At 36.7% G+C, this 144,179-nt stretch overlaps 3 protein-coding genes, 1 long non-coding RNA gene and 1 other non-coding gene across 8 annotated transcripts; 1 reads left to right on the forward strand and 4 right to left on the reverse strand.

Moving 5' to 3' along the window:
- Positions 1 to 16,112: 16,112 nt before the first annotated feature.
- On the reverse strand, positions 16,113 to 30,180 carry LOC145158245 (uncharacterized). Its single transcript, XM_079077166.1, has 5 exons — positions 29,919 to 30,180; positions 29,500 to 29,747; positions 27,919 to 29,413; positions 16,392 to 16,803; positions 16,113 to 16,290 (listed from the first exon to the last, which is right to left on the reverse strand). The coding sequence occupies exons 1-5, from the start codon at positions 30,178 to 30,180 to the stop codon at positions 16,113 to 16,115; spliced, it is 2,595 nt and encodes an 864-aa protein (XP_078933292.1).
- Positions 30,181 to 31,347: 1,167 nt separating this feature from the next.
- On the forward strand, positions 31,348 to 31,454 carry LOC145162036 (small nucleolar RNA R71). Its single transcript, XR_013738891.1, has one exon. It is a non-coding gene; the product is annotated as a small nucleolar RNA R71 (small nucleolar RNA).
- Positions 31,455 to 69,927: 38,473 nt separating this feature from the next.
- On the reverse strand, positions 69,928 to 73,557 carry LOC145160286 (casein kinase II subunit alpha-like). Of its 3 annotated transcripts, none has more exons than XM_079079416.1 (11): positions 73,091 to 73,557; positions 72,891 to 73,020; positions 72,376 to 72,570; positions 72,020 to 72,177; positions 71,844 to 71,934; positions 71,702 to 71,767; positions 71,526 to 71,608; positions 71,350 to 71,413; positions 71,193 to 71,261; positions 71,033 to 71,116; positions 69,928 to 70,131 (listed from the first exon to the last, which is right to left on the reverse strand). In XM_079079416.1, exons 1-10 carry the CDS (start codon positions 73,477 to 73,479, stop codon positions 71,060 to 71,062), a joined length of 1,302 nt encoding a protein of 433 aa, XP_078935542.1. In that variant the 5' UTR covers positions 73,480 to 73,557; the 3' UTR covers positions 69,928 to 70,131; positions 71,033 to 71,059. The 3 variants fall into 3 exon arrangements, with proteins under 3 accessions (XP_078935542.1, XP_078935541.1, XP_078935540.1); XM_079079415.1 differs by having other exon boundaries at positions 69,928 to 70,138; XM_079079414.1 differs by lacking the exon at positions 69,928 to 70,131 and having other exon boundaries at positions 70,844 to 71,116.
- A 13,906-nt stretch (positions 73,558 to 87,463) lies between these two features.
- LOC145156835 (uncharacterized) lies at positions 87,464 to 89,668 on the reverse strand. Its single transcript, XR_013736934.1, has 4 exons — positions 89,064 to 89,668; positions 88,776 to 88,875; positions 88,419 to 88,614; positions 87,464 to 87,746 (listed from the first exon to the last, which is right to left on the reverse strand). It is a non-coding gene; the product is annotated as an uncharacterized LOC145156835 (long non-coding RNA).
- Positions 89,669 to 113,328: 23,660 nt separating this feature from the next.
- On the reverse strand, positions 113,329 to 115,840 carry LOC145160287 (uncharacterized). Of its 2 annotated transcripts, none has more exons than XM_079079417.1 (6): positions 115,467 to 115,840; positions 114,500 to 114,928; positions 114,200 to 114,435; positions 113,885 to 114,128; positions 113,698 to 113,805; positions 113,329 to 113,605 (listed from the first exon to the last, which is right to left on the reverse strand). In XM_079079417.1, the coding sequence occupies exons 1-6, from the start codon at positions 115,683 to 115,685 to the stop codon at positions 113,483 to 113,485; spliced, it is 1,359 nt and encodes a 452-aa protein (XP_078935543.1). In that variant the 5' UTR covers positions 115,686 to 115,840; the 3' UTR covers positions 113,329 to 113,482. The 2 variants fall into 2 exon arrangements, with proteins under 2 accessions (XP_078935543.1, XP_078935544.1); XM_079079418.1 differs by lacking the exon at positions 115,467 to 115,840 and adding an exon at positions 115,062 to 115,403.
- Positions 115,841 to 144,179: the final 28,339 nt, after the last annotated feature.

Below are 144,179 nucleotides of genomic sequence, written 5' to 3' on the forward strand. Positions count from 1 at the left end.
GTCTTTTCATCGTTATGCTAGTATTAATGAGATCTTCGATTCTCGTTTAGGTTGTGTCGGCTAAAAACCGCTCGATCTAATATTCGAACTTCGGGTTGTACATTGCTAAGCCGAAACTTTGAAAAATCATAACTTCCTCATACGAAGTCAGATTTGGGCGTTCTTTTTATGGACTCTCTCGGTTTAACGTATTCTACGACTTTCGTTTAGATCACTAAGGCTAATACTCGCTCTATCGTAAATTTACTATTTACGCTTCCCGGTGTCGTGCCGGTTTCATCACGAAACTTCGACGGGTCATAACTTCTTCGTTATAACTCGGATTTCGGCGTTCTTTATATCTCCGGAATCCTTGTTTCGACCACTACAACTTTATGTAAAGATATCGGGCTTATCTCATACTTTAATTTTGACGCTTATTTTTATTCTTTTTTTAATTATACATTTATAATTAAACAATAAGCATATAAATTCACATAATTCACAAAATACTTAAATATTTCATCTTTATTACATCAAAAGAGTTACAATAGTTGACCTAGACTATTACATCGTATAAAAATGCTTAGTCCCGAAACGTAGGCGTTACATAAACTGACACCACGTCGTGTTATCGCAACAAAAATAATGTTTTACAGGTTCTGTCAATTCACCAAGTCGTGGTGGTTTTCACCACCTCGTGGTGATGTTTTTTTTAGAAAAAACTTCCAAATTGGTCAAAATCTTATAAAAATCATCCACCCCATACAAGTTTTATTCAATTCCCCACGTTGTGAAACATCCCAAAAATACAGACCAAAAATTTCTTTTAAAATCATTTATAATAAAAAGGATAAGTCATCCATCATCATAAAGAAAACCATAAGTTGTGTATCTCAAAACATCATGTCAAAATACTATATCAAAATTATATAAGAAAATATCAGAGTCTAAACATCCCAAGCTGAAACTATGGTGTGTGTCATGCGATCATCCCGAGCCCTTCCCTTTGCTAGTGGAAGTACCTGAAACCAAAACTAAAAACTGTAAGCACGAAGCTTAGTGAGTTCCCCCAAGCTACCACACACCATACACATAATCACATACTGGGCCTAGCCCACTGCATCAGGCCCCACCCGGCATCGGACCGAGGTCCGGCATAACTTCGGCCTAGCCCCTGCATCGGGCCCCGCCAGGCATTGGACCGAAGTCCGGTATACATATCATATCAACAAACATAACATAAACATAAGCATAACATGAAAGCTAACATTCCTCGGGCTTGCCCCGACATCGGACCAAAGTCTGGAACACGTTGTCAGACACATGCAATAATCACAAAGACATCAAGCATACAATACTACCTCGGGCTTGCCCCGGCATCAGACCGAAGTCCGGAACATAAATCAAAGGGATCAAAAAGAGCTTTTTACCTTAGAAGGTTGCCAAAGATTGATGAAATCCTGGATCTTGATCTTCTCCACAAGCTTGATGGCTCCAAGCTCTTCCAACTCTCTTCTATATCACAAAAACACACTCATATCCTCAAATAATCTCTCAAGGATGAAGCTAACAACGAATTAGGGTTTTAGAGGACAGGGAGGCTGGTAAGGGAGGCCCAAAAGGGTTAAGTGGATTAAATGGGGTGCAAAACCCCGAAAATAGGGTTTCCTCCTGACAGACCTACTCGTCGAGTCAAGGCGTCGACTCGCCGAGTAGACCGTTGAGTAGCGGCTACCAACTCGACGAGTTACGGCTACCAATCTGGCATCTGGCATCTGCTCGACGAGTTACGGCTACCAACTGTCTGGCATCTGCTCGACGAGTTACGGCTACCAACTCGTTGAGTAGCTTTTACAAAATTAATATAATAAATGAGCTTATGCGTACCAGGAACGGGGCGTTACAATTCTCCCCTACTTGTTTTAAACTTCGTGCTCGAAGTCTGCCGCATCTTAAAACAACTCTGGGTAGTGCTCCCTCATCTCCTCCTCGGGCTCCCATGTCCACTCTGAACCCTTACGGTGCTTCCACTGCACCTTTACTAGCTCGAACCTCTTGTTCCTCAGCTCCTTCGTCTTGCGATCCAGAATCGCCACTGGTCTCTCAATGTAATTCAGGCTGTCATCAACCTGAAAATCCTCTAGGGGTACCACTGCTGATTTATTCACTAAGCACTTCCGTAGCTGGGAAACATGGAAAGTGATATGGATCTGGCTGAGCTCGGCGGGAAGATCCAGTCTGTACGCTACCTTGCCCACCCGGGCTATGACTCGGAAGGGGCCGATGTACCTGGGGCCTAGCTTGCCCCGCTTCCGGAATCGTATGACACCCTTCCAGGGAGACACCTTCAGGAGAACCATGTCGCCCTCCTGAAACTCCAAGTCTGAACGCTGCTTGTCGGGGTAACTCTTCTGCCGACTCTGAGCGGTCTGGAGCCTGCTCCGAACCTGATGGATCCGCTCGGTGGTCTTGAGTACTACCTCCGTACTCCCCATGACCCTCTGACCGACCTCACCCTAACAGATTGGGGTCCTACACTTCCTCTCGTAGAGCATCTCGAAGGGAGGCCGGTCTATAATGGCGTGGTAACTGTTCTTATACGAAAATTCCGCTAACGGAAGATATGTATCCCAACTGCCACTGAAATCCAAAACACATGCACGAAGCATGTCCTCGAGAGTCTGAATCGTCCTCTCGCTCTGTCCGTCCGTCTGGGGGTGGAAAGCGGTGCTGAAGTAGAGGCGAGTACCCATCGCATCATGGAACCGCTTCCAAAATTTGGAAGTAAAACAGAAATCTCGGTCTGACACCACCGAGACAGGCACTCCATGACGTGCCACTACCTCTCGAACATAAATCTCGGCTAACTTCTCGGTTGAAATGCTCTCCTGGATCGGTATGAAGTGGGAGCTCTTGGTCAATCGATCCAAGATGACCCAAATCGCATCAACCCCACGTGCGGTCCTGGGAAGCTTAGTGATGAAATCCATAGTAATGTCCTCCCACTTCCACACGGGGATGTCTAACAGCTGCATCTTTCCGTGAGGCCTCTGGTTCTCTGCCTTGACCTTCCTGCAGGTCAGACATCTCTCTACGTACCAAGCTACATCCCGCTTCATGCAGGGCCACCAGTAATCGGGTAGAAGATCTCTGTACATCTTCGTCGCTCCCTGATGGATGGAAAACCTGGACTTGTGGACCTCATCCATCAATACCTGCCGTACTCCGCCCCAGTACGGTACCCAAACCATCCCATCAAGGGTCAAAAACCCACGGCTGTCATAATCGAAGGAGGTCACCTGGCCTATAATCCGCTCGGACTTCCGAAGCTCTTCCTTCAGGCCCTCAACCTGGGCCTCTCGGATCTGCTCCAGTAATGGAGTAATCACTGTCATCCTCAGACAGATGTCTCGGATCGGGGCCGCTACTGCCTTGCGGCTCTGGGCATCGGCCACTACGTTGGCCTTGCTCGGGTGGTAAAGGATCTCGCAATCGTAATCCTTAACCACATCTAACCACCGACGCTACCTCATGTTCAGATTCGGCTGATCCATGAGGTATCTCAAACACTTGTGATCCGTGTAAATGGTACAACGTACCCCCTAGAGGTAATGTTGCCAAATCTTGAGGGCGAACACCACAACCCCCAACTCTAAGTCATGTGTCGGATAGTTAGCCTCGTGAGGCTTCAGCTGCCTCGATGCATAAGCTATCACGTGACCTCGCAGCATCAAAATCGCACCCATGTCTATGATCGAAGCATCACAGTAAACTATAAAATCGTCTACACCCTCCGATAGAGTGAGAATCAGAGCCTCACACTGTTGGGTTTTGAGCATTCTAACACTCCTATGGTGTACATGCAACCCTATAAACCTTGGATCTATGTTTTCTCTATTATACATGCAAATATTAACTATTCCAAGGTTTCATCCTAACTAGCATATTATGAAGCACCTATACTACAAAGTTCTAGTTAGATGACATACCTTTTGATGTAGCTTGATGTCTTCAAGCTTTAAGAGCTTAGCCCCAATAGTGTGGAAGCCTCAAATGGAATCACAAATCACCAAAACACCTTGGAAGAACTTGAGAGAATATGTATGCACACTCAAATCGGCCCACTCTTATTTTCACACACTTGTGCCAATTTTGTGAGCCAAGGACCCCTTTATATATTATGGAGGATTAGGGTTACATATATGTAAACCCTAATACCCATGACCTTTCATTTACATATGATCCATGGGTTAAAAGCTCCATGGACCATCCATGAAAGCTTAGCCCAACCTAAATGAACTTGGCCCATTCCATATATATAAGAGTCCATATTTAATTAGTTCTTTTTGATCACTTAATTAATTCTAAATTAATTCTTGATCAATACTAATTAAATAATATGATTCCATATTAATATATTAGAACTTATAATATATTAATATAAATCATAAATATACTATTCTCAAAAGACTATCCATATAAATTGTGCCGGTGAAGTGCAACCCAAATGGACCATGCCGGGTCGGGTCAAGTACATACCAAATATAGTTATGGACTTAGACATTAATCCAACAGTCTCCCACTTGGATAAGTCTAAAACTATTATTGAGTATGACTTCAAAACCTAACTGGCAATCGTAGCTCTTAAAGCCGTTGTCGAACTCTGACCTTGTCAATGAGTTGTCCATTAGATAAGGGATCATATATTCCTCCATTCTAGATATCATATGGACTGAGACATGGATTATAATCATTCTCTCTGTCCATTTGTTGTTTCCCGATTTTCGATTTATGATGACTGACTGATTGAACAAATCAAATCAGTCTTGGCTTGGCCAAGCACTCACATGTGTCATCGCTAAATCATCGAGGGGCCCACGGATATCGCTTTTATCCCGAAGGTAAAAAGGAATGGATAAACTTCGACTCATATGGCTTGTTCTACTACTTGTTGAATCATACACAAAGGCACGTTTTATAACATCGAGTTACCAAATGCGTTTTCGTGCAATCAATGTATAACCAACTCATAGTAACAACTCATATCTCTAGGTTTGAAGAATATAAGATATTATCGTCTCATGATCACTCGTGATAAAATCCATGAAGTGATTCAAATGAGCGCGGGTTGAATCCAATACTCAGAACTTATGAGCACTCATGAGTGTTGTAGCACCACTTTGTCCACCAACTTGGACCTCTACAAACCAACCCATGACAGTCTTGATTCATATCTACTTCCAACATATGACCGACTGTGGATGGTTTGTATAACTTAATCATTCAGGAAGAGCGACTTAGTTATTCTGGAAGTCAAAACATGCAAAGTGAAACACAAGAATAAATGAATCAAATATGGTATCAAACCCTATGAATATAAATAAACACTTTTATTTATCACCATACTGATTACTCATTATTCGATGTTTCGGTTTTATCAACTTTATACTTGAATTAAAAACACTAGTTGTCCCATGCTCCAAGCATGTACACTATGTTTTCCTTAAACAATAGCTTTGCCATACACCAAGTATGCACTCTATGTTTGTCTATGATCCTTACTTTGTGAAATAAACCAATTGAACATAATTTCAATGATTCTAATTTCACACTCCCAAATCCTTATCGAAAAATGTGAGAATTTCAAATTCCTATCATTTATCGAAATCTGTTTAGATTTTAAACTTATATGCACTGACCCTCATATAATGAATATGTACAAAGTCACAAAGACTTGTCAACAGTCATTATAGGGTATTCCAATGGAGATCAACTCCATGGAAACTAAGTCTCATCTTCAAAGTACATTGCTTTGGACATGCTTCTTGCATTAAGTTTTCTAATCTTACACAGATAACTTCCACCTATGGAGACAACTCCATATTCTCATTTTGACTATCACTTCTGAATAAGAGATGCCTCTTTTCAGAATATGTCAATATGGTCCTTCCAAAATTAGCACTATACTTCCAACTGTCCCTGAGCAACCAATCTTTGGTAAACCTCAGATTGTCCTCGACAATTGCTTAATCATTTTAGTCATATCCAATTCTAGACCTTTTCCCTTCTTAATGCCTCTGGGCATTTGGAAAAATTTAGAAATGACAAATATTATAGCACATGCAATCGATCCTGTACCCAAAGCAAATGGTACACGATTCATGATGTCTCACATAAGGACATGATTCTAGACCAGTCTTTTGCTACAATATTTTTATTTGCCATGTTTTCAAAATTTAACTACGAAGAGGGATGCCGTAATCATAATCGAGTTTTGTGAACGCAATATATAGAATTTCCTTAAGTTGAACCAATCCAACATGAAATTCATATATATATTCTTGATTAAAGATGATTAAGGTCTCAATCTAAGCTTTTAGAACTGAAATGAAGTATATCCTCTCCCTTAATTATAGCAAAACAACTTTTTTAATCCCTGCAGCCTCACGAATTGAAACTTTTGTTTTCTATAATTAACATTGCTAACTTGCAACACTAACAATAATTATCATGCTCCCACTAACATGATGATTATTAGCATAACACTTATGCTCCCACTAGCTTTGACATGTACTCAGAAATCAGCTGGACTTCTAGAAATCAATACTTTATTGACTTTCTTACCAAAGTTCAGATTTCTGATACGAGATGCTTTGATAAAACTTTATCAAAATCATACACCTTTCCTTAGATAGCATGCATGTGTGTCTAAATAATTTCAGAACTATGAAAAGGGATGTCGTAATCATAGTCTCAATTGTTTAGACCTTTTGCCATCTGCTTCAAATCTACTTGGTGGAAGTGTTTCCTCACCATCATTTTCATGAATCGGAGAGAAACCTTATGACCCTTAGATTTTATGGTGTATGTGTTCTTATCCATGTGAATCGTCAAAACCATAGTCACAAGACAAGGATAATGACAAATCCAAACTCATATGGACTGAACTTATGCAATCTTAACTTCTTGCCACCTGGCAATACAGGGTCTGTCATTGCTTCCAAGTTGTTATGCAACCAATTGAGAACTTTCAGAACTCCTATGCAAAGCCAACTTTAATTGGAATTGGCACATAATATGTCAACACGATAGGTTATAAACCTCAAGTCGTGTGCTAGTGAAGAACCTCAGGTTTTATTCTTGATTAGTTCTTGAAATTCTTTTTAGGATCTTTAGGACTCCCACTATCCTCTTGACATATAAGACTATCTTGCCAAATATTCAAGAGATAGTGCGGATTCTTTATCAAGACAAACACTTCACACAATTGGCCTTAGTTGGTCTTTGTTTTATCCAAAACATCACAACTTACCAATTTCAAATGTACAAGAGTAGGACACTTTTACTCTTACATTTGACAAGTGTTTTAAACATTTCTTTAAGATATGTCACTCAAGTTACAATCTTGGAGTATGACTCTAAGAATTGTTTTGGAACGAAGTATGACTCATCTTCCTGATCTAACCATTTCAACGATTCATGACTCCTCTTCTTAGTCAAAAGAATGCACTAAGATGACCTTTAGAGGACTAATTGTGATATGATTTCTAAATCATTAAGATCATCACAAACATGATACTAAAGTACTCTCCCATCTTTTCAGATTTGAGAAACTTTTATCTTTCTGCCTAATTTGATTCTTCCCATTCGTTCTGCCATACGTTGAGACTTTTCCAATGTTTCAGAATTATACTTAAACTTGTAAGTATAACCATATTTACTACACTTTAGTAAATCAAATAGTCTTAACGAGCTTTGTGGTGGACATGACCAGTGCACAAGAATGTGTACTCGATCCCCTTAGTCCTTCACTTGACTCACACATCCATGTGAACAAGTAATTAGTCTTGATTTTCCAATGCCTGAAAGTTCTCATTCATCATACTATTCAACTTTCATGATTCCAAGTTTCGGTCCAATTGAAACTTGGGTGATGAGGAACTTTCCTGATTTGGTAAATTTAGACACTACCACAAATGAAAGAATCAAATCCATTTTCCAATATTACTGTCAGTGGAATCATATAAGCAACAATTTTCCACAAATGCCATTGTAAGGATACTTCAAATAAATAAAATTATACAATTTTCTTTTATTTTAAAACTTTGCGGAAAAACTTATCCTTACAATCCACATTGAAAATTGTTGTTATCTATTCCTTAGCAATATATCATAACTTCTTAAGCAACTGCTCAAAATTCTGATGCGATCGAAATCCACCTTCGTGATCAGAATCAGCATATACTTCCTTTAAGATTTCTCTCTATTCTTTTATTCTTAAAACATCAACATGTGACCCAGTCACATCATGTAATGAGGATCTCAGAATAGAACTTAACAGAGTTAGATAATGGGCTCTACCTGATGTAGAGTCAAACTTACTGACTTTAACATCCTTAGGTAAATTTGGCAGCTTTGCAATCAACGCCCCTTCCTTTGGCAAAATAAACATATGGACCCTTTGGTAATGGGACTATCTCAGACTTAGCCTTTCTCTTTACCATTTGGTCAACCGGGTTGACTATGGCCAATCCCTTTCCATTGGGAAGAGAATGCTTTTTCTGGATTTCCAGTGTCACCATTGTCACTGTCCATAAAGTTTTTGGGAAGTTGATCTTCTAATCAAATTTGCTTTACTATCGTTCCAAATCATTGCTGATTCAGCAGCACCAAGCAAATAGATATGATCATTAAGGTTCATGTCATAGTCTGTTTCATAGTAGTCCCAAAGGAACTCACTATGTGACTTAGAAAGTGATTGAACATCCAACTTTCTCAAGACTTTGACACCCAACTCTCCCGGCTTGTCAATATGTGACTTCATCTCTAAGATGTGATCACACATAGACCTTGCTTGCCATTAGGGCTTGAGTGACCTTGAACTTGTGGGTTAGGGAGAATAATTGGAGGAGGTGGAGGAAGAGAAGTATGACTTCCATGAGCCAAACTCGGGAAGTCATATTCATTAGGAAAGCTTGGTTTGGGAAGATCATTGTTGTCTAAACCAGACATCAAAAATGGGAGAAATTCACGTAAAGTTGATTTAAGTCCTTAATATAACACCCAATATGATATATTAAGGCTAGGACCCAACAAACTATTTTATAACTTGGAAGAGGGATGTTGTAATCCAAGTTATAAAATATTTGAAGGTAGGTGAATGACGATTCACCAATTTCCACCAAGATAAACGAAATGTATTATTAGGTTTTAATTGGTTTTGAAACTCCTAGATTCTTTTGAGATTCATTGAACTTTTCAATCGCATGTTTCAATCTCGAGTGTGCCCTTCAGGTTTTGTGACTGGGATGTTGAGGATCACAAAACAAGGTGTGAAGTAACCATGCAAATATACTTGGTACCCTTAATATTTACCCCTCAATCGATGTGCCGGTTAACCACACATGCTCCAACGATACTATGATAAACATTAAGTTACCCTTTGCCTACCTTGTTAAGCCCAGGTTAGTGTGCCGGTTTACCACACAGGCTCCACTAACAGCTTAAACAAAGTGCAAAGTGTAATTTCATGGATTAGCACCTTATTCACATTTTCCTAAGCAACTAAGATTGGGAATTTATAAGTGTTTAGTTACTTAGTATTTATCATTATACTTATAATGAAGGGAGAATTATAGTCCTTGTCCTACCTGTTCGGCTAACGACCCTCCACCGGTCAAGGAAGCGGTGAGTGAGAGTGGACACCCATTAAACTGCCATTTTATAGGCAGTAACCTTATACCCCCCTTATAGACCGGCTTCGTGAATGAGGCCTACTAATGGTAAGACGACTTGCTCTTATACATATAATATATTAAACTTTTAATATTATAATAGTATAAGGGTGTATTTTAGACATTTAAAATACTTGGTGGTTTAATCTATTAATTAAACTAGACTTTTAATTTAATTAAACTCAAACCATATATTTATGGATTTAATAATACTCTTTTAATTAAACGCTTTAATTAACTATTAATAAAGTCCATAAGAGTTAATTTGAACTATTCAACAAAACATCATAATTCCAATTATTAAACTCAAAATTAAAACCATTTAATTAATTGTTTAAGTTATGAACCCAAGAGTTTTAGAATTCAATTCTTTTTTTCATAAAAAACTTTTCTCAAATTCCAAAACTTGAGGGAAAGTTTTGTAATTCTTGAAAACCTTTGGATTTCATAACTTATGGAATTAATGGTGTTTTATGATGAAACTTTCCATGTTCCATAACTTAAGAACAAGTTATGGAATTCTTTAAAACATTAACACCAAATTTTGTAACTCCATAAAAACTTTGAATCAAATTTTTTTTTTTTTTAAAACTTTCATATCCATAACTTATGGAAGTTTCAAAAACTCTTAAGATCACAACTTTAAAAAAAACTTTTGAGCTCCAAAATTTTATGACAAAATATGTAACTCCTTAAAACATTTAGATCAAACTTTTAAAACTAATAAAATAATCATATCATTTTATCTTTTACTAAATTTGACCTAATTCAACTCATATAACAAATGATTCAAATTTTACAAATAATTCGTTTTGCACAAAACAAGTAATTATCTTAAAATTTGACAAACGTCATTTTTTTTTCCTTTTGTTTTTCAACTTGAAAATAAAACATTTGCATCAATATAACAGAAAACAACCCATGGCTCTGATACCACTGTTGGGTTTTGAGCATTCTAACACTCCTATGGTGTACATGCAACCCTATAAACCTTGGATCTATGTTTTCTCTATTATACATGCAAATATTAACTATTCCAAGGTTTCATCCTAACTAGCATATTATGAAGCACCTATACTACAAAGTTCTAGTTAGATGACATACCTTTTGATGTAGCTTGATGTCTTCAAGCTTTAAGAGCTTAGCCCCAATTGTGTGGAAGCCTCAAATGGAATCACAAATCACCAAAACACCTTGGAAGAACTTGAGAGAATATGTATGCACACTCAAATCGGCCCACTCTTATTTTCACACACTTGTGCCAATTTTGTGAGCCAAGGACCCCTTTATATATTATGGAGGATTAGGGTTACATCCATGTAAACCCTAATACCCATGACCTTTCATTTACATAGGATCCATGGGTTAAAAGCTCCATGGACCATCCATGAAAGCTTAGCCCAACCTAAATGAACTTGGCCCATTCCATATATATAAGAGTCCATATTTAATTAGTTCTTTTTGATCACTTAATTAATTCTAAATTAATTCTTGATCAATACTAATTAAATAATATGATTCCATATTAATATATTAGAACTTATAATATATTAATATAAATCATAAATATACTATTCTCAAAAGACTATCCATATAAATTGTGTCGGTGAAGTGCAACCCAAATGGACCATGCCGGGTCGGGTCAAGTACATACCAAATATAGTTGAATCACTAGCTCTCCCCCACTAGGAGTACGAACCCTCACTAGCTGCTGCTCGCAGTCAATCACCGCCCTATTGGAGCTCAACCAATCCATACCCACTATAACCTTATTCCCACACAGGGGAATAGGAACCAGATTCACTGAAAACTGCTGATCGAATAACTATAACGTACATCCTCTATGAACCCTCGCAACCCTGACGGTCCTATCATCGGCTATCTCTACATCAAGTGAGCAATCCAGCACCCCCGAAGCTCTACTAAATTGCTTGCTAAGTGCGAGCGACACAAAAGATCAGGTAGCCCCCGAATCAAACAATACCATAGCTGATATGTCGTTCACTAAGAACAATCCTATAGACAAACACACAAACATGAGTAATAATAAGAAATAATAAAGAGCTAATGGAGAAGATACATACATGTAACCACATCAGGGGTTGCACGTGCCTCCTCTGCTGTCAACTGGAAGGCTCTGCTCTTCGCCGCTGGCGCCTCTGCCCGACCCTGACAGTCGTCTGTAATCCTCAAAGTGGTAGGAGCGAGTGCCACCACCTGTCCTGTTGATGCCAGACTCGGACACTGGGACTTCTTGTGTTCCCTATGATTGCAATGAAAGCAAATTAGATCAGATGTTGTAGTGGTGGTGGTAGTTGCCATACAATCCCTGCTCATATGCCCAGTTCGGCCGCACTTGAAGCAGCCGGAACTCCCTGCCTTGCACACCCCATCGTGCAACTTTCCGCATTTGCCACAACGGTTACGGATCTGCTGAATCTTAGGCCTGTGGTCAGACACCTTGGGTCTCTTGCCCGAACTCTCCATGCTAGACGCCGCCTCTGGATTCCTCTTCCTCTCCATCTCTAAATAAATCTTTCTCTCACGAGCCCTCGCTATCATACCTTCCAGCATCCTGCAGCTGGAGCGGCTCACAAACTATCTGATATCGCTCCTCAACATCTCATGATATCGGACCTTTTTCATCTCCTCGTCCGCCACGTACTGCGGAACGAGAAGGGCCCTTTCCCTGAACTTGGCAGTAATCTCTGCCACTGTCTCAGTCTTCTGTCGTAAATCCTGGAACTCCCTAGCTAGCTGCTGCACCTCTATCAGGGGTGCAAACTCGGCTATGAACCTAGCTGAGAAGTCAGCCCAGGTCATGGTATCAAGACCTGCAGCATCACCGATGGCATGTCCGACCTCCTCCCACCAGTCTTGTGCCCTGTCCTTCAGAAGGCAGGACGCAAGTCGAACCTTGTCCCCATCGGGACATCTGCTAGTGCGGAATGCGTTGGCGACATCCGCCAACCATCTGGTGCTCGCAATGGGGTCCTGAGCCCCATGGTAGTCGGGAGCTCCACAAGCTCTGAACTCCTCGAAAGGCAATGTGCGCGATCCCATCATGACCGCTATCTCAGTGCGGAAAGCGCTCAGCTTATCATCCAGAAGCTCTAAAATACCCTCCTTGACCGATCCAAAGATCACAGGAGTCTGATCGAGAATGTTGTGTGTAACCTCAGACGAAATAAACTCCCTCGTCTGCTCATCGAACTGCCCGGCTCCAGAGCCCGAGCTTGATCCCTCACCACTGCCTTAAGTGCCCACTGGCCTAGTGCGTAGAACCACCATACTGAAAATACACCATAACAAACATCAGTAAACTCATCATATCTCGAGGGATCTAACATACTACAGTTTCCTGGATTCATCTCAGCCTTCCTTGATTCAAGTACGGATCCTCTGCTTTCAGTAGTATGGGCCCATACTATCTTCCATATCTATCCGTACTTTCCTCCAGAACTGCCTCGACTCCACCAAGTCCCATCTACTACCACTGCTCGTTGCTACTCTCATCCTAGGCTTGCCCTAGGGTAATCACCAACCCACTCTCCACTATCAGTTGCATAAGAAGTCCCTGCTACCTCCCCCTAACTAACTCGTGAATACTATTACATATCACTAAGACTAGATAATTCTTTGAATGAGAGATCCTACCCTACAACGGTTGGACTCAAACAAGAGCTGTGCAATAGAGCTAGACCTAACCTTCTGAAATTATTTAATCCTCGCAATATGTAACGTAACATATTCACTTACTAGTTAGTAAAAGATAAGTAAAACTTCCTAAAAGCACAAAGCAAGCAGCATTCGAGCATCGAGTAAACATAATCAAGCATATCTCTCTCAGGCTATCCCTTACTAATCTGTACTAGCGTGCAGTTCATAAGTTGAGATACATATAACAGGCACATAAGGCATCCTTCCTATATCCTTAGTCCTAAACTCACATGAAATTCTCATAAATTTGATAATCATAACATAACATAAACTTGTATGGGTAATTTGGGAGTACTTACTTGAGCTCGGCTGATTGCATGCACCACACCCTTTTATCTTTTTCAAAGTCCTTTTCTCTTTTCAAAATTCTTTTCTTTTTCTCAAAGTTCTTTTTATAAAAATGATTTTCTTTTGAAAATTTTCCAACCAATTCCTTAGTTTGAGTTCAGACACACCCGAGAGCGTGCCTGAATCCCTCAAACCAAGGATCTGATACCAACTTAAAACATCCCAAAAATACAGACCAAAAATTTCTTTTAAAATCATTTATAATAAAAGCATAAGTCATCCATCATCATAAAGAAAACCATAATTTGTGTATCCCAAAACATCATGTCAAAATACTGTATCAAAATCATATAAGAAAATATCAAAGTCCAAACATCCCAGGCTGAAACTGTGGTGTGTGTCATGCGATCATCCGGAGCCCTTCCCTTTGCTAGTGGAAGTACCTGAAACCAAAAGTGAAAACTGTAAGCACGAAGCTTAGTGAGTTCCCCCAAGCTACCACACACCATACACATAATCACATATTGGGCCTAGCCCACTGCATCGGGCCCCACCCGGCATCGGACGAATCCGACATCAGACCCCGCCCGGCATCAGACAAATCCGGCATCGGGTCCCGCCCAGCATCGGGCCCCGCCCGGCATCGGACCGAGGTCCGGCATAACTTAGGCCTAGCCCCTGCATCAGGCCCCGCTTGGCATCGGACCGAAGTCCGGTATACATATCATATCAACAAACATAACATAAACATAAACATAAACATAACATGAAAGCTAACATTCCTCAGGCTTGCCCCGGCATCGGACCAAAGTCCGAAACACGTAATCAGACACATGCAAGAATCACAAAGACATCAAGCATACTAACTTCATCGGGCTTGCCTCGACATCAGACCAAAGTCCGGAACATAAAATCTACATCAGGCTAACCCCGGGACATACAATCACACATAAACGGGCCGGCCTTGCTGCCTTAGACTCGTTCCTATAGGAGAAGACTCACCTCTCAAACTGAATGTTGAACTCGTGCGTGAGGAATCTCTATTGGCTGCTCCCACAACTCCTCGGCTACCACTATATAATAATACTTAGTCAGAAATCTGGCAAATCTTGCTTAGGGTAAAATGACCATTTTACCCCTGGTCAAAGTCAACATTTTGGTCAAAGTCAACCTTCCAGGTTGACCTAACTCGCTGAGTCAGCCTATTGACTCGTCGATTTCTAGAACTCAGAAACCCTAAAATCGCGACTCGGCTCGCCGAGTCACCCTATGACTCGTCGAGTTCCCATGCTACCCATCTTCGCGTCTGGACGAATTAACTCATCGAGTCGTCCTCAGACTCGTCGAGTCCTAGCATAGTCAGAAAAGGGACACGATGATCCAACTCGTCGAGTTTCATGAACATTATCGAGGATCCTTGATCAGACTCGCCGAGTTCCCATATGAACTCGTCAAGTCCCTTGCAGATCTAACCTAAACAGCTGATTTCACACTTCTAAGGCTCCAAATTACAGATCCAGATATTTTCCATGGTCCATTTCTATAAAGTTAGAGACTTGATGACTTTGCACACCTCAAATGGACCCAAACTCAAGTTATAGCAACCTACTTCTGTGAACATGACCATTTCTTGGACAAAAACGGGTTCAAGACCTCTTTTATTGTTCTAGAGGATAAATAACATAGGAAAAAGGGATTGATTGGCATACAACCCATGGAGAGTAACTTATCCTTCTCAAAGGGATTAAAAAGACCCATAAATCAACACTAAGAGAGATCTAAGCAATGTGTTATCAAGCTAAGAGCTTTTTACCTCAGAAGGTTGCCAAAGATGGATGAAAGCCTGGATCTTGATCTTCTCCACAAGCTTGATGGCTCCAAGCTCTTCCAACTCTCTTCTATATCACAAAAACACACTCAAAACCTCAAATAATCTCTGAAGGATGAAGCTCACGACAAATTAGGGTTTTGGAGGACAGGGAGGCTGGTAAGGGAGGCCCAAAAGGGTTAAGTGGCTTAAATAGGGTGCAAAACCCCGAAAATAGGGTTTCCTCCTGACAGACCTACTCGTCGAGTCAAGGCTTCGACTCGCCGAGTAGACCATTTAAATCCCTGCGTCCAATCTGGCATCTACTTGATGAGTTAGGGCTACCAACTCGTCGAGTAGCTTTTATAAAATTAATATATTAAATGAGCTGATGCGTACCAGGAACGGGGCGTTACACGTTGAATTTCATAGAAATTCAAAAGAATTTGAGTATTAAGTAAAAATAAATAAAAAGAATATGAACCAAAATAAAAGGAAAGAAAAATGCAAACTCAAAACCACGGGTTTCCTCCTGCAAGTGCTTCCTTTTTGGGGAGTCATAAGCCTGACTCCTTCCCACTTCAAGTTGTTTCAGCTCGTGTGAATTTGACGATTTCCCCTTCTTTTTCTTCAATTGGCATTCCTTCTTCATAATGTTTCACTCTATGTCCGTTAATTTTGAAAGGGGTTCCGTCTCTCGATATAAACTCATTAGCTCCATGTGGGAAAACTTGTTTAACAACAAACGGCCCGTCCCACCTAGTTTGTAATTTGCCGGGAAAAGTTTTAACCTTGAATTGAAGAGTAGCACGTTTTGTCCTTCATGAAACACTTTATGACCTTTTAGTCTCATGTCATGCCATTTCATCGTCTTGTCCTTATATATTAATGAACTAGTGTATGCTTGATTTCTAAGTTCTTCAAGGGCATTCATTTGCGTCAATCGGTTGGCACGAAGTTCGGTTAGTTCAAAATTACATATCTTCAAAGCCCAAAATGCTTTATGCTCGATTCCAACCGGCAAGTGGCAATTCTTTCCATAGACCAACCTATATGGTGTAGTACCAATACGTGTTTTAAAAGCCGTTTGGAATGCCCAAAGTGCATCATCAAGCTTATCAGACCACTCTTTTTTATTACTTCCAACCGATCGCTCTGATATTCGTTTTAGTGCTCGGTTTGTAACTTCGATTTGCCCACTTGTTTGTGGATGGTATGATGTTGAAAATCTATGGTGTACACCATATTTTTGTAACACTTTAGTTCGGCATGCTGAATTAAAGAATACACAATGAACATGGTGATTTGGGTGTTTAAGAGATGTATAGAATATGTATGGTGTTACAAAAAAGAAACTAGATCTAAATCTACATTAATAACACACACTTACACACTCAACTTTTACACCTCTCAAGCACACCTCTACAAGTGGAATAAACCCACCTTATATAGAGGTTTTTACTGTTGGATAAGGTGTCTAAGTCCATAACTTATTTGGTATATACTTGACCCGACCCGGCATGGTCCATTTGGGTTGCACTTCACCCGAACTATTTATATGGATAACATTATGAGAAGAGTATTTTTGCGGCCTACTAATATATTATAAGTTATAATATATTAATATGAAATTGTATTATTTAATTAGTATTGATCTTAAATTAATTATGAATTAATTTAGTGATCATAAGGTGACTAATTAAATAATGGGCTATTGTACTTATATAGTGTGGGCTAACACTCATAAGGAAATGGGCTAAGCTTGAATGGGAGTCCATGGATGATCTATGGAGCTTTTAACCCATGGATCCTTGAAATAGGAAAAGACATGGGTTATTAGGGTTTGCATGGTTCATAACCCTAATCATCTACACTATATAAAGAGGCTTATGGTGCTTGAAAAGAGACTATGTGTGTGTGCATAAGGTGTGGCCGATTTCTACAGTATTAGAGTGCTCTCTCATAAGTTTTCCAAGTTTGTGGTGATTTGTGATTTCCATTTGAGGCATTCACATTATTGGTGCTTGGTTCTCAAACTCCCAAGGAATCAACTCACTAACAAAGGTATGTAATTCTTCTAGTATCCTTTGTATTTAAAAGTACCCCATGTATGCTAGATAGGTTATGAACCTTGGAAAATTATATTGCATGTATTTTAGACAAACATAGATCCAAGGTTTCTAGGGTTGCATGAACACCTTAGGAGTGTTAGTTTGCTCAAAACCCAACAGTGGTGTCAGAGCCTAGGCTTGTTTGTTTGATACTTGTTGCAAACTTGTTGAAAAACTCAAGTTTTCTGCATTCTGCAGCATGAACTCACCGAGTCCATGGGGGGACTCGCCGAGTCCATGAGTAAATTCATCCTACTCGTCGAGTAGGTTCCTGCACTCGACGAGTAGAAGCCTCAGAATGCAGATTTTCGAGTTTTGCTGCTGGAAATGGACTAGAAACATTACCCTAAACTGTTTTGGTGTTATAAAACCTGTTTTAGATGGTGTAATGTTTATGCTAATCCATTTACAATGGCTTATATCAAAATTGCATGATGATATGTGTTCATATGTTCTTGGAATTTTTGATATGATGTTCATGTTCTTATGAATTATTGTTAGATCATAGGAATTATTTGCTAAATTGTTTATTGATAATTCTTGATCATTTATGTGTTTTAATAGAGTCCATAATTTGTCCTCAAGTTATGGATTTCCAAAGGTCACTTTCATTTATGCACACTTAAAACACATAAGTTACATGAAAATGAAGAGTCTTCATTTTATGAACCTTTAATTCATAAGTTATGAAATGAAAAGTTTTGAATAGTTTCAAAACTTGTCCTCAAGTTTTGGAATTTGTAAAGTTACACACACTTTAATATACTTTAATTCCAAACCCTTAGAGTTTTAAAAGTTAAAATTCAACCCTTATACTATTTATAACATTAATGGTTAATTATTATATATATGTATAAGATTAAGTCGTTTTACCGTTAGTAGGCCTCATTCACGAAGCCGGTCTATAAGGGGGGTATAAGGTTGTTGCCTATAAAATGGCAACTTAATGGGTGTCCATTCTCACCCATCGCTTCCTTGATCGGTGGAGGGTCGTTAGCCGAACGGGTAGGACAATGACTTTAAATTCTCATTAAAAGTATAATGAATATTATGAAGTAACTAAACCTTTAATAAATTCCCAATCTTAGTTACTTTAGGAAAATGTGAATATGGTGCTAACCCATGAAATTCACACTTTGTACCTTACCAAGTCGTTGGTGGAGCGTGTGTGGTTAACCGGCACACTAACTTGGACTAGTAAGGATCACGAAGGGTGACTTAATGTTTATCATAGATCGGTGGAGCGTGTGTGGTTAACCGGCACATTGATTAGGTGATAATATTAAGGGTACCAAGTGAATTTGCATGGTTATTCACACCTTGTTTTGTGATCCCCGGCATCCCAGTCACAAAACTTGAAGGGCGCAATCGAGATTGAAACACGCCATTGAAAAGTTCAATGAATCTCAAAAGAATCTAGGAATTTCAAAACCAATTAAACCTAATAATTCATTTCGTTTTCATGGTGGAAATTGGTGAATCGTCATTCACCTACCTTCAAATATGTTATAGCTTAGATTACGGCATCCCTCTTCTAAGTTATAATATATTGTGTTGGATCCTAGCCTTAATATTACATTTGGGTGTATTATTAAGGATTCGATATATCTAATCTAAACTTGTTTTCTTCTTTTCAGATGTCTTCCAACAACAATGCTTCGGGCTCTAACCCTACTGGCTCCTTTTCCCTCATGAACCTTTGTGGGAGGGTCATCTTTGATGGTTCCATCTTCATGGATTGGATCCGGAACATCAGGATGGTCACTCGTTACGAGGACAAGGAATATGTCCTCGATAAGGAGCTAAAGGAGCTTGATGAGTCCACTGCTACTCCTGAGGAGGTCGCTGAGTATCAGGCACATGAAAGAGATGCCACCAAGGTGGCATGCATCATGATGGCCACCATGACAGCTGAACTCCAAAAGTCCTATGAGGACTATTACCGTTTTGAGATGCATCAGGATCTGATGGAAAGGTACCATCAGAGTGCTCGTCAAGAGCGGTATGAAATAATCTCCTCCATGATCACTACCCGTATGAAGGATAGCGAACCAATCACAAGCCACATGCAGAAAATGCAAAGGTATGTGGACCGTCTAATGAAACTGAATGTGAACTTCCCTAAGGAGTTGGCAATTGATATCATTTTGCACTCCTTGCCCTCGTGTTATGATCAATTTCGTATGACATACCACATGAACAAGGAGGAAGTCACACTCAGTAAGCTTCAAGGACTTCTGAAGACTGCCGAAAGTGGTCTTAAGAGTAAGTCGGTTACTACTCCTACTCCTACTACTACCCCTGTTTTGGCTATCGGGCAAGGCAAAGGGAAGAAGAGGAAGCACCTTTCGAAGGGTACCAAGGGAAAGTCCCTTGAAGGCTCCTCATCTGGAACCAAAGGTGGTTCTATCACTCCTTCTGCCATCCCTAAGGATGCTGAATGCTTCTACTGTCAAAATAAGGGGCACTGGAAGCGAAACTGCCCAAAGTACTTGCAGGATGTCAAGGATGGGAAAGTGAAACCATCCTATGCAGGTATTTACACTATATTGTCTAATAACTCACCATATTCTAATTCTTGGGTTCTTGATACAGGTTGTGGTATTCACATCTGTTGTGACTTGCAGGGCCTAAGAAGAAGTGAGGATGTGGAGCACGGAAAGATAAACTTAATCATGGGGAACAAGAAGGTTGCACCTGTTGCCAAGATTGGAGTTTATACTTTGTTGCTAGATAGTAGGTTAAAGTTAGATTTGAATAAATGTGTGTACTCGTCTGAAATGGCGAGGAATATTACTTCCTTTCATGCTTTGTACAAACAAGGTTTTACCTTTTCTTTTGATAATGAAGTTGGTAGTATTAATGCTTTCTTTAATAATGTTCTTTATTTTAAAGCATTACCTTGTGATGGTGTGTATGAAGCTGTATCGGTTGTAGATAATTTAGGAAATAATCTATTATGTATTGATTCTTCTACTAGCTTGGATAAAGCATCTTTGTGGCATTGTCGTCTTGGACATGTAAGCAAGAAACGCATAGGCCAGCTCCAAAAGGATGGAGTCTTGGAGTCGTTCGACCTCAAGTCGTATGATAGTTGTGAGTCTTGTCTACTTGGAAAAATGACAAAATCACCCTTCACTGGTACTTGTGCAAGGGGTGAGGGTTTGTTGGACCTTATACATACTGATGTATGTGGACCATTCAAAACCGCCACAAGGGATGCTAATCGCTATTATGTGACTTTTATTGATGATTTTAGTAGATACGGTTATGTCTACTTAATCAAACATAAGTCAGAAACTTTTGAAAGGTTTAAAGAGTTTAAACAGGAAGTAGAAAATCAATTGGGCAGGAACATTAAGATGCTTCGATCTGATCGAGGTGGTGAGTATCTTAGTACTGAGTTCCTCGACTATCTTAAGGAGTGTGGGATTGTCTCACAATTGACACCTCCCAGGACACCACAGCTGAATGGTGTAGCTGAGAGGCGTAATCGAACTTTGTTGGACATGGTTCGCTCTATGATGAGTCGAGCTTCGCTACCAATCTCTTTTTGGGGGTATGCCTTAGAGACTGCCACCCACATCCTTAATCTAGTCCCTACAAAGAAGGTTGCCAAAACACCTCATGAAATGTGGACTGGGAAAGTTCCCAATTTGGACCATATCAAGATTTGGGGTTGCGAGGCTTTCGTGAGGCGCGAGACTCATGACAAGCTCGAACCTCGAAGTGAAAGGTGTATTTTCATCGGCTACCCACAAAAATCCTTTGGTTACCTCTTCTACAGACCCAGTGAGAATGTGGTCTTTGTGGCTAGGAGAGGGGTCTTTCGAGAGAGAGAATTTATAAACCAAGGAGACAGTGGGAGGCAAATTGACCTTGAAGAAATTCAAGACTTAATTGGTGAAGGAACCTCAGACACTAGCAATCAACTTGAGGAGGAAATTCCTGTTGATCCAGCTGACGAGTCTATACTTCCGAGGCGTTCCACAAGGGTTAGGAACACACCTGAGTTTTATTATGGATTTCATATTACTACGGAAGGTGATACATTTATCAGTGACAGTACACTGGTAAATCTGGATGAACCTAACAGTGTTAAGGAAGCCATGGCAGGCCCAGAGTCTGCTAAATGGAAGGAGGCTATGGACAGCGAGATACAATCCATGTATGACAATCAAGTTTGGAACTTGGTTGACAATGTACCAGGCCGTAAGACAGTCGGGTGCAAATGGATCTTCAAGAAGAAGACCGACATGGATGGGAAGGTGCACACTTATAAGGCTCGACTGGTTGCGAAGGGTTTTACTCAGACTCAGGGTATTGATTATGATGAAACCTTTTCACCAGTAGCAAAGATTAAGTCTATTAGGGTTATGCTAGCCATTGCTGCATTTCATGATTATGAAATATGGCAAATGGATGTCAAAACCGCTTTCCTTAACGGAAAGTTGGCTGAGGATGTTTACATGAATCAGCCAGAGGGTTTTGTCAGTGCAGAGTACCCCAATAGAGTGTGCAAGCTTAAGAAATCCATTTATGGATTGAAACAAGCATCTCGAAGTTGGAATCTTTGTTTCGATGAGAAGGTCAAAGATTTTGGTTTCTCAAGAAGTGAAGATGAGTCCTGCGTGTATGTCAGAGCTAGTGGGAGTATAGTTAGCTTTTTGGTACTGTATGTGGATGACATACTACTCATAGGAAATGGCATCCCAACCTTGCAGGAGGTTAAGTCCTGACTTGGGAAGTGCTTTGCTATGAAGGACCTTGGAGAAGCTGCCTATATCCTAGGGATAAGGATATTAAGAGAAAGGAGTAAAAGACTAATTGGACTTAGTCAGAGTATCTACTTGGATAAGGTGTTGAAAAGGTTCAACATGCAGAATTCCAAGAAAGGAGAATTACCGATCCAAAGCAATGCCAAACTGAGCAAGGCTCAGAGCCCGAGTACAGAAGATGAGATAGCTGAGATGAGTCGATTACCTTATGCTTCCGCTGTTGGTTCGATCATGTATGCTATGACTTGTACCCGTCCTGATGTGGCCTTCGCTTTGAGCATGGTCAGCAGATATCAGGGGAACCCTGGCAAGGCTCATTGGACTGCGGTAAAGAATATTCTCAAGTACCTGCGGAGGACTAAGGATTGGATCCTTACCCTTGGTGGGAGTGATGACTTGAGAGTAGTAGGGTATAGTGATGCTAGCTTTCAGACTGATAGGGATAACTTCCGCTCTCAGTCGGGCTGGGTCTTTACCTTAAATGGAGGGGCAATCACTTGGAAGAGTTCCAAACAGGAGACTGTAGCTGATTCGACTTGTGAATCAGAGTACATAGCAGCGAGTGAAGCGGCAAAGGAGGCGATATGGCTGAGGAACTTCATCGGAGACCTTGGAGTTGTACCAGCTATTAAGGAGCCTATGGAGATTTTCTGTGACAGCAATAGTGCAGTTGCCTTAGCCAAGGAACCAAGAGATCATGGCAGATCCCGACACATTGACAGAAAATATCACTTCATAAGACACAAGATAGAAAAGGGACTCCTCGTGGCAAAGAGGGTATCGTCAGATGAGAACCCTGCGGATCCCCTTACGAAGGGACTGACGAGAGTGAAGCATTTGCGGCATGCGAGACGCATCGGGCTGAGGGACGATATTAGTTTTACAAATTAGATAGCTATTACTGAAACTTGTAAAATGTAATCGACGTTTGATGATGAATAAAAGTTGTGATTTATTTATGAGTAAGGTGTTGCTATCATTGTTAATTATTTACTATTGTTTCAGCTTTGCATGTTTTGACTTCCAGAATAATAAGTTTATTCAAACTCTCCACAGTCGGTCATATGTCGGAAGTAGGTATGAATCAAGACTGTCATGAATTGGGATTGTAGATGACTAAAGGTGTTTAGCCATAGCAATGGTTGCTACAACATTCATGAGTACTCATAAGTTATGAGTATTGGAATAAACCCACGCTCACTTGTATCACTTCATGGAATTTATCTCGAGTGATCGTGAGACGGTAATATCATATAAGTCTTCAAACCTAGAGATATGAGTTGTTACCTATGAGTTGGTTGTGCATTGATTGCACGTAAACGCATCAGTAACTTGATGTTATAAAACGTGCCTTTGTGTGCAATTCAATAAGTAATAGAACAAGCATATGAGTCGAAGTTTATCTGTTCCTTCTAGAAATAGAAGCGATATCTGGGCCCCTCGATGATTTTGTTTTGACCTATGTATCGGGCCCGGCCAGAACAAAGTTGATGTGTTCGATTATGTTCTTTGTCAAACAAATCGGAAATCGGGAAACAAACTGTTGGACAATAAGTAAGACATTGTTCCATGTATTTGTCCGGCTGATATCATGAGAGCAGAGGATTATGTGATGACTTATCTAAAACGGCGCTTCATAGTTCAACAGAGTTTTAGAGAGCTACGATTGCCGGTTGGTTCCTGAAGCTATATAGGTAAATACAGTTATCAGACTTATCCAAGTGGGAGACTGTTGGATAAGGAGTCTAAGTCCATAACTTATTTGGTATATACTTGACCCGACCCGGCATGGTCCATTTGGGTTGCACTTCACCCGAACTATTTATATGGATAACATTATGAGAAGAGTATTTTTGCGGCCTACTAATATATTATAAGTTATAATATATTAATATGAAATTGTATTATTTAATTAGTATTGATCTTAAATTAATTATGAATTAATTTAGTGATCATAAGGTGACTAATTAAATAATGGGCTATTGTACTTATATAGTGTGGGCTAACACTCATAAGGAAATGGGCTAAGCTTGAATGGGAGTCCATGGATGATCCATGGAGCTTTTAACCCATGGATCCTTGGAATAGGAAAAGACATGGGTTATTAGGGTTTGCATGGTTCATAACCCTAATCATCTACACTATATAAAGAGGCTTATGGTGCTTGAAAAGAGACTATGTGTGTGTGCATAAGGTGTGGCCGATTTCTAGAGTATTAGAGTGCTCTCTCATAAGTTTTCCAAGTTTGTGGTGATTTGTGATTTCAATTTGAGGCATTCATATTATTGGTGCTTGGCTCTCAAACTCCCAAGGAATCAACTCACTAACAAAGGTATGTAATTCTTCTAGTATCCTTTGTGTTTAAAAGTACCCCATGTATGCTAGATAGGTTATGAACCTTGGAAAATTATTTTGCATGTATTTTAGACAAACATAGATCCAAGGTTTCTAGGGTTGCATGAACACCTTAGGAGTGTTAGTTTGCTCAAAACCCAACATTTACATGTCTCTCTCTCTCACTCTCTATCTCATGTCAAAAGGCTAATGCACCACATGCAAGTGGGTCTACAAAAGTCAACACATTACAAAGTCATACATGGATAACTTTGCACCCCAACATTCTCCCCCTCAAAGTTAGGAATGGATGACCCACTTCAAATCTTCCAAAATCGAGCAACTACGCGATCCGAGCCTCAAGGGTGACACATGTCGAAATGAACTTTAAATCTTCAATTCTTCCATGATTCTTCAATTTGGGCTCTAGGATGTGAGACCATATGAACCGAGCATCAACGAATGATCAAGAGCTTCTCAAACTCCAAATAATCACCCAAAAGTTTAGCATAAAAACACACCCCGAAAATCTTCAATAAATCCAAACCCATTTTGAACCGAAAACATTTCCGAATTTCCAATCGCGTCATTTCATAAACTTCAAAAATTCAAGGTCACTTCGGTCTTCAAATCCGCGTAATATGAAAAATTCAATTTCGAATTTCCATATAAATTTCTCCCCCTTTTTATAATCAAAATTTGATTATAAAACCATCAAGGAAAGAGAATGTGCTCTATTCGGAATTTTTCGTGTCAAAACTCCCCCTTAACATGTGGCATAAACTTTGTGCTTTAATCCGGAAAACCCAAAAAATCTTCAATTTTTAACTTCGTTCACGGACCGCCTTTGACAAAATTTCTTAAATTTGGGTAGAAATTGTCAATTTCAACATTCTGCAGTGACCCAGTGCGCCCCAAAACAACCAAAAATGCGAAACTCTCCCCCATTTGCGAAACTGGGTAGAAAGCGTCAATTCGCATAAACTGTTGGGGCCTGAAATGCATTTTCTTCAATTTCTTAGAAAATCAGTTCATATTCGAAACTGGGCAAAAACTGCCAATTTTTAGAAACTCCAGGGACTGTTTCGTAAAGTTCTGCCTTTTGTCCTCCAAAATGTCGAAAATCAGCCCTGATGTCGAATCTGGACTAATGTTGTCATGTTGTCGAAATTTCAGGGACCAAATTCGAAAATTTTGCACACTTCTTCAAAACTTGCGAAATTTTATCCAATCTTACGAAAAAGTGCCAAATTATCGAAACTTTAAGGGCCATTTACGAAACTTTTGAGTTTCTTCATCCCCAAATCTAACGAAAATTCTCAGTTAACGAACATCACCATATCAACGAAAAAATTTCCTCTGCACTGTTTTAACGAAAATTTGTTCTTCTTCACTTCGTTAGTTCTGATCACGAAATCCATAGCTCATTTTAACGAAAAAATTTTCAACATCATTTTAACGAAAACGAAGGCATGCGAAACCTCTGAATCTCGTCTAAACCATTTACATTTACCCACTGAATCGACATTTCGTTAATACAGGCCTTCCCAAAATCATCGACATCAACAGGTTAGCTTTCGTTCATAACACCAATTTTTCGTTACTCAACATTCAAGTCTTCGCACATCACTACTCACTGCTCAATAGCCGATTACTACACCCATTTGCTTGTGACCCAACTACATCGACCATCTGTTCGTCAATCGATCCCAAGTGAGTAACTTCCAAAATCGAAATCAGATCCTCTTCGATTCGTTCTCAAATAACTGATCAATCATAGCGAAATCTCAGTTAGTTCACCACCATCGACCATCGAATAAACGAATCCAATCCATTCAATTTTTGTTCATCAAAATTTCAAGTCGTTCAACACCCAAATCGAAGTCAGTTCCAATTTCAACAACAACCAATCGATTTCGACTTCTCTTCACCCTATCTAACCCAATTTAGACAGCAACATATCCCAAAATTAAATACCAACTGACTCAACAAATGATTTTCAGTATTGATTTCGTATGAACATCGATTTTGACTTTTTCATCTCATCTTTGACTTTTCGAAATTGTCAATCAAGAAACACAAATTGAAAACTTTTTAGCTCAGGCTTAGATCAAATAAGCTATTCGAACAATTCTTCATCACTTGTTCATCACGTTCTTATCCAAGATTAATAAGATCTCAAAATCAGTTTCCGATTTTAAAATCATAACGTGATCATCATCGATATAAAAGAATATCGATTCAAAAGTTTAGAATCATAACCAATATTCATCGATTCATAGAAGTGATTAGTAGAAACCGAAAGAATATCGATGAATGACTTTTATAAATCGGAATGTACAGATGAAAAGCGTAAGATGAAGAAAATCATAGATATTGATCATTTGAAAGCGTGTGGCTAAATCAAAGACTTCTCTAAGCTGTGATTGAATTTGGGCTCACACAATTAAGATGTCGGATCAACTAATACACTTGTATGGGCTTATTTGTGAATAACAACGAGTTCTTTTGGATCTTTAAAATATTTGGGCTCTTGATCATCATGAACAGTAACGAAATATGAAAATCAGGCTTGAAATTTGGATCATGAACAATAAACGAATTTTAATTTTAGGCTCAATTTTTTATCTAAGCAACAATAAATGGATCAATCAATGGGGTGAAAATGAAATTTGATCCGTTGAGACAAGACGATCAAACAATAAAGAACACAATGCACGAATTCAATGAGATTAAGAGAGATCATAGAGAGAGACTCACCATAAACGCTCCAATTGTGACGAATTTTGCCAAACCGAGAATCGTTCTTCAAAAAATCATGTTGATCTTCGAAGACCCGCTCTGATACCAATTGATGTGAATTATGAACTTTAGTTTGGCATGCGGAATTAAAGAATACACAATGAACATGGTAATTTGGGTGTTTAAGAGATGTATAGAATATGTATGGTGTTACAAAAAAGGATCTAGATCTAAATCTACATAAATAACACACACTTACACACTCAACTTTTACACCTCTCAAGCACACCTCTACAAGTGGAATAAACCCACCTTATATAGAGGTGTTTACATGTCTCTCTCTCACTCTCTATCTCATGTCAAAAGGCTAATGCACCACATGCAAGTGGGTCTACAAAATTCAACACATTACAAAGTCATACATGGATAACTTTGCACCCCAACAATTAGCCTTGGTTTAGCATCTCGTTTAGAAAAGAGATACTTAAGGGCAGAATGGTCGGTAAATACAATTGTCTTTGACAAGACTAGATATGGGCGGAATTTATCAAAAGCATATACCACCGCGAGCAGCTCCTTCTTGGTAGTAGTGTAGTTTTCTTGAGTTGGGTTCAAGTTTTTGCTAGCATAGTAGATAGGTTGAAAATGTTTGTCAATTCTTTGGCCCAAAACAGCTCCCACCGCATAGTCACTAGCATCACACATAAGCTCAAAAGGAAGGCTCCAATTTGGGGCTATCTTAATAGGGGTAGTGGTCAATTTTTCCTTTAACAATTGAAATGCCTCATGACATTCCTTAGAAAATTCAAATGGGGCATCCTTCAACAGAAGTTGAGTCAAAGCCCATGTGATCTTCGAAAAGTCTTTAATGAAACGGCGATAAAATCCCGCATGGCCTAAAAAACTCCTTACCCTTTTTACATTTGTTGGGGGTGGTAGTTTAGCTATTGTGTCAACTTTTTCTTTATCTACCTCTATCCCTAACCTTGAGACTTTGTGTCCTAACACAATCCCTTCCTTTACCATGAAGTGGCACTTTTCCCAATTTAGGACTAGATTTGTCTTCTCACATCTTGCTAACATTAGGTCTAAGTTGGATAAACAATCTTCGAAAAAGGACCCAAAAACTGAGAAGTCATCCATGAAAACCTCCATAAATTTCTCGATCATGTCGTAGAAGATAGCCATCATGCCCCTTTGAAATGTAGCCGGTGCATTGCATAACCCATATGGCATGCGTCTATATGCAAATGTCCCACTTGGGCAAGTAAAAGTGGTCTTTTCTTGGTCTTGTGGGTCAATTGGAATTTGGAAGTACCCCGAGAAACCATCAAGGAAACAATAGAAAAGATGTCCGGATAGTCTTTCGAGCATTTGATTGATAAATGGTAGCAGAAAGTGATCCTTGCATGTAGCATCATTAAGCTTCTGATAGTCGATGCTAACGCGCCACCCGGTTACTGTTCTTCTTGGGATTAACTCGTTATCTTCATTGGCTACCACCGTCATTCCTCCTTTCTTTAGTACCACGTGTACCGGACTTACCCATGGGCTATTGGAGATTGAGTAAATGATATTGGCATCTAAAAGTTTAACCACCTCCTTTTTAACCACTTCTTGCATATTTGGGTTAAGTCTTCTTTGGCGTTGAACTATGGGTTTAGCTCCTTCTTCTAGGTTGATCTTATGAGAGCAATAAGCTGGACTAATCCCCTTAATATCGGTTATCTTCCATGCTATGGCACCTTGTCTTTTCTTTAGGACTTTCACGAGGCTTTCTGTTTCATGTTTAGCTAGATTGGATGCTATAATTACTGGCTTTTGTTGCCCTTCTTCCAAGAATGCATACTCCAAGTGCTCGGGTAAGGCCTTAAGCTCAAGTTTTGGCTTTTTGTTAGCCACCACGACATGGGCTTCCTGCCACGTCGTGGTGTCACAACTTTTATTGTCAGATCGCGAAATAAATTTGACCACGACGTGTTGATATCACCATGTCGTGTTGCCTCTTCTGCCTCTTTCATTACTTCATTGTAATCACTTTCTTCCAGTAACTTCTCCAATTCTTGTAGATCTAGTTCGGCATCAAAATCACCTTCTTCAAGCACCATAAATCCTTCGGTTTCTTTTTCTTTCCACCCTCCTAGCTCCTTTTCAAATAGTTCATCAAGTATATCGACAGAAAAAGTTGTATCATCACTTGCTCTTGAATGTTGAATTGCCCGATTAACCCCAAAAGTGACTGCTTCATCTCCTACACGGAGAGTGAGTTTAGACTCTCTAATATCTACTAAGGCTCAGGCGGTGCTCAAAAAGGGCCTTCCAATGATGATTGGTACTTGTTCGTCTTCCTCCATATCTAATACAATGAAATCCGCAGGAAAGATAAACTTGTCCACTTTTACGAGCAAGTCTTCACATATACCCCTTGGGAAGGTCATGGTCTTGTTGGCTAAGTGTATGACCATGTGGACCGGTCTTGGTTCGGGGAGATCAAGCTTCTTGAAAAACGAATAGGGCATCATATTAACACTCGCTCCCGAATCGGCTAGAGCATGACTAGTTGCTAGATTCCCGAATTGGCACTGTAAGGTTATGCTTCCCGGATCTCCCATCCTTTTCGGTAACATGTTTAGCATTGCAGCAGAACAAGTTTCATTTAATACCACCTTCGATAGTCCCTCCATTTTTTTCTGGTTTGTTAAAAGGTCCTTGAGGAACTTGGCATATTTTGGCATTTCAATTAAAGCCTCAAGGAATGGAATATTTATTTTAAGAGACTTTATGTGGTCTAAAAACCTCTGATAGTCTTCAGCATGCTTCTCTTGAATTGCTCTACTGGGGAGTGGCAATGGTGCACGGTAAGGCTTTACGGGTTCATTTTTTTCTTTTCAACTTTTGGACACGCCGTGGCATTTTTACCACGTCGTGGGGATTGTTCAGATCCATGTCCTTGACTTTCTTCTTGAACCTCCTTATCCTCGTCCGAGTTGTTTATGTCTATGGGCGTTAAATGAGTGATTATTTTACCGCTTCTAGTGGTAATAGCTTGGATGTGAACTCCTCTTGGGTTTTGTTTAGTGTTTCCTGGAAGTCCTCCCGTAGGCCTTTCATTGAATTGCTTAGCTAGTTGCCCGAGTTGTTATTCTATGTTGAGGATTAAAGCTTTTTGATTTCTAAATAGTGCTTGCTGGTTTTTCATCATCTCTTGTTGTTCCTTCATCATTACTTGTTGCTCTTTCATCATTATTTGGCATTCTTTAGTTGCTGCTTCAGTTCCCTCGTGCCTTTTTTTCAGATGCGGCTGCAAATCGGGTGAGCATTGTCTCAAAATCAGATTTCTTTTTAACCGGTGGTTCTTCTCTTTAGTAAAAGCCTCTCCCTTTTTGTTCATACTTTTCTTCCTTGGATTTTTTATATAATCATCATAGGGTAACCACTTTTTCTTGGGCTTTCTCCAGTCTTCATCAAAACGATCACCACTTGAGTAACAAGCTTGAACCTTTCGGTTTCCATTCTCATCTAGGTCACAATCTCTAGTCAAATGCGGCCCGTTGCAGTTTTCACACCCAACCCGAATAGCATGGATTGTTTGATCCATCTTAGTCATTCTTCTATCCATGTTTAGCAACATTGCCAATACTACCAACATATCTTCCGAGGCCGCATTACCAGATCCCCTCGTTACATCATTCCTCAGATTATGGTATTCTCTAGAGTGCTTAGAGAATTCTTCAACGAGTTCCTTAATTTCTGCTGGATTTTTCTTAGTTAAGGGGACTTGAGAGTCAAGGAGTTGTCTAGTGGTGACGTTTACCCCATCATAAAAGATCGACACTTCTTGTTGCACATTGAGGTCGTTTTGGGGGCAATTCCTAAGTAAACCCTTATAGCACTCTAATTCTTCATACAACGACTCCCCCACTTGTTGTTCAAAATTGGCAATGGCCTTTTTGAGCTTAGCCACCTTGGATGGTGGGCAAAACTGTTCCAAAAATAATTCACGCATCTTTGCCCACGTCGTTATCGCGCCTGGTGGAAGTGTCTTCAGCCAATCCTTTGCGGCTCCCTTGAAAGTGGCAGGTAGCATCCTTAACAACACCGTTTCTCTTGGAACATTTGGAATGTTAAAGTAGTCGGTGATGTCTTTGACTTCATCAAGATGCTTATAAGCGTCTTCGTGATCCTTTCCGGTGAAAGGAATCTCCTTCAATGCAGCAAGGATGTGCCCCTTAAGTTCAAATGTGGCAGTGGCAGGTATGATGGGTTGCACAAGCCCCGGTCTGGTGTCGTCTCGAACTCTCTTTTTGTACGCCTCCATCGAGAGGTCGGCAATGTTTGCCATGGTATTGTCGGGTTCTTTGTTTAGCTCGCTTTCTGTTTCAGATTCGGTTTCGCTTCCTTCCTTTTCTGTTTCGTACTCGGTGTCTTCCTTCGTTGGATTGCTCTTTGTGTCTTCGTCCTTCAGTGTTTTGCTGGATTCTCCCACTTTTCCTTTCTTCTTGCTAAAAACTGACTTGAGATTCTTAAAAGGTGACTTCTTTGGTGTAACGGATTCTCCTACGGTTTTGTCTTTGTTTTTGCGAAAAGCGGATTTCGGGTCTTCAAGTGGTGGAATCAAAGATGACTTTGATCCACGGGTCATAAACGAACTGCAAATAAACAAAGGAAATGCGTAAAAAGAACAAAAATGAAAAATAAATTTCTACTGTTACGATGCCACAACGTGGTACAAATTACCACGTCGTGGTGAGTCAAAAAGAAATAAAACCTAAAATGAAAGTAAAAGTAACTAAACAGTAACTGATCCTAATAAAATAGCAGATTTAAAGTAACGGCGCTAAAAACTTGATGTGTATTTAATGTGCATATATATTTGTCAAGTTTCAAATTGATAAAACTAATGTTTCTTTCACTACATTATTAATCACACTAGGCAGTGTACCTAATCGTGTAATAGTATAACTATGGTAAGAACAAGTGTCGAACTCAAGGAACGGTGTTTTGGCTAACTTTATTCCACTATTTACTACTTACTAATAAAATTAGAAAAGGTTTTGTTTTCCTAGTTTTGCAAGACTAGATACTTAAATTACCAAACTAACTAATTATCAATTAATTAAGCTAAAACTAAACTAAGGCAAGAGAACAACGATGAATTAACCAATGTGAGTAAGATACTTTCGTTTAGCTTCAGATTTACTTGTTATTATGGTGAATTTATGGGAAAGTTATGAATTTTTAACAGACTATAACAGTCTAAGCCTGTTAAAAATAAATTCAAAATTAGCCGTTAGAGTCTAAATGAAATTTGTAGACCTCTTCGTTAGCTACGCGTGGATATAAAGAACGTCAAAAACGGAGCTCGTATGAAAAAAATATGATTTTTTGAAAAATAAAACACGTGCATGCGCGCGGCGCAGAGCAGGCTGCCGACATAGGGATGCGGACATATCTAGACTTGACACGTGTCGCAAAACGAGAGGATTGATTTAGCTGGAGTGCGCGGCGCGCATATGGGCTATAAATAGATGTGCTCAACCTCATTCTCTTTCACACTACCCACACTTTCTCTCTCGATTTCCTTCGATTTTAGCCCTATTTTCCTTTAGTTTTAGGCTTCGGAGAAGCCCTGCAATCTCTGAAGTAGTAGTATCTATTAAGTAGAAGCCCTGCGATGTCAGATAGTCGGTGAATAGAAGCTTCCGGATCAGAATTTTGCCCGCATAATTCCCAGTTTTTCGCTAATCATCTATAAGTTAAGCTACACACTATCGGTTTCAGTGTAACTTATATTTATGGTCATAAGCCGTTATTATGAACCTATAAATAAGATTTATCAGTAATTCCATGTCGTTATACTGATTGATCTACTTACGGGGGAGGTGTCTAGAATGGATATGTTGGCTTGGTTGTTGGAATCAGAAAAGTTATTATGTCGAAATGATCTTGCCTCCCAACTGTCATGCCTGGCTGATCCTTACTTGATAGATCTTGATGTAGACATTGGTATTAGTGAGGATCTAGACTAGTATTAGTCTTCAGGGTCATTAGACTAAAACTCTATATTAATTATACTTAGGTCACGTCAAGGAATATCTTAGGTGTAAGGCAAAACTCACCCAAATTATCAGTCACCCACCTAAGTCAAGTAAGTGTATAGTCCCTTTCATAAACATGATTTAATATAAGTATTAGTTAAAATATTAAATATTTGTTGGAAGTCGTATGTGAATTATGTGCTTATTTCTTGGATTACATGTTAGGATATGTATGTATGTATGTATGTATATATATATATATATATATATATATATATATATATATACACACACACATACACACACACACATAACGTGTTATTTGCGAACGAGATATGGTTCTATTTTATGCTAGGATAAGTGGATATTATTTTATAATGATATTAAATGTAGAATTGTTGAGAAGATAAATGATTAATAATACATAATACTCTTATGGAATAGATATACACTAAGATAGGTGATGTGTATTTAATGTGTATATATATTTGTCAAGTTTCAGATTGATAAAACTAATGTTTCTTTCACTAGACTATTAAACACACTAGGTAGTGTTCCTAATCGTGTAATAGTATAGTTATGGTAAGAACAAGTGTCGAACTCAAGGAACGGTGTTTTGGCTAACTTTATTCCACTATTTACTACTTACTAATAAAATTAGAAAAGGTTTTGTTTTCCTAGTTTTGCAAGACTAGATACTTAAATTACCAAACTAACTAATTATCAATTAATTGAGCTAAAACTAAACGAAGGCAAGAGAACAACGATGAATTAACCAATGTGAGTAAGAGACTTTCATTTAGCTTCAGATTTACTTGTTATTATGGTGAATTTATGGGAGTGCAATGGATTTTAGTTTCTTTAGTTACCGATTCCTAAGATGACCAAATTTGTATTCACTAAATTAATCCTTTAGCAAACTAGCTTATTTATTCAATGATCAAGCGAACAAACTTACGAGTTTACTAGTGTTCGGTTCGATTTAATTAGACTTATAATAGATTGATCAATTTAGTTCATTGATTCAATTCAGTATATGATTTGTCGTCATACATTAGCTCCTACACTCTTTTACCCACTTTTCTACTTAACCCTAGGTTTTGTTCAAAACTCTAGTCCTACAATTTTGCAATTCACAAGATCATAAGATTCAAATTCAACTAAGGAATATAGTCATATTAACTAAATTAAATTCAGCAATAAGTAGAGAAAATAGTTATCAAAAGCATGTGAGGTTCTTTAATAAGCTAAATTAACAAATAACCAAATAACTTAAATCCTATCCATAAATTCAACCATAATTCAACAATCACTCCTAGGCTAAACGAAAGTCATGAGTTTTTTAGCTAATGAATTCAGCAAACAAAGACACAAAATCAAAATTCAAATAGTTTGACATGATATATACTAATGAAAAATCAAAGTATAGAGATTCGTTGCCTTAATTCTCCTACTTCCAATGGTATGATCGAATTCCTTGCTTCCAAGCCTTAGAACAGGTGCTTTTTCTTCAAAAGAGATGATTACTTCCAGAGCCAAAAGTCCCAATTCGGAGGAGAATGAAATATATTTATAGTTTTCCCGAACTCAGAACACCACAACATGGTAAGGTCACGTCGTGGTCTTCGTGTTTATCCCGTGGTCTACAAGTCTTCGAAGCAAATCGGGATTCTACAAGTCACCACGCCGTGGGACATCCACCACGACGTGTTGGGTATATTTTTCATCATTTTAAAGCTTTAATTCGTACTTCCAACTCCCAGTTCTAGCTTCCAGCTTCCAGCTTCCTTTTTTCTCCAAGCATGTCTTTTATCCCTAAAACACAATTCATAACAAATTAAGTATCTTTTGTTCTAATAAGGGCATAAAAGTAATTAAAATATTAAGTTATGATGTATGATTATGTGTATAAATATGCACATATCAATAGGTTAGTGTCACCCAAGAATAGAGTTGGTATTAAAAGTTGGTTACAGACATTGTAATCTAGTCTAGGGATAAAATTGGACTAATGGAAGATACCTAGCTCAATTAAGTTTGCTATTAGGTAGTCTCATTAGGAGAATGTATGTAACCTAGAAATAGAGAGTAAAGTTCTGTTCCATGACACAGTCAGGTGACGATGTACGGTAGCTCCGTACGGGATGACCAGAAATGGTGGGTCCCAATCAGGCAATTGTTTGCAATATGTCCGGTCACCCAGCAGAGTAGGTGACAACACTTGATCATTCTATACGATCTTTTGAATTACGTTGCTAGTGTGAGTTCATTACATACATACGTAGATGAATTGGAAAACCATATTCATCAATTACTCTGACGGTCCATAGGCCTTTATGACTTACACTGGCAAAGGAAGCCTCTAGTTGTGTAGTCAATCCTTTAACGGTTCATCAGGCAAGATAATTTATCTTTGATAATCTTGTACTAGGATCTGTGAGGATTGGTAGGAATAGATATGTAGGAATGTAAGCCTATATGGATATAGTATGGTAACAGTTGGTTTTGTAGGTCTGATAATTAAAGAATATTATCATATCAATATCGTGGGATTGAAATCCCTATGTATCTCACCATGTTTTCCCAACCTGACCCACTCAATTTATATGCATCACAGGTATCAATACTTAAGCTACTGGAACTTGATCAGGACACTGAGTGATTAAGAGACAAACTGGGATTTTCCGTAAAATCAAATAAATGATTTTAAAAGCATAAAGAAAAGTTTCAATTGGTTTTGAAAATTAGAGGATGTCATAGTTAGTATTAGAGCATTAGTTTAACCGAATTAGGAATTTGTAGGATTTCTAGACTTTAACTTAGGAGTTAAGCAATGATGGTGAGGTGTGTGTCTAGGATAGTTTAGGTTCTAAACCCGAATAGACACAAGCACTAAGATATTTTAGGGTATAATCCTTGAATAATATTAAGTGCTAAATAAGAAACTAATATATATATATATATATATATATATATATATATATATATATATATATATATATATATATATATATAGCATAACGTAGGTTAAATACCTTATTTACTATAACATGCATTAGCCTACTTTAGGATAAGATGCCTAATTCACTTTTATGTGCCAAATGAATTGTAGTATAGCATGCCTTTGATTTCCTTATAGGTTGCTATTATTAGATTTAAGGTCTGTTGTCGACCTAGTATTAGGAAATTTTATATGTTCAGATTTCTAAACGTTTAATTACGGTATTAGAATTGGCACATAACTTTTCGGAGTAATAAGGATGATTTCACGTCTAAATCTTCCATATCTATATTCTTGTCTCAATACATTGAATTCCTACTCGGGTATATAGAACGTCATGACCATCACAAGGTGCGGTAGAGTTGTCGCAAACGAAGGAGGTCCAGCACCTCAGAACGTCGGAACGGGAGTTGCTCAAATCCGGATGACTGAAGCCCACACCATGATGCAAGAAATGTTGGATCAACAATGACGCAAGTTCAAGCAGCTTGTAGCTCAAGATTTGGCTACTATTAGAGGCAGAGAGCCTATAATAAGTGAGCCCGTAATTGTTGAAGGAATCAACAACAGACCAGTTCCCTTGCATACAGTCCAAGAAGGAAATAATGATGACTCGGAAAGTTATCAGGAGTCGGAGCAACCGGAGGTCCAGATAAATGATGAGCCTAGGGGCTATTGCAAGTATGAGGATTTCATGACTTGCAAGCCATCATCACTTAATGGGAAGGAAGATCCCGTAGGAGTCATGGATTGGATATCGGAGATGGAGTCGGCCTTCATAATGTGTGGATGCACAGACAAGCTACAAACCGCCTACGTTGTGAATTAGTTCATGGGCACAACACTTCATTGGTGGAACACATTAAGGAAGATTGTGAGCCCCAACAGGCCACTACACCTGACATGGGATGAATTTTTGACCCATTTCAAGAGGAAGTTTTGTTCAGCTGAGAAAATGTTGGAACTGGAGAATCTATTCCTGGATTTGACAAGAGAAAGCATGTAAGTGGATGAGTACACCAATGCCTTCACTGATAAAATGAAGTTCGCCTTACGACTTGTTCCGGACAAACTAACCAATATTGACAGGTATGCCAAGGGGCTACCTTGGGAGTACACTGTGCCGGTTAAGCAGGCACATATATTTAAGGCAGCCACCTGGGCTACAAAGTCTGTCGAAAGGATGATAAAGAAAAGGACAGCCGACAAAGCTGATGTCGGTGAGAAGACGAAAGGTAAGGGAAGAAACAAAAACAACAACGACAAGAAGAAGAAGTCAAGTAACGATTCTGGGAGCAACCATGAAGGGAAGTGGTGCGACGAGTGCAAGAAAAGGCATTCCGGCGACTGTGTCGTCTGCTACAAATGCAAGAAGTCGGGGCATATCTCTACAAACTGCCCATTAAAAGGAAAAGTTTGCTTCACTTGAGAAGAAGGGAACATGAAGGCGGAATGCTCTAAAGCTGAGAAGCAAACCCCAAAGATCCTATCAACAAATCCAAAGGATAGAAACTACCAAATGATCCTTGATGAAGCGGATGTCATTACAGGAAATCAAGAGTAGGAAGCTGCTTGTCCGAAGATCGATATATGTGTAGTCATCCTATATACATAGTAATAGGATGTGAAGCACGATATAAGGGCCATATTGTATAAATAAATGATGTAATCATTTTCGAAAGTTATAAAATTTTCTAGTTATGTTACATCGTTGTGTGGCATTAAGAAATTATGATTTCAACATAATGGATTGGTTAAGAATAAATTTTGGTATAGTGTGCCTTGTAAAGCAAGACACTACACGATAAAGAATTTACACCAAATATTGGAGAGTGAAATCGCGGTTGAGGATACCATGGAAGAAATACTAGTGGAGTCTACGAACTTTGTTGTATATGATTACTTGGACACATCAATATTTGTTAAATTGCTTTAGAGATCTTTAGGAAATAGTGACTTGGGAAAACTATGAGACAACTTTTGGGACGAGTATGAGTAGGTGTGGAAGATAGTATGGGTCCGTACTATCGGAAGCACAGGACTCGTACTTGGATCAGGAGGAGTCACAAGGTTACTAAGAAACTAGTAACTAAATTCGTTCTTGTTCATTTCCATCATTACCTTTGTTTCGGTGTTGATTTATGTTTCGACCCTAGTGGTCAAAGCAAATCGAGTCCGACTAATCCACGATGTAAGTTCATCATAGCATCCAACTTTACATTGAAGGAAGAGATATTCGAATCGATCGATAGAAGTATCGTAGTCGTCGTATCCTGTAACTAGAAGTGCTACATGATAGGATGTGATTATATCACATTAGAACATGAAGGAATGTATCGTTCGTGTTAAGAGTTTGACTAAAAAAGACCTGAGTCTAACAAGTAGAAGCCCTGCGATGTCAGATAATCGGGGTATCCTTCACACCACCCACAATTTCTCTCTCGATTTCCTTCGATTTTAGCCCCATTTTCCTTTAGTTTTAGGCTACGGCGAATCCATGCGGTCTCTGAAGTAGTATTGTTTATCAAGTAGAATCCTTGCGATGTCAGATAGCCGGTGAATCGAAGCTCCCAGATCAGAATTTTGCCCTAATAATTCCCAGTTTTTCGGTAAATCATATGTAAGTTAAGCTACACTCTATCATTTTTAGTGTAACTTATATTTATGTTCATAAGTCGTTATTATGAACCTATAAATATGACTTATTAGTAATTTCATGTCGTTATACTGATTGATCTACTTATGGGAGAGGTGTCTAGAATGGACACGTTAGCTTGGTTGTTGGATTTCAGAAAATCTATTAGGCCGGAATGATCCTGCCTCCCAACTGTCCTGCCTGGTTGATCCTTACTTGATAGATATTGACGTAGACATTGAGATTAGTGAGGATCTAGACTATTATTAGTCTCCAGGATCATTAGACTAAAACTCTATATTAATTATACTTAGGTCACGTCAAGGAATATCTTAGGTGTGAGGTAAAACTCTGTCCAGATCATCAGTCACCCACCTAAGTCAAGTGAGTCATAGTCCCTTTCATAAACATGACTTAATATAAGTATTAATTAAAATAGTAAATATTTTTTGGAAGTTGTATGTAATTATATGCTTATTTCATGGATTACATGTTAGGATATATATATATATATATATATATATATATATATATATATATATATATATATATATATATATATATATATATATATATATATACACATACATAACGTGTTATGTGCGAACCAGATATGGTTCTATTTTATGTTAGGATAAGTGGATAGTATTATATAATAATATTAAAAGTATAATTGTTGAGAAGATAAATGATTAATAATACCTAATACTCTTATGGAATAGATATACACTATGATAGGTTAGTGTCACCCAAGAATAGAGTTGGTATTAAAAGTTGGTTACAAACATCATAATCTAATCTAGGGATAAACTTAGACTTACGGAAGATACCTAGCTCAATTATATTTGATATTAGGTAGTCTCATTAGGAGAATGTGTGTAACCTAGGAACAGAGAGTAAAGTTTTGTTCCATAACACTATCAAGTGTCGATGTATGGCAGCTCCGGACGGGATGACCAAAAATGGTGGGTCCCGATCAGGCAACTGTTAGCGGTATGTATGGTCACCCCGCAGAGTAGGTGACAACACTTGATCATTCTATACGATCGTGTGAATTACGTTGCTAGTGTGAGCTCATTACTCACAGTTGTATATGAATTGGAAAACCATATTCATCAATTACTCTGACGGCCCACAGGCCTTTATGACTTACACTGGCAAAGGAAGCCCCTAGTTGTGTAGTCAATCCTTTAACGGTTCATCAGGCAAGATAATTTCTCTCTGATAATCTTGTACTAGCATCTTTGAGTATCGGTAGGAATAGATATGTAGGAATGTAAGCCTATATGGATATAGTATGGTAACGGTTGGTTTTGTAGGTCTAATAATTAAAGAATATTATTATATCAATATCATGGGATTGAAATCCCTATGTATCTCACAAGGATTCTCCAATCTAACCCACTCAGTTTATATGCATCATAGGTATCAATACTTAAGCTACTGGAACTTGATTAGGACACTGAGTGATTAAGAGACAACCCGCAATAGTATTCAGGACCATCAGGTCTTTACGCTGTAAGTTATGTATCTGTATTGATTATGACATCCTTAGGATTTTAACATTTTGGAAACAAACATTTGTAATCAAATTGATCTTTTGTACTGGGATATTCCGCAAAATTAATTAAATGATTTAAAAAGTGTAAAGAAAAGTTTCAATTGGTTCTGAAAATTAGATGATGTCACAGAAAGATAGTATGACAATCACTGGATGGCCACATTTCACTTCCATTTAAGGACTTGATTATATACCTATAGCAATTTCTAATCTTTTTTAGTGTGAACCAAACTGCCATATACTGCTCCATATTCCCATTCAAACAGCTAATAACAGATATTTCATGTAGACATGGTGCTTTTTCCTATCACCCATAACTACAACATTAAATGATTCTGAAATATCATTATCAACAGGTCACAACACCTATCCAATAGAAAAAATCCCTAGACCAGGTTACGGGATCTCTTTCCATCAAGTGGCCATATGCTTGTGTATCAATCGTCCTAATCTCTTTCATTGTACCTTCAAACCTTTGGACAATTATGGCCTTTGCAGCCCTCCAAAAAAGCTTCCTATATTCAACACCTGTAAAAAAATCTTGAAATTAGCATAGATGTGCCCAGCACATTGCCTATTCTCAACATCTGGTACTCTTTCTTTAATAACCTCAATAAGACCCTAAACATGCAAAAATAATATAAAAAGTTAAATTAAAATGTAAGATTAAAAAATACTACTACAATGTGACAATAGAATATACCTTGTGCTGTTCAAAAATTAGGGTTAAGCCTGCTCCATTTCTCATGTTAATATCATCAAGAAGTAGTTCTAGAAACCATTTCCAAGTTTCTTTGTTCTCAGCTGCAACTATTGCCCAAGTAATGGGGTAGATATGGCTTTTAGCGTCTCTTCCAACTTCAGATAGAATCTCACCTCTGAAAATACCTTTTAGAAAACACCCATATACACATATAACCCTCCTATATCCTTCAATCCAACCATCATTTACACCATTGATACAAACATACATCTTTAAAAAATAAAGTCTGGAATCAAGCATTATATTCGTGTCAATTTTCATTGTTGACCCTAGATTTTCTCTTAATATCGTAGCTCCATAACTCCATAGTTTTTCATAATATGAGTTCAAACTACCGTAAATCTCATTAAGTGCAAACTTCTTTGCATTTTTACGCTATCTAACACTGACATTGGTATTAATGTAACATCTCGATGTAGAGATAATTTCGATTTTAACCCTATGTATGAAGAAATATTCTATTTTGACCCTTTGGACTTCAGAAAGTTTGCAAGAATGGCCCATAGTGGCACTTTGGTGATTTTGGCCAAAGGCCTAGTACGCTGGGCGTACTAGGGCGGACCTTACTACGCTAAACGTACATCGCGTATCCATGGCGTACGTGAAGAAACCTCAAACCCTAATTTTTAGGGTTTGGTCCATATATAAGCATCATTATCACCTCATTTCTCATACCCTAAGCAGCCTCCACTTGAGAAAACGTCCCTGTAGAAAACCCCAAGTGAGAAGAGTGCATTTTGAGCTCATTTGTGTGTTTAGATAGTCTTCTTGTAGAAGAAGAAGAAGTTGGTAGAAGGACCTACAAGCTTGGAAGAAACTTAGATATGGGATTCTCTCCTTGCTAGCAACCTCCAGGAGGTAAAAACCTTCTAGCTTGATCATCATATCTTGTAGATCTAGCCATTTCTTCATTTAGGGCATTTTTGGTCCCAAATATGGTGATTATTGAGCATGGCATGCTCTTAATCGAATAAGTTGTCCTTTCAGACCTTATGAGGGGTCTTAAGTTATAAAACTGTGGTCTTGATGCTTAGTTTTTCTCCATGCATGCTCTAGAGGATCTTAAGGTGTTAAGAAGTTGGGATTTTATGTATTAAGCACTTAATGGGCATGCAAAGTTAAAAAGTTGGAAACTTTATGACTCTTAGTGGTATTTTGGCCTTGGATCTGAAATTTGGATGTGAGAGCTTAATGAATTAAGCTCTTATTGAGGAAAGAAGACTCACAGAGTACGTCGTGCGTACCTTAGCGTATGTCGTTTGTACGTGGTCAACCTCCCGACTCTGGTCAAGGAACTGAGTACGTCCAGCATAGGAGCTGAGTACGCCCTGCGTACTCGACTAAGTGAACCAAGTTGACTCCTTGACCTATTGACCTTGACTTTGACTTTGACCAGGTTTGACCAAGTTTGACTTAAGGGTATTTTGGGTATTTTGATCTATAGCTAAGCCTTGGTCTCTATCTGTTGAATAGGTCACCTATAGAGCCGATATTGGGAGCAGTGTATTGTTCGGTTATTCGTCAGACTGTGAGGTGAGTTTCCTCACTGTTCTTGTGGGTCAAAGGTACCAATGCCGGCCCCTTTAGTTATGTATCTTGGTATATAGTATGTTGATATACGGTAGTGATTGTAGATCTAGCTGTTATTCGGTTAACTGGTTATATGATTATCTGTTGCTGGATATATGTTATTTGTTATATGTTGACATGGTATGGTGGGGTTCAGATTGTACTGCTTTGTGATGTAAATCAACAGATCGGAGCATTCCAACCAGAATGTTCTAGGTTAGGGCATTCCAACCGGAAGGTTGTGGGATGGGAGTAATCCACCCATGAGGTTGTGGACCTGTTATGTATTGGGCAAGCCAACCGAGAAGTTGTGGGTCGGGTCATTCCAACCGAAAGGTTGTGGGCCATGGGTAATCCAACCAGGAGGTTGTGGACCCGTTATCTATTTGATTATATGTTTGTGTGGTGGTACTTTGTGGGAACTCACTAAGCTTTGGCTCACAGTTTTAGTTTATGGTTTCAGGTACTTCCAAGGATCGTGGGAAGGCAAAGACGTGGTCGTATACAGCTTCCTGTATTATGTATCTGGGTCTTAGGGAAAACTCTGATTTGAAATAATACTTTTGAACAATGACTATTTTTGTAAACAATGATGATGAATGGTTGATTTTTGAAAATTTTAAATTATTGTGATTTCTGAGTGTTACATGTTGGTATCAGAGCCTTGGTTTGCGAGAATTGGATGAGCATTCGTGTGAATCCAGACTCAAACTAGGGAACTACAAAAGTTTTTTTAAACTGATTTTCAGAAATAGCTTTCAAAAGTAAACAAGGAAGGATGCGATGTGTACGATCAGTCAGAGCAAGAAAGTATACCCTAAATTACCCACACTGTTATTTGCTATTATGTTTATGATAAAGCAGCATGCTAGTGATAGGCTAGGGATCTTCAGGAATTACATGATAGAATTGCCTGATAATTGATGCATGATAGCCTAGGGTCTCTTTCTTGTATGGAATTGACATCATTACTTTAGTTGGTTAGTATATGCATCATAGTTGTACATAACTAAGATTCTATAGCCTAAGAATGTTTATTTTAGCCATATTTCATGTTGTTGTTTGATGAAGGGATTAGGGTAGAATCAGGTATTCGACCGTCTATAGGATCCGGTGTTATCTATGATTAGCATACACGAGTGTTGCAGGGTTGGTGGAAGTTTCATGGAGGAGTTGTGTGGGGTCAGCAGGCCAGTTGAGGAATTTCTAGCCTTTCTCTAGGAAGTGATAATAGGATGTATGCGTATTCTAGTATGTGCTGTTAGGGTCGTTGTGATGATCTTTTAAGAAAAATACGGGTAGGTGCGGAAGATAGTATGGGACCGTACTACTGGAAGCACAGGACCCGTACGCGTATCAGGGAAGTCACAACCCCTAGGGTTTTTTTATTTGGAATAGTTCATCTAGTATGAAATGCGCCTCATCTGATATTTGCCGGTTTGTTTTTAGTATGGTTGTTACGAGGAGATTCGAGACAGGAGTTGGATCGAGTGGTCACGATAGGCCAAGTCTGACTGAGGACCAGGTTAGGGAGATAATTCATGTTGAGGTTGTTTCTATTGTTCATGGTCAGATATCGTAGTTTTTTGGGTCTATCAAGACCGCCATAATGGATTTCTTTGATGACTGATACGTTGCACTTTCTGATGCCGTTGTTGCTGTTGCTACCATGGCTGTCGCAGCTGCGGGGATTGGCGCAGGGAGAGCCTTCCAGTACCAAGACTTAAACAATACGAAGCCCCCGGTGTTTGATGGGGTTCAGGATCCGATTATTGCTATGAGGTGGTATTCAGATGTTGAGGGATGTTTCTTTATTTGCTCCTGCCCAGCTGACCAGAAGGTCAAGTGCGCTCTGAACCTTCTTCGATCTGGAGCGAAGGATTGGTGGAGACTGGTGACTAGCTCGTACACTCTGGAGCAGAGGGTTGCCGTGTCTTGGGAGCAGTTCTCTGATATGTTCTGCTCGAGATATGTTCCATTGGTGGAGAAGGAGAGGCTGGCTCAGGAGTATTTGGATCTGAGACAGGGGACTGAGTTAGTGACTGAGATCACCAAGATGTTTACGGAGAGAGCTATGTTTTTGTCCTGAGTTTGCTGCTTCTGAGCAAGCTCAGATAAACCAGTACTTGAGCATGCTCAATACGGATATCCGCTAGTTTGTATCCACACAGCGTTATGGTACACTTGTGGAGCTACAGGAGGCCGCGAGGAGGCGGGAGATTGAGATGGAGCTCCACGTGAGATAGCGGAGGCAGGCTCCAGTTCAGACACAACTTGTGGCGAAGTGGTTCAAGTCCACTGATTGTGGTAAGTGTGTTAGGTTTCATGAGGGGGTTTGTCGATCTTCATCTGGTTGCCACAAATGTGGCAAGGAGGGGCATTATGCCAAGGAATGTCATCAGCAGGCTCCAGTACCGAGCACCATGATTTGCTATCACTGTGACCAGGTGGGCCATATGAAGTCTCATTCCCCATTTCTTACTTCTAGACCGGCACATGCTCCAGCATCGGCTACTCTAAGGATCACGAATGGGAGCCAGGGAAGGGTGGAGCCCCCGAGGGCTCGAGGTCACGCATTTCAGCTCACGACAGAGGAGGCCAGGGCGGCGCCAGACGTCGTTACTGGTATGTTTCTATTTATCATTTTTGTCGATTATTTTATGGTATGCTTATGTTTATGTTTCTAATAGGTACATTCTTAGTGAATTCCTTGCCTGCTCTTGTGTTATTCGACTCGGGCGCTAGTCGGTCCTTTATAGCCCAGTCTTTTAGTAGGGATTTTGATATGACCCTTAGCGAGTTGGAGTGTCCGTTGCGGGTTTCTATCGCCAACGAACATGGGATTTCTACATCTAGAGTGTATCAGGGTTGTCTTTTGGAGATTTCGGAGTGCCTTATCCGATTTATTTGATTCCCATCCCCATGGGGGATGTAAGCATGATATTGGGGATGGATTGGGTGAGTAGGTTTGGTGCTATGATTGATTGTGAGGGTTAGCGAGTAGTAGTTCGAACCCCATGTGGGGAGAACTGGTCATCTATGGAGAGCGTACCAGGGTTAGATCATGGTTGTGTTCGGTGGCCAGGGCTCGGCAGTATATTCAGCATGGGTGTATGGGTTATCTTTCCTATGTGGTTGATACTCGGATTGGGGAGCAAACATCAGTTACGGATGTGTCAGTTTTCAGGGAGTTTGCCGATGTGTTTCCGGAGGAGTTACCCGGTGTGCCTCCGGAGAGGCATGTTGATTTTAGGATTGACCTAATGCCAGGTGCAGCTCCGATTGCCAAGGCGTCGTACTGTTTGGCACTGCCCGAGATGCAAAATTTATCCTCTCAGCTTCAGGAGCTGCTAGGAAAGCAGTTCATCAGACCGAGCAGTTCGCCGTGGGGAGCACTAATATTGTTCATCAAGAAAAAGGATGGTTCACACCGGATTTGTATTGATTACCGGGAGTTCAACAAGTTTACGGTGAAGAACCGTTATCCCCTTCCGCGGATTGACGACCTCTTTGATCAGCTGCATGGTGCATCTTGGTTTTCCAAGATTGATCTGAGGTCAGGGTATTATCAGGTGAGGGTTAGAGAAGAGGATGTAGAGAATACAGCATTTCGGACTCCTTATGGGCATTATGAGTTCGTGGTGATGCCATTTAGGCTCACCAATGCGTCTGCGGTGTTAATGGACTTGATGAATCAGGTATACAGGTTGATGCTTGATCGATCAGTTATTGTTTTTATTGATGATATCTTGGTGTATTCCAAGACCAGGGATCAGCACAAAGAGCACCTTCGAGAGCTTTTGGGAGTATTGAGGCGGGAACGGTTGTATGCCAAGTTCTCAAAGTGTGAGTTTTGGTTACGAGAGGTCCAATTCTTGGGGCACCTCGTTAACCACAATGGGATTTTGGTCGATCCGGCCAATATTGAGGTCATGATGCAGTGGTAGGTTCCGAAGTCTCCCTCAGAGATCACGAGTTTCTTGGGTTTGGCGGGATATTATCGTAGATTTATCCAGGATTTCTCCAAGATTGATGTACCCCTCACTCGTCTGACGAGGAAGGGAGTGGATTTTCAATGGGTCCCTAAGCAGCAGACGGCGTTTGAGACATTGTGTAAGAGATTATGTGAGGCCCCGGTATTGACCCTTCCAGAGGGTGTCGAGGACTTCATGGTATTTTGTGATGCATCCATCACTGGTTTGGGGGCGGTTCTTATGCAGAAGGGGCGAATGGTTACATATACTTATCGGCAGCTGAAGTTGCATGAGGCACGTTATCCTACTCATGATCTGGAGTTGGGGGCAGTGGTGTTTTCCCTCAACATTTGGCGGCACTACTTGTATGTGGTCCGGTATACTATTTACACTGATCATAAGGGTTTGTGACATCTTATGGACCAGCTGAACCTGAACATGAGACAGCGCAGGTGGGTTGACGTGGTCAAGGATTATGACTACGAAATCCATTACCATCCAGGTAAAGCAAATGTGGTCACGGATGCTTTGAGCCGCAAGTTGGCTAGATCTTCAATTAGGGATATGTGTATGAGGATATCCCTTGATTCTCCACTTTTGGAATTGATTAGAGGGGCACGTGCAGAAGGAGTCAAGAAGGAGAACTGGAAACAGCAGAGGATCAGGGGCGACATCGACATATTTATCACCGATAGTCGAGGATTGTTGACCCGGTATGGTCGGGTGGGTCCCAGTTTCTGGTGGGATCAGGCTGACAGTTCTGGAGGAGGCACATAAGTCCCATTTTTCGATACACCCGGGAGCCACCAAGATGTATCAGGACTTGAGACTAAGTTACTGGTGGCCGTGTATGAAGAGGGAGATAACCTGGTATGTTAAGAGGTGCTTGACCTGTAGGATGGTCAAGGCCGAGCATCAGAGGCCGCATGGAAAGTTGCAGCCTTCGGAGGTTCCCATGTGGAAGTGGGAATAGATCACCATGGATTTTATCACCAAGCTACCAAAGACAACCAAGGGTTTTGATGTTATCTGGGTCATCATGAATCGATTGACCAAGAGTGCCCACTTTTTGGCCATCCAGGAGAGCTCCTCGGTCGAGAAATTGGCCAATGTGTATGCTCAGGAGATTTTTTCTCGTCATGAGGTTCCGGTTTCCATTGAATCAGACCGAGATGTTCGGTTTACTTCCCGATTCTGGCAGAAGTTCCACGAGGAACTGGGTACGAGGCTACATTTCAGCACTGCTTATCATTCGCGGACCGATGGTCAGAGTGAGTGGACCATCTAGACACTTGAGAATATGTTGTGGGCTTGGGTCATACATTTTGGTGGGAGTTGGGATTCCTACCTACCTCTTGTGGAGTTTTCCTATAACAACAGCTATCACTCTAGCATTGGTGCACCGTCCTTCGAGCTTTTGTATGTTCGGAGATGTCGTAGCCCAGTTTGTTGGGGGGAGGTTGGTCACAGAGTCATGGGGAGGACTGAGGTAGTCCTCCAGACTACATAGCTCATCCATCAGATCAGGCAGAGATTGCAGACAACTCAGAGTCGGCAGAAGAGCTATGTCGTCCGACATCGATCAGAGTTGGAGTTCCAGGTCGGCGATATGGTACTACTGAAGGTTTCACCCTAGAAGGGTGTTATACGCTTCAGGAAGAGGGGAAAATTGGGTCCCTGGTATATTGCACTGTTCCGTGTGATCGCCACGGTAGGCAGGGTGGCCTATCGGTTGGATTTGCCGAGTGAGCTCAGTCAGATCCACAGCACTTTTCATGTTTTGTAGTTGCGAAAGTGCGTCTTAGACGATGAGGCAGTAGTCCCTTTGGATGATATTCAGGTAGATGAGCACCTGAATTATATTCAGAGGCTGGTAGCGATAGTGGAGAGAAAGATGAAGGTCCTAAGCAACAAGGAGATACCTTTGGTAAAGGTTCAATGGCAACAACAGAGAGGCTCCAAGTGAACTGGGAGCCGTAGGCGGAGATGCGAGAACGTTCTACTGAGTTATTTGCAGTAGCTGACTTCGAGGACGAAGTCTAGTTCAAGTGAGGGAGAATTGTAACATCCCGATGTTAAGATAATTTCGATTATAACCTTTGGTCTTGAGAAAGTTTGCAAGAATGGCCCATAGTGGCATTTTGGTGATTTTGGCCAAAGGCCTAGTGATATGTGCATATTTAATCATTTATTTTGTATAATATCTTAATACTTTTTGGCTATTTTGTCTCGATTTATGAACAAAAGGTACTTAATTATGTTTAAATTATGTTTTCAGCCTTAAAGGCATGCTCAAATGAAAAAGGAAGAAGAACTAGCAATTGGAAGCTAGGGAATAAAAGTTTGAAGAAATAATGTTTAAAAGAGGAAGAACTCGGCGAGTTGACCATCAACTCGACGAGTAGATGGGAAAATTCGGGAACCAACAATGCCTTACCGTACACGCCGTACACGCGATTTAAGTAAAGAACTCGTCGAGTCGGTGCATAATTATGAAAATCCTTATATATATATATATATATATATATATATATATATATATATATCGGTCATTCCTGAAACCAAAACACTGGTTGACGACTTTTGGAGATTTTTGGCGACTCATTGGCGATCAGAAGGGTTCTGGAAGTTCTGGTTTTCGAGAATTTAACTTGGACATCAAGTTAGAAGGGATCAAAGGCAATAAACACTATTCTTTTGCTTAATCTTTTGCATAAACTCTGTTTACATCATTAGATTCCGTTTTTGAGATGTTAATTGCTGTTTATATGAGCTAAAAACTTATAACTTCTGTTTAGAGTAGATGAATTTATGAATATGGTATGATTTTATGGCTTGGATTAATTTGATTTGGTGAATTGTCTTGTTAAGCTTGTTAAAGACTCTTATGTGTTGATAATAATTATTTTCTGTTAATAATCAAGTTATTGAGTTCCATGAATATCATCTTAATTGCTTGAATCATATGGTTTTGTGAAAATAATATTATATGCCTACTATTAGTGAACATGAACCTAGGATTAACTAGAAAACAAGTACATTAATGTGTAAGCATGTATGATGAACAACCATATATGAGTTAATTGAGTTGATAAATTTAGTTAGCTAATATTACAAGTCTTACTTGATCTGAATTGAATACTAGGAAACATGTTAGTTTAACCAATTGGCCACTGTTTGAATTAACATGTTTGCTAAGGATTAGTAATAGTGAACACAAATCTAATCACATTAGGAATTGGTAGCCAATGACAAATTAATCCATTGCACTTGCCACGAAATCAACCATAGGAATAAATGAGTCGAATCTAAATAGAAGTCTCTTTTAATATTGAATCTAGTTACCTTCTATTTGCTTTAGTTGTTAATTGTTGTGTTTAAGTGTTATTTGCTTATTTAAGTTTCTAGTCTTGCAAAACGAGAGAAAATCATCTTTTATTACTTGTTTTTAGTTAGGTAATTCTAGTAGTTAATCTTAATTATTACCGTTCCCTGTGTGTGATACCCTACTTGCTTGAACTATATTGCTAATTGATAGGTACACTGCCTTTCGTGTGTTTATTTTGTGTTTGAATTACTAGGATTAAAACTAGCGCATTTTACACACATCAAGTTTTTGGCGCCGTTGCCGGGGAACGGTTATAAATAGTTAATTTCATTTGCTAATTCTTATCATTTTTTATTTTATTTGTTGATTAATTTTTTTATATATAATTTACTTTGTATTTTTTTTTTAATTATATTATGTATTTTCCAAATCTCGATGCTCTTGATGCTTTTCTTGAGGAAGTAGTACAGGAATTGAGCAAAAAGATGAGGAGTATGACTCAGATGAAGATTTGATGAAATTTGGAAGATGGTTAGATAACATCTTACCTAACATACAAGAGCAATCTGAGTCACAAGAGCTAAAGTTACAAGATGAAGAATTTAATCCAGAAAGAGATTTGGAGGAGCGGGAAAGGCTACTGGCAGAAGGGTCAGACGAAGAACAAGAACAACCTGAATTAAAGGAACCACGACATGGTTTGGCCATTACCACGACATGTCCCCCTGTATTTCCGGTTTGTGTTTCAAAGCATGGGGTGACGATTCAAACTTTGGAAAATGTTTTGAGGCATGATCCATTTCTGATTAGTATCCAACCGGTTCCAACCCATGTCAAAATTCTTGGGTTTTATGAATTCAAGCTTATTTGGCCAATTGTAAAAGCAAAGAGCCAAATTTTACAAATTGGTCCAAGAAAGATATTTAATGCAATGGATGGATTGGCATTGAGTTTATTGGAAGTTTATTAAGTTGGGACTCCAGCTCAAGACTCGCACAAAAAGAAGCGCTTGCGGGAGGCAAACCGTTATTAGAGTTTCCTTTTCTTTTTCTTTTTAAACTTCTAGTTTATTAGGGGTAATTTAGGATTTTAAGTTTGATGTTTGTTTTCCTTGTTTTTATGTGGTTTTATGTTTTTGATCTTGCAGAAGTTAGGGTGAGAGTTGATCTAATAGTTAAAAGCGTGAGGGCAATTAAAGTGAGGTGTCGAGTCGTTTACGAGAAGTTTAGAAGATTTGAGTGAAACTATGAGTCCGATGTTTATAATGGCTAAAAAAGAGTCTTGTTGCTGAAGAAACAAGAGGAGGTGTATTACCCTAATACCCTCCTTGAACACAAAATCAGACTGAAGCAAAAAGAAGAAACTGCCCGATCAGAGCCGAAAACTTGTCGCGTGCACCCTTATAAATCGACGAGTCCCAGAGAAAATTCGCGGCTTCTGCCGAAGTGACAATCCAACTCGATGATTCTTCATTTACAACTCGGCGAGTTGCTCAGTATTTTATTTTCGAGTCTTGAATTTGATTCCATTCGAGGCGGGCACTATATATATTTGTGGGGTCCATTTCTAGGCGATTCAAAGAAGCTTTTTCCTGAATATTTAGAGTTGTCAATCACACGAGATTTGACACCCAAGGCATGGATGAGCTATTCCCATGCCAAATTCAACTGAAGATGGAGCTTAAAAAGAAGAATATGAACCTCGCAACTACTATCCCAGGGGAGTTTGTTCCAATTCTCTCTTTACTTTTATGTTCATTATCATGCATAACATGCAGTGGGGACATTGCATGAATTAAGTGTGGGGTAGGGGGTTGGTTATATTAGTAATTTTAGAATCCTAATTTTAGGTATAATTTTAAAAATTGTGCATTAAAAAATTACTAGGATTTAATTAAGAAAATCATGGTAAAAGCAATTATGATTCCATGCTAATGTTGTGTTTGATGATTGTATGAGGACCCAAATGTTTAGTTGAGCCAATATACGTTATAATGCATTTGTGGACCCTTCTATCCTAGTGAAATCATGGGACAAAAACATAACCTCGCTTAGTTTGAGGGATGCAATATGTTTAGCATCGTGTACCAGAAATGTATCCAGGAATGCTTATGTAGTCATTGCACACTAAGACTAATACCTTTAACCAATAAAGGATGAAGTTAAATCCCCTTATGTAAGCATTTTTTTTTCTAGGTTTTTAATTTTGAGAGAAAAATGTGTGTATTGAAAAAAAAAATCAGAAAAAAAAAGAAAAAAGAAAAAAATTGAAAAGAAAAAAAATGAGTGATGCAATGTTGAAATAAAAAGAATCTACAAAGCTATGAAGACAAAGAAGAAATATCAAGAAGAAAAGCTACGAATTATTGAAGATTCAAAGTATCAAGTAGTTTTATTTGCATTGTAATTTTCTTTTCTAGGTTATTTTATCGTATGTGTGCTTGGGGGTTTAACCAAAAATGACTTGACGTTAAGAAAGTTTTCTGGGGATGGATTCGGAGAGATGCATAAAATGGGCATTGTTCAAAAGAAGTGGGCGGGTGTTTATTAGGATTGCAAGTATTTAGGATTAGTGGGTCCTTAGGAAAAATTTTAGACACAAATGCATGTGTTGCGGTCTTGGCATAATGGATGGGTTTGACTGGGATTGTCTTATGTGATGTTGGTGTGCTAAAATTCAGTTTTGCATGGGGGCAAGCAAAAGTCAAGTGTGGGGTATTTTGATATGTGCATATTTAATCATTTATTTTGTATAATATCTTAATACTTTTTGGCTATTTTGTCTTGATTTATGAACAAAAGGTACTTAATTATGTTTAAATTATGTTTTCAGCCTTAAAGACATGCTCAAGTGAAAAAGGAAGAAGAACTAGCAATTAGAAGCTTGGGAATAAAAGTTTGAAGAAATAATGTTTAAAAGAGGAAGAACTCGGCGAGTTGACCATCAACCCGAAGAGCAGATGGGAACATTCGCGAACCAACAGTGCCTTACCGTACACGTCGTACATGCGATTTAAGTAAAGAACTCGTTGAGTCGGTGAAGTGACTCGACGAGTCGGTGCGTAATTATGAAAATCCTTATATATCTCTGTCATTCCCGAAATCAAAACACTGGTTGACGACTTTTGGAGATTTTTGGCGACTCATTGGCGATCAGAAGGGTTCTGGAAGTTCTGGTTTTCGAGAGTTCAACTTGGACATCACGTTAGAAGGGATCAAAGGCAATAAACACTATTCTTTTGCTTAAGCTTTTGCATAAACTATGTTTACATCATTAGATTTCGTTTTTGAGATGTTAATTGTTGTTGATATGAGCTAAAAACATATAACTTCTATTTATAGTTAATGAATTTATGAATATGGTATGATTTTATGGCTTGGATTAATTTGATTTGCTGAATTATCTTGTTAAGCTTGTTAAAAACCCTTATGTGTTGATACTAATTAATATGTTAATAATCAAGTTATTGAGTTGAATGAATATCATCTTTATTGCTCAAATCATATGGTTTTGTGAAAACAATATTATATGCCTAGTATTAGTGAACATGAACCTAGGATTAACTAGAAAATAAGTACATTAATGTGTAAGCATGTATGATGAACTACCATACATGAGTTAATTGAGTTGATAAATTTAGTTAGCTAATATTACAAGTCTTACTTGATCCAAATTGAATACTAGGAAACATGTTAATTTAACCAATTGGCCACTGTTTGAATTAACTTGTTTGCTAAGGATTAGTAATAGTGAACACAAATCTAATCACATTAGGAATCGGTAGCCAATGACAAATTAATCCATTGCACTTGCCATGAAATCAACTAAAGGAATAAATGAGTCGAATCTAAACAGAAGTCTCTTTTAATATTGAATTTAGTTACCTTTTATTTGCTTTAGTTGTTAACTGTTTTGTTTAAGTGTTATTTACTTATTTAAGTTTCTATTCTTGCAAAACTAGATAAAATCATCTTTTATTACTTGTTTTTAGTTAGGTAATTCTAGTAGTTAATCTTAATTATTACCGCTCCCTGTGTTCGATACCCTACTTGCTTGAACTATATTGTTAATCGATAGGTACACTGCCTTTCATGTGTTTATGTTGTGTTTGAATTAGTGGGATTAAAACTAGTGCATTTTACACACATCAAGTTTTTGGCGCCGTTTCAGGGGAACGGTTATAAATAGTTAATTTTATTTGCTAATTGTTATCATTTTTTATTTTATTTGTTGATTATTTATTTATTTTTTAATTTACTTTTTATTTTTATTTTTTTTATTATGTATTTTCCAAATCTCGATGCTCTTGATGTTTTTCTTGAAGAAGTGGTACATGAAATTGAGCAAAAAGATGAGGAGTACGACTCAGATGAAGATTTGATGAAATTTGGAAGATGGTTAGATAACATCTTACCTAACATACAAGAGAAATCTGAGTCACAAGAGCTAAAGTTACAAGATGAATAATTTAATCCAGAAGGAGATTTGGAGGAGCTGCAAAGGCTGCTGGCAGAAGGGTCAGACGAAGAACAAGAACAAACTGAATTAAAGGAACCACGACATGGTTTGACCATTACCACGAGGTGTCCCCCTATATTTCTGGTTTGTGTTTCGAAGCATAGGGTGACGATTCCAACTTTGGAAAATGTTTTGAGGCACAATCCATTTCTAATCAATATCCAACCGGTTCCAACCCTTGTCACAATTCTGGGTTTTATGAATTCAAGCTCATTTGGCCAATTGTAAAAGCAAAGAGCCAAATTTTATGAATTGGTCCAAAAAAAAGATATTTAATGCAATGGATGGATTTGTAACCAAATTTTCGAAGGAAATTTTTCATTTTTAAATAGCCAAAACATTTTCCATAAACCATAAAATCGCAAATACAATTGTTTTCAAATTCATATCAATAACAATATTATTTCAAATCATCAGAGTGTCCCATGAAAGCGCCTAAGAGAGAGTGCATGCAGCGTCATAAAGTCTTGCCCTTGCCCTTAGGCTCATATGTACCTGAAACAAATCTACAAACTATAAGCTAATGCTTAGTGAGTTCCCCATAGAATACCCCACACAATCCCCATAAACACATAATCATATTAGCTACAAAAGCTACATATACCACAACAGCCATGCATACAACATATAGGGATGTCGTGGGCTCGTCCCCAGGGTCTTACTCTAGGATGCCATGGGCTCCCCACATGGTCTTACACCTAAGTGTTATGGGCTCTCCTATGGTCTTTAATAGGAAAGCCATGGGCTCTCCACATGGTCTTACATCCGAGTGTCATGGGCTCTCACATGGTCTTTTAGTAGGAAAGCCATGGGCTATCCACATGGTCTTACATCCAGGTGACATGAGCTCTCCCATGGTCTTCCATACAAGCATACCACATATACCACTAGCATACTTCCTAGCACATACCAACTAACATGCCACATATTACCATTTCAGCTAGGATACCATATATCATAAAATAGGACGGCCTTGGTGCCTTAGACCCATTCGTATGGTGAGGAGACTCACCTCTCTCGAATGCTGACTAACAAGATAAGATCAGATAAGTCCGACGCACTACTCCAACTCAGCTGCCTATAATCATCATGTGATTAATTTGTCATAATCCCGAAATACTATAGATACCCTCAAAGTCAACCCTGGTCAAACCTGGTCAAAGTCAAGGTCAACAGTCCATGTTGACCTCAACTCGTCGAGTGCATCCAGCAACTCGTCGAGTTACCCAAGTAACTCGTCAAATCGCCATGTTGACCTCACAAGGCTAAAACACCAAAACTAAGGTTCCTACAAGGTTTTAGTGCATGGAAAGGGCCTAAGTTGGATAAAGTGAGCAACTTTATGTCATTGAAGGCCTAGAGATGTCCAGATCTGGAACCATATCCTTGTGACAAGTCCAAATCCGAGTATGACACCCTTTTGGCACCAAAAGTGACCATTTACTTCCAAGAAAAGAGATCTAAGCAACTAAAGGTCAAGTTAGTGGCTTTGTACCTCAATATGGTCGCCAATAGAGAGTAGATGTCGGATCTACTGCTTCTCTTTTTGCTCCTTCTTCTTCAAGCTCCAAAATCTTCACAATCACACCAAAAATCACTCTCAAAAGCTCTCTCTCTCTTTCTCTCTCTCTCAAGAAGGTGCAAGGCTCAAACTAGCGTTTCACTGGGCTGAAAGAACGATGGAAGAGGCTGCAAATTAGCCATAAGTTCTTTAAATAGGGTACAAACCCCTGAAAATTAGGGTTTCCCTTTACTGTGCCTACTCGTCGAGTCGGGGCCTTCCAACTCGCCGAGTAGATTCGAAGTCCTGCGTCCTCATAATAACCTCTACTCGACAAGTTGGAGCTCCCCAACTCGTCGAGTCCCAGCACAAAATCCTAAAACTTATAAAATTAAATAATACTTGGAATAGGTGTTACAAATCTCCCCCAATTAGTGATCCCGCATCTCTTCCTCCGGCTCCCATGTCCATTCGGAGCCCCTTCGGTGTTGCCATTGCACCTTTACTAACTTCACCTCCTTGTTTCGAAGAACCTTGGTCTTCCTATCTAGAATCGCAATAGACCTCTCAATGTAGTTCAGGCTCTCGTCCACCTGAATATCGTCCAGAGAAACGACCACGGCCTCGTTGGTGACACACTTTTGAAGCTGTGACACGTGGAAGGTGTTGTGTATCTGGCTAAGCTCATTCGGCAGATCCAAGCGATAGGCCACCTTGCCTACCCGGGACGTAATCCTGAACGGTCTAATATATCGGGGCCCTAGCTTTCCCCTCTTTCGAAACCTGATGACTCCCTTCCATGGCGAAACTTTTAGTAACACAAAGTCCCCTACCTGGAACTCAAGGTCCGATCACCTCCGGTCGGCATAACTTTTCTGACGGCTCTGTGTGACTCGTAGTCGGTCGCGCACCTCCTGAATCAACCCGGTAGTCTTGAGCACTACTTCGTTGCTTCCCATGACTCGTGTCCAACCTCGTCCCAACAAACTGGGGTCCTACACCTCCGACCATACAACATCTCAAACGGAGGTCGGTCGGTACTGGCATGGTAACTATTGTTGTATGAAAACTTTGCCAATGGGAGGTATGTATCCCAACTACCTTCAAAATCCAACACGTATGCCCGAAGCATATCCTCGAGTGTCTGGATTGTCCTCTCGCTTTGGCCATCTGTCTGTCGGCGGTATGCTGTACTAAAATGCAACCGAGTGCCCAGTTCCTCGTGGATCTTCTTCCAGAATCTGGATGTGAATCGAACATCCCAGTCAGATACTACTGACACTGGCACTCCGTGCCTGACCACCACCTCTCATACATAAATATCCGCCAATTTCTCAGCAGATATACTCTCAGAGATCAGAATAAAGTGGGCACTCTTCGTCAACCTGTCCACAATCACCCATATGGCATCCACACCCCTCGTTGTCATCGGTAACTTCGTAATGAAGTCCATAGTGATCTCTTCCCACTTCCACATAGGAATGGGTAGTAGCTGAACCTTGCCATGCGGCCGCTGATGTTCGTCCTTGACCTTCCTACAGGTCAAGCACCGCTCCACAAACCAGGCGATCTCCCGCTTCATGCAGGGCCACCAGTAACTCAGTCTCAAATCTTTATACATTTTTGTAACCCCCGGATGTATAGAGAACTTGGACTTGTGTGCCTCCTCCAATATCTTCTGTCTCACCCCTCCAATAACCGGTACCCACACCTGGCCACACTATGTCAGAAGACCTCGGATATCCTGAACAAACAAGGAATACTAACCCGAATCCGCTCCGTCTTCCAATTCTCTTTCTTCACACCCTCGACCTGAGCTTGTTTGATTAAATCAAAAAATGGAGAGATCACCGTCATGCTCAAGCAAACGTTGCCAATCGGGGAACCTGCCGCCTTGCGGCTCAAAGCATTGGACACCACGTTGGCCTTCCCTGGATGGTATAAGATCTGACAATCATAATCTTTCAGCACCTCCACCCACCTCCTCTGCCGCATGTTGAGGTTCTGATGATCCATCAAATACTTCAAACTCTTATGATTAGTATAAATAGTGCACCGTACTCCATACAAGTAGTGCCTCCAAATCTTGAGGGCAAACACTACTGCCCCTAACTCCAGGTCGTGAGTGGGGTAGTTCGCCTCATGAGGCTTCAACTACCTTGAGGCGTAAGCTATCACATGCCCCCTCTGCATCAGTACCACGCCTAACCCTGAGATCGATGCATCACAGTACACTACCAAGTCATTCAACCCCTTAGGTAGTACTAGAATCGAAGCCTCACATAACCTCTGTCTCAAGGTCTTAAAAGCCAACTGCTGATCTGTGCCCCATCGAAAAGTCACATTCTTCTTAGTCAAGCGGTTCAAAGGCACGACGATCTTGGAGAAATCCTGGATGAATCTCTGATAATAGCCCGCTAAACCCAAGAAGCTACGGATCTCAGATGCGTTCTTCGGTACTTCCCACCACATCACTGCCTCAACCTTGGCCGGATCAACCGAAATGCCCTCCTGGTTGATGATGTCCCCCAAAAACTGCACCTCACGCAGCCAGAAATCACACTTCTAGAACTTGGCATACAACCTTTATGTTCTCAATGTCTCCAATACCTCCCTCAGAAGCTGCTCATGCTGCTCCTTGGTCTTAGAATAGACCAGGATATCATCAATAAAAACGATCACCGACCGATCCAGCATCGGTCTACACACTCTATTCATGAGATCCATGAATGTTGTCGGGGCATTGGTGAGCCCAAGTGGCATCAGCACAAATTCATAGTGCCCATACCGAGTCCTAGAATTTGTCTTCGGTATATCCTCATCCTGAATCCTCATCTGATGGTACCCCGACCGAAGATCAATCTTTGAAAACCAAGACGCACCCTGCAGCTGATCGAACAAATCATCGATCCTCGGTAGTGGATAATGGTTTTTCACCGTTAGTTTGTTTAGCTCTCGATAATAATGCACATCCTGTGGTACCTGTCCTTCTTTTTTACGAACAGGATCGGAGCTCCCCACGGGGAACTACTCGGACGGATGAACCCTCGGTCTAGCAGCTCTTGAAGCTGTGTAGATTGCTCTTGCATATCGGGCGGAGCTAGCCGGTATGGTGCTTTGGCTATCGGAGCGGCACCCGGCACCAAATCAATGTGAAACTCCACTTGCCTCTCCGGAGGCACTCCAGGTAACTCCTCGGGATAGACATCCCGAAACTCCTGTACAACCGGCACATTGCCCAAATCCATTGGGTTCTCAACCCTCGTATCCGAAATATATGCTAGAAACCCCGTGCAACCCTGCTGCAGAAATCTCCTAGCCCTCGCAGCTGAATAAAGGGTTGGCCCCTACGAGTCCCTCTCTCCATGAATAACCAGTTCGAACCCTCACCAACTGGGGCTCGCAATCGATCATGTCCCCATTGGCCCCCAACCAGTCTATCCCGACAATCACCTTCAGCCCTCGCAATGGTATCGGGACTAGATCAACACGAAACCTCTCCCCAAGCACATTCAGGACACAGTCCCGATGCACCCTCGCAGCACTCACGGTGTGGTCGTCTGCAATCTCAACCTCAAGCGGAGAATCCAAAGTCCCCGACGCGTCCTGAAACTTCTTGCTAAGTGCAAGAGACACAAACGATCAGGTAGCTCCCAAATCGAATAAAACATGAGCCGACATACCATTGACCAAAAAGGTCCCTATTCATGAGCACAAATATACACATAAGCAATGCAATAAGTATAGAGCAAGAAAGAATAAATACGTACCAGCCACAACGTCTGGAGTTGCCCGAGCCTCCTCGGTAGTCAACTGAAATGTGCGGCTCTTCACCGCTGGAGCATCCTCTTTAGCAGGGCGGTCGTCTGTAATCCTCATGGTGGCGGGCGCGAGCGCCGCCACCGCTCCTCCCCCTCCCTGCAACCTCGGACAATCGGCCCGCTTATGGTCGGTCTTGTTACAGTGAAAACAAACCAAGCCCTTCTTGGGTAAATCCCTGATCACGTGGCCCGACTGGCCACATGTGTATCATCCTGAGCCTGCTGCCCGACAAGCTCCACTATGCAGCTTACCGCACTTGGCACACCGGCCATGGCCCTGCTAGCCCTTACTGGAGGAATCCGAGGTCTTTGGCTTTTTAGCCTGACATACTGCTGTTTGTGCCTGCTCATGCTTCCGCTTGGTGCGGAAGTCCAACTCCATCTCCCGCTCACTGGCCTTCTCCACCATCTCATTCAGGGTTTTTCACCCTGTAAGTCTCACAAACTCACGGATATCATCCCTCAGCATGGAATGATACCTCGTCCGCCTCATATCCTCGTCTGTAGCATACTGTGGGATCAACAGTGCTCGTTCCTGAAACTTGGTGGTGATCTCCACCACAGTCTCGGTGGTCTGCTAGAGGTCATGAAACTCCATCACTAGTCGTTGCACCTCGATACGTGGTGCAAACTCCAAATCAAACCTCCTAACAAACTCAGTCCACGTCATCTCAGCCACACTGGCTGCTCCCACCTGGCTAGTCACCTCTCCCCACCAGTCTCGGGCTCGATCTCTCAGCATACATGAAGAAAAACCCACATTTTCCACATCAGGGCAAGAACTCGTGCGTTGGTTGTTAGCCGAGATTGCTGCGGACTAGGTCGGGGCCCGAACTCCCTCGTTCCGGGAGTTCAAGGCGTGTGGGGAGCCGGAGTTCTTTGGGGTCAGGGATCCCATAGTTAGCCGACGTTGGGTGGCGTCAAGGATGCCCTTCGTCACCTCGGCTGCAATGAGCTCGCGTAACCTCTCATCAATGGGCTCGGTAGTGTCACCCGACCTCGATCCTGATCCCCCTGCTCCAAACCGTGTCACCACCATATTGTAATGCAATACCACGAAATATAAAGATCAGGATGTCCATAGAGGGGATCCTCCCAGTCCGGTCCTCCTTCGAGCTTCCAGATCTAACATTGGTTTGGGTACAGATCCTGCGCTTTCAGTAGTACGGGCGCAATACTACCTTCCACACCTACCTGTACCTTCGCCAATGATCTACCTGATAACTCTAATTCGTCCCAAAACAAATCATATCTCACAGGCTACCGCATAGATCAAATCCTAGGCTAACCTAAGATTTTCCTCCATCCATATCAAACCAGAACTCAATCATAACAGGTTGCCTTTATGCATGCAAATTATACACAGCAAAGGATCAAATAGACTTTCGAATAATAGATTCTACCCTAGGACCACAACCAAACAAGGAATATGAAATAAGGCCAAATCAATCATTCTAAGGCTATAAGCTCCTAACCGTATACAATTTTAGAAGCATACACATAGCAAAATCCATCCGACTATCATAATCAAAATATCAGTATAACATGGCTATCATATTGGGGAACTACTTACTTGTCTCGGCCGATCACGCGCATTGCACTCTCCTCAAACCAAGGCTCCGATACCAACTTGTAACGACCAAATTTTTGAAGGAAATTTTTCATTTTTAAATAGCCCAAACATTTTCCATAAACCATAAAATCGCAAATACAATTGTTTTCAAATTCATATCAATAACAATATTATTTCAAATCATCAGAGTGTCTCATAAAAGCGCCTGAGAGAGAGTACATGCAACGTCATCAAGCCTTGCCCTTACCCTTAGGCTCAGATGTACCTGAAACAAATCCACAAACTGTAAGCTAATGCTTAGTAAGCTCCCTAGAGCATACCCCATACAATCCCCATAAACACATAATCATATTAGCTACAAAAGCTACATATACCATAACAGCCATGCATACAACATATAGGGATGTCGTGGGCTCGTCCCCAGGGTCTTACTACAGGATGCCATGGGCTCCCCACATGGTCTTACGCCTAAGTTCCATGGGCTCTCCCATGGTCTTTAATAGGAAATCCATAGGCTCTCCACATGGTCTTACATCCGAGTGTCATGGGCTCTTCCATGGTCTTTTAGTAGGAAAGCCATGGGCTCTCCACATGGTCTTACATCCAGGTGTCATGGGCTCTCCCATGGTCTTCCATACAAGCATACCACATATACCCCTAGCATACTTCCTAGCACATACCAACTAACATGCCACATATTACCATTTCAGCTAGGATACCATATATCATAAAATGGGCCGACCTTGGTGCCTTAGACCCATTGGTATGGTGAGGAGACTCACCTCTCGTGAATGCTGAATGACAAGATAAGATCAGATAAGTCCCACGCACTGCTCCAACTCAGCTGCTTATAATCATCATGTGATTAATTTTTCACAATCCTGAAATACCATAGATACCCCCAAATTCAACCCTGGTTAAAGTGAAGGTCAACAGTCAAGGTCAACAGTCCATGTTGACCTCCACTCGTCGAGTACATCCAGCAACTCGTCGAGTAACTCGTCAACTCACCGAGTTACCTGTGTAACTCGTCGAGTTCCTCAATGTCCAGAAGACCGAAAACTCATGTAGACCGAAAACTCCCATCCTTCACAGAAATCACTCGGAATCTCGAAATCGGGTCAACCCTACACGGCTCGTCGAGTTGGCTAAGGGACTCGACGAGTTCCTTTAGACCTTTTGTGTTCAGTCCTTTCTAGTGGGATCCAAGGTCCCAAACTTCAGATCCAACTTCTCCTAGTGTATTTACCACGTAAAGTTGCAAACTTTACGTGCATGCAAGACCTCACAAGGCTAAAACACCAAAACTAATGTTCCTACAAGGTTTTAGTGCATGGAAAGGGTCTGAGCAACTTTATGTCATTGAAGACCTGGAGATGTCCAGATCTGGAACCATATCCTTGTGACAAGTCTATATCCGAGTATGACACCCTTTTGGCACCAAAAGTGACCAGTAACTTCCTAGAAAAGAGATCTAAGCAACTAAAGGTCAAGTTAGTGACTTTGTACCTCAATATGGTCGACAATACAGAGTAGATGTCGGATCTACTGCTTCTCTCTTTGCTCCTTCTTCTTCAAGCTCCAAAATCTTCACAATCACACCAAAAATCACTCTCAAAAGCTCTCTCTCACTCTCTCTCTCTCTCTCTCAAGAAGGTGAAAGTCTCAAACTAGGGTTTCTCTGGGCTGAAAGAACGATGGAAGAGGCCGCAAATGAGCCATATGTTCTTTAAATAGGGTACAAACCCCTAAAAATTAGGGTTTCCCTTTATAGTGCCTCCTCGTCGAGTCGGGGCCTTCCGACTCGTCGAGTAGATCCAAAGTCCCGCGTCCTCATAATAACCTCTACTCGACGAGTTGGAGCTCCCCAACTCGTCGAGTCCCAGCACAATATCCTAAAACTAATAAAATTAAATAATACCTGGAACAGGTGTTACAGGATTGGCATTGAGTTTATTGGAAGTTTATTAAGTTGGGAGTCTAGCTCAAGACTCGCACAAAAAGAAGCGCTTGTGGTAGGCAAACCGTCATTAGAGTTTCCTTTTCTTTTTCTTTTTAAACTTCTAGTTTATTAGGGGTAATTTAGAATTTTAAGTTTGATGTTTGTTTTCCTTGTTATTATGTGGTTTTATGTTTTTGATCTTGCAGAAGTTTGGGTGAGAGTTTATCTAATAGTTAAAAGTGTGAGGGCAATTAGAGTGAGGGGTCGAGTCGTTTACGAGAAGATTAGAAGATTTGAGTAAAACTATGAGTCCGATGTTTATAATGGCTAAAAAAGAGTCTCGTTGTTGAAGAAACAAGAGGAGGTGTATTACCTAATACCCTCCTTGAACACAAAATCAGAACTGAAGCAGAAAGAAGAAACTGCCCTATCAGAGCCGAAAACTCGTCGAGTGCACCCTTATAACTCGACGAGTCCCAGAGAAAATTCGCGACTTCTGCCTAAGTGACAATCCAACTCGACGATACTTCACTTACAACTCGGCGAGTTGCTCAGTCTTTTATTTTCGAGTCTTCGATTTGATTCCTTTCGAGGCGGGCACTATATACATTTGTGAGGTCCATTTCTAGGCGATTCCAAGAAGCTTTTTCCTGAATATTTAGAGCTGTCAATCACACGAGATTTGACACCCAAGGCATGGATGAGTTGTTTCCATGCCAAAGTCAGCTGAAGATGGAGCTTAAAAATAAGAATATGAACCTCGCAACTACTATCCCAGGGGAGTTTGTTCTAATTCTCTCTTTACTTTTATGTTCTTTATCATGCATAACATGCAATGGGGACATTGCATGAATTAAGTGTTGGGTAGGGGGTTGGTTATATTAGTAATTTTAGAATCCTAATTTTAGGTATAATTTTAAAAATTGTGCATTAAAAATTTGCTAGGATTTAATTTAGAAAATCATGGTAAAAGCAATTAGGATTCCATGCTAATGTTGTGTTTGATGATTGTATGAGGACTCAAATGTTTAGTTGAGCCAATATACATTATAATGCATTTGTGGCCCCTTTTATCCTAGTGAAATCATGGGACAAAAACATAACCTCGCTTAGTTTGAGGGATGCAATACGTTTAGCATCGTGTACCAGAAATGTATTCAGGAAAGCTTAAGTAGTCATTGCACACTAAGACTAATACCTTTAACCAAGAAAGGATGAAGTTAAATCCCCTTGCGTAAGCATTTTTTTTTTCTAGGTTTTTAGATTTGAGAGAAAAAAGTGAGTATTGAAAAAAAAATCAGAAAAAAAAAGAAAAAAGAAAAAAAGAGTGATGCAATGTTGAAAGAAAAGAATCTACAAAGCTATGAAGACAAAGAAGAAATATCAAGAAGAAAAGCTACGAATTATTGAAGATTCAAAGTATCAAGTATTTTTATTTGCATTGTAATTTTCTTTTCTAGGTTATTTTATCGTATGTGTGCTTGGGGGTTGAACCAAAAATGACTTGAGGTTAAGAAAGTTTTCTGGGGATGGATTCGGAGGAATGCATAAAATGAGCATTGTTCAAAAGAAGTGGGTGAGTGTTTATGAGGATTGTAAGTATTTAGGATTAGGGGGTCCTTAGGAAAAATTTTAGACACAACTGCATGTGTTGCAGTCTTGGCATAATGGTTGGGTTTGATTGGGATTGTCTTATGTGATGCTAGTGTGCTAAAATTCAGTTTTGCTTTGGGGCAAGCAAAAGTCAAGTGTGGGGTATTTTGATATGTGCATATTTAATCATTTATTTTGTATAATATCTTAATACTTTTTGGCTATTTTGTCTCGATTTATGAACAAAATGTACTTAATTATGTTTAAATTATGTTTTCAGCCTTAGAGACATGCTCAAGTGAAAAGGGAAGAAGAACTAGCAATTGGAAGCTTGGGAATAAAAGTTTGAAGAAATAATGTTTAAAAGAGGAAGAACTCGGTGAGTTGGCCATCAACTCGACGAGTAGATGGGAACATTCGCGAACCAACAGTACCTTACCGTACACGCGATTTAAGTAAAGAACTCGTCGAGTCGGTCAAGTGACTCGACGAGTCGGTGCGTAATTATGAAAATCCTTATATATATATCGGTCATTCCTGAAACCAAAACACTGGTTGACGACTTTTGGAGATTTTTGGCGACTCATTGGCGATCAGAAGGGTTCTGGAAGTTCTGGTTTTCGAGAATTCAACTTGGACATCAAGTTAGAAGGGATCAAAGGCAATAAACACTATTCTTTTGCTTAATCTTTTGTATAAACTATGTTTACATCATTAGATTTCGTTTTTGAGATGTTAATTGTTGTTGATATGAGCTAAAAACTTATAACTTCTGTTTAGAGTAGATGAATTTATGAATATGGTATGATTTTGTGGCTTGGATTAATTTGATTTGGTGAATTGTCTTGTTAAGCTTGTTAAATACCCTTATGTGTGTTATAATAATTATTTTCTGTTAATAATCAAGTTATTGAGTTGCATGAATATCATCTTAATTGCTTGAATCATACGGTTTTGTGAAAACAATATTATATGCCTAGTATTAGTGAACATGAACCTAGGATTAACTAGAAAGTAAGTACATTAATGTGTAAGCATGTATGATGAACAACCATACATGAGTTAATTGAGTTGATAAATTTAGTTAGCTAATTTACAAGTCTTACTTGATCCGAATTGAATACTATGAAGCATGTTAGTTTAACCAATTAGTCACTGTTTGAATTAACCTGTTTGCCAAGGATTAGTAATAGTGAACACGAATCTAATCACATTAGGAATCGGTAGCCAATGACAAATTAATCCATTGCACTTACCATGAAATCAACCATAGGAATAAATGAGTCGAATCTAAATAGAAGTCTCTTTTAATAGTGAATCTAGTTACCTTCTATTTGCTTTAGTTGTTAATTTTTTTTAAGTGTTATTTGCTTATTTAAGTTTCTAGTCTTGCAAAACTAGAGAAAATCATCTTTTATTACTTGTTTTTAGTTAGGTAATTCTAGTAGTTAATCTTAATTATTACCGTTCCTTGTGTTCGATACCCTACTTGCTTGAACTATATTGCTAATCGATAGGTACACTGCCTTTTGTGTGTTTATTTTGTGTTTGAATTAGTAGGATTAAAACTAGTGCATTTTACACACATCACCGAGTACGTGGGGCGTACGTTGGGCGTACTAGGCGGACCTTAGTACGCTAAGCGTACACCGTGTACGCAAGGCGTACGTGAAGAAGCCTCAAACCCTAATTTTTAGGGTTTGGTCCATATATAAGCATCATTATCACCTCGTTTCTCATACCCTAAACAAACTCCACTTGAGAAAACGTCCCTCTAGCAAACCCTAAGTGAGAAGAGTTCATTTTGAGCTCATTTGTGTGTTTTGGTGGTGTTCTTGAAGAAGAAGAAATTGGTAGAAGGACCTTGAAGCTTGGAAGCAACTTAGATCTGGGATTCTCTCCTTGCTAGCAACCTCCAGGAGGTAAAAAGCTTTTAGCTTGATCATCCTATCTTGTAGATCTAGCCTTCATTTAGGGCATTTTTGGTCCCAAATATGGTGATTCTTGAGCAGGGCATGCTCTTAATCAAATAAGTTGTCATTTCAAACCTTATGAGGGGTCTTGAGTCATAAAATTGTGGTCTTGATGCTTAGTTTTTCTCCATGCATGCTCTAGATGGTCTTAAGATGTTAAGAAGTTGGGATTTTGTGTATTAAGCACTTAATGGGCATGCAAAGTCATAAAGTTGGCAACTTTATGACTCTTAGTGGTATTTTGGCCTTGGATCTGAAATTTAGATGTGAGAGTTTAATGCATTAAGCTCTTATTGAGGAAAGAAGACTCTGAGCGTATGTCGTGCGTACCTCAACGTACGTCGCGCGTACGTGGTCAACCTCCCGACTCTGATCAAGGAACTGAGTACGCCCAGCGTAAGAGCTGAGTACGCCCCGCGTACTTGGCTGAGTGGACCAAGTTGACTCCTTGACCCGTTGACTTTGACTTTGACTTTGACCAGGGTCGACCAAGTTTGACTTAAGGGTATTTTTGGTATTTTGGATTCTTTGAGCTATAGTTAAGCCTTGGTCTATATTTGTTGAATGGTGACCTGTAGAGCTGGTATTCGGAGCAGTGTATTGTTCAGCTATTCGTCAGACTGTGAGGAGAGTTTCCTCACTGTTCTTATGGGTCGAAGGCACCAATGTCGACCCCTTTAGTTATGTATCTTGGTATATAGGATGTTGTTATACGGTAGTGATTGTAGATATGTATGCTAGTCGGTTAACTGGTTATATGATTATTTGTTGCTGGATATATGTTATTTGTTATATGTCGACATGGTATGGTGGGGTTGAGATTGTAAAGCTTTGTGTTGTAAGTCAACAAACCGGGGAATTCCAACCGGAAGGTTGTGGGCCAGGGTATTCCAACCGGAAGGTTGTGGGCCGGGGGTAATCCAATCAGGAGGTTGTGGACCCGTTATGTATTGGGCAAGCCAACCGATAGGTTGTGGGCCGGGGCATTCCAACTGAAAGGTTGTGGGCCAGGGGTAATCCAACCAAGAGGTTATGGACCCGTTGTCTGTTTGATTATATGTTTGTGTGGTGGTACTTTGGGGGAACTCACTAAGCTTTGGCTTACAGTTTTAGTTTATGGTTTCAGGTACTTCCGAGGATCGTAGGAAGACGAAGGTGTGGTCGTACACAGCTTCCTTTTTTATGTATCTGGGTCTTGGGGAAAACTCTGATTTGAAATAATACTTTTGAACAATGACTATTTTTTTAAACAATGATGATGAATGGTTGATTTTTGAAAATTTTATATTATTGTGATTTCTGAGTTTGTGATTTCTGAGTGTTACAATTAAAATTTTCCCCAACTTTAGTCCTCATTTCTCTATAACTCATTTTGGGATTTTCTAAAATATCATTAACAAAATGTTTCCCAATCCATAAGTATGTCACCTAACTAGCAACCTGTTTTTATCATTTTTTTTCGTACCAGTGGTTATAGTCATTTGCTACTGCATAGTTGGATACAAGTTGCTTAAGTTCTTGAGGGTTACAAAATCTCATACCAAGGATGGGTTGCATTGTATCCCATTTATGATTTAGGTCATAAAAAGGAAAAACTAGGACTTGTTTGGTTCCATTATCCGAATCATCATCCTCATCAACAACATCATCTCTAGAGATAACACTAATGTGGGTGGGAAAAGGATCATCAGACAGGGTCAATGGTATTACCTCTTCATCGGGTTCATGATCAACAGATAATCCATCAGACATAATTGAGTTTGTATCTTCATCAGAGCTTTCACTATCAACACCTTCTTCTACTTTTTATTCCTCGATCCAGTCAAATACAAGTACATTGTAGTGATCAAAATATACACTAATCTTTCCTTCATTACCATTTGCAGCATCAATAAACCTAGTGTAATCATCATCATTTGTCAGTGGTCTCAACCCATATCTCAATGACTTATGACAAATACAGTAGTAGACATCAAGAAAATTTGCTTCATTTTTATTAGATGGACCAACCATCCTCAATTTCTTAGAGTAAAAGCTTCAATTGTGTATTGTGTTTGAGAAACCCTAACTTCCACTGAGCATTGAGTTTGAGAGTGTTTACTCTCATTCAATTGGGTAAAGTCATCTAATAGTGGGAGACAAGTATAACAGCCACGTAATCTTACATAATTAGGTGTAATAGCCACATAATCATACATAATTTCCACATCACCCGTTTTATTTTTTTAATTATGAAAATTATATCCGGTTGCCTATGGTATGATATGTACAATGTAAAAAAAATATTGGTAGAATGTTTACTTGCAAAACATATTAATGATATTTTTGTACAAAAAAAAAATAATGGTATTTTTTGTAAATATGTCAAAGATGATTACCCTTACAAGTCATTTTTTCCAATTTATAACTAAAAGTGTTCATAAAAACGTTGCACTTTTATGAGATATTGTATAGTGTTAGGAATATGTTATAAATTTAGACAAAATGAATGGTTTAATTTTAAATTTATATTTGATTTATAAGGTTAGAGGAAGTGATAGAGCACTCTTGACACGTTGTCACATAGGATTTTTTTAGTTTTTTGAAACCACGTAAACTTAACATGTCTATCACAAAAAAGGTACGGTGTGGTAGTTTGTAATTTAATAGGTTCAATTTTGGGGAAAATTATATTTAAAAAAAATCAACCAATCACAACCCAAGATCCAACTTTTTATCTCCTCTTTACTCTCGTTACACAAGTGGCGACTCTCCACTAGCAAGCCCCTTGGCGCAAGTCAGGGGCGGTCTTTGGCGAGACTAGCGCATGCTAACGAGCCCTTTGGCGAGCTCCACTCCATGATACCTAAGGGCTTACAACAAAGATAAGAAAGAGATATCAAGGTTGTTTTTTCGTTTCCAAACAATAGCTCACACAACAAAGGACAAAATATTAGTTCAATATTATTAATTTTTAAAAATGTATCATATCAGTTTTTACAATTAATATAATTCTTTCGCTGAAAACTTTTTTATAGTAAAAACAAAATTCATAAGAACTTATTTCTCTATCAATAATCTTTACAATGTATGTTTTTAATCATTTAACATCATAACTTACATTTTATAATTGTGTTAACATAAGTTTTTACTAAATATCTTATAGTAGCGTATAATTTAAAATATCACAAAACACGTGAACATAGTCTAGTCATCTCTTTTTTGAATTGGTTTTGGTTACAATCGATCTAGGTATGTTTGGAGAATCTAGTAAACATGAGAAGACAAACAAAAAAGGTGATGGAAGGTGGACTTTTTTATATTTTTTTTAATAATAACAATAATATTAGTAATAATAATAAATATTAATAATAGATTCTATGAACGTGTATTTAAATAGAAAAAGCCTCGTAGACACTAAAATGAAATGTTAAATGAGTAAATGACTTACAAAATTACTTTTTTTTTTAATTTACTAATGTCAGTTATCGTACAATGATCAAAGAACCATAAGAAAATGTGACGAACCTAGACTGAAATGCCCCCCTACAACAAGTGTACAGTTTTCACATACTAGATTCAAAGAAAAACCGAACTTAAAAAATACAGTTATGCAAACACACACACAATATTATCCCTTCAAAGTAAAAAAAACAAAATAAACAGAAACATTCATAAAAAAATAAAAAAAAAAAAAAAAAAAAAAAAAAAAGTAGAAATATTAGTGTCATAACAATATAACATTGAATGGGGGGAAGGTCAAATACCAATTGCTTAGTTTTCATTCTTGCCCACTATGCACGTGTCCTACTGGTTTCTGCATTCCTTATCGGGTAGAAATACGGATGTGCCTGTAATTTATATTAAAAAAATGTAATAAATCCATTTCCATTATTTTAAATAAATGACTAAAAAGTAAACACTTACCATTGCTTCTTTAGCAGTCGGCCTTTCTTGATGATCATACCGAAGCAACTTGTCAAGGAAGTCAACTGCCTACTCAAAAACAAAAAAAAAAAATGAAGAATATTTAATTTCTCGTACATTACAAAATACAAATAATATAGAGTATATATATATTTACCTCGGGAAGAGCTAAATGTTGGTTATCAGAATTAATGAACTTTGTCCATGGTTTCCTACTATGCCTGCACCCATAGAAATAGAAAAGAATTATTATTAGTAAAGTATAGATATAGATAGCTACAATAAGTCAATAAGCAAAAGCATATGACAATATGATATGTTAGCAAAACCTACCTTCCAACAAGGGCAGTAAGATGTGGATCTAGCTCTAAGCGATACCTCTGTAGATAAGTATTTAATTCATCTGTCCCCAACACCTATCCAACAAAATTAAAATTAAAAAGAAATTTATACAAGACAACTACCTAATAGTAATAAAATATGTTATGTACACACAAGATAAAGCATACCTTGGCAATTTTCACGAGTTGATCATAATTGTCGTGTCCATAGAAGAATGGTTCCTTGCGGAAAATCTGTAGGATAAAATATGGGCAATGAAATTAAGAAAACTTATTAAATAAACGATTTAATATAATATAATGTAATTACCATTCCAGCGAACATGCAGCCAAGGCTCCATAAGTCTAATGAGTAATCATAATCTTGCAAATCGACTAGGAGTTCAGGACCTTTGAAATATCTGAGGTTAGAGGGTAAAAGCGAGTGAGATTTTTTATTAATTAAAAAATGTGGAAAATAAATTAAAATTTAAGGGAGAGAGAGACCTAGAAGCTACACGAACATTATATTCTTTTCCTGGGTGATAAAACTCTGCAAGGCCCCAATCTATGAGACGAAGCTTGCGTTTTTCATGATCAATCATCACATTGTGGGGCTTCACGTCTCGATGCATGATTCCTTGAGAGTGGCAGTAATCTAATGCCTACACATAATCACCACTTTGAAATATTAAAAACATGAAAATTGAAATAAATAAATAATAGTCGTGTAACAAATAACAAAAACATGGAACATTAGGCATGTTTATGTAAGGAATATCAAAAAAGTAGCAAAATGAGAGCTCATGTGTATCCCGCTTAGTAAATCATTAACAAAAGAAGCAAATTCTTGAGATGCTTACCTTCAAAAGTTCATATATATAATAGCGGATATCAACATCAGAAAGTGTTGGATAGAGCGCTTTGAAATCGGTGTTGTTCACATATTCAAATATTAGACTAGGTGTCTTTGATTGCTGATCTCTAACAATATCCAGCAATTTCACAATATTTGGCCCACCACAAAGGTTTTGTAGGATTTTGATCTCCCTCTTGATCTGCACTCACAAAAGTATGAAATATGAATCATCAAGTTAATGATAAAACAGGGTAGATACTGCATTATGGAAACAGAAAAAGTAAAAGGAACATCACACGTAGAAGTAATGAATCACTTGATGTCCCTCTTAGTTAACCAGAAAGATTTCTATGAAGATGTTCAGCAAAATTTCAAATTAGTATTATCAGCCAAAGAGACCTACTTGCAGTACACAGTCAAGTCCTTAAATAAATGCTATGAAAACACTGTTCAACTTTATCAGGTGAACAAGAATATATAAACTTGGATGACAAGAATACAATCAAGAAATTGCCTAACCTTCTTCTTCTTAACAGGTTTAAGTATTTTGATAATACACTTCTCATCATTAGTACAATGAAATCCCTCAAAAACCTCACTGTATTTCCCCCTCCCAACCTTCCTCACCACCTCATAATTGTCCTGTTCCCTGTAAGATAATCAAAATCACACGAAATTATACAATAGAAATGACAGGTGAAGCCATAGAGAGCACTAACCCCCACTGAACGGTCAACGACTCATAGTCCCAATACTCCTTAGGCCGAATAACATTAACATCGGTATAAACCCTAGCCTTGGAGGGTGCGCCGGGACGGCGGATAGCTTTTCCGATCTTTTGCGCCAGGGTTTCCTGCAGAGATACCGTCGGCCGGAGGCTGTAAGATCGAGATGGAGGTAGAGGTGGAAGTGACGTAGGCAGCTGACGGAGGGGGTTTTGATGAGGATACTTGTGTTTGTGCTTTTGCTTTCGGTGGAGTTTTTGAGGTGGAGCCGCAGATGCGATGTGACGGAGGAATAGTGTTGACGATGGTGAAATGAAGGAAAGGGGGGATTTGGCGATGTTGATTGAGGAGGCGATGAAGTGCAGCGAAGGCCTTACGGCCATCAAACGGGTGTTATAATCAAGAACACGACCTCAGAATCAGATCGCAACCCTTTCCTTTTGATTTTCCTGTATACACTTTTTTTTCCTTTTTCTTTTCCTTTTATCTTCTTTTTGACTTCTTTGTTTATTTTTACTACATTTTTTTTTTCAAACTACATTTAGGGATGAGAATTTGGCTCGTAAAACCCAAACGAAACCGACCCAAATTAAGCCCGAATAAGCAATTCAATTTGGGTTTCGGGTATCTATATTATGCTTATTCGGTTCACGGGTTATTCGGTCCAGGTTACCCAGATAAAAGTTTATTCGGTTCTAAATACACGACCCGAATAAGCATTACTCGTCCCCTTTTTCTGATCGACAGAAATCAAAATCACAATTCACACTTCTGTCCTCGTTGTTAATAACAGGAAAAAAACCATACGCTCGTTATTGTCGTTTCAAAACCGACCAATCTTCTCATCTATTTCCAAACTCAAAATCACTTTTGTCGATCATTCCTCATGTTTCAGACTTTCAAAGATCGACCATTCCTATTGTCTCTAAGGATTCACGAATTCCTACTCTGTCTAGTAACGGGAAATTAGGCTCCAACTCAAGAAACTCAAGTATGAAATTAATTCTCATTATGTTAATCTTACCATATAATGTTATTCTTTCAATGTGTTATTGTGTTATGTTAGTCTTTGAATGTTTTATATTGATGTATAAAAGTACAATATTATTCTATTATTCAGGTTATAAAATCCTAATCCGGTTTATTCGGGGTTTTTTTCGGTTATATTAGGTCCTTAATCATCTTGCACATGTTATTCGGGTAATAACTGAACTGAACCGAACCGATTAATACCCGAACCGAACTGAACTCGTACTAGTTAATCGGTTCAGTTTTCGGTTCATATAATTACCCTTACTCGGTTTTCGGGTTATTCAGGTTCGAGTCGGTTCGGTCCGGTTCCGACACGAATAACATACCTAACTACATTCATCATCTATTTGGTATTGATTGAGAGTTAAGTATATGAAATGTAATATGTAAATTTAAAAATAGAATAGTTGATGTAAGATGTTCTAAAAAATAATTGATATAAATTAATAATTCAATCATCCCGTTTGCTATCTATAATTGTATATTTAAATAAATCTAAATGTAACACCCCAACTCTCAGGTATAAACTTCTCAGTCCTACATTTCCATTTGAAAGGTCGACTTGACGAGTTGGATGCCCTGACTCGTCGAGTAGGCACGGTTTTGGTCGCGGGTTTTAAGTGACCAACTCGACGAGTTGGAGGACCGACTCGACGAGTTAGAGCTGGATGATGAAACCCTAATTTCTAGGGTTTTGCACCCTATTTAAAGGGTCATCAGCCTCCCTTACAACCTCCTTTGAGTCCAGAAACCCTAAATCGCATTTTCTCTCCATATTTGTGTGTTTTAAGCTTGGAAGGTGGATCTTGGTAAAAGGAGCTTGAAGATCAAGAAGCTTTGAGCAAGGAACAGTTGAGGATCCGAATCCTACTCCATTTTAGCATCACTTGAAGGTAACAAGTCGTTACCTTGACTTTCCTTCTATCTAGATCTCTCCATGTTTGAGATTAGGTCCATTTTAGCTTGATTGGTGTTTCATTTCGGGTATTGAACATGATCTGAAGTTGCAACTTCAGATGTAGGCTCATCTTGGTTCTTATGGTCATAAAGTTTCAGCCTTTAGCATGATAATGCCTTATCCTCACTTAGAACCTCTTCTCTAGCTTGATTTTGGCCATTAGCACCTTGCATGTACGTAAAGTTTGCAACTTTACATGGGAAGCATGCTCTAGGAATTCAGATCTGCAATATGGAGCTTTGGGGTGGCATATAAGCATCTGAATGGAGAAAGGACTGAAGAGACTCGACGAGTTGCATGGCCAACTCGGCGAGTCCGATGAAGATTAGCCTTGAAGGTTTCTGCATGAACTCGGCGAGTCAGTAGGATGACTCGACGAGCCAGTTAGGGTTTCCTCGACTTCTGAAAACGCATAGACTCGGCGAGTTGGTAGTAAACTCGGCGAGTCAGTGAGGGTTTTATGACCTTCTGAACCCTTAAGGAGCTCGACGAGTTGTTAGCTGCACTCGACGAGTTGGGTCAACATGGAATGTTGACTTTGACCGTTGACTTTTGATGGGTTTTAGGTAAAACAAATAAAGTAGAAAACAATTCCTAAGTTCACATGCAACCTACTTTGGATCTATGTTTTAACTATTGAATATATAACTTTGAATTGCAAAACAAGAACCCTAGAGGAGAGAGGCTATTTTCGAAAATAACTAATTAGGGTTTTAGAATTACATATCTTTCAATTGTTATAGCAAACAATTGTTAATCCTCTTGAACTTGATCTTATTGGAAGCCTAGCACCACAAATGTAATGCCTCTAATGGAGTCACACCCAAAAGCTAGCAAGAAGGAAACATGAAGGAGAGAGAGTAGGGTATGCAAAAATCGGCCCTAGGGTTCCACCAAGGAAGGAGTGGCCGAATTTAGGAGCTGGGAGGCTCCTTATATAGCTGAGGGATCTAGGGTTTAGGGAAAACCCTAATACTCCTTTGCTTGGGGCCTAAGCTAATCCAAAGGCCTTATCCAAAGCCCCTTGGACGAAATCCTTAGGGTTTCCCCTATAGATTTCGTCCACCTCCTTCCAAGGAGGTTCTGGAGCCTTCCACTCAACTATCTGATAATTGCAAACTAGTCCCTGCACTTTATAATTAATACAATTAACCCCAAAATTAATTCTAATTAATTTCTGGCTAACTATTAATTAAACCTTATGATTTCTAATTAATATATTAATCCTTTAACATACTAATTAATCATTTATATTAATTTATTAATCTTATAATAAATCAATATCTCTCCTTTCATAATTTCCTTGTCTAGTTGCTAGGTTTGAGGGCAACCCAAAAGGACTGTGCTGCTATCAGTTCAAGTACATACCAATTATAGTTATGGGCTTAGACACCTAATCTAACAGTCTCCCACTTGGATAAGTCTGTAACTATAATTGCTAGTATGCCTTCTAAATTTGACCAGCAAATTGTAGCTTCCAAAAGCTGCTGCTGAACTCTGACCCAGTCAGTTACGTGTCCTTAGATAAGTGATCATATAATCCTTCGTTCTACAAGATATCCCCAGACATAAGACATGGAATGTAATCAATCTCTTTGTCCAGAATCTATGTTTCCCGATTTCTGATTTGTGATGATGTAGGACTTCTAATTGAACACATCAATTTAGTCCTGGCTGGGCCCAGCACATAAGTCAACACCAAATCATTGAGGGGCCTACAGATATCGCTTTTCCGGTTAGGGCAAAAGGAACGAATAAACGTTGACTCATATGCTTGTATCTTTTACTCAGCAAATTATACATGACAATACGTTTTATAACACCAAGTTACTGATGCGTTTTCGTATCACCAATGTATAACCGACTTTGTAAATTACAACTCATATATCTTTGTTTCAAGATTATAAGATATTATCGTCTCGGTATTACTCGTGATGAATTCCATGAAGTGATACTCTGAGCGAGGGTTTATCCGATACTCAAATCTCAATTTCTGAGTACTCATGAACATTGCAGCAATTCTATTGCCATGTCTATCCTTAGACAATCTACAATCCAATTCACGACAGTCTTGATTCACTACTTACTTCCAAAAGTACGAGCGACTGTGGAGTTTGAATAATCTTATTATTCAGGAAGTCAAAACATGCAAAGTGAAACACAATCATAATCGAATCCAATATGGCCCCAAACTTTTGAGTATAAATAAAACTCCTTTTATTTAGTCACCATATTAATTACACATTATTCATTGTATAATGTTTCGAGTAATCAACTTATTACTTGAATTATAACAACAATTGTCCCATGCTCTTAGCATGCACACTATGTTATCCTATGATCCTTACTTTGTGAAATAGTATAATTGAATAACATTTTCAATCACACTCATTTCACAATTCCCAATCCTTATCACAAGTGTAAGAATACGATGTTAGATTCTAACATTTTATGTAACGATCCTTTCGTAATGTCACAACACCAAAGTCACAAAGACTATTGCCAATGAAATTATCTAGATATAGAGATTCTTAACGTCCAACTCCTAATATGGAAACATTTCCATATTTTCCATATGACAACTCATTATAAATAGAATCTTATCTATTCATAATAATGCCAATATGGTCCATCCATGTCTATACTTCCATATGTCCGCAAGCGACCAATCCTTGGCGAACCTTAGATTGTCCTTGATAGTTGTTTAATTATTTTAGTCAAATCCGGTTCTATTCTCTTTTTCCCTCTAAATGTCCTAGGCATTTGGAAAATTTTAGAACGGTCGAATATTACAGCATATGCAATCGATCCTATACCCGAAGCGTATGGGATACAATTCATAATGGAAAACATGATACTTTACCAGTTTCTTGCTATAATATTGCCATAATATTTCTATTTGTCGTGTTCTCAAAATTCGAACTATGAAGAGGGATGCCGTAATCATAATCGAACTTTGAGAATGCAATTAATAAATATATATCCTTGACTAACTTCAATTAAAATTTCTCGATCTAAGCTTTTAGATTAGAAACGAAGTATATAACATTCTCTCCCTTAATTATAGAAAAAACAACTTTTCAACTCCTGCGACTTATGCAAAGTGAAACTTTTGTTTTTCTATAATTAATATTGCCAACTTGCAATACTTAAAATAATAATCATGCTCCCACTAACATGATGATTATATGTATCCTAGCATAACATTTATGCTCCCACTAGCTCTGACACGTATTCAGAAATTAGTTGGACTTCTAGAAACCAATTACTTATTGACTTTCTTTACCAAAGTTCAGATTTCTGAAACCGAGACGCTTTGATAAGACTTTATTTAAGCTTCTCGAACTCATACACCTTTCCTTAGATAACCCATATGTGTGTTTAAACATTTCTAGAATAAGTTTAAAATGTTCAGACCCATTTGCCATTTCCCACAATTCGAACTATGAAGAGAGATGCCGTAATCATAATCGAATTTGAGAAATACAAATTACATAATGTTATCTTCAAAATCTCTCTTAGTGAAAGCGTTTCCTCACAATCATTTTCATGAAAGAGAGAAACCTTATAACACTCAGATTTTGTGGTCTATGTGTTCCTATCCATGTGAATTTGTCATAACCATAATCATAAGACAACAATTGTGACAAATCCAAACTCTTATGGATCGAACTTGTCCATTCTTAATTTCTTGCCATCAAGGGTCCCACCATTGCTTCCAAGTTATTTAGCAGCTCACCCCTACCTTTCAATGTACTTTCCATTGATCAAGGTGCCTTGCCCCTATGCCAACCCATTGAGATCTCATAGAACTCACATGCATAGTTGACCAACCTGGAATGGCACAGAAACAATAATATGTGAACACGATAGGTTAGAAACCTCAAGTCGTGTGCTAGTGATTAATAATAGGTTTACTCTTAATAAGTCCTTGAACCTTTTTCAAGATCATTTAGACTCCCACTGACCTCTTGACATATAAGATTCTCTTGTCAAGAAACACTTCTTGACAAATACTCAAGAGTTAGTGTGTGTCTTTATCAAGACAAAACCTACATATAATTTGGTACTAGTTGGTCTTTGTCTTATCCAAGACATCACAACTTACTAAAATGTGCAAGTGTAAGAACATTCCTACTTAAGATTTTATATTACCCAAGTCACAATCTTGGAGTTTGACTCTAAGACTTGATTGTTTTGGAACGAAGTATGATTCGTGTTATTGACTTAACCATTTTGACAATTCCCGACTCCTCTTCTTAGCCATACTAGTGCACTAAGGTGTCCTTAGAGGATGAATTGTAATATGGTTCCTACAATTATCGAGACGATCATAAAACACGATACAAAAGTACTCTCCCTTCTTCTTAGATTGGAGAAACTTTTTATCTTTCCGCCTTCATTGATTCTACTTATTCGTTCTGCCATTCATTAAAACTTTTCAATGATTCAGAATTACACTTAATCTTGTAAGCATAACCACATTTACTAGACTTTTAGTAAATCATGATGAATAATCTTATTGTTATTTATGGTGGACTTGACTAGTGCACAACATTGTGAACTCGATCTCCTAGCCCTTCACTTGACTCTTTGTCAAGGAATTAGCCTTAAAATTTCTAAGTACCAAGATTCTCATACATCACATGATTCAAATCATATGATTCCAAGCTTCTGTCCAATTGAACTTTGGACAATGGGAATCTTTCCTTTCTTAAAAAATTACGACACTACCATAAATAATATAACCAAGAATCACATCCATTCATTGTAGTAATACACAAACATCAATTTTTCATAACGATTTCATTGCAAGGATATATAAAATTATTCAAACCAAAATTTATTTTATTCATAAAAGCAGCGGAAAACATGTCCTTACAATGCAAAATCAATTGAAAAACTATGTAATCAAATATCCCTAACAAATCTATCATAACTCTCTAAGCTCAAAATCTGATATTTGATTCATGCGATCGCAATCCATTTCTTCGTGATCAGACTCATCTTGCTTCTTCCATCAAGCTTCCTCTCTTTTCTCCGATCCTGCAAAAACATCCAAATGTAATCTCATCACATCATGTATTAGGAATCAATGAATAGGAACTTAATAGAGTTAGATAGTGGATTTTACCTGAAGCAGAGCCATACTCCTTGACTCTCCCATCTCTTGGACTCTTCAGGTTCTCAGGGCAGATTTGTATCCAGCGCCCCTTCTCTTGGCAGCAGAAACAGGTGGGTTCTCCTGGAATGTCCTTGAAAGCATGGTTGGTTGATTCACCAAACAAATATGCTTCATTGCTTTGCCAAATCATTTCTGATTCAGTAGCAATAAGCATGTAAGTTAGGTCAATGAAGGTTGCGTCAAGATCCATCATATAATACTCTCTTTTGAACTTATTATATGATTCAGTGAGTGACTGAAGAACCCAGTCCGCAGCCAACTTCTTGGGAAAGGTCGCACCCAACATTATCAACCTATTGATGTGTGATTTCATCCCTAGGACGTGAGCACACACGGGTTTACCATCTTCATGTTTCATTGCCAATAGGGCTTTAGTGATATTGAACTTTTCAATCCTTCGGTCTTGTGGGTTTGGGAGAACAACGGGAGGAGGTGGAGGAAGTGAAATCAAGCTAGTCCACATGGCAGGGATTGATCTTTCACCTTCATTGTGGAACAGATTTTCACTTTGAGCAGGAATACCTTTTCCTTTGGATTCGGGAAGACCATGGTTAGATTCAGACATCTACAAAACGGGAGAAATCAATTTAGTCGATTGAATCCTTAATAAAACACCCAAAAGATATATTAAGGCTAGGATCCAACACAACATTCCACAAATTGGAAGAGGGATGCCGTAATCCAATTTGTAGAATATTTGAAGGTAGGTAAATGACGATTTACCAATTCCCACCATGAAAAACGAAAAAGAAGGTTAAGTTTTAAATGTATTGGAAACTCCTAGATCTTTTGAGATTCATTGAACTTTTCAATGGCATGTTTAAATCTCGATATGCCCCTCGATTTGTGACTGGGATGCCGAAGATCACAAAACAGGGTGTGAATAACCATGCAAATATACATGGTGCCCCCAATGTTACAGTCACCTATTCGATGTGCCGGTTAACCACACAGACTCCATTGAACCGTGACAAACATCGAGTCATCCTTTGCCACCTTTGCTTAGAACTCAATTAGTGTGCCGGTTAACCACACACGCTCCACTAACGTCTTAGCAAGAATACAAAGTGTAATTTCATGGAATTGCATCAAATTCACTTTTGACTAAAGCAACTAAGATTGGGAATTTAATAAAAGCATTTAGTTACTTTATTAATCATTATACTTTTAATGAGGAATTAGTTGCCCTATCCTACCCGTTCGGCTAACGACCCTCCACCAATCAAGGAAGCGGTGGGTGAGAGTGGACACCCATTAAACGGCCATTTTATAGGCCATAACCTTATACCTCCCTTATAGATTGGCTTCGTGAATGAGGCCTACTAACGGTAAGACTAGCTTAATCTTATACATATATATAATTATTAATCTTATAATATTATAATAGTATAAGGGTGTATTTTAAACATTTCAAAATACTAGGGTATTAATCATATTTAAAATTTTTGAAAATTAAAACCTTTTAATTTTAAAATCTTAAATATTAAAACTTTGATTTAATAATTATCTCAATTAAACAATTAATTTAAATTATTAAATCTTGGAGGATAATCTATTAAATTAAACAATTAATTTTAACCTAATCCCTTTATCCCCTAAAATTCGAAAATTTGGGATGAGATAATTCACAAAATCTTTAATTACCATATTAAACAATTAAGGGGATAATCACAAGATATGGCTTTATCCAAATCCCTAAAATTTAGGAATCTTATCTTGGGTACAAGGCAAATTTCGAAATCCTAGGGTTTATCTAATTAAATTAAACAATTAATTTAATCCTAATCTATATCCCTTCTAGATTTCGAAAAAATGGGGATAGGATAATTTCCTTATTTTTCTCAATTATCCAATAAGGCAACAATTATTCAAAAACAAGAAACCCTAAATTTCAAAAATCAAGGGAGGAGGCTAGGGTTTCCAAAACCCTAACCCTAATTTCGATTAGGGTTCATGGAGGCTAGGGTTTTTCGAAAACCCTTTGAACCAAAACCCTAAAAATCAAAAATTTTGGCCTTTAGGATTTAATAGCTATAAACCCTAATTTGCAATTCGAATATTATAGCAATTCAATTTCAAACAAACAATGGCTCTGATACCACTGATGGGTTTTAGGTAAAACAAATAAACTAGAAAACAATTCCTAAGTTCACATGCAACCTACTTTGGATCTATGTTTTAACTATTGAACATATAACTTTGAATTGCAAAACAAGAACCCTAGAGGAGAGAGGCTATTTTCGAAAATAACTAATTAGGGTTTTAGAATTACATACCTTTCAATTGTTATAGCAAACAATTGTTAATCCTCTTGAACTTGATCTTCTTGGAAGCCTAGCACCACAAATGTAATGCCTCTAATGGAGTCACACCCAAAAGCTAGCAAGAAGGAAACATGAAGGAGAGAGAGTAGGGTATGCAAAAATCGGCCCTAGGGTTCCACCAAGGAAGGAGTGGCCCAATTTAGGAGCTGGGAGGCTCCTTATATAGCTGAGGGATCTAGGGTTTAGGGAAAACCCTAATACTCCTTTGCTTGGGGCCTAAGCTAATCCAAAGGCCTTATCCAAAGCCCCTTGGACGAAATCCTTAGGGTTTCCCCTATAGATTTTGTCCACCTCCTTCCAAGGAGGTTCTGGAGCCTTCCACTCAACTATTTGATAATTGCAAACTAGTCCCTACACTTTATAATTAATACAATTAACCCCAAAATTAATTCTAATTAATTTCTGGCTAACTATTAATTAAACCTTATGATTTTTAATTAATATATTAATCCTTTAACATACTAATAAATCATTTATATTAATTTATTAATCTTATAATAAATCAATATCTCTCCTTTCATAATTTCCTTGTCCAGTTGCTAGGTTTGAGGGCAACCCAAAAGGACTGTGCTGCTATCAATTCAAGTACATACCAATTATAGTTATGGGCTTAGACACCTAATCCAACAACTTTGACTTTGACCAAGGGTTTACCAGTTGACTTCTGGGGGTATTTTGGTAACTTGGAAATTTATGGAAATGGATTTATGGTAAATATAGGTGGTGGAGTTCGCAGCTGTGGCTCGAGAGTTTGAGCTTATCACTACAATTCGACAGTTGTGAGGTGAGTTTTCCTCACTATACCCAAGGGTCTAAGGCACCAAGGCCGGCCCTTTTGGATTGTTATCCTGATATGTTATGCTAGTATGATCTGTTAGATCAATATCCTGGTAGATAGTATGGTATTATGCTATTATGATCTGTTAGATCAGTATCCTGGTAGATAGGATGTTATTATGTGGTTATGATTCGTTAGATCGGTTTGTCTGTCTATAAACTGTTATGTGATTATCTATTATATGTGTACATGTTTGATTGGTGGTTGAGGCTCATCTGCTTTGTGCAAGAGCCAACAGACCTGGGCATTCCAACCCAATGGTTGTGGGCCATGAGTATTCCATCCCGATGATGATTGGGCTCGTAGTATGAGGGCATTCCAACCCGATGGTTGTGGGCCTGGGGTATTCCATCCCGAGGATGACTGGACCTATAGTATGATCGGCATTCCAACCCGATAGTTGAGGGTCTGGGTATTCCTACCTGATGGTTGATTGGACCCATAGTATGTTGTTTGTGTTATATGTATGTTGATGTACGTATGGGTATTTTGGGGAACTCACTAAGCTTCGGGCTTAAAGTTGTTGATTTTGTTTCAGGTACTTCTGAGGATCGCGGGAAGGCGAATGCATGATCGTACACCTCCTATTGTTTATGATTTGATTCTGGGATAGTTTGACACTAAACTATTTTGGAAACAACTTTTGTAATAATCAATGGTTTTGGAATATTTTTAAAAGTTTAAATTTGGCATGATTTTTATGGATGTTGCATTAAATTGATATAGTTATTTTTTTAAAAAAATTATATAAATATACTATTAAATAAATTAACTATATTTATATTTTAATGTTCATCAAAAATATATTATATATGTTTCAGGATAAGAAAATAAACTTTTACTTATTGTTTCAAAATTACTATCCGAAATAAATTATTAAATTCATTAAAGTACTATGAAATCTCTATATACAATTAAAATAAAATAAAAAATATCTTTTGTTTTTATTTAAAAAATGACATGATAATAAATATATATTTATAATTATAATATATCATTTTGTAATAAATGTTCATATATAAAACACAAAAATCTTATAGTGTTGGCCGTTAAAAAAATGAAAATCATTTACAAAAAAGTATCATGATCTTTCTAAGATACTTCTAAAATGTTTACAATCCATAGCACCCGTGAATAGGGGTGCAAATGAGCCGAGCCCGAGCATCGGGCTCGTTTAAGTTATACAATGCTCGAGCTCGAGCTCGATTCAAGCTTTCTTCTATTGAGCTCGATTCAAGCTCGTAAAGAATTATACTAGCTCAGCTCGGTTTCGAGTTCGACTTGTTTTCTGTCTAACTTATCTAAATAAGCTTAAGTTCGGTTCGAGCTCGTTAAGAAGCTCGTTTACTAATACACTAAATCTCTAATTCCCTAAATATGTTTTATTTTAATATATAAAAATAATAATAAACTATATTATATATAGACCTGTTTAGGATCGCGAGTCTAATCGAGCTTAATGACATAGGCTCGAGCTCGAACTCGTTTAACAAACGAGCTTAATATTAAGCTCGAGCTCAGCCCGAGCTCGTTTAAAATCAGTTTCGAGTCTAGCTTTTAACGAGCCGATCCCGAATAGTTTGGCTCGTTTGCACCCCTACCCGTGAAACATTTTTTTTCGAATTTTTCAAATCAAAATTCTTTTGAAAATTAGAAAAACTAATGGATATATTTTTTTTTTCAAAGATCATGTTAATTAATAAACTTTTGTTATTAATTTTTTCAATAAGTAGATGAATCATTTATGTTTTCAACATAATCAATTGTAAACAAATAATTTATACAATTTATTTAATGGAAAAAACAAAATTATTTGATCTAATAAATAAACAAATTGAATAAGTTTTTTAATAATAAAAATAAAATAAAAAAATTCATTTAATTGTTTGGTTTTTTTTTCATTAAAAATAAAAACTCCACACAAAAAGTTGCTCCAAACGATAAACTTTTAATCTATCCTAATGCTTTATTTTATTCTGATGAATATTATAAATCAAACACAATATACAAACAAGTAACATGAAATATCATTAAATACTGAATATCTATATGGACCCAAGGGGAGAGGTTGAAGTGTGAGTGATGATATATGCATGCGTCCCACGCAAAGCAAGCTCTAGTTTCTTCCATGTCAAAAAAACCTATACAAGGCCGCCAACCATGAAATATATATATATATATATATATATATATATAATCTTATTAAATCATAGTGTAGCTAATACATTTAAAATGAAAAAGGAGATGTATAATATTTTCATATATATATATATATATATATATACTACTAGTGTACCCGCGCGATGCGGCAGCGCGAGATACTGCCTCACGGGTGATAGTTTCCATGCGGCGATTAGTTTCTTTTTCGTTTCAGATAGTTCAATTCAGCCTTTTGACGGGTTGTTTTGTGTCTGATAGTCCTTTCGGTAAATACTTTCTAGCTAGGTAAGTAGACGTGGGGGCGTAATAGTTTCATATCATGTCTAATCTGTTGCTCTATGTTCTTTTATCGGTATATAGTTTTTTTGTTTAAAGTTTTTTTGTTCGGGCGTCGATTTGTTGAACGTCAAATACTTTCTAGTAATAGTCATTTGTTGGTTTATAAGTGCTTTTATCGATATACATTGTTTTTTCACTGTTAGTTTCATTATAGAAACATTATCTATAATATACGTGGTTGTTTTAGATTAAAAAGAAAAGTACATTGATTGATTTTGTAAGGTAGCGCAATGAAGCAACATGTAAAAGTATATATTCCAAAAGATTTGAGGAGACATTTGTAAATAATATTATATTTGTGTATATTTCATTTTATCTGTTGAAAATAAAATAATTTATTATTGTATTTACTTTCTATTGAAAAAAATATTTACTGTAATTACTAAAATATTCTTTTATAATTATATGTTTAAACTTGATCATTCTCAAATACATCGAAATTATTGTCAGAAAAGAATTTATTTAAATTTGAGTTAGCTAATATTTCTTCACATCCTAATAAATTGTTTTGGAAAAGAGTTAGCGGCACAGCTTGTTGCCTGTTTATCTTAATACGTAATGATGTTTGAAAACTAAGTAACACTTCGAAAAAAAAAATATTTGATCCGCTAATCCCTTCATCGGTTTATTTTATAATTTCTGAATTTATTTTAGATAATTAGTTAGTTTTTAAAATATAATATAAAAATAAACCACTAAGCTTTATTTCAAAACGTGTTGTTAATAGCTTAATAATAGTAATACCAACAAACCACTAAGCTTTATTTTTAAGTTTTAAATATATATCAAAGATTCTAGTCTCAGTATAGTCCAGACCAGTCCAGCCTAAAAGTCTTTGCATTCATATTTTTCGGTTTAGATTTGGGTTTTTAGGCTCTCATTAATCGTTTGGCGGCCGTGAACCGATTATGATTAGGGTGTTTGGCAGAAATTGGTCAAAATCGGTCAAACTCAGACTTGACGGTCCTTGGCGGTCATAGACGGGAAATATTTAAAAAATTCAAATTTTTTTCTTTTCAAAATTTACACCAAAACTTTTAAAATTTTAAATTTTCAAGTTTTCAAATTTATAAATTTAAAAATATTATAACAAAATTTTCAAATATTCAAATACTTATTTTTTTATGATATAATAATTTTTAAATAATTTTATTAGTAATTTAAGATACCCGATCAATCTCGCCTAGTCCGATTAACATTCAACATTTAAGGTTTCGAGATTATGTGCCATAATTTTTAAAATATACATATTGTGTCATTGAATCCAAATTCATTTTATACGAAATATTAATAAAACAATTATACCTAAAAAGTACAATAAACAATACATATGATAGTATAAGAAAAGAAATCAAATATCAAAAAATCATATTCAGATCTTAAAACAAAAAATCATATCGCCATTTTCTATCTTTAAAAGTGGTAAGTATAGCATTAAATCCGCACGAACTTCTTCCCAAAGACCCACATAATTATTTTAAAACCAACAAATTGCAATAAAAATCATCACTGATAAATACAACCACTATTTTTTATTACATTATTAATAGTTTTTACATTCAGTAAGCTATCAAGATTAATTACTCATGAATTCCAAGAACAATCAATATAAATATTGGTTAATTTTCTTATTAATTCTTTTCAACACAACGAAAGTCTGGTTCACAACTGTACAAAGGATGACACAATCGAAGATCAGCATCCCATTTTTTAAATATATCTTGAGTTTTTAGCTTCCCTTGAACGGAAAACCACCGAATGAAATTATAATTTTAAATTATGTTGAAATCAAACCAGGTGAAACCATTCATCTCCTGCAAAAAAAAAAAGGGAGAATGAGTTTAATTATACCCCTTACAAAAGATTTAGTTCACATTTCTTTAGAATATTAAATTGATGATACACTTGCAACATACAAAGTATAATGCTATTTCTCATAATGCTCTTTCATATTATGATATTAGAAACATCTGGCTAAAAAATTCTAACAAATCAATTACACAAGGATGCACACAAAGCTTAACAGAGAAATGCACAAATGTAAAATTCTACATATCGTCATTTATCTTACCCCCTCCCACTAATGCTTTCTGCAAAGCACCATCATTTGAACCATCAGTAGTAAATAACAATAACAGGAAAAGTAGGAAGTGACGATGTACAAATAAACAGAAAAATGAAAGTAGGATGCCAAGATGTACAAACAAATGATACAATAAAAACTTTATCTTCTTTGATCCAGAAGATGAAACATAGATGCAACTTTTAACTTATCAACTAAATTGTAGAAACATGTGAAAACTCAAAATCACAAATAGGTAATAACTTCAATTTATGAAGAAAAAAAAATACTGATTACTGTAAATTTGTTTCTACAAAAAATCAAATCTTCCAGAAGCAGGACCTTTGTCTCGTCTTCTTTTTTATATAAATGTAATTGTAAGGCATGTTATCATTTAATTATTGCAGGTGGAGAATAAACTTACCGAATACCAACTTGTGAATCATGAACTTCCACAGGGTGCACGTTTCCTAGGAATATTGGATGATTTTGGTTTTGGTGATATTCAAAATCAACAACCAATCACTTTATACACACACAATTGACAAACAGGCCAGCCAAACCTACATACTTTTAGTCCAAAGTTCCAATTCCAGTCTCTCGAAAACAACAATAAGAATCTGGAATAGATGAAAAAACTACTTAATATACAAATATGACATACATAAAAGTGAATCGATACCAAAGCAACATCCAAAAAAAATCATTCACCCAACTTATAACTGAAGTTCATAATGGTGAATAAATACTTAGAAAATTAAGAATGGATAGTAGCATATACCTGAATTCTTAATAGGAAGTTTGTATCTTTTTCATGGGATTTTTCGTGTTGGACAAAATGTATACCTTCAAATAACCCATTTCATATCAAAATGTCAGATCTGCACAATGAATATGTCAATGTTAGACATAATAGATATATGCATAACAAATTATACATATTTATTGAGAGGTAAAGAGAAAGAGGAATGTACACAAAAATCTTTAAGCAAACCTGTAAAAACATAAATTTAAACATAACATATTATGGGGTTTCTTATAAATAGAAAGGGAAAAAACAGAGATTTACCTTGTTCCCAAATTAGGGATTTTCTTATAGAGAGAAAGAGAGATGGTTTGAAAATCGTAAAATCCTTCTGATTAAGCTTGGCAGTATTTTGTGGCCGTAGGAAGAGGCGTTTGATGTGCTTCAAGCTTCTCCACTGAAAAGATGGTTAAAAACAGCGAGAAGGTTGATGACACAAGGGTTTTAACAGCAGCGATGGCTCAATCTTCTTGGAAACGACGATAGTTTAAGCTTCTTGATAACTACGATGATGAGAGGGAGGAGCAGGTTGCAGAGAGATTCGAGTGTTGGTGAGGCCCGGATCACCAGATACATATAGAAAATGACACACTGGTAAGGGAGGTGGGCCGCCGACACATAACCACCAGATGGTGGCGGAGGTGGGGTCAGTGGCGATTGCGTTGTCTGTGACGATGAGTGGTGGCGGGGATGGATAGTAAGTTAGGGTAGCGAGAGGCAGAGATGGATCGTAGTGGTAGGAGTTGCGAGGGCAGAGAGATGGTGGAAACGGAGGGTGTTGCGAGGTTGGAGAGTGGATGCTGCTTCACTGCTGGTCGATGGTGGTGTGGGAGAAAAAAGAAGCATCCAATTAGGGTTTCTATGTAGGTGCTCCTTAATGCTACATTACGTTTTTAATTTAATTTAATTGATACCTTATATGTGTAGTGAACAAAAAGCATAACGTGATTGTACATGATGTATTGGATTTTGTACCTTTTAAAATTCAAGTAATGTTGAATATGCTTTTTATATATATATATATATATATATATATATATATATATATATATATATATATATATATATTAGGGGATAGGGAATATACATCACAACCCTATGTAAATTTAGGTACTAAACCTCTAAATTATGCAATTTTATATTAGTAATATAACTGATTCAGTTTTCACTTGGTAAATATACAATTCCCCATTGCATTTCTTTTCTCTATTATCGTTTAACCATCCATGTTTTCTTTCCTCCATCATCGTTTATTACTTCACGTCAGTGAACATTACTATTTTCCATCATCACGAAGGTCAAAGATAATTAACATTTTTGCTTCTCTATCAAAATTATTTGCTTTGATATTGAATCCGCAACGTCAAGTGTTAATCATGAATCCCCTAATTACAATCTTTAGCTAATAAAATGACGTAGTTTCATGAGGTTTAGTACCTAAGCTTAGGTGGGGCTGTAATGTATATTCACTTTTCCCATCTTATTATTATTATTATTATTATTATTATTATATATATATAGGGGTGAGATCCAACTCATAGTTTCCAAAGAACTAAAGGTGGAGCGTTAGATCAAAATTAATTCATTAAGGACATCATCGTCATCTTACCAATTTCACTTAATGTTTAATTTTTTGAGTTATTGGAAATATTAATAAAAATGTCTAAAAATTAACATGATAAATCAATTTTTCGGATTTTTTAAAAATGAATAATTATTTTTGATTTTTTTAAAAAATACCGATTTTTGAACTTTTTTTAGAAAACATGATTTTTTTAAAAAAGTGTACAATTTTTTTTAAACTACAAATTTTTTAAAAACAATAACTTTTAAAACCCAGTAAATTAAGAAAAATAGAATATTAAAAAAAACTATAATTATTTTAACCAACAAAAATCAACGTTTTAGGTGCATGTATGCATATTTTTTCGAGTGCATTTATGCATATTTTCTTATACTACAATATTCGTAAGAAATAATAAAAACCATTTTATTTACTAATTTATAAACACAATAGTATAATATTTTATTCGATACATAATAAAATAAAATAAAAATGCTACAAAATTTCAAAGCGTTTTCACGCCTTCGTGTCAAGATTTCCATATTTTTCTTCAATTTATCACTTTTTACCTCTTCAATATTTTTCACATATGCTTCTATATCTACAAGAAATTTTTTTTAAAAAAATTGATTAATCCAAGAACACTCACAAAAATGCATATGTATATATCATGTAAAATTAACATGTGATTATATAATGTGATATTCACATGTGATTGTATTTTTTAAGATTTAAATGTGAAATTCATAAGAAATTTTTTTAAAAAAACTAACGAAGAACACTCATACAAAATGTATGTGTGCATATAGATGTAATTCATATGTGAATCACATATGATATACATGTATATCACATGTAATTCATATGTGATTCACTTGTGATTTACATGTGAATCACATGTAATTCATATGTGATTTACTTGTGATTTACATGTGAATAATGAATTACATGTGATTCATATGTGAATTACATGTGATTTACATGTGATTCCAATGTGAATTAGATGTGATTTACATGTGAATCACATGTAATTCATATGTGATTCACTTGTGATTTACATGTGAATCACATGTACTTCATATGTACATTTTAAGATTTAAATGTGAAATTCACAAGAAAAATTTTAAAAAAATAACGAAGAACACTCATACAAAATATATGTGTGCATATAGATGTAATTCATATGTGAATCACATATGAGATACATGTATATCACATATAATTCATATGTGATTCATTTGTGATTTACATGTAAATCACATGTAATTCATATGTGATTTACTTGTGATTTACATGTGAATCACATGTGATTTACATGTGATTCCAATGTGAATTAGATGTGATTTATATGTGAATCACATGTACTTCATATGTGATTCACGTGTGATTTGTATGTGAATTACATGTTATTTACTAGTGAATCACATTTGATTCATATGTGATTCACTTGTGATTTACATGTGAATCATATGTGATTCATATGCGAATTACATGTAATTCATATGTAAATTACATGTGAACCACATGTAATTCATATGTGATTCACTTGTGATTTACATGTGAATTACATGTAGTGCAAATGCTCAAAAGTTGTTATAGGAATTGGCAGTTCTAATGTTAGGGAAGAAAGCAGATTTTACCATTTTGGACCACAACAACTCTTCATGTGTTGTTTGACTAGATATATCTTAAGCAAGTTTCTTAACTTCTCTTTTTAAATTTGTATTCTTGAAGCTTTAAAAGTAGCATTACATTCACACTTGGTAGACCAACACATAGATGAAATCTAACAGTAAAAAAACACAAACATGCTACTGACTTTCTATTAATGGTCACAATTATCAAAAAATATATAAATAACTAAAATAAAAAATTCTCATAAACAATAGATAAAAAAAAGCACATATTCATCTGATTGTGAATGTTGATGTATGATTTCTAAAAACATGTTCTTGTATGACGTTTCATATCCAAACAATAGATAAACAAGACATTCATTTTTTATAACATCAATAACTTCATGTAACACCTCTGATCACAATTGCTTTTAGGAAGCGTGATTGAATTTCAAGAAAAATTGAGATTGTGAATTTAAAAAACAACGAGATCATGAATTTATCTTAAAACAAGTTGGAATTAGTTCTAAACATACCAGTCGGCAACGTATGTGTTCTAATTGATTTTATCTCTAGATTTTGACCACCAATTGAAGCAAATGTTTTAGCGTGTATGTATATATGTATATCTACATGTATTTCTCTGCCAATTGAAGTTAATTTATTTTTCATAGGCAACGTTACTAAGGTTTTTGACTTTTTTTTTGTTTTTTTATCAATTGAATTTTCTTTTGCAATTCATACCATATTATCGATTCACAATTCATGATAAAGCGAAGAGATTAAATATAATTACATTGTGTGTGTAAGAGACACTTCGATGCCCCACAATGGAGGGGATCCAATACTTAAATAGAAAAGAAAATTACACAAAGACTACCTCAAGAATGAGTAAAATACAACAGAAATAAATACAATAATTTATTCTAGCTATTATCTCCCCGCAAGCGAAACGGTGGCGGACCAAGACGTAACTTGGCACGAAAGAACTCAAATTGAGGAGGAGGAAGACTCTTGGTGAAGATATCCACAACTTGAAGCTTGGTTGGAACAAAACGAGCGTGCAGCCTCCCCGACGAAACAAGCTCACGAATAAAATGATAGTCTAAGTCAATATGCTTGTCCCGTTTGTGAGCAACGGGATTTTGAGAGAGAAATATGGCACTTTGATTATCAAAAAGTAAGGTAGGGCGATCAGGTGGTAAAGCATGCAACTCACGCAAAAGATGAGTAACCCAGATGATCTCGGCAACGATGTTGGCCATATCACGATACTCAGACTCACAACTGGAGCGAGAAACCGACAACTGCTTTTTAGCACTCTAAGAAATAAGATTACCACCAAGAAAGATGGAGTAGCCATAGGTGGACCTACGATTCTCAAGACAACGAGCCCAATCAGCATCCGATTAACCCAAGATGGAGGTATGATGTGGCTTCGAAAAGGAAAGACCGAAATCCAAAGTGCCTTTAACGTATCGAAGAATGCGTTTGACATGCTGATAGTGAATGTAGGTAGGAGTCTGGAGAAACTGACTCACTTGGTTAACAGCATAGGAGATATCTGGTCGGGTGATGGTCAAGTACTGAAGAGCCCCTACAAGGGATCGATAGTGAGTCGGATCCTTGTAAGGAACACCATGACTGTTGAATACTTCATTAGTAGCCAACGGAGTGTGAACAGGCTTAGCTTCCAGAAGATAAGCACGATGAAGAATGTCATGGGCATACTTAGATTGGCTAAGAAATAGACCATCGGAAGATCGAGTAACCTCAAGGCCAAGAAATAGTTAAGATCTCCAAGGTCTTTAATAGAAAACTCCTGATAAAGTTGAGAGATAAAGGAAGTAAGAACGTTGTCCTGATTCCCTGTCAAGATGAGATCATCAACATATACCAGTAGATACATAATGCACGAATCTTGAGAGAAAACAAACAAGGAGGGGTCAGAGTGATTGCATGTGAATCCATTACGAATGAGAAAGCTGCTCAGGCGCTGAAACCAAGCCCTTGGGGCTTGTTTGAGACCGTAGATTGCTTTGTTGAGGCGACATACATGATTGGGAAAAAGAGAATCATCAAACCCGGGGGGTTGTTCCATGTAGACAAGTTCATTTAAATGCCCATGAAGAAAGGCATTATTAACATCAAGTTGGTGAAGTTTCCAATTATGTATGACAGCCAATGACAGAACAACCTGAATAGTCGATGCTTTGACAATTGGACTGAACGTATGAGAGTGGTAAAGCCCTGGAATTTGACTAAACCCTTGAGCGACAAGACGAGCCTTGTAGTGCTCAATGGATCCATCAGAACGATACTTGGTACGGAAAATCCATTTGGAACCAACCACATTATGTGAAGTCGAACGAGAAACCAACGTCCATGTGTGGTTATTAGAAAGAGCAGCCAGTTCTTTTTGCATAGCATCCGTCCAATGTGAGCTTTTGATGGCAGACTTGAATCCTTTTGGATCACGAGAAGCAAACAATGCAGTAAATAAGGGGTTGTTAAGTGTTTGAGCTAGATCTGCCCGATGTTTAGGTTTAAAAATACCATATTTAGCACGAGTCGTCATTGGATGTGTTGACATAACCGTAACGGATGGTTGGTTAACTTGGGTTGTGGGCTCGACAATCGTGACAGAAGGCTCACCCGTGATGCAAGTAGATGGGCTAGTGGTGGCAGCTGGGGAGGGAAGGCCAGACGATGGAGATGAGAGCCCATCTGGTTGGGATGAAATAATATTAGGTGGGGAGGGGCCATCTCCATCATTGTCATCTGAAAAAATATCACAAGGAGCTGACGGAGTTGTTGAGGTAGGGGCAGGAGCTTTCGATGGAGACGAGATCATAGATGGTGCATCGCGAAAGGAATGCAGCGGTAATAAAGAGGCATCTGAGTTGTTATTTTCACTTGAAAATGGAAAAGAGCTTTCATCGAACCGAGCATGACGGGTGATGTAGACACGAGATGTGATGGGATCAAGGCAACGGTATCCCTTATGTTGAGATGAGTACCCCATAAAAATGCAAGGGAGACTCCTCGGGGCTAATTTGTGTGGCGCATAATCACGAAGATATGTGTAAACTCGGCAAGCAAATACCCGGAAGTTTCCATACGATGGCTGGCGAGAGAAGAGAACCTCAAATGGGGACTTGCCGTTTAAAACAGGCGACGGAAGCCAATTAATAATATACATTGCTGAGGAAAAAGCATACACCCAGTCTGTGGTAGGAACATGTCCATTAAATAGCATAGCCAACCCTGTTTCAACCACATGTCGATGTTTATGTTCAACACAACCATTTTGTTGGGGAGTGTACGGGCACGAGAGCCTGTGAAATGTGCCATTAGTAGCAAGAATGTTTTGCACACGATGGTTGACAAACTCCGTGCCTCCATCACTTTAAAATAATTTAATCTTCCGCGTGAATTGGTTTTGCACAAGGTTTATAAAAATAGATAAAACATCATAAAAGTCAGATTTCGCACGTAGTGGATAAAGCCAACCAAATCGAGAATAATCATCCACAAAAAGCACATAATATCGGTAACCCTCAGCCGAGGTAACCGGTGAAGGGCCCCATAAGTCACAGTGAATTAAATCTAACGGGTTTGAAGCCCTTTGTTCATTAACACCAAAAGATAAACGTCGACTTTTAGACAATTGACGAGCCAAACACAAAACCGGTTTAGGAAGTATGGAGGTAACACATAAACTATTCAAAAGCAATATAGTGTCAGGTGAGACGTGACCCAACCGCAAATGCCAAAGCTCAAAAGATGCCTTTAATTGAGAGGTAGCAACAAGAGCTTGAGGCCCGGAGCATAAAACATACAGGCCATTTTCACATCTTCCTTGGGCCAAGACTTGCTTCGACTGGCGGTCCTGAATATAAAAGTACGGTTGTGAAAATAAGACACCCAAAGGATTATCAGTAGTTAGTTTACTAATTGATAGAACATTTTTTTCGATAGACGGCACCACCAAAACATCTTTTAATTTGATATTCGGCGTAACCATAGCATAACCAATATACGATACGAGAAGTTTATTACCATTTCCAAATGTAACAGAGGCTTGCCCAGTATGCGGTGTGGCAGAAGTAACACTCTCGGGAGAAGCCGTCATGTGGTCGGTAGCCCCGGAGTCAACATACCAATCAGGGCAGATGAGGAAACATGACACTGAGCTTGAAAAGCCTTGGCAAGATCAACATCAGGGGAAATCGCCTTAGTAGCAAACTGAGAAAGATTTGGGCATTGGTTTGCATAGTGCCCATTTGTCCGACAAAGTTGGCAATGAGGGGGGCGTCGGCCTCTACCACGACCACCACTGATACCACCACGAGATCGGGAAGGGTTACGACCTAGAGATGAGGGTGGGTGGGGAGTGTTGTATGCTATAAAGGCTATTGGTGGTGAGGTAGATCCATGAAGGGATTTGAGAAACATTTCGTGACTGTCTGCTTGGGCAAGAAGGTCCCTAAAAACTGGTACCTGATGAGAAGTGCACACAGAGGTGGAAAAAGTCTCAAAAGATGGACCCAAACCACACAGAAACCAATGTAATTGATCGAAAATGTCCACTGGAGCCCCAACTGCAGCCAGTTAATCACATAAGCTTTTAAACCTTCGGCCAAAATCTGCAACAGAGGCAGACCCTTTTGACGACAGGCGAAGTTGGTCCCTCAAATTTTGAATGCGTTCGATCGATGAATTGTTGTATGCGGCTTCAAGGGCCAGCCAAATACTCCGGGCAGTTGGTAAACCAATAATCTCAACAACTACTTCCTCAGTTAGAGAGGCTTTAAGAATAATAACAGCCCTCTGGTCAGTCAAATACCAAGAAGAAAAGAGAGGATTAGGGACCAATTTTTTGCCTTGGGTAATTTCAGGATCGGGAGGGGATGATGATCCATCAATATGAGAAATTAGGTTTTGATAGGAAAAGAGAGGGATCATTTGATTCTTCCAAAGGAGATAGTTAGAGGAAGAAAGTTTGATGGTGATCATGTGGAGTAGAGTGTTCATGGGTAAGGTAGTATCGTTGGAAGAGGAAGACATCACAGGAAAAAAATTTGATAGCGGGAAGGAAGAAAGAACAGAGCCGGAAGGAAGAAAGATCGAGAGGAAAGGAGGGAAAGGGTCAAGACCCACTGAATTCCAATACCATTTGTGTAAGAGACACTTCGATGCCCCACAATGGAGGGGATCCAATACTTAAATAGAAAAAAAAAATTACACAAAGACTACCTCAAGAATGAGTAAAATACAACAGAAATAAATACAGTAATTTATTCTAGCTATTACATTGGAAGATCAGATTAATAGAACCAAAAGAATATGAACACCAGAGAGTTCTAAAACTTACCAGGTTTGAAATCATCGAACACAGTAAGGGAAGAAATCGATTGTAGAAATCGGTGGCATTAAAAATCGGCTTGAAAACGATTGCAGAAATCGATTGCATAGATAATGACAAAACGATTGTAGAAATCAATTCTAAAGGTTGTAGGAACATATGTGTCATTGTTCTCTCCGACTTCGACTTGAATCAGGTCAACACAAACAAATTTATACCGATTTTGTTCTAGCATCTTCGCCTTCACCATCAATAGTGGTCGTTAATGTAATAAAAACGATGATCGGACTGGACCATCGCAGCAACAAGATCGATCGGCAATGGCAGCTTTCAGGTTATAGCGTTAGAGACTGGATAAAGGGGAGTGAGAGAATAAGAGAGAGACGTAACGATGGGAGAGAAAGAGTATAAGGATTTGGTTTGACCTGAATCACATATTGAATCTGATTTAGGGGTATAAATTATGTTATGTAACGCCCGCAGATTCGGGCTAGTCAATTTAGAGACAAGAAGCGTCAAAAATGACATTTTGATAGAAGATTATTTAGAATAAATAATCTTAACTAAGTTATAGTATATGCCACAAGGGTTCCGTACATATAAAGAACGCCGAAATCCGAGTTATAACGAAGAAGTTATGACTCGTTGAAGTTTTACGGCTAAACCGGCACGACACCGCGTAATGTAAAAAGTGAATTTTTTGATAAATTACTTTTTAGCCTTAGGAATCTAAACGAAAGTCGTAGTATATGTTAAACCGAGAACGTAAATAAAAAGAACGTCCAAATCTGACTTCGTATGAGAAAGTTATGATTTTCTAGGATTTAGCATATCAGTGCACAGCCCGGAAATCGAATCTTAGTTCGATCGATTTTTAGCCGACACAACCTAAATGATAATTGAAGATTTCATTAATAGGAGTTCAACAATAAAAAGACAGTCGAAAACAGAGTCCGTATGTAGAAGTTATGAATTTTACACGGTCGTTAGCAGTGTAATCTTCTCATACTGTTAAATTTAAAATCAGTCGAGAATTAACTGATGGAGTCAAAAGGAGAGTTGTAGATATTGTCAATACCTAAGCGTGAATATAAATAACGTCGAAAATGGAACTCATATGCGAAAGTTACAGAATTTAGAAGTAGGAAGGGTGTTGCTGTGAAATGGGTGACATGGCGCGATCTGAGCCATTGCTTTCTCCCCACGTCTTGCCACCAGATGGTGACATGTGGCACCAACTCGACGATTTTGACCCTATTCCAGCCTATAAATACCATGCGAGAGTGCCTTCATTTTTCACACCAAAACCCTTTCACTTCTCTCTCTAACTTCTCTCTAAGCCTCCCAAAACCCTCCCAAAGCCCTAGTAACTTCAAGGTGCTAGAGGAAAATCCCCAGAGCATTAGAAGGCTCCGAGAATAAGATCTTTCATCTCGGAAATTCTGCCCCCGCAAAGCCCGGTTCCTAGCCAAACCTCCCGGTAAGTTAGTTATGTTTACCCTACTTCAAGTATAGCTTATGTTTAAGTTCAATATCATTATTATGAACTTATAAACAATAAATATATTATAAAATATAATATACAAAGTCTTATTATAATATCTTTTAACTACTCGCGGTACGGGGAATCTTGTTTGAAGGGCCGTATAGGGTTGTTGGATTTCAGAAGTGCTATAATGCCAAAATGGTCCTGCCCTTCGGTGTTTCATGTCTGGCCTCTGTCTGTACATAGTGGTTGAAAAGTATTGTTTAACACTTATAAAACAATATCCCTCATAAATAATCTCTATAAATATTAGACTAAAATCTAGCAATAATGATACTAGGTTTCGTTGAAGGAAAAAAAAATCATTAGAAGCAAAGCGTTGCCCGAGTTTGGAATCATCACTTTAACAAGTGAGTGCATAATTACTTTCATCTTACACATAAATATGAAGTATTTATTATAAATTACGTGCTATGTGTGCATATTATCTGTGTTCATGATATCTATGCTAGATGAATGATTTATACATGTTTACGTAATTTAAACTGCATACGTGTTTTTATACTTATAAATATATATTGGGTAGCGATGGGTGATGAGGGATAGGTGATGATAGAAAGGTGATGATAATTAGGTGATGATAGATAGGTGATGATAAATAGGTGATGTGAGATGAGAGGAGATACCATAACCTTGATCGGCGATGTGGCAATGTGGCAATGTAGTCATCTACCAGAGTATAGATGGTGACCGCGGACTATTCTAGACAGTCATGTGGAAACACCAACAGGTTCATAACCAATAGGTGATGAATTACGAGTTCAGGCGGTGTTGTAACTACGTATTCATGCGATGATACTCTAACCCTTACTATGAATTACAATTTTCAGGCAATGTTGTAACTACGTATTCATGCGATGATACCCTAACCCTTACTATGAATTACGAGTTCAGGCGATGTTGTAACTACGTATTCATGCGATGATACCCTAACCCTTACTATGAATTACGATTTTAGGCGATGTTGTAACTACGTATTCATGCGATGATACTCTAACCCTTACTAGACACGTATTGAGGAAGTAACCCCCGAATCAGTATTGTCTATGCGATGTAGGCGATGATCCTTAGGAAAAGTCCTTAGGAAAAAATATATAAGAAAATGTGATGCAAGGAGATGAGAGGTAAATACGATATAGGAGATGACCCTTAGGATAAATCTTAGGGAACAAATATATAAGAAAATGCGATGTAAGGAGATGAGAGGTAAATACGATGTCGGAGATGACCCTTAGGATAAATCTTAGGGAAGATTAAATGAAGAAAATGGGGATGGGTAATTGGGTTAATTGTGTGATGATGAAACATAATGACTTTATTATTGTGGGTTGAAAACCCTATGTACTCACCAGGTTTCCCAACCTGACCCATTCAGTTTATTTGTGTCACAGGTGTCGATACGAAGCTACATTACACCGAGAGATTAAAGGAGTTGTAAATCACTAGTGTAAATGAATATAAGGTCTGTTTATGCTTATGTTTCAGTATTGATGATGACATCCCAAAGTTTTAATATAAACAAAATTCATTTCTTCAGAAATGCTTTGATAATATATTTATCATGTTTTTCTGGGAACAAATTCCGCAATATTATTCCTTAAAAAGGATACTCTGATTTTCATATAAACATACATAAAATTTTTAAAATGACCGTGAATTTGGGGATGTCACATGTTATCCCAAAATGCCCCTGGTTATTTTTAGTTTGATACCCCCGCCTCTTCTTTTTTCTAAGTATTTACAAAACTTCCACAAATCATCTTGACTTTCTATTATTTTGATCTAACGGCCCTCGTTTAGTTCTCGGGTTCTCAGAAAATTATAAGTTCTCAAATGATCCTTCCCCCCTCTCTATCTCTCTCTCTCTCTCTCTCTCTCTATATATATATATATATATATATATATATATATATATATATATATATATAGGGAAAAGTGAATATACCCTTAAGGGTATATAAGCTTAGGTACCCAAACCCACATTAATATGTCGTATTGTTTGATATATTCATTATAATGTTCTTAAACTTCAACCCTAACTTGATTTACTTTCAAAATTTTTGAAATTTCACTATTATCTTCCTCTTACATCACATATTTTTGCTGAACACCTACTAGGTTATATGTAACACCCATAAAATTCAAGCCAATTTAAAACTTTTAAAACATATCCAAACCATTAATCATTACAAAACTTGTTTTCAAAATGTATTATATCAGAGTATCCCAGAAGCAAAATCATAAAAAGTGAGGAGCTGTACGATCACGCTTTTGCCTTCCCACGATCCCCTGATGTACCTGAAACAATAAACTGAAACTGTAAGCCCGAAAGCTTAGCGAGTTCCCCCAAAATACCCATACCCGCAACAATACTCATATAATCATAAACAACATACTATGGGTCCAGTCAACCATCGGGTTGGAATACCCCAGCCCCTCAACCATCCGGTTGGAATGCCAACACACTATGGGTCCAATCATCCTCGGGATGGAATACGCCAGGCCCACAACCAACAGGTTGGAATGCCCACATACTATGAGTCCAATCATCCTCGGGATGGAATACTCACGCCCCACAACCAATAGGTTGGAATGCCCAGGTCTATTGGCTTTCACACAAAGCAGATAAGCCTCAACCGCCAAACAAACATGTGCACGTATAACAAATATTCACATAACAGTCTATAGATAATACTTGATCTAACAGATCATACCACATAGCACATAATACCATCCCATCTACCGGGATGCCGATCTAACAGATCATACCACATGTCACATAATGTTATCCTACCCTCTAGGACACCGAGCTAACAGATCATACTAGCATAACATAACCATATAACAATCCGAAGGTCCGACCTTGGTGCCTTAGACCCTTGAGTATAGTAAGGATAACTTACCTCGCAACTGTCGTCTGAAACTAGAAAGCTCAACTCCCGGATCACCAACACGAACTCCACCACCTATAGTTACCATAAAACCCTTTTTCATAAATTTCCAAATTGCCACAATACCCTCAGAAGTTAACTGGTCAACTCTTGGTCAAAGTCAAAGTCCACAGTCAAAGTCAACAGTCCATGTTGACTCGACTCGTCGAGTGTAGTTCACCGACTCGTCGAGTCCTACCTGAACTCGAGAAGTCGTGAAATCCTTGGTTGACTCGTCGAGTTTCCCTTTAACTCGCTGATTTCATACGTGTCCAAAGGTTGGGAAAACCCTCGTCGACTCGCCGAGTCACTCGACTGACTCGCCGAGCCCACGACAACCTTCATCGGACTCGCCGACTCGTTCGTTCAACTCGTCGAGTCTACGACAATCTTCATTGGACTCGCCGAGTCGATCATACAACTCGCCGAGTCTCTTCAGTCCTTTATTCATACAGACGATTTTAAGCCATGCTAAGGCTCCAAATTGTAGATCCAGCTTCCTAATCCACGTTTATCACGTAAAGTTGCAAACTTTACGTGCATGCAAGGCTCTAATGACTCGTAATGCCAAAACTAAACTTGAAATGGAGTTTAACTCAAAAGGAAGGGTTCATACTTGCTAAAGCTGTAGGCTTTATAGACCTAAAGACCAAGGAGAGTTCAGATCTGAAGTTGCAACTTCATATCTTAGCTCATACCCAAGAATAGCTTCATAACATGATGAAAAGCCCTAATCCTCAACCCAAAAGAGATCTAGAAGGAAAGAAGGTCAAGGTAACGACTTGATACCTTCAAATGGTGCTATCTGAGGTAGATTTCAGGTCCACACAAGCTCCTTGCTGCTAGCTACTTGACCTTCAAGATCCCTTTTCTAAGAATCTTCTTCCAAAGCTTGAAACACACAAATGGAGCACACACACGTATTTGGGTTTTGCTGAACTCTCTAGAGGCTGCAAAGGGAGGCTAAGGGGAAAATGGCCCTTTAAATAGGATGCAAAACCCCGGAATTTAGGGTTTCATCCTCCAGCTCCTACTCGTTGAGTCCCTTATTGGACTCGGCGAGTAGGTCACTAAAACACGCGGCCCAAGCCGCTGCTACTCGACGAGTAGGGCAACCAACTCGTCGAGTAAACCTTGAAAACAAGAAAATTCTTATATAAAATCGATACCTGAGAATCGGGGCGTTACAATTCTCCCCCACTTGAACTAGACTTCGTCCTCAAAGTCTGTTGCGGTGAACACTTACGGATAATGCTCCCGCATCTCTGCCTCTGGCTCCCACGTCCACTCGGACCCCTTCCGATGCTCCCACTGTACCTTCACCAAAGTATCTCTTTGTTCCTCAGAATCTTCATCTTTCTCTCCAGTATGGCCACGGGCCTCTCCACGTAATTCAGGTGCTCATCGACCTGAATATCATCCAGCGACACCACCGCCTCCTGATCCATGATGCACTTTCGCAGCTGCGAAATGTGGAAAGTGTTGTGGATCCGACTAAGCTCCTCCGGTAGCTCTAGTCTGTAAGCCACCTTGCCAACCCTGGCAATGATCTTGAACGGCCCAATATATCGGGGACCCAATTTTCCCCTCTTCCTGAAGCGGATCACACCCTTCCAGGGCGAGACCTTCAGGAGTACCATGTCACCGACCTGAAACTCTAACTCGGATCGACGCCGGTCGGCGTAACTCTTCTGCCGACTCTGAGCGGTCTGCAGCCGCTGCCTAATCTGCTGAATCTTCTCGGTAGTCTGCAAGACCACCTACGTCCGACCCATCACCCTGTGACCAACCTCACCCCAACAAACCGGGGTGCGACATCTCCGCCCGTACAACAGCTCGAATGGCGGGGCGCCAATGCTGGAATGATAGTTGTTGTTGTAGGTGACCTCTGCAAGCGGTAGGTGGGAATCCCAGCTCCCACCAAACTCAATGACACACGCCCTCAACATGTCCTCGAGGGTCTGAATGGTCCGCTCGCTCTGACCGTCAGTCTGCGGATGGAATGTTGTGCTGAAGTGCAATCGCGTGCCCAACTCCTCGTGGAATTTCTACCAGAAACGGGAGGTAAAACTGACATCCCGATCAGAGACAATGGAAACGGGAACCCCATGGTGAGACACGATCTCGCGAACGTACACGTCGGCCAACTTCTCGGCCGACGAACTCTCCCGAATCGCCAAGAAATGGGCGCTCTTGGTCAATCGATCCACGATGACCCATATAGCATCCAATCCCTTCGCCGTCCTCGGCAGCTTGGTAATGAAATCCATCGTGATCTGTTCCCATTTCCACATGGGAATCTCTAGAGGCTGCAGCTTACCATGCGCCCTCTGGTGTTCGGCCTTGACCATCCTGCAGGTCAAGCGCCTCTCGACATACCAAGCGATTTCTCGCTTCATACATGGCCACCAGTAACTCAAACTCAGGTCTCGATACATCTTGGTGGCTCCCGGGTGAATAGAGAAATGAGACTTATGAGCCTCCTCCATGACCGTCTGCCTGACCCCACCAGACATCGGAACCCAGACCCGACCGCATCAGGTCAATAATCGCCGACTATCCTGCACAAACCGGGTATTCTCACCCTTGATCATCTCCAGCTTCCAATTCTCCGGTCGCATGCCCTCAGCCTGGGCATCTATGATCAAGCTCACAAGCGGAGAATCCACCGCTATCCTCATACATACCGCTGGGGTGGAAGGCCCAGCTGACTTGCGGCTCAAAGCATCCGCAACCACATTCGCTTTACCAGGGTGGTAAAGGATCTCGCAATCGTAGTCCTTGACTACATCCAGCCACCTGCGCTGCCTCATGTTCAGGTTCGGCTGATCCATGATATGTCTCAAGCTCTTGTGATCCGTGTAAATGGTACAACGGACCCCATAAAGGTAATGTCTCCATATCTTGAGGGCGAACACCACCACCCCCAGCTCCAAATCATGCGTAGGGTATCTCGTCTCATGCGGCTTGAACTGTCGCGACGCATAAGGTATCACTCGTCCTCTCTGCATGAGGACCGCCCCTAAACCTGTGATGGATGCATCACAGAACACCACAAAATCCTCAAATCCCTCCAGGAGTGTCAAGACTGGGGCCTCGCACAGTCGCTATCGGAGGGTCTCAAACGCCCTCTGCTGGTTAGGGCCCCACCAGAAATCCACCCTCTTCCTCGTCAGATGAGTGAGGGGTACCGCAATCTTGGAGAAATCATGTATGAACCTCCGGTAGTACCCTGCCAATCCCAAAAAACTCCTGATGTCTGAGGGAGATTTCGGAACCTCCCACTGCATAAGCGCCTCGATTTTGGCCGGATCGACCAAAATACCCTCCTGGTTAACGAGATGTCCGAGGAACTGGACCTCTCGTAGCCAAAACTCACACTTCGAGAACTTGGCGTACAGCCGTTCTCGTCTCAGAACTCCCAATAACTCCCGTAGATGCTCCTCATGCTGCTCTCGGGTCTTGGAATACACCAAGATATCATCTATAAACACTATGACCGAGCGATCGAGCATCGGTCTGCAGACCCGATTCATCAGGTCCATGAACACTGTTGGCGCGTTGGTGAGCCCAAACGGCATCACCACGAACTCGTAATGTCCATAACGAGTTCGGAACGCGGTCTTCTCCACGTCCTCCTCTCTGACCCTGACCTGATGATACCCAGACCTCAAGTCTATCTTGGAAAACCAAGATGCGCCCTGCAACTGATCGAAGAGATCATCTATCCTCGGGAGTGGGTAACAGTTCTTCACCGTTAACTTATTTAACTCCCGGTAATCAATGCACATCCGGTGTGAACCATCCTTCTTCCAGACAAAAAGAATCGGTGCTCCCCATGGAGAACTGCTAGGTCGGATGAACTGCTTGCCCAGCAGTTCCTGCAGCTGTGACGACAGCTCCTGCATCTCAGGTGGCGCCAATCAGTACGACGCCTTGGCAATAGGGGCCGCACCAGGCACCAAGTCGATCTAAAACTCGACCTGCCTCTCCGGAGGTATCCCTGGCAACTCCTCTGGAAATACATCTGCAAACTCTCTGACCATAGGAACATCGGAAACCGAAATCTGATCCCTGGCTCGCGTATCCAATACATACGCTAGGTAACCTGCACTCCCATGCTGAATATATTGCCGAGCCATGGCGGCTGAACAAAACCCTGACCCCGATCTGGTGCCCTCGCCATATATAATCAACTCTCCCCCACTTGGGGTTCGAACCACTACCCGCTGACCCTCGCAATCAATCATAGCACCGAAACGACTGAGCCAGTCCATCCCCACAATCACGCATACATCCCCCATGGGGATCAGAATCAAGTCTATCGGAAAAGGTACCCCGAAGATCTCCATCTCGCACCCACGGTAGATCGAAGAAGCCGAAACCCCGTGTTCGTTGGCGATAGAAACTCGCAACGGACACTCCAACTCTCTTACTGGCACTCTGAACTCCCTACTAAATGTCTAAGATACAAAAGACCGACTCGCCCACGAGTCAAATAAAAACAGTGCAGGTAAGGAGTTCACTAGGAACGTACCTAATCACAAGTATAACAGATAAGCATACAACAGATATAACCAATGGGAGTAAGGATAGAAACATACCAGCAACCACATCCGATGCTGCCCTGGCCTCCTCGGCTGTAAGCTGGAAGGCACGACCCTGAGCCTTCGGAGGCTCTGCCCTGACTGGTCTCCCATCTGTGATCCTCAAGGTAGTCGGCGCTGGCGCCTGCGCCGGCTTGACGGCTAGTAGAGGACACTGGGCCTTCATATGGCCCACCTGCTCACAATGATAGCAAAGCCTGACTCCAGAAGTCGGAGTCGATTGCCTGCAATCCCTGGCCAAATGGCCCTGCTTGCCACATTGGTGGCACCCACTCCCTGTCCGGCACATCCCTGAATGAGTCTTCCCGCACTTCCCACAAGTGCGGCTTGGCTGTCCCCCAGTCCTAGTATCAGCGGTCTTGGACCGCTTTGGCGCCGGCTGCGACTGTGTCGGGGCCTGCCGCTGCTCCCTCAACTGCAGCTCAATCTCCAACTCACGCCGTCTAGCGGCCTCCTGCAACTCCAGAAGAGTATCACATTGTTGGGTGGCAACAAACTGACGGATGTCAGTCTTGAGCATGCTCAGATAACGGGTCATCTGAGCCTTCTCGGAAGCAAACTCCGGGCAAAACATCGCCCTCTCAGTGAACATACGGGTGATCTCCGTCACCGACTCCTCATCCTGTCTCAAACTCAGAAACTCCTGCGCCAAACGTTCCCGCTCGACCCGCGGAATGTAACGGGCGCGTAACATGTCCCTGAACTACTCCCAAGTAACAGCAGCTCTCTGGTCATCAGTGTACGACCCAGTCGCAAGTCTCCACCAGTCCTTGGCCCCGGACCTTAGCAGGTTCAGAGCACACCTGACCTTCTGGTCAGTAGGACATGAATAAGTGAAGAAACACCCCTCCACATCCGAGATCCACCTCATAGCTTTGATGGGATCCTGCGTCCCATCAAAAGTAGGGGGCTTCGTGTTATCGAAGTCCCTGTATTAAAAAACTAGCCCCGCTCCCCCTCCTGCCGCTGTTACAGACGCGGTGGCTGCAGCAGCAGCTGTCTCAGTGAGGGCTGCATATCTGCCGTCGAAATACTCCATCATAGCGGACTTAATAGTCCCGAACAAATCCGGAATCTGACCTCGGACAATCTCGACCACCTCCTCGCAAATGATCTCCCTGACCCGATCCTCTGTCAACATTGGCCCCTCCTGGCCGATAATCTCAGGTGCCACTGGGGCCTCCTGATCACCCTGTCATGATCCTGATCCAGACCCCGTCGTGAAACGTCTCGTAACTGCCATTATGAAACATAACAGGAAGATATCAGACAATCCGCATAAATAACCAGGAACCGACTAATCCCTAGGGGTTGTGACTTCCTTGCTACGCGTATGGGTCCTGTGCTTTCAGTAGTACGTGCCCATACTACCTTTCACACCTACCCATATTTGTCTCAAGTATCACCACAACACCCTAACAATATACATAAACATAGCAAGCACTCAATCCTCACTCCTAGAGGAAAGCTAACTGTCTCACAACTGACCTACCGGTCCCACACAACTCACCCATCCATGAAACTTCCACCAACCCTGCAGCACTAATGTATGCTAGCCATACATAACGCTGGACCCTATAGACTTTCGAATATCCAATCCTACCCTAAGCTCCCAATCAGACAAGAACAGAACATAAGGCTAAATCAAACATTCTCAGGCTATAAGATCTTAATTATGTACGGCCGTGATGCATACACTAAGCAACTACAATAATGATGTCAATTTCATATAAGGAAAACCCTAGGCTATCAGGCACCATACAATCAGACAACTCTATCATGCAATTCCTGAAGATCCCTAGCCTAGCACTAGCATGATGTTCTAACATATCACATAATCAAATAACTGTATGGTATTTTGGGGGCTACTTACTGGCTCCGGCTGATCGTACATCCTGCATCCTCATTTACTTATTTTGAAAACCATTTTAGAAATCATTTTGAAAACCTTTCCTTAATTTGAGACTGGATTCACACGCATGTTCCTCCAATTCACTCAAAACAAGGCTCTGATACCAACTTCTAACACCCATAAAATTCAAGCCAATTTAAAACTTTTAAAACATATCCAAACCATTAATCATTGCAAAACTTGTTTTCAAAATGTATTATATCAGAGTATCCCAGAAGCAAAGTCATAAAAAGTGAGGAGTTGTACGATCACGCATTTGCCTTCCCACGATCCCCTGATGTACCTGAAACAATAAACTGAAACTGTAAGCCCAAAAGCTTAGTGAGTTCCCCCAAAATACCCATACCCGCAACAATACTCATATAATCATAAACAACATACTATGGGTCCAGTCAACCATCGGGTTGGAATACCCCAGCCCCTCAACCATCCGGTTGGAATGCCAACACACTATGGGTCCAATCATCCTCGGGATGGAATACGCCAGGCCCACAACCAACAGGTTGGAATGCCCACATACTATGAGTCCAATCATCCTCGGGATGGAATACTCACGGCCCACAACCAACAGGTTGGAATGCCCAGGTCTATTGGCTTTCACACAAAGCAAATAAGCCTCAACCGCCAAACAAACATGTGCACATATAACAAATATTCACATAACAGTCTATAGACAATACTTGATCTAACGGATCATACCACATAACACATAATACCATCCCATCTACCGGGATGCCGATCTAACAGATCATACCACATGTCATATAATGTTATCCTACCCTCTAGGACACCGAGCTAACAGATCATACTAGCATAACATAACCATATAACAATTCGAAGGGCCGGCCTTGGTGCCTTAGACCCTTGAGTATAGTAAGGATAACTCACCTCGCAACTGTCGTCTGAAACTAGAAAGCTCAACTCCCGGATCACCAACACGAACTCCACCACCTATAGTTACCATAAAACCCTATTTCATAAATTTCCAAATTGCCACAATACCCTCAGAAGTTAACTGGTCAACTCTTGGTCAAAGTCAAAGTCCACATTCAAAGTCAACATTCCATGTTGACTCGACTCGTCGAGTCCTCCCTGAACTCGAGAAGTCGTGAAATCCTTGGTTGACTCGTCGAGTTTCCCTTTAACTCGCCGATTTCATACGTGTCCAAAGGTTGGGAAAACCCTCGCCGACTCGCCAAGTCACTCGACTGACTCGCCAAGCCCACGACAACCTTCATCGGACTCGCCGAGTCGTTCATTCAACTCGCCGAGTCTACGACAATCTTCATTGGACTCGCCGAGTCGATCATACAACTCGCCGAGTCTCTTCAGTCCTTTATTCATACAGACGATTTTAAGCCATGCTAAGGCTCCAAATTATAGATCCAGCTTCCTAATGCACGTTTATCACGTAAAGTTGCAAACTTTACGTGCATGCAAGGCTCTAATGACTAGTAATGCCAAAACTAAACTTGAAATGGAGTTTAACTCAAAAGGAAGGGTTCATACTTGCTAAAGCTGTAAGCTTTATGGACCTAAAGACCAAGGAGAGTTCAGATCTGAAGTTGCAACTTCAGATCTTAGCTCATACCCAAGAATAGCTTGATAACATGATGAAAAGCCCTAATCCTCAACCCAAAAGAGATCTAGAAGGAAAGAAGGTCAAGGTAACGACTTGATACCTTCAAATGATGCTATCTGAGGTAGATTTCAGGTCCACACAAGCTCCTTGCTGCTAGCTACTTGATGTTCAAGTTCCTTTTTCTAAGAATCTTCTTCCAAAGCTTGAAACACACAAATGGAGCACACACACACATATTAGGGTTTTGCCGAACTCTCTAGAGGCTGCAAAGGTAGGCTAAGGGGCAAATGGGCCTTTAAATAGGATGCAAAACCCCAGAATTTAGGGTTTCATCCTCCAGCTCCTACTCGTCGAGTCCCTTATTGGACTCGGCGAGTAGGTCACTAAAACACGCGGCCCAACCCGCTGCTACTCGACGAGTAGGGCAACCAACTCGTCGAGTAGACCTTGAAAACAAGAAAATTCTTATATAAAATCGATACCTGAGAATCGAGGCGTTACAATTCTCCCCCACTTGAACTAGACTTCGTGCTCGAAGTCTGCTGCGGCGAACAGTTCCGGATAATGCTCCCGCATCTCTGCTTCTGGCTCCCACGTCTACTCGGACCCCTTCCGATGCTCCCACTGTACCTTCACCAAAGGTATCTCCTTGTTCATCAGAGTCTTCATCTTTCTCTCCAGTATGGCCACGGGCCTCTCCACGTAATTCAGGCGCTCATCGACCTGAATATCATCCAGCGACACCACCGTCTCCTGATCCATGATGCACTTTCGCAGCTGCGAAACGTGGAAAGTGCTGTGGATCCGACTAAGCTCCTCCGGCAGCTCTAGTCTGTAAGCCACCTTGCCAACCCTGGCAATGATCCTGAACGACCCAATATATCGGGGACCCAATTTTCCCCTCTTCCTGAAGCGGATCACACCCTTCCAGGGCGAGACCTTCAGGCCCAAAAAACGTCGTAGTATGGTGAGTTTGGGTACCTAAGCTTATATACCCTTAAGGGTATATTCACTTTTCTCACATACTCTTAAGGATATATATATATATATATATATATATATATATATATATATATATATATATATATATATATATATATATATTGTATCGAGTGACCACTCAAAAATAAAATCGGACTACGAAAACAAATTTATCCCGCATGATTGAAAAAATAAAATGTGGATATTTGATTTTATTTATCATTAATATCTCACGAAATGATATGACGTTTTGTAATTATGTTCAAGATCTTGACATTTTTCGGAAATGTTAATTGTTTAGAGGTTAAATTAATAAAAAGAAAGAGGAAACAAAAACGAATAAAAAACCCCCTTCCAACATACATCCCCCCCCCCCTTCCCCCTCATATTTTCTCTCTCTGTCACATATCAATCCCTCATTTGGTGGATTTTTTTCCACTCACATCGTTTTTTGGCCATAAGTTTTTTTTCTTTGAAAAAAAATCTGAAAAAACCATAGTTCTTAAAATTTAATTCTCTATAAAAGAAGCACAATCATGCAAATTTGGAAAAAAATTATTTTTTTTAATAAAAAACCTAGAGAATTTTTTTTCCGAAAATCATAAAAATTTAATGAATACTTCTACTCAATATATTGATAACTTTGTAAAGAGAACTTTTCAAAAATAAGTTTTTGAAGTATTTATTTTTAATTTTAAGAAAAAATAATTTTTAAAAAAATATATTGAACATAATATGATCCAAAATGTGATTATCCAAAATATTTATGATTCAAAAAACTTTTGCTTCAACTTATTTATGATCCTTAATTTGTTATGATCTAAAAATATTTAGACTCAAATATTTTATAATCCTTAATTATATCTTTTATGTTTCAAAATTAAATAATTCAAAATATATAATGATTCATAATTTTTTTGAACAAAAAAACTATATTTCATTGAATATATTATTGATCCAAAATGATGCGATTCAAATACGATTTGATTCAAAATACTATAATTCAAAATAATTTGATTCAAAATTTTTTGATCCCAAAATAATATGATTAAAAAATGTATGAACGGAAAATATTATGATCATTAATATTTTTCTTATTTAAAATGTTATAATTGTTAAACATAAAAAACTCAAAGCGATATTTAGTTTAAAAATAAAATAGTAAAAATAAATCAAAAATAAAAACAAAAAATAAAGAAAAACACTAGTATCTTCAACTATGTAGTAAATATATTAAAAAAACGAACAAAAGAAAAAAAAATAATTAAAAAAAACGAAAAAAATAAAAAAACGAAAAAAAATATAAAAAAAAAACAAAATTAAAAACGTTAAAACCGAGCATATATCTATTTAATTTTTTTTAATTAATACCAAGATCATTGAGCCACTGGAATTAATGCGTATTGATCTCTGTGGTCCATCAACTATTGAAAGCATTGACGGTAACAAATACATTTTAGTTATTGTTGATGATTTTTCTCGCTTTACTTGAGTATTTTTTCTTAAACAGAAATCCGAAGCGACTCAGAAGCTAATTGATTTCATCAAGCAAGTTGAACTTAATTGTGAAAGCCTGTTTGGAAAATTCGAAGTGATAACGGTTCAGAAATTTAGAAATCATGCATTTGAAGAATTATTGACAAGCAAATGAATTTCTCACAATTTCTCTTCACCTTACACTCCACAGCAGAATGGTGTAGTTGAATGATAAAATCATTCTCTCTGTGAAGCTGCAAGGACAGTGCTCTCATTTGCGAATCTTCCTATATATTTATGGGCTGATTCTATCGCCACTACTTGTTTTACTCAGAATCGCTCATATATTAACAAATGTTTTCTGATTACTCCTCATGAAATTCTGAACAATCGAAAGTCTAACGTTAAATTCTTTCATATGTTTGGATCCATGTGCTTTTTGTTCAATTTAAAAGAACATCAAAACAAGTTTGATGTGAAAGCTGATGAAAGAATCTTTTTGGGATACTCGTTGACATCCAAGGTGTATCTTTTTGGGATACGCATACATGTAATGCAAATAATAGACGTGTAATTACATGTTGGTCATTTAAATGCAATTAATAAGCTTGTATATACATGTTGTAGGTTTGAATCGAAGCCAATGAATGGCAGTTTGATGTGGCCTACTACTTCATACATTCCACCATTACCTCCCAAAAGCATACATTAAAAGGAAAAGACATCCATGAATCATAAAATAGGCCAAAAATTACCAAAAAGGGAGTGCTTATGACTTGTAGCATTTGCAAAGCTAGGGGTGATAACAAATCAAGATGTCCAAAAAAGGAAAAAGACATATCCTACTCGTTAATCCCGCTGAAAAATATTAATTAATGCAAGTTTTTCATATTTAGGTACTTCAAATGTCAAGACCAAAAAGAAGCTTAAACCTAGAAAAAAGAAGATTATGCAAGTTTTTCATATTTAGGCCAAAGTTTTTCATATTTACCTTTTGATAGCATTAATTTAGTTTAATGGTAACAGTTTCCATAGTTTGTTCATTTTCCCAACTTTAAAAGAGTTGCTAGTTGCTACACATCGAAATACATCATGTCCCATTCACCCTGTTGCACCAGGATTTTTTGTTATGGGTAAATCCCCATCGTAACTGCATCTCGGAATATCTGGATTTCTCACCACCCGTGGCCCTACTGGAACCTTCTTAGTTTTTGGACGAATATCCTGCAACAAATTCAAAGAACATCACTCCCTGATTATGTCATTTCTACGTGATTATTATCAGGTATGTCCAAGTTCAGATGCAAGTAAAGTACCTGATCAAAAATAGCAGTTGGAATCGCTAGAGTAGCAACAGCATTTGGAGCATCCACAATTCCCGAAATCCTTCCTTCGCATGGACAACACGACAGTAGAAGATAAACCTAAAATCCACCATGAATTCAAATCGTCAATCAAATCATCACAGTGTTTGCGATTATCTTCAAGGAATTTGAATTTCACCTGTTCTTTCGAGTACCCAAATTTGGAGACATAATCGATCGCGTTCAGAACTGCACGCTTATAAGCAACACTCGCATCAAGGTAATGTTGTCTTCCACTTTCATCAACGCTTATTCCTTCAAATACAAGCCATTCTGAGAATCTAGGCTCCATTGGTCCGATCTCGAAAATAGGGTTTACATGAAGAGGAGTAGGTCCCATTGGAGTTAGGTATTCTTTCATCCCCCCTCGTATTATCTCACACCTAATAACCAGTTAAAATTAGAACAAAGTGTATCAATGGCGGTTTATGAGATTTGAGATAGATGATTGTACTTGAGCTCAAGGAATCCACTCATCTCAATTGCCCCACAAAACGAAACTTCACCATCGCCTTGTGAGAAGTGCATATCACCTGTACTAAAGTTAGCACCTTCAACAAACACTGGAAGGTAAATTTTTGAACCTCTACTAAGATTCTTAATGTCACAGTTTCCTCCATTTTCTCTTCCTGGAATCGTTCTTGCAGCTTCATTGGCAATCTTCTCCCATTCTTGAGTTCCTTCTGGAATCTACAGGTCTGAATTAGTAAACATTTTCTCTACTCATAGTAGTGATTACATTACATTACAATACCTTGCCAAGAAGACAGCCTTTTGTTGATGGGAGATTCGCCAATGGCCTTGAATGTAAAACTTCACATAACCTTAATGATTTTAGACCGTTTTCTTCAAGCTCTTTCTCCCTTTCATTCCATATATTAAGAAGTTCCATTGAAGGCGCAGTTCCAATTATTCCAGGGTGTGTTATACCCGGAAAACGTACACCAGGTATATGAGGAGAGTAAGCATATATTCCTTCAAAATACCAAATTGCTTTTGTGGCACAAGGGAAATGATCAGTGAGAAACCCGCCACCGTTTTCTCTGTCAAAAATCGCCGTAAACCCCCATTCATCGCCGGGAAGAGGACCTAAATTGCATATCTCAACCGCAAGAAGATCCCCTGGTTTAGCCGCTTCTCCTTCCTCATCAACAACCCTAATCGGCCCACTCAGATAATGCACCTGAAAATCAATTTTATTTTATCAAATCATATATATACAGAATCTATGAAATTAATAAATTATTATGATTCATACAGTTCCCGAGAGTTGACTTATCTTATAAATTAATTCCATACAAATTCTTTACACTTACAGTCGAAAGGTCTAAGTGTTTAACATCACTAGCGGAATTGTCATCTTTTATAGCACCTCCGGTCCAGTCCACCATCTCCACCCTGAAAACTTCTCCGGTCTTAACGGTGGCAACCGGTGGTATCTCAGGGTGCCAACGATTATGTAAGGGTAGCTTTTGCTCCCATGGCTTCTTTTTTAGGTCAATAGGTACCACTAGTTTTGGTGTTCTAGGAGCCATAGATGAATTGTGACTATGTGTCTCTGTGTAAGTAAGAATTAAGAAACTAAAGAACTAAGAAGATATGATAATATGAATCTTTTTCAGGGAGACGTTGACTACATTTTGGGCTTAATTGTTAATTGGGTTATTGGGCCTAATTGTGATTGGTTGAAATTGAACGGATTTAAAAGCATGATGACTCACAACAGACTGATCGGAGTATTTGATGTCTTCGGCTGTGTATTCTTTGGTGATACCACCACCGGAAAAGTCCACCATTTCTACCCGGAAAACCTCCCCGACAGTGACCTGAGCCACCGGTGGTATGTCGGGGTGCCACCGGTTGTGAAGGGGGAGCTTCTGTTGTCGTGGTTTCTTGGTGACGTCAATTGGCACCACGAGTCTTGAACCATGTTGAGCCATTTGATGATTAAACCTCTAGTCTGGTAATAATGGTTGTCAATGTTTATTTGAGAGAAAGAAGACATCTTGGAGTTCGAAAACTATTTTGGCCATCGTTTTCAATTGGGGAAATTGGTTGGCTGCCGTTAATTGGTTGTAGTAGGAGTGGATGAATAGGATAATTGATTGAGATGATGGACCATTTAATTATATACATGAAGATAGTCTCAAATCAATAGTACTCTCTTAGTTTTACTTTTAGAAATGTAAGGTTGGATCAGTAAATATAGTTTAAGGAATATACGTATTTGATTACTAGTGTAATTGTGATTTTTATGTTTTTTGTATTGGCGGTTATCTTACTGTAATTGGAATTTATACATTTGTATATGTGAATGTGATATCGAACACAACAAAAGGCAGAGATGTCTAGGAGGTCACACCTCTATATGGTCGAGAAGTTGACATGAAACCTCTACAAGATTTTAGATAAAAAATACAGTGAAAACCAATGTTTTAAAACCCGGGTCGACCCGGCCGGTTCAACCGGTTGGATCGTGACCCGGGGTAGAAGGCGGGTCAATTGAGACCGGGTTTTTGTAAAAATACGAACCGGATCGAACCGGCCGGGTTTCCCCTAAACCGCGGTTCGACCGCTTATGTTGAACCGGTTAAACCGGATTGACCCGTTTCAATAGAGTTTGGATAGTTGGATACAAGTAGCGAACGCCAAAACAACGAGCCGTTTGCGGTTTCTTCAATGTTTTTTAATGTTTAAACTTTGTGGACATCAAATTATTGGTTTTATATGTTTATGCATTATGCATGAAAATAAAAATATATAGAAATAGAAAAAGACCATAAACCGGGTTGACCCGGCGGTTCAACCGGTTGAACCGATTGACCCGTGAACCGGTCATCACACCAGGTCAACTAAAAACCCAGGTTTTAAAACATTGGTGAAAACCCATGATCAGAATGAAAGAACAAAAGAAAAAACTAACAATTGTTGGAGCTTGACAAAACAACTTGAGTTGCCATGTTACACTACCTTGGATAACCATTGTGATTAGTTTTTGTGGACAGAGCGTGTTGTCATACAGTTATTTTGAATCAATTTTCTGTATGTCAAAACCGTTATATCTTTAATGTTATCCATTTTATGAAATTCATTAGTATATATACAGATCATACTCCAAGTGAGCATAACCCTTTTGGAATTAGGTTTCATAAATTATTTGCGCTATTTGAAAATTTAATGATTATAAATACTGCTCTTTAGCATTGATTAAAATAGTATATTGACAACAGCATGGAAAGACGATCTCATTTGACTTTATTTCAGGCTCTTTACTATATAGACTAACACATACTCGTAAGGACGCTAAATGAACTTTTCCTTTCTGCAGTGAGTCTGAATTGCACCCACACGGAAAATAATTAAGCACAACAAGACTTGCAAATTAATTAAGAGATTTAACACCAATATATATATATATATATATATATATATATATATATATATATATATATATATATATATATTACAAACATGCTCGTATTTTATAAAGTAGTATATCGATAACAGTGTGGAGAGACGATCATAAATATCACCATCTATCCTCGAGTCCAGAGGAAAAATATGATCTCAATATGAGACTTAAAATATTTTACATAAAAAAAAAAAAAAAATAGAGAGAGAAAACTACAAATTCGGTCCGTGTGTATGTCAAAACACGGGAACCAAGTCCATAAACTTCAAATTTTCATAGAAACCCTTATAGACATGTTTCGTTATGGTTTAGTCCCCCTATATAACTTGTGTTTAATTTGATTTTTTAGATGAAACATGTGTCCTACACATGAGGATAATTTTGTATTTTCACCTATCATCTCTCTTCTAATCTATATAAAAACATTTTCTTTTAATCTCACATTTACTCCTCGTTTATTTTTCTTCCTTAAAGAGATGCTAATGGGCAAAGCTTCCAAGCCTCCGCCTATAATCGAACATGATTTTATGTTTTATGTGGTATATTGATAGTAGTTCACACTTCATGAATCGACAATAATCCAAACAAACGCTTATATAGATGTTTATTGAAGGTAATTTATTCTCTTAAAGTAGCAATTTTTTTCAACTTCTCTTAAAGTAGCAACCTAATACGTATTTCTTGAACATGAAGGGCTAGTTTTCGCTTTATAGGATGGTAGACCCTCCTATGTGTGCTCATTCCATCACTATTATACCTGGTTTTATAATTTTATTTGCAGCAACATATTTAGATAGGATATTGACATCATCATCATTTTCTAAAGCTATCAACCCAAAATCTATATGAGTTATATGTATCCTAAAATGATAATAGATTATTGGAGCTACCTGATAACCTAGTTTTTCCATTATATTGTTATGTTCGTTTCATGGACTAAAAATGTATCGATGTCCAGTAGGTCAATAATGTGAACTTACATCTGTGATGTAGTTACATGAACGTTGTGAGATGGTCACCCATTAATAACAAAAAGAAAAGGGTTTCAAAGGCCACACACACACACACACACATATATATATATATATATATATATATATATATATATATATATATATATATATATATATATATATATATATATATATATATATATGGGAGGGTTCAATTGAGAAAAAAAAAGTTAAGAACGAAGGAATAAATCCAGGCCGCTCATTTCGAATCTGCCGCTTAAACGCTCCAGCGTACCGGGCCGACGGAAAAGATCATATTCATTTTATGAATATGTATGAATAAATGTATTCATATGTGAATACGTATATTCATATATGAATAATTATAGTGAAAGTGGTTATTCGTATATGAATTAATATGGTGGCGGGTGGTGGCGGGGGTGACTGTTGTTGATGGTGGTTGGTTGTGGGCTTAAGGCCTCGGGACCACCTGATTGTATGCATGAACTTGTTTAAGGCCTCCGGATCACAGAGGCTTCAAGATATGTTGGGTGTATGCATGAACTTGTTTAAGTTAGGCATCGGGACCACCTGATTGTAGCAGGTTATTTTTTGGGCTTAAGGCCATGTTCGGGGTTCTTGGGCCATATTGGGCCTTAGAGGCCTTGTAGTTGGGCTTGGATGCCTTTTTAGGTCTTTTATGGATTTAGGCCTTAAGGGGAGGGAGGCCCATTGAGGCAGGGTTAAAGGAGCCCTTTTTGCCTTAAGTCAAGAATTAGGGTTTTAGACTTGAGTTCGAGATCATCACTTTAGAAGAAGAAGAGTAATCATAGAAGAAGAAGAAGTCATTCGTACATGAAGAAACCCTAAATCGATTTTTAAAGGAGAAATATATCATTTATTGGTTTGTCAATAATTATTATGCCATGTAGGGAAGGGTTATTTGAAAAACAAAAAAACCCTAAAAAACCCCCAAAAATCATAAAAATGCATAAAAAAATACCTAGAGATCACAAAACTTTTTTTTTGACATTTTTTATGAAAAAATCGCAGGTTTTTAAAGAAATTCGCTGAAAAAAATTTTGAAAAAAAAAACTTTTTTTCATAAAAAAAAAATAAAAAAAATTCATTTTTTATTTTTTTTTCAGCGATTTTTTATAAAAAAAATTATGTGATCTCTAAGTATTTTTTTTATGCATTTTTATGATTTTTAGGGTTTTTTTAGGGTTTTTTGTTTTCCATAGAACCTAAACATATATATATATATATATATATATATATATATATATATATATATATATAATTGGCATCATATTTTGTCATTTTTTGATAATGGAAAATCTTCTTTTGCGATAATGGAGCATCTTCTTTCATCTTTGTAAAAGTTGTTTGTTTTCTTGTAATAATTTAACATCTTATCTCTGCAGAGGATTTGATAATATTTTTGATAATTGATGTACTCACACAGTGTATAAATTTGATAACAGTTGAATAAATACTATTTGATAATTGATGTACTCACACAGTGTATAAATTTGATAACAGTTGAATAAATACTAACACAACGTAGTACTACCCCCCCTTGAATAACAAACACTTTTGCAAAATACCTAAAAAGGTATGACACCAAGGGTGGAGGGTGAAATACGAAATGAAAGAATACCTTACATTGAAGGTATAACACCAAAATTAAAAATTTAATTAATCTGCAAATGGATCATCAAAAGGATCTTGAGCATCTTGAAAATTATTTTTGACAGATGTGGGAGAATTTTCTGAATTAGTTGGAGAATTGCGAATTTCTTGAAGTAATTGTTGTAGATCTTCAGGGGAAGAATTTGCAGCGGCACGAATTTTGCTAATAAGATTAGCATCTGGAGAAGATAGACTCTTGATAAGATTCGCTTCAATTTCTGGCTTTTGATTATACATTGATTGATAATGATTGAAAACAGCCTGCTCGTTTGCTTGAGAAATTGTGACTTTATCCCACCATTTTAGACGAAATTGTCTATTGAGCCAAGGGGGATTTAAGTCTGTTGCTTCTTGATAAGAGAATGTCCAGGACATGATCCATGGAACTTTGAATAACATGGTGAACTGTAACAAATATTCAAATTCTGGGATTTGTTGAATAAATAGTTCTTTGAATTTAGAAAATCCTTTGAGAATTTCAGTGGGTAAACAAATTGGAACAAGTCCCATATAACGATACCAATTGACAAACCATCTGGGGTATTCACAGTTGAAATTTTTATCAAAGAAAATGAACCATGAATGAGAATAGTTTCGAAGAAAAAATGTTTTAGTCCAAGCTTCTTGGTAATCATAATATGAATATCTTGGATAAGCAGGGAATTGATAAAGGGGTTTTTCGAAGGAAAGATTGGATGACCAATTTTCTGGAGAAATGATTTTAAGAATTCGGGCTTTGCTAAAATCAATAGATCCTTCCTTATTATTAGAACGGTGATCAATCTGAACAGATCCAGATTCTTGTAGAATGGTTTGATAATATTCTCGAGATTTGTAAGAGTTTTCATGAAAGGTTTTTCCTCGACCAAAGAGGTGTTCAGTAAGAACATGAAAACCTTGATTAAGCTTAAGAATTTGAGAATCTTCAAGTATTTGGATTTTCAAGAGATTTGGATTGAGAACATAAGGGGCTTTATTTGTAGGTTTAGGATTTGTTGAAATTTGTGTTTCAGAAGGAATAGGTTTTGAAAAAGGGCTAATTGATTGAACTGGAGAAATGTTTGGAGTAGCTAGTTTTGATTGTAGCATGTTTGAATAAAGTTGAGAATTTTTTGCAATTGGAGTTAATGGGGAAAAACGATTTTGACTTGAGAAAGGAACAAGCTTTTGATTAACTGGTTTCTTGTCTTCAATCTTGGAGGAAGACGATGAACTCATTTTCCCTGCAAAAATTCACGAGAAAGAAAATCTGGTAATGAATTGCTTTCTCCTTTTATAAATTCAATATCGAAATCAAAATTGCCCAACAATGCTTGCCATCTAGCAAAAATTTGTTTAGAAATAATATTTTTAACATCCTTTTCTAAAATTGATTTTGCAGATTGACAATCAATTCTTAATAAAAACTTTTTCATAAATAAATCATCTTCAAATTTAGTAATACATAAAACAATACTTAAAATCTCCTTTTTAACAGTTGAATAATTCTTTTGAGTATTATTCCAAGCACCTGAATAAAAACGAACCAATTGTTCTTCAGAGGAATTTGATAATTTTTGTTTTAAAATACCTCCAAATCCAATATCACTAGCATCAGTTTCGACTATGATATTAGCATGAGGATGTGGTAAATTTAAACAAGGTAAAGGAGGAATTTTTTGTTTTATAAGTTTAACAATATTAGTATGTTCTTGAGTCCAAGGTTCTGGATTATTTTTTAATCTATTATAAAGAGGTTTGCAAAGAGTTCCTAAATCTTTGAAAAAATCATGAATATAATTTAAACATCCTAGAAACCGTTGAAGTTGTTTTTTATCTATAATTTCATCAGAAAATTTATTAGAAAATTCTAAACTTCTTATAATAGGTTTAATAGTATTATTAACAATGTTATGTCCTAAAAATCTAATTTCATTTTGAAATAAATGCATTTTCTTAGCTGAAACAGCTAAGCCATTTTTATAAATTAAATCATAAAACTGATTTAAATGTTTGAAATGTTGATCAATAGATTTTGAAAAAATAAGAACATCATCAATATAAACAATTGAAAAACTATTTATAGGAATGATAATATCATTCATAACGTTTTGAAATTCAGAAGGAGCATTCTTTAAACCAAAGGGCATAACGTTCCACTCATAATGTCCAAAAGGAACATTAAAACCTGTTTTGTATTTATCTTCTTCATGAATTTGAATTTGCCAAAAACCAGATTTCATATCGAATTTTGAAAATATTTTTGAATCATAAAATTTTTTTTTCAATAAATCTCTTTTATTAGGAATAGGATATCTAATCCAATCTAAAACTTTATTTAAAGGTTTATAATTGATAACTAATCTTGGTGATCCTCTTTCTAATTCAGCAGCATTCATAACATAGAAAGCTGAACAAGACCAAGGAGATTTAGAAGGTCTAATTAATTTTTTGTCCAATAAATCTTGAATTTCTTTTTTACAATGAGATTCTAATTCATTATTCATATGAATAGCTCTTGATTTTGAAGGAATATCTTTTTCATTAAAAGTTTTAATATAAGGTAATTTGACAATATGTTGTTTTCTGTTCCAAAAGGCGTTTGGAATATTTGAGCAAACATTATTTTCAAACTTTTGTTTTAAAGCTATAATTTTGTCTTGAATATACTTATCTTGTAATTGATTATGTATACGAAAATCATTAATTTCATTGATAAGGTAATTTGCTTGTTTTGTTTTATAATTAAGAATATTAATAGTTGAATAAGACGGAGGTTCACAAAATTTAAACATAATTTCTTTTCCAAAAACTTTAGTAATAATTCCATCATCTTGAACCATAAAAGGATATAATTTAGTAATAAAAGGTGTTCCTAAAATTAAAGGAGAAGTAAGATTTTTTACTAAAATTAAATGAGTTTTATAACAATAATCTTGATTGTTACAAATATGAACATCGGAAACTTTATAATTTATTTTTAAACTGGTTCCTTCAGCTCCAGTAAGCCTAGAAGAAGTTTTTTCATAAAATTGAGTGGGAAATATACCTTCTTGTATACAGTTCATATCAGCACCACTATCAATTAGAGCAGTAATATCCATTTTAAAATTATCCTTTACTAAAGTTATTTGAGTATTCCATTTTTGAGAAATTTGATCATTTATAATTCTTTCGATAACCTTTTCATCTTTATTATCATTATTTTGTGAATTAATAATATTTTTTCCCTTTTCAAGAGTTATAATTTTGCCTTTAATTTCTTTTATGTCTTGTTTAACTGATTTTAATTCCTCTTGAAGTTCTTGCATGGAAATGGGTTTTGTTTCAGAAAATCGTTCATATATGTCCTTTAAATTAAAAATTTTTGTATTATCTGAAACAGAATTTTCATTCTTATTAAGCATTTGTTTTATTAACAGTTCTTGGATATTTTTATCTTTAATGGAATCTAAATTTTTTAAAAGATCTTTGTCATTGTTTGTAAGGACATTAATTGAATAATTACAATTACATTTTCCAACACATTCGCATGTATCAGAATCTTCCGAACTTGAACTATTTTGCTCTAAAATGTTTAAATCATTTTCTTGAAAATCGGAAAAACTAGAATCAGAATTGGAATCAGAATTTATCATAATTTTTCTAATTTGTTCTTTTAATTCTTCCGAAATATTTAATTCATTAATTTTTGTTTTTGCATAACAATTATTAGCATTATGACCATTACGACCACATTTATGGCAAATAATAATGTCTTTTGATTTTCTTTTAGATTTTTTATTAGATTGTTTATAAGGGTTTTTTGATGTTGAAAATTTATTTTTCTTATAATTCTTATAATTTTCTGTTTTATTATATTTCTTTTTCTTGAAATATTTTGAAGACTTTTTATTATATTTTTTGGTTTTTGAAGTAGACGGACCTGTTAATGGTTGATAACCATATTGTTGACAAAAATTTCCTAATTCATTTTTACTATTAATTCTATCCTTTTTAAGTTTTTCTTTAAATCTAAGGTCAGCACAAATAGCTAATCCTTCTTTATTAATATAATTAATTAAATCTCCATAAGTTAGGTTTTGATAAGGAATTGTATTATTAAAATTTTCTCTTAATTTTTGTCTAATTCTTTCGGCAAAAAGTTTTGGAAGTCCAGCAATAAAACGTTCTTTCCAATAAGATTCTTTACAATCAGGTCTTGAAAAAACTTTAACGAGATAATTATCTTTGTACCATCTGAAATCAGTTAATTTTCTACAATGTAAGTTCATTAGAATTTCAGAAGTTCTTTCTTGAAAAGTAGTAGGATCTCCTACAAAGTTTTTGATTATAGCAAAAATTAAAGTATTAACCATATCATCTTCTTGAGTTTGAATAGGTAAATTATTTTCTTGTTTTATAACGGTTTTCTTGGCAGTCATTATAAAATTCTTTTCTTCTGGTGTAATATAGAAATCCCACCAACCTTTAAGAGTACCAGTAAACCCAGAAATAATAATATTAACAATTTGAAGTTGAGTATTATTGTGAGACTTGTAAGCATTAGCTGCCATGGTCATTTCTTGAACAATATTAAGAATTTGATGTTCAGAGTTACCATCGATATTCCATTCGTAAACAGAGGTACCATCGTAAGCTGAACGATCATATTGAAAAGCTCTTTCTTCAATTTGAACATCAGGAAGAGAAGGTCTATTCCAATAATTTTTAATAGTTGGTTTTGGATTATTACCAAAAGAATTAATCTTATTTAATCTTGAAAAATCATTTGTAAGCTGATTTATATCATCATTATCATTTATGAATTGTTGAGTAAGATTGTCTAAATTTAATTCACTTTCATTATTACTTTCGTCAGATTCGTCAAAAGAGTCATTATTTGTTTTTAACATATTTATAGATACGTTTTTTGAAATACGAAAATTAGTAAGTCTTTTTTCTAATTCATCAATTAAATCTTTATTTCCAAGATTAAAATTTCCATTTATTTGATGAGGAATAAAGCTGACATTACTAGAGCTTGCTATATTATTATAAAATTTTTTTGTTTCAATTTTATTTTCTTTTGATAACTGTAAATTTATAGTATTTTCTTCAATCCTATTTAGTTGATCTGAAATAGTTAAAAGAGTTTCATTCGAATAATTATTTTGATAAATAATATTTTGAAAACATTTTTCATTTGTTATCTGACTCGGAACTTTAACTAAAGGAGTTGCAATAAAATTATTATCAATAATGATTTCCTTTTTTGGCGGATACTCAGAAATAATTTCTTGATTAGTAATAACATCCTTGTATGTTTTTGAAGAAACAGGAAAAATAGTTTGCATTTTAAAAGGATAATCTATATTATGTTTAGGAGCATAAATTAATTCGAACCATTGAAAAAACGGAGAGTGAATTTGATTTGATAAAACATAATCTTCCCAAAGTCCAAAATGTAAAAATCTTATATAATATGAAAAGTTTTCTTCATGCCAAATTCTTTTTGTATTATTATAATCTTTATAATATTCTTCTTCTTTTAAATAATCAAAATTAACATATGAAGGTATTTTAGAAATATCTATATTAATATTCATTTTAACAAGTTGATTGATTTATTCTGAAAGATATATTTTTAATAATACTAAGTTGAGCACTAATAACAATATATTTATTTTTAATCATTTTTGATAAACAATATATTATTTCCTTTTGAATATTATAATTATATGTGTCCTTTTCAATATTAGATAATTTAATTTCTTCGTATTTTTTAAGTTGTTTAATTCTATTTATTTCTTTAGAAATGCTTGCAATAATTTTCCATCTGGTCTTTAATAAATTATTCCAAAATTTATTATTATTACTACAACTAATCTGTCTTTTAGAACTCATTAACACGTATATTTAGATAAATTTCTTAAATAATTATCAAGATGTATATTAAAGGTTTTTAATACTGCTTTTATGTTATTAATTTCTTGTTCTAATTCCAATAGTTCTTTATCATTATTTATATTTTTTAATTCTAATATCTTTTCTTGCAAGAGTTTTTTAAATATTTTTATTGAATTTCTTAATCTTTTAATAGCAATAACTCTATTTCTGTTTAAAGAATTACAATTTATTTGAACTTTATTACTCATAATTGTTGTCTATAATTTTGAAGTTCATTAATAAAATCAGATTTAGTAGGACTTGACAAACGGGTTTTTGGTTCTAAAGTAGTTGTCATGGTTTTATAACAAACACGATAAATGATTGCTAAAGGTTTAGAGTTATTTTTAAATTCTAAATTCTTTGTTTCAACAGTTAAAACCAAAGTGTCTAAAATATTTTTGTCAAATAATCCTACAGAAAAATTTGGATAACAATTAAAATAAATTGGTCCATTTGCGATATTTGTTTCTGCCATAGCTAAAATAGAATTTTGAAAATCTGTATGTCTTTTATCTCTTAATATTAAGAGAACAGGAGCATCAACACCAATTCTAAAAAGAGGTTTGATAGCAATTTGAACAAGACCTAAATGAAGAAATTTATATTTTTGTCTATGTTCGAAAATAGATCTTGATGATAACAAATTTATATTTTGTTGGTTTTGACCAATGGATAGGGTTTGTTCAGTCATTTTAATTGAGTAACTTTGAAAATAATCAAAAGTCCCTATTCTATAAATTGTGTTTATATTTGTTTTAGGTATAGTCCAATCATTTAAATTTTGTTCTATATTATCAATAGTTTCTTCAATAGAGTTTATATGATTATCATCATAATCTTGTTCTTTATTCATAATATTTTTACCAGTATCATATTTTTTAGATAATATGCGTGAAAATCTACTCATATTTGATTAATTTTAGTTTAAAGATTTTATAAGAAAACTTACTTGTTCTATTTAGGATGAACAGAGAGGGCATCGGCCCAACGATGATTGTGGTCCGGCTCCGCGACTTACCATACTTGCACGTCTTACGCTAATCCAACCAATCACTGGTCTGGTCTCTGTATCATTCTTAACAAAACTCATAATTTTCTTAAAATTCTTCAAACAAAAATTAACCAAATAACAAACAGAAATATCATACATAACTATCAAAAATAGAACTGGCTCTGATACCATTTATTGCGGAACAAATTAACAAGTAGTTTCATTAATTGCGGAACAAATTAACAAGTAGTTTCAGATATTTTTTGATGATAAAAATCATACATTAGTTTATAAAACTGTTTTCTATCTTTGCTTATAAACTCATGATTATGGATTAGAACTTGTAAAGCTTTTAATTGATTACAATAATAATGACGATTAGCTTGTATCTTTGAATCAGACATAATATTTCAAGCATGAATTTGATTATTATTAAATGCAAGTATTATTTTAACAAAAATTTCAAATCTTGTAGAATTAATAGTTAGAATAACTCGAAAAGAGACTGTCATAGCGATAACAGAGTTAAGACAATAATTGAATAAAATTTTTATATATTACCTTCTTTTAAATTACAATCAGAGCATCCGTCTGGAGCAAGTATGATTTGAAAATCTAAAGATTTTGAACATCTAGAAGTAGATAGGAGAACACTTTTCTTAGACATGAACTAAACATTAGAGAGAAATTTAATGAGAGAAATTTTTGGAGAACCTAGAGATGATTCTAATTAAAACATATCTCCTCAATATATAGGAGTCTTGGAGTCTTGAAATATCTTGAAACGGGAAACCGAAGGATTACCGGATCAATCTTGAGAATTATTGAATCAACTTGCCTTTGTCGGAGTGTAGATGTGGCAGACAAAACTGTAAAGCTTTTGACAAATTGGCATCATATTTTGTCATTTTTTGATAATGGAAAATCTTCTTTTGCGATAATGGAGCATCTTCTTTCATCTTTGTAAAAGTTGTTTGTTTTCTTGTAATAATTTAACATCTTATCTCTGCAGAGGATTTGATAATATTTTTGATAATTGATGTACTCACACAGTGTATAAATTTGATAACAGTTGAATAAATACTATTTGATAATTGATGTACTCACACAGTGTATAAATTTGATAACAGTTGAATAAATACTAACACAACGATACCATTTATTGCGGAACAAATTAACAAGTAGTTTCATTAATTGCGGAACAAATTAACAAGTAGTTTCAGATATTTTTTGATGATAAAAATCATACATTAGTTTATAAAACTGTTTTCTATCTTTGCTTATAAACTTATGATTACTGATTAGAACTTGTAAAGCTTTTAATTGATTACAATAATAATGACGATTAGCTTGTATCTTTGAATCAGACATGATGAATAATAAAAGAACAAAAGTTATTTAAATATTTCAAGCATGAATTTGATTAACTTGATTATTATTAAATGCGAGTATTATTTTAACAAAAATTTCAAACTTTGTAGAATTAATAGTTAGAATAACTCGAAATGAGATTGCCATAGAGATAATACAACAATTGAATAAAATTCTTTATATATTACCTTCTTTTAAATTACAATCAGAGCATCCGTCTGGAGCAAGTATGATTTGAAAATCTAAAGATTTTGAACATCTAGAAGTAGATAGGAGAACTCTTTTCTTAGACATGAACTAAACATTTGACAGAAGTTTTATAAGAGAGATTTTTAGAGAACTTTGAGATGATTCTAATTAAAACATATCTCCTCAATATATAGGAGTCTTGGAGTCTTGAAATATCTTGAAACGGGAAACCGAAGGATTACCGGATCAATCTTGAGAATTATTGAATCAACTTGCCTTTGTCGGAGTGTAGATGTGGCAGACAAAACTGTAAAGCTTTTGACAAATTGGCATCATATTTTGTCATTTTTTGATAATGGAAAATCTTCTTTTGCGATAATGGAGCATCTTCTTTCATCTTTGTAAAAGTTGTTTGTTTTCTTGTAATAATTTAACATCTTATCTCTGCAGAGGATTTGATAATATTTTTGATAATTGATGTACTCACACAGTGTATAAATTTGATAACAGTTGAATAAATACTATTTGATAATTGATGTACTCACACAGTGTATAAATTTGATAACAGTTGAATAAATACTAACACAATTTGATAACACGTAGTACTACCCCCCCTTGAATAACAAACACTTTTGCAAAATACCTAAAAAGGTATGACACCAAGGGTGGAGGGTGAAATACGAAATGAAAGAATACCTTACATTGAAGGTATAACACCAAAATTAAAAATTTAATTAATCTGCAAATGGATCATCAAAAGGATCTTGAGCATCTTGAAAATTATTTTTGACAGATGTGGGAGAATTTTCTGAATTAGTTGGAGAATTGCGAATTTCTTGAAGTAATTGTTGTAGATCTTCAGGGGAAGAATTTGCAGCGGCACGAATTTTGCTAATAAGATTAGCATCTGGAGAAGATAGACTCTTGATAAGATTCGCTTCAATTTCTGGCTTTTGATTATACATTGATTGATAATGATTGAAAACAGCTTGCTCGTTTGCTTGAGAAATTGTGACTTTATCCCACCATTTTAGACGAAATTGTCTATTGAGCCAAGGGGGATTTAAGTCTGTTGCTTCTTGATAAGAGAATGTCCAGGACATGATCCATGGAACTTTGAATAACATGGTGAACTGTAACAAATATTCAAATTCTGGGATTTGTTGAATAAATAGTTCTTTGAATTTAGAAAATCCTTTGAGAATTTCAGTGGGTAAACAAATTGGAACAAGTCCCATATAACGATACCAATTGACAAACCATCTGGGGTATTCACAGTTGAAATTTTTATCAAAGAAAATGAACCATGAATGAGAATAGTTTCGAAGAAAAAATGTTTTAGTCCAAGCTTCTTGGTAATCATAATATGAATATCTTGGATAAGCAGGGAATTGATAAAGGGGTTTTTCGAACGAAAGAGTGGATGACCAATTTTCTGGAGAAATGATTTTAAGAATTCGGGCTTTGCTAAAATCAATAGATCCTTCCTTATTATTAGAACGGTGATCAATCTGAACAGATCCAGATTCTTGTAGAATGGTTTGATAATATTCTCGAGATTTGTAAGAGTTTTCATGAAAGGTTTTTCCTCGACCAAAGAGGTGTTCAGTAAGAACATGAAAACCTTGATTAAGCTTAAGAATTTGAGAATCTTCAAGTATTTGGATTTTCAAGAGATTTGGATTGAGAACATAAGGGGCTTTATTTGTAGGTTTAGGATTTGTTGAAATTTGTGTTTCAGAAGGAATAGGTTTTGAAAAAGGGCTAATTGATTGAACTGGAGAAATGTTTGGAGTAGCTAGTTTTGATTGTAGCATGTTTGAATAAAGTTGAGAATTTTTTGCAATTGGAGTTAATGGGGAAAAACGATTTTGACTTGAGAAAGGAACAAGCTTTTGATTAACTGGTTTCTTGTCTTCAATCTTGGAGGAAGACGATGAACTCATTTTCCCTGCAAAAATTCACGAGAAAGAAAATCTGGTAATGAATTGCTTTCTCCTTTTATAAATTCAATATCGAAATCAAAATTGCCCAACAATGCTTGCCATCTAGCAAAAATTTGTTTAGAAATAATATTTTTAACATCCTTTTCTAAAATTGATTTTGCAGATTGACAATCAATTCTTAATAAAAACTTTTTCATAAATAAATCATCTTCAAATTTAGTAATACATAAAACAATACTTAAAATCTCCTTTTTAACAGTTGAATAATTCTTTTGAGTATTATTCCAAGCACCTGAATAAAAACGAACCAATTGTTCTTCAGAGGAATTTGATAATTTTTGTTTTAAAATACCTCCAAATCCAATATCACTAGCATCAGTTTCGACTATGATATTAGCATGAGGATGTGGTAAATTTAAACAAGGTAAAGAAGGAATTTTTTGTTTTATAAGTTTAACAATATTAATATGTTCTTGAGTCCAAGGTTCTGGATTATTTTTTAATCTATTATAAAGAGGTTTGCAAAGAGTTCCTAAATCTTTGAAAAAATCATGAATATAATTTAGACATCCTAGAAATCGTTGAAGTTGTTTTTTATCTATAATTTCGTCAGGAAATTTATTAGAAAATTCTAAACTTCTTATAATAGGTTTAATAGTATTATTAACAATGTTATGTCCTAAAAATCTAATTTCATTTTGAAATAAATGCATTTTCTTAGCTGAAACAGCTAAGCCATTTTTATAAATTAAATCATAAAACTGATTTAAATGTTTGAAATGTTGATCAATAGATTTTGAAAAAATAAGAACATCATCAATATAAACAATTGAAAAACTGTTTATAGGAATGATAATATCATTCATAATGTTTTGAAATTCAGAAGGAGCATTTTTTAAACCAAAGGGCATAACGTTCCACTCATAATGTCCAAAAGGAACATTAAAACCTGTTTTGTATTTATCTTCTTCATGAATTTGAATTTGCCAAAAACCAGATTTCATATCAAATTTTGAAAATATTTTTGAATCATAAAGTTTTTTCAATAAATCTCTTTTATTAGGAATAGGATATCTAATCCAATCTAAAACTTTATTTAAAGGTTTATAATTGATAACTAATCTTGGTGATCCTCTTTCTAATTCAGCAGCATTCATAACATAGAAAGCTGAACAAGACCAAGGAGATTTAGAAGGTCTAATTAATTTTTTGTCCAATAAATCTTGAATTTCTTTTTTACAATGAGATTCTAATTCATTATTCATATGAATAGCTCTTGATTTTGAAGGAATATCTTTTTCATTAAAAGTTTTAATATAAGGTAATTTGACAATATGTTGTTTTCTGTTCCAAAAGGCGTTTGGAATATTTGAGCAAACATTATTTTCAAACTTTTGTTTTAAAGCTATAATTTTGTCTTGAATATACTTATCTTGTAATTGATTATGTATACGAAAATCATTAATTTCATTGATAAGGTAATTTGCTTGTTTTGTTTTATAATTAAGAATATTAATAGTTGAATAAGACGGAGGTTCACAAAATTTAAACATAATTTCTTTTCCAAAAACTTTAGTAATAATTCCATCATCTTGAACCATAAAAGGATATAATTTAGTAATAAAAGGTGTTCCTAAAATTAAAGGAGAAGTAAGATTTTTTACTAAAATTAAATGAGTTTTATAACAATAATCTTGATTGTTACAAATATGAACATCGGAAACTTTATAATTTATTTTTAAACTGGTTCCTTCAGCTCCAGTAAGCCTAGAAGAAGTTTTTTCATAAAATTGAGTGGGAAATATACCTTCTTGTATACAGTTCATATCAGCACCACTATCAATTAGAGCAGTAATATCCATTTTAAAATTATCCTTTACTAAAGTTATTTGAGTATTCCATTTTTGAGAAATTTGATCATTTATAATTCTTTCGATAACCTTTTCATCTTTATTATCATTATTTTGTGAATTAATAATATTTTTTCCCTTTTCAAGAGTTATAATTTTGCCTTTAATTTCTTTTATGTCTTGTTTAACTGATTTTAATTCCTCTTGAAGTTCTTGCATGGAAATGGGTTTTATTTCAGAAAATCGTTCATATATGTCCTTTAAATTAAAAATTTTTGTATTATCTGAAACAGAATTTTCATTCTTATTAAGCATTTGTTTTATTAACAGTTCTTGGATATTTTTATCTTTAATGGAATCTAAATTTTTTAAAAGATCTTTGTCATTGTTTGTAAGGACATTAATTGAATAATTACAATTACATTTTCCAACACATTCGCATGTATCAGAATCTTCCGAACTTGAACTATTTTGCTCTAAAATGTTTAAATCATTTTCTTGAAAATCGGAAAAACTAGAATCAGAATTGGAATCAGAATTTATCATAATTTTTCTAATTTGTTCTTTTAATTCTTCCGAAATATTTAATTCATTAATTTTTGTTTTTGCATAACAATTATTAGCATTATGACCATTACGACCACATTTATGGCAAATAATAATGTCTTTTGATTTTCTTTTAGATTTTTTATTAGATTGTTTATAAGGGTTTTTTTGATGTTGAAAATTTATTTTTCTTATAATTCTTATAATTTTCTGTTTTATTATATTTCTTTTTCTTGAAATATTTTGAAGACTTTTTATTATATTTTTTGGTTTTTGAAGTAGACGGACCTGTTAATGGTTGATAACCATATTGTTGACAAAAATTTCCTAATTCATTTTTACTATTAATTCTATCCTTTTTAAGTTTTTCTTTAAATCTAAGGTCAGCACAAATAGCTAATCCTTCTTTATTAATATAATTAATTAAATCTCCATAAGTTAGGTTTTGATAAGGAATTGTATTATTAAAATTTTCTCTTAATTTTTGTCTAATTCTTTCGGCAAAAAGTTTTGGAAGTCCAGCAATAAAACGTTCTTTCCAATAAGATTCTTTACAATCAGGTCTTGAAAAAACTTTAACGAGATAATTATCTTTGTACCATCTGAAATCAGTTAATTTTCTACAATGTAAGTTCATTAGAATTTCAGAAGTTCTTTCTTGAAAAGTAGTAGGATCTCCTACAAAGTTTTTGATTATAGCAAAAATTAAAGTATTAACCATATCATCTTCTTGAGTTTGAATAGGTAAATTATTTTCTTGTTTTATAACGGTTTTCTTGGCAGTCATTATAAAATTCTTTTCTTCTGGTGTAATATAGAAATCCCACCAACCTTTAAGAGTACCAGTAAACCCAGAAATAATAATATTAACAATTTGAAGTTGAGTATTATTGTGAGACTTGTAAGCATTAGCTGCCATGGTCATTTCTTGAACAATATTAAGAATTTGATGTTCAGAGTTACCATCGATATTCCATTCGTAAACAGAGGTACCATCGTAAGCTGAACGATCATATTGAAAAGCTCTTTCTTCAATTTGAACATCAGGAAGAGAAGGTCTATTCCAATAATTTTTAATAGTTGGTTTTGGATTATTACCAAAAGAATTAATCTTATTTAATCTTGAAAAATCATTTGTAAGCTGATTTATATCATCATTATCATTTATGAATTGTTGAGTAAGATTGTCTAAATTTAATTCACTTTCATTATTACTTTCGTCAGATTCGTCAAAAGAGTCATTATTTGTTTTTAACATATTTATAGATACGTTTTTTGAAATACGAAAATTAGTAAGTCTTTTTTCTAATTCATCAATTAAATCTTTATTTCCAAGATTAAAATTTCCATTTATTTGATGAGGAATAAAGCTGACATTACTAGAGCTTGCTATATTATTATAAAATTTTTTTGTTTCAATTTTATTTTCTTTTGATAACTGTAAATTTATAGTATTTTCTTCAATCCTATTTAGTTGATCTGAAATAGTTAAAAGAGTTTCATTCGAATAATTATTTTGATAAATAATATTTTGAAAACATTTTTCATTTGTTATCTGACTCGGAACTTTAACTAAAGGAGTTGCAATAAAATTATTATCAATAATGATTTCCTTTTTTGGCGGATATTCAGAAATAATTTCTTGATTAGTAATAACATCCTTGTATGTTTTTGAAGAAACAGGAAAAACAGTTTGCATTTTAAAAGGATAATCTATATTATGTTTAGGAACATAAATCAATTCGAACCATTGAAAAAACGGAGAGTGAATTTGATTTGATAAAACATAATCTTCCCAAAGACCAAAATGTAAAAATCTTATATAATATGAAAAGTTTTCTTCATGCCAAATTCTTTTTGTATTATTATAATCTTTATAATATTCTTCTTCTTTTAAATAATCAAAATTAACATATGAAGGTATTTTAGAAATATCTATATTAATATTCATTTTAACAAGTTGATTGATTTATTCTGAAAGATATATTTTTAATAATACTAAGTTGAGCACTAATAACAATATATTTATTTTTAATCATTTTTGATAAACAATATATTATTTCCTTTTGAATATTATAATTATATGTGTCCTTTTCAATATTAGATAATTTAATTTCTTCGTCTTCTTTAAGTTGTTTAATTCTATTTATTTCTTTAGAAACGCTTGCAATAATTTGCCATCTAGTCTTTAATAAATTATTCCAAAAAGTATTATTATTACAACAACTAATCTGTCTTTTAGAACTCATTAACACGTATATTTAGATAAATTTGTTAAATAATTATCAAGATGTATATTAAAGGTTTTTAATACTGCTTTTATGTTATTAATTTCTTGTTCTAATTCTAATAGTTCCTTATCATTAATTATTAAATTTATATTTTTTAATTCTAATACCTTTTCTTGTAAGAGTTTTTTAAATATTTTTATTGAATTTCTTAATCTTTTAATAGCAATAACTCTATTTCTGTTTAAAGAATTACAATTTATTTGAACTTTATTACTCATAATTGTTGTCTATAATTTTGAAGTTCATTAATAAAATCAGATTTAGTAGGACTTGGTAAACTTGTATCACTAGTTTGATCTTCTTGATAAAGAGGTTTAGGAATAGAACTAGAATAGTCAACAGTTTTTAAATTTAAAGACTTTGATTTTGAAAACGAAGATTTAGAAGTACCAATTTCAGGAATAGAATTAGTAGAAAATCTAGATGATGATAAATTTGTAGAAGAAAAGTTTATATCAACTGAGCCATCATTATGCTCAATTATATTTGAAATTTGTTTTGAAGAATCTAAAGATTTTGGTTCAATAACATTTTGTAAATTCCAATTACATGATTGAGTAATTTCTGACCATTTAAGTCGTTTAGGCATATGAACTTTTGTATGATTAGTATTTGCTTCGTAAATAATTGTTTCATTTCTTGGACTTGACAAACGGGTTTTTGGTTCTAAAGTAGTTGTCATGGTTTTATAACAAACACGATAAATGATTGCTAAAGGTTTAGAGTTATTTTTAAATTCTAAATTCTTTGTTTCAACAGTTAAAACCAAAGTGTCTAAAATATTTTTGTCAAATAATCCTACAGAAAAATTTGGATAACAATTAAAATAAATTGGTCCATTTGCGATATTTGTTTCAGCCATAGCTAAAATAGAATTTTGAAAATCTGTATGTCTTTTATCTCTTAATATTAAGAGAACAGGAGCATCAACACCAATTCTAAAAAGAGGTTTGATAGCAATTTGAACAAGACCTAAATGAAGAAATTTATATTTTTGTCTATGTTCAAAAATAGATCTTGATGATAACAAATTTATATTTTGTTGGTCTTGACCAATGGATAGGGTTTGTTCAGTCATTTTAATTGAGTAACTTTGAAAATAATCAAAAGTCCCTATTCTATAAATTGTATTTATATTTGTTTTAGGTATAGTCCAATCATTTAAATTTTGTTCTATATTATCAATAGTTTCTTCAATAGAGTTTATATGGTTATTATCATAATCTTGTTCTTTATTCATGATATTTTTACCAGTATCATATTTTTTAGATAATATGCGTGAAAATCTACTCATATTTGATTAATTTTAGTTTAAAGATTTTATAAGAAAACTTACTTGTTCTATTTAGGATGAACAGAGAGGGCATCGGCCCAACGATGATTGTGGTCCGGCTCCGCGACTTACCATACTTGCACGTCTTACGCTAATCCAACCAATCACTGGTCTATATATATATATATATTACTTTCTAACCATATAAATCATGAATGTATACAAAAAAACAGAGACATTACTATACATATTCTTAGACTCAATGTATTGATTCAGAGATCTTAAACTCCACATTATCACCACCATTATCCTTCCACCAAATCTTGTTTGAAAGCTTCAATACTAATTGACTCGAAAAGTAGAAACGGTAACTAGGGTTCAGAAACGATGGAGATGACAAAACTGCCCTATATAAGGGACACATGTTTTAGCTAACGGCCAAATTTAAACGAGAGTTAAATACGGAGAACTAAATCGTAACCATGAGATAATGGTATTCTATGTGAAATTTGAACTTTAAGGAACCCCAGATTTTTTTAAAAGCAGACACCTAATTTACAGTTTTCTTTAAATACAAAGTTATACCAAATTAAAGAGATTTGCTCTATTACGGTCAAAAAATAATTTCATACAATTAATTTTATTTTGTAATATGGTCAAAAAATAATTTCATACGATTAAATTTATTTTGTAAACTAATTTGTGAACCTTAAAATAGTTGAGAAAAATAATTTTACAATTTTTTTTAAATATATAATTGTCTCATGTAAATATCAAAAGATAGTTATCGTTATTTTTTGATAGGACACCTTCCTATTTTTCTTATATATTATTATGATTATTCCAAAATATGGTCATGGACCAATTCTTTTCATGGTGATTACAAAAGATGGTTGAATGGTATGTGGTGGGCTTGGCTTAAGAATCACAAAATAAAAAACTAATTAAAAAAAGGACTGAAATAATAAGGACAAAGTTGGCTTCATGGGATGTATAAAGTTACAATAATACCCCTATAAGACGTCATGACGTTTTGAGCGAGTGGAGGAAGAAGCAATGAGCGAAGGACAAGCGTGTGCCAAAATCTTTGATTGTAGATTTATGAAAGCAGCTGGAAACCAACACCTTTGTAGATTGTAGGGTACGGGATCTATGAAAATCACAAAAGTGGGACCCACAGATCGGAATGTACAGGATATTATATTTGATTTGCTACCATCTCATAAAACAATCTTTCAGCCAAATTGACTTAGGATCGGATTCGGATTCGGATCCAGATCAGATAACCGAATTTGAATCGGATTCAAAATTAAATTTGGAAATAGGCTTGAGTTGGGTCCAACGTGTTATGAACATCTCCAACTCAACATCAAATTATATTTTGGGTACAAAGTTTGATTCAAATTTAATATCATTTGTTTCACAAAAATTATGTTATTAAATAACAGTAAATATTATGTTATATTTTTGTTAAGATCAAATTTGGTGTTAGAATTTTATTTTATACAAATTAATTCTTCAAATTACAGTCATTGTTAACTTGTTCAATTCGATCCAATTTTCTAGCACAAAAAAGCTATTATTACGACTATGAGTGTGTTCGGTACGGAGCTTTTGGGTGCGTTCGAGAACTTCTATTTTCTAGCTTTTGACAAAACGCTCCGTTTTGAACAGAAAATCTCGTTTGACATTACAAGCTTGTAGCGTTTAATTTAAACAAAACGCTCGAAATTCAAATGCTACTTCACGTAGCGTTTAACAAAACATTACCAGCTGGAAGCTATCCACTTCCTTCTACAAACTACCCGCTACCAGCTATTTTTGCCGAACACGTCCTATATGTTGGGTCATGTGAAATTTTAGAAAGAAGAATCTCTTTGGTTCAAAGTGCAGTAGAAAGGATTCCTTGAAAGATCGTTTTGTCTGTAGGAATCAGAATATTAAAATTAGCCTGATGTTGTTACAAAAACCCTTTCAATCTATTTCGTTGTAAGTTTTGTTTCTCCATTAGCTCTTTGTTAACGTGAACATATGGAATTCCAGTCGTTCACCAAAAAAAAAACATATTTTTAGGGTTGTGCAAAAAAACCGAAACCAAACCAAAACTGAAAAAACCGAACCATCTGAAAAATCGATGGTTTGGTTTTTATTTTTAGAAAAACAAAGTTTTTAGATTCGGTTTGGTTTTTCTATATCTAGAAACCAAAAAAAACGAATCGAACCGAAATACACAAAATAACGTTGTTCTATATACAAATATCACACAATTAGTAAAGTAACCCATAAAATAATAATATTCTATGGTGTAGTTGAAACGCGTATATGATAGGAGAGGTTAAATGGTTAAAAGTCTAAAAAAGATTCAAATCGCATACATCTCATATCGATTGTGAGATTCAAAAAAAGAAAAGATTTATTGATACTCTTAAATGAAGGAAAATAATTAACTCAACTATCTGATGATGATTATTTGTAAATGAGAAGGCATATAAAAAATTGACACCATTTTTTTTTAATTTTACAGTAATTTTCATATTGTTTAAATGGATGAGAAATATTGCATATTTGTATTGGAGTATATATTAAATAAGTATGAGTTTTAAAAATCCAATAAGCCGAGTCTAACAATTTATTAACTAAAAACCGAAAAAAACCAAAAAACTGAAATATAAAACCGAAAAAAACCGATGATTTGGTTTTTCCAAAATAAAAAACCGAACATTTTGGTTCGGTTTTGATTTTAACGAAAAACCGAACCAAACCGAACCATACTCACCCCTAATATTTTTATGGGGTATTGTTAAATATAACAAATAATTAAAATGCCTCAAATAAATTTCTAGAACTTAAGAATTAGATAAACCAAAGTTTGCACCACATGGGTTGCAACTAAAAAATTATGTGTTCGTTTTAAAAACATAATCCAAACATTAAGAGGTGTTTGGATAAATTAGCTTATAGTTTATTAGCTTATTGCTTATTAACTTATTAAAATAAGCAATAAGTAAGGGGGAATATGCTTATTAAAATCAACTTATTTAGTTTATCCCTACCACAATAAACTGAGTTTTAAGGATTTCTATCAAAACACTTAAATTTAGCTTATTGTGGTGGGAATAAACAATAAGCAGTAAGCACTCTTTTTTCCTATCCAAACACCCCCTAATTAAAGCAAATATGTAACATTTTTTTTACAAAAACCTAATACGTAAAAGATTTAAAAAACCATGTATAATAAAAAGATGTAAAAATGGTAAAATCTTAAATGCATAAAAACAAGGATGTAAAATAGTTATAAAAATCAATTATGTAAAAACGAATTCTTCAAAAACAAAGTTGTAGAAAAAAATATAGAATAAGTTAGTAAATAAAATTTCTTAAAAATATTGTTTTTCAAATATATAAAACAAAATAAAAAAGCTTGGGATATTTTATAAAAAAGAATTAGACCAAATTTGTAAAAAGAGAAACGAAAGTTTTGACTAATTTGTTAATAGAGTAGAGTTGGATGGTTGAGAATTGGTCATAATCCGAAGCAAAAAGACATGATCCATATCCAATTTAGATTTATGTAAAAAGATAAAAGACAATAAAAATAAAATGAGAACCTCCCTTACAGAAAAAAAACACTCTCAAATAAGGATCAAATTCGAACCTCCTCTATAGCAAAAACACTCTCAAACCACTAAAAAAACACAAAGTTGCAATTCATTTGTATTCAAATATTTCACTCATTAAATATAAGTAATACTATTGTAAATGTTATATAATTATATATCATGGGCCTTGACAATGACCGTTATAGTAACCGGGCTCAACTGAACCGGGTACAAATAGTAGGACTGATAAGTGCATGTCCAAATATCCATATCAAAAAATATCTGTTCCTTTGTAGACGATCACTGTTTTTTTGAAAAGGCCGAAGTTTTATATACTATATTTGTCTTATTCAAGTTTCTAATTTCTTCGATACACCAAATTAACAAATAGTTGGTATGTTTGAATGACATGCCACCCATTAGAAAAAACCATTTATTTAATAATTGTGATCCTGAATATCAAACTTTTCTGTAATATAATTATCGTTATATATTATTTTCTTCTACTTTGCCACCAATATTTCAAGTGGCAATGATGGATTAGTGACACTTTTTTACTACCAATTATTGTTTTTCCTCATAATATTTTTATATTCATTGAATTTCATGTATTGCGTTTTAGTCTATATAATATTATCTTGAGGCCATGAGTTCAAAAAGCACCCAAAAAAAAATCTGCTAGAAAACAAAAAGATACATTCGTAACTATACGGAAGTTATCAATAAGAGACAAATAAGTGTATTTTATTGACCGTGTTATTTTATTTTTTTATGTAATTTTCTTGGGTTATGTACGGTTAACGTTATTATAAACATGTAGCAACTTATTTCTTTTTTTACAAACACTGTCGATTTAAAAACATGTTATTAGAAGGTAAACTATGGAAACTTTGTGTTAATAAAATATTATTGAAAAAATATTATTATTTTAATAATATTTTATGTATAAAAATAAATTGTTTGTTATTCAATATCTTTTGGAACAATTGTGATAAGAAAAAGTGAAAAACAAATAGTTACTTATCTCTTTATGATGAGCTTTTTGGAAATGTAAAGAATATTAATAATCAAACCCCAAAGAATGCTTTTTATCATTGGACTAAATTATTTTTAGATTTTGAGTCTACAATATCAAACATTTATATTCTATTAAATGCGTTCTTGTTGTATGTTAATATAAATTAAAATAATAATAATAATAATAATAATAATAATAACTTTTTAGGTCAGGTTTGTTTGTTTGCGGCATATTTTGTCTATAAAATGAGATATTTTAACATTTTAATCTCGATTATTAGATATTAAATTTGTAATGTCTCTTTATTATCGCATATGTATTTTGTATGAATATAAGCAAAACATGTATTGTAATATATTGTTTATATTTAATGTTACTGTTAAGTATTTTTTTTTAGTTTATTAATATTAGATATGCTTCAAAATAGCAAGTTAAATAGAAGGTGAATTAGGTGTTTTTTTTTCTTTCTTTCTGAAGCTAAAATGTCTGCAGTCTGCGTACCACATCTGCAAGTCTCTGAGCAGAAAATGTGGACCAAACGTCTGTAGTCTGCAATAAGAAGTATGTTTGTTTTTTAACGTTTGCAGGCTGCTCAAATAAACTTAATTTTAAATAAATTGATATTACAAACTTAAAATGGTTTTTCAACACATACATCATGATTTCATGTCATAAACATAAACAAAATGTCATTTTCACCAAAAAAAAAACAACACATGCATCAAGATTTTACAATTTTAGCAAAAAAATAAAAAATCCACGAATAAACACCATTATTTCATAATTTCAGCAATAAAAAAACATATAAACATCTTCATTTCACATTTTCAACAAAAAATAGCATATGCACATTATTATTTAACATTTTCAGCACAAAACAACACATAAACATTATTATTACAACAAAAAAATAACACATAAACATCAACATTTCAAATTTCTAGCAAGATACATCAAGAAATATTGTGTTTCAGCAATTTTTAAAACAAATTAAACAAGAAAGGCTACTTTCAAGAATGTTTTTGGATTTTCAACAAGATTAAACAACTAGTTCCAATAAAATGGAGAGTTTATCAGCAAAAAATAACCTTCAATTTCGTATTAAAACAAAAAAAAATCAGAAACAGGAGAAATTTTTCTGACCTGTCTGCCGGAGCCGGTGGTCTGATGGAGCCGATGGTGCGCCTGGTCTGGACAGCGGTGACGAGAGGAGGAGATGAGTTGAAGAAGACCGACGGTGGAAGGTTGTCGATTTTGAGGATACGATCCGTTTTGAGGATACAATCGATTTGAAGCGCCGAGAAGCTAGCGATCGGAGAGGAGGTTGCAAGGGCGGCAACGGGCGGCGGTTCTAATCGGAGGAGGAACGACGAAATTCAGTGCTAGAGCCAGGCAGGAACGAACGAAGACAGGTGGGAGGCTTCGTGGGTGGGAAGTCGATGAATGGAGGCGCCGATAGAACAAAAATGTGTTTTTTTTGGGGGGGGTTAAAAGCACTTCGCAAACCTTAGAAAAGGGTAGTCCATGTCTATGTGGTGAAGACGTCGCGCAGATGTTTTTAGATCTCGCACTTCGAAAAAAGAAACACACTGCAAGGTTATATGTCTGTGCGTAGTCTGCGTCGCACAAAAAAAGTGATTTCGCAGATCTGTAGCCAAAAAACAAACAACCCTTAGTTAATTTCTTAACATATTTGAATAAATGGTCAATTACTCAAGATTATTTAAGTTAATAATATTGATATTTTTTAATATTTGTCATAACGGCACATATAAGAAGTATTAATTATAAAAAAATATTAACATAATTAAATTCAAAATATATTTATTATTAAGATTATAAATGTATTTCACATTTAATTATGGTAATAATCTTTATAAAGAAAGCATTTTACAATTAATTATGGTAATATTTATCATTAATTAATGTTTTTTATATATGCTATTGAGAAATGTTTTTATATATATTGAGAAACATATTAGAAAATCGGAATAATGTTTTGTTTGATAAAATTAGTGAAAAATTGATACTAACAAAGCAAATAAAGCTTCCATGTCATGTTACTTAGAGTATCTATAATGGTTATTGTCACCTCATCATCTATTAATTTTGACCTCTAAATAAATGACTTCTCCAATGGTTGAATTTATTTTAATAGCTTTTCTATAAATTTAAATAATTTACCTTCATCTATCTAAAATGTTTTATAGAACATTTAATTTAATTAATCATTTTTTAAACACAAATCATATCTTAATATGAAAATATATAATACAACTATATCGAGTCTTTATTTATATACCTGAAATATAAAAGATTATTATGTTTTAGTTATAAAAATACAACAAAAACTATGACAATATTACAAATTAGTTATAAAATGACATATCTTTAAAATGAAAGGGGTTAAAATGTACAAGTTATCATATTATATTCACCACTCAATATATATTGAGTGGTCAAAATAAAAAAACAAAAAAATTGTTTGCTCCAATGGTTTTTAGTGCTTAATTAAAAAAAGTAAATAGTAATACACTATAAAAAACCTTCCATTGGAGATGGTCTTAGTATGCCCAAAAGATGGTCGGGATGAGAGTCATTTTCTCTTCATGAACGGGACGTGTTGATCCCTCATTCAGCTCTCTGCATATAAAGCTTGTACAAATTGCTTTAGTTCTAGTACATTTTGTTAAGATGGGGAGGAATAAGAAAAATGTTGACCATATGATAAAAATATTTGATCAATGGTTAATTTGGCGTTGATATGAAAAGAGAGAGGATACTAGGAATGAGAAGGATAAGAATGACCATATTTTTCACCCTAATTTAACCATACTTTGTAATGGAGGAAACAATTTGACGACGTTCACTTTTATCCGGATGAAGTATTATATTGCCTCATTTCCACAAAACGTGTTCCAGTCATGAATGGTGGTGTTTTCTATTACCTATATTCCTTTAAATCAAATGTATGTTCATTCTTTGTTCCAGGTCTTGACAATAATTTGTTCCATTGTTATTTTGCTCACGTTATTAATTTTAGTTGTATTCAGATTACTAATAACCTCAAACTTGTTTAACAAATTACTAATGTCTATAATAAGTTAATAGCGATTATTTTTCTTATCCTAAAAAAACTTAAATAAAAAGGTTAATCAACACAATTTTGATGTGAGGAGTTGGGTCATGGGTGGGTTCGTTTGAGTGAAAGATATACAGACACAACATGCAACATAATAATGCAAATCACATCTTAGCGGGTCTAATTTTATTATGAAAAGAGTCATTATCATTTGTTAAATGGTCATATCATGACCCCTCGTTGATGAAATATTATACATGATGTTTGAACGAATCAAACTCTTCATTTTTTTTAACTAACATCAATAT

This window comes from Lactuca virosa, chromosome 2 (genome assembly GCF_052849685.1).
Source record: "Lactuca virosa cultivar CGN04683 chromosome 2, Lactuca_virosa_CGN04683_v6, whole genome shotgun sequence".
Taxonomy (NCBI): domain Eukaryota; kingdom Viridiplantae; phylum Streptophyta; class Magnoliopsida; order Asterales; family Asteraceae; genus Lactuca; species Lactuca virosa.

What these genes read in the sequence shown, in the direction of transcription:
- LOC145158245 (XM_079077166.1), bottom strand. Translation starts at nt 30,180, where the DNA reads ATGGAGGGACTATCGAAGGTGGTATTAAATGAAACTTGTTCTGCTGCA. An exon ending in GACCATGACCTTCCCAAGGG is followed by an intron (nt 29,748 to 29,918) that starts GTATATGTGAAG and finishes CTCTCCGTGTAG; the next exon opens with GAGATGAAGCAGTCACTTTT. An exon ending in AAGGACAAGACGATGAAATG is followed by an intron (nt 16,291 to 16,391) that starts GCATGACATGAG and finishes ATTACAAACTAG; the next exon opens with GTGGGACGGGCCGTTTGTTG.
- LOC145160286 (XM_079079416.1), bottom strand. Translation starts at nt 73,479, where the DNA reads ATGGCCGTAAGGCCTTCGCTGCACTTCATCGCCTCCTCAATCAACATC. An exon ending in AATGTTCGTGTAGCTTCTAG is followed by an intron (nt 71,935 to 72,019) that starts GTCTCTCTCTCC and finishes CTCTAACCTCAG; the next exon opens with ATATTTCAAAGGTCCTGAAC. An exon ending in CGACTGCTAAAGAAGCAATG is followed by an intron (nt 71,117 to 71,192) that starts GTAAGTGTTTAC and finishes TATAAATTACAG; the next exon opens with GCACATCCGTATTTCTACCC.
- LOC145160287 (XM_079079417.1), bottom strand. Translation starts at nt 115,685, where the DNA reads ATGGCTCAACATGGTTCAAGACTCGTGGTGCCAATTGACGTCACCAAG. An exon ending in AAGGCTGTCTTCTTGGCAAG is followed by an intron (nt 114,436 to 114,499) that starts GTATTGTAATGT and finishes TCAGACCTGTAG; the next exon opens with ATTCCAGAAGGAACTCAAGA. An exon ending in AGTGGATTCCTTGAGCTCAA is followed by an intron (nt 114,129 to 114,199) that starts GTACAATCATCT and finishes ACTGGTTATTAG; the next exon opens with GTGTGAGATAATACGAGGGG.